This window comes from Pleurodeles waltl, chromosome 10 (genome assembly GCF_031143425.1).
Source record: "Pleurodeles waltl isolate 20211129_DDA chromosome 10, aPleWal1.hap1.20221129, whole genome shotgun sequence".
NCBI lineage: Eukaryota > Metazoa > Chordata > Amphibia > Caudata > Salamandridae > Pleurodeles > Pleurodeles waltl.
In genome coordinates this window covers 230,313,717-230,457,895 of record NC_090449.1, presented here as the reverse complement: position 1 = coordinate 230,457,895, position 144,179 = coordinate 230,313,717, and the positions used below count along the sequence as shown (strand labels likewise).

The following is a 144,179-nucleotide window of genomic DNA, read 5'->3' as shown; positions in this document are numbered from 1 at the left end:
GTACATTTATTCAGTGGGTCTAAATGGGTACCTGAAGAAGGCCGATGCTCCATCTCTGTTGGCCTGAATTTGTGACTTTGTCCCGGCCCAGCGTGACTAGATATCCTGAGTTGGCACTCTGTGCTTTTTGGGTTTGTATTTTACCAAAATCTTCAAAATTGGTGGCAACATTTTTGGGCCTCTGGATCCCAAGACAATCATGGGTAATAGGTTCATCCTGGTCTTGGTGGATCATGCCACCCAGTACCCATAGACTATGCCTCTGAGAACGGTGATTGTACCCACGGTGGCCAGAGCACTTATGGGGATATTTAGTCTTGTAGGGTTCCTCAAGAAGGTGATGTTCTACTGCGGTACTAACTTTATGTTGACGTACATGAAAGCCATATGGAAGGAGTGTGAGATAACCTACAAGTTCTCCAATCATTACCACCCTCAAACCAATGGGCTTGTTGAGAGGTGCAACAAGACTATCAAAGGCGTTGTCATGGGACTGTCAGAGCTCTTGACGCGGAAGTGGGACATCCTGTTGCCATGCCTGCTTTTTGCATATCAGGAGGTGCGCCAGAAGGTGGTTGGCTTCAGTCCCTTTGAGCTTATGTATGGGCACCCGGTGCAAAACTGACATATCCCTTTGGCTGCACAGTGCATCTTTGACGTGGATCCTCTCAGTGCTCTGCAAACCAGGATTTAAGGTACATTTATTCAGTGGGTCTAACTGGGTACCTGAAGAAGGCCGATGCTCCATCTCTGTTGGCCTGAATTTGTGACTTTGTCCCGGTCCGGCGTGACTAGATATCCTGAGTTGGCACTCTGTGCTTTTTGGGTTTGTATTTTACCAAAATCTTCAAAATTGGTGGCAACATTTTTGGGCCTCTGGATCCCAAGACAATCATGGGTAATAGGTTCATCCTGGTCTTGGTGGATCATGCCACCCAGTACCCATAGACTATGCCTCTGAGAACGGTGATTGTACCCACGGTGGCCAGAACACTTATGGGGATATTTAGTCTTGTGGGGTTCCTCAAGAAGGTGGTGTTCGACTGCGGTACCAACTTTATGTTGACGTACATGAAAGCCATATGGAAGGAGTGTGAGATAACCTACAAGTTCTCCAATCATTACCACCCTCAAACCAATGGGCTTGTTGAGAGGTTCAACAAGACTATCAAAGGCGTTGTCATGGGACTGTCAGAGCTCTTGAGGCGGAAGTGGGACATCCTGTTGCCATGCCTTCTGTTTGCATATCAGGAGGTGCGCCAGAAGGTGGTTGGCTTCAGTCCCTTTGAGCTTATGCATGGGCACCCGGTGCAAAACTGCTCAGTCAGCTGAAGGAGGGGTGGGAGCAAGCTCCCAGGAAGGTCCCCCAAGATATGGTCAACTACATGCTGCCACTCCGTACCCAGATGAAGTGCTTCTGGAAACAAGCTAAGGTGAATCTATAAGCCAGCCAGGAGGTCATGAAACAGTGTCATGACCAGAAGGCCACTCTGGTCGAGTTTGAGTCTGGCCAAAAAGTGTGGTTGACGGAGCCTGTGGAGCCCGGGGCCCTACACGACCATTGGTCCGGGCCCTATGAGGTGAAGGAGTGCAAGAGTGAGGCCAGCTATCTGGTGGACCTCAGAACTTCCAGGAATCCTTTAAGGGTTTTGTAAGTCAATCACATAAGGCCCCACTTTGATTGGTCTGATTTTTTGGGGGGGAACTTGTTCTTTATTAGTTTGAATAGAAGTAAGTTAACAAGCCACACATTTTGTAAGATAGTCTGCATTACTATACACTCATGTATATGTTTGTATTCTATAGAATATAATGGACAAGTGATAAAGTTAGCAGTGCATTAATAAGAATGATGACTTTGGTAGGACAGTAGCGTCTGTACTAATGACATTGCATATCCTGAATCCTCCAAACACTTCAATCTATAAGGAATAACATAAACAGTGGTATGTAATTGTCTGTATCTAGACGGGGAATGCGGGGGGATGGAAAGCAGTGGGTTAGGGGGGTGAGGCAAGAAGAATGAATCACCTGAATACAGCGAAAGAAGGGCAAGTGTCAGTAGAGACCTGAGTTTGATCGCAATGTCGCCGGGGAGGGCTGCACCCGGCAGCATGGAGCAAAATTATTGGAGGCAGGAAACATGCAGCTGTTATATATCCCCAAGAAGTACTGCATTACGGTAACTGTCTAGGGCAGTCTGTCATCTGATTTAGCTTCTACCTTCTCCAAATATTTTTGCCAATCAGGGAGTTTAGCCTTTGTCGAGCACCATTATGCAGTGCTTGTGGCTCCGCCAGTATGGTAGAGCGTATGTCTGAAAGCCACAAATGGGTGTGAGGAGGTTGAGCAGACTTCCAACACATGGCTATCTTGCGTTTCATTAGAACGAAGGCTAGGTCTATAAATTTAGTGACAGGCTTACGTGCGGAAGAGGTAGAAGTAACTCCCAGCAAACAATGTATACCCTCTCTCTGGAAAGGGGAACCCGAGGCCTCTGAGATAAACCCCACAATCTCATCTCAGTAAGGGATGAGCTGGGGACAGCTCCATACCATGTGCACAAAGTCTGCTGCATTTGTTTGGCAGCGGGGGCAAGTATCTGCAGTCCCTGAATACATGCTTGCCAACCACTCCAGGCAAGGTATGTGCGGTGCAGATAGTTAAAATGTGTGTACTTTAGACTGGCGTCCGTGGAAATGAGCTTCTGTACCACATACACTGTGTCCATTGTTTTTCTGTAAGCGTGACAGTAAGGGCTGCATCCCAGTAAGCTTGAAGGTAGTGGAGGGGGACCTCCCTGTCAATGCATATAGAGCTAAACATGAGTGTTACAGCCTAGCGACCACCCACAAGTGTCAGCAAAACCTGAAAAAGTAAGGCGGTCTCTGGCTCGTCATGTGTTTTATACCAAATCGTGTGTATTGTATAAGTGTAGCGCAGATAAGGAAAGAGCCCGGGGGTATACCATAATTGTCCACCAGACTCTTGAATGTGCCAAAAATCTTATCCATAAAGAGATCGCTGCAACAGTAAGTCTGAGTTATCCATGCGCCTGATTACAGATGATGGAGTGGAGGAAAGTAAACCTCTATCTAACCTCCTTTCTTCCAAGGAGCAGGATGGGTCAGTGGAGGGTGTCAGCCTCTCCCCTACAATGACCGTAGAACAAAAGACAGACTGCTGTCAATTGTCGGAGCAATATGCCTCCTTATTCTCCCTTACCCCAGGACAGCAATACCTGAAAAAGTAAGGAGGTCTCTGGCTCGTTGTGTTTTTTATGCCAAATTGAGTGTATCATGTAAGTGTAGCGCAGATAAGGAAAGAGCCCAGTGGTATACCATAATCATCCACTAAACTCTTGAATGTGCCAATAATCGTATCCATGAAGAGATCACCCCAACAGTAAGACCAGCATCAAACTAGGCTTTGAGTGGTCTGAATTAACCATGCTCCTGGTCACAGATAATGGACAAGGGGAGAGTGAACCTCTCCCCAACCTCCTTTCTTCCAGGGAGCAGGATGGGTCAGTAGAGGGTGTCAGCCTCTCCCCTACACTGACCGTAGAACAACAGAGAGACTGCTGCCAGTTGTTGGGGGAATTTTCCTCCTTATTCTCCCCTACCCCAGGACTCATTACAAGGTGTACCTATAATATTGACACTAGGGACAGCACCCCTGTGAAGAGTAACATCTACTGGTTGTCTAATAAAATGGGAGCTAGCATTAAGGAGGTAATCTTGGGACTTGGAGGGGTTAGGGTTTATTGAGCTTTCAAACAGCCCTTGGTACAGCCCAGTGGTGTTGGTCCTCAAGGCTGCTTCTCCAGTCCCTACCCCAGAACTTAGGTTCAGTGTGGATTACTGTGGGCTTAAAGCATTCACTAAAACTGACGCACACCCCGTCCCCAGAGCTGATGAGCTCAGAGATTGGTTGAGAGATTCCCAGTTCCTAAGCATGTTTGATTTAACATCTGGATACTGGCAGATTGCCTTAACTGAGGTGACTAAAGAGTGATCTGAATTCTGTACCCCAGAAGGGCACTTCCAGTTCTGGGCAATACCCTTTGGGTTGAAGACCGCCACTACCACCTTTCAGAAGTTGGTCAACAGGTTCTGGCTAGATTGGAGAACTTCAGTACCACCTCTCTGGATGACACTGTGGTCTTCGGCTCTAGCTGGGACAGCCATATGTGCCACCTCAGGAAGGTGCTTCAGGCTCTACAGAGGGCAGTCCTAATAATTAAGGCCAGTAAGTGCCAGATATGGCAGAGTTTGGTGGCCTACTTTGGACACCAAGTGGAAGGAGGCAAGATGCAGCCTCTACGGTCCAAGATTGAGACCATTCGGGCTTAGCGACCCCCTCACCCCCAAAAAAACCTAGACAGAGATGAGAGCCTTCTTAGACCTCACTGGCTATTACAGGAGATTTGTCAAGGTGTATGGCACCATTGTTGGACCCTTGACGGAGGTGACTTCCAAGAATCAGCCCAGACAGGTGATCTGGATGGAGGCATGCCAGAACGGTTTTGACACCCTGAAGAAAACCATGTGCACAGCAACTGTGCTCAAGCCTCTGACTTCTCCCAAGAACTGATTGTTCAGACAGATGCCTCAGAGCATGGCAGAGGGTCCATGCTTTCACAGCTGAACGAAAAAGGCCTGGATTAATCTGTAGCCTTCACCACTAGGAGGTTACTTTTGCTGTGGTCTGGGCACTGAAGAAGCATAGACCAAACCTGGTTGGTGTTCACTTCCAGGTAAAGACAGTCCACAGACCCCTCTGATGGCTAATACAGATGAGGAATAAGAATCCCAAACAGTTGAGGTCATCTATCTCCCTACAGGAAATGGACTTTATAGTGGAACACTGTCCTGGAACACTCAATGCCAGTGTTGATGGTCTCTCCAGGTTCTTCCAACTTAGTGAAGAGAACTCCAAAGGGTCTGGATAGTTCTTCTCACTTTCAGCTGGGACACACACCTTAGACCTGACATCCCTGGTATTGTTTCCCCCTTAACATTTTGCCTTCAGACTTCCAGTTTTTGCTTTGGTTTTGCTGGCCTTAGGACACTACACACTTTACCACTGCTAATGAGAGCTAAAGTGCTTGTGCTTTCTACTTAAACCATGGTAGAATTGTCTTATACCCAATTGACATATTTAATTTACTTCTGAGTTCCTAGTAAAGTGGTACTACCTGCGCCCAGGGTATATAAATTAAATGCTACTAGTAGGCCTGCAAAACTGATTATGCCACTCACTTAAGTAGCACTTTAAAATGCCTCATTGCGGCCTGTGAGAGTGCAGTTTTAAACTGACATTTCGACCTGGCAATGAGACCTTTTGCCAGGCCCAAACCTTCCTTTTTATTACACATAAGTCACCCATAGGATAGGCCGGGACAGCCCAGAGGGCAGAGTACAATGTATTTAAAAAAGCAGGAGATGTACTTTTGAGTTTTACATGTCCTGGTAGTGAAAAACTCATTTGTTTGTCACTACTGCAAGGCCTATGTCTACCATAGGATAACACAGGAATTACCTTATTACATTTTTATAAGTTTAATTTCCAGATGAGAACAGGTATCCAGTCCATCTTTGGTGTCACTAATATTGTAATGAAAAATCCTAAATTATGGTGAAGCCAGATTTTAAATTATAATTTTGGAAATGTCACGTTTAGAAAGTTGGCATTTTCTTGATTTAGCCACTTAGTGCCTGCATCCTGTCTCTGGTTCACATGACTGGGTGTAATTGACAGTTGGGTTTTGTGTATTCCTCCTAGACAGCTATACACAATGGAAAGCTTAGGTGTGACTGGAAGGGCCATCATTGGCAGGATGGGAGAGAAGAGCTGGGCCCAACCCCACCTACACCTGATAGGTGGTGCGTTATCTCCACACAAAGGGCTGCATATCCATTGTAGTTAGTCTGGAGCCAGGGCCAGGATGCAGAGCACCTGCAAACTTCAAGGACATGCCCCTGGAAGCTTCCTCCATTTCAAAGGCATAATTGGACTGGACATTAATAATAGAACTCAGACACCACCTCTTCTGTAAGCTTCTGGACCTGTAGATACTCTTCCAGGAAGGACTACTGTGCTTCTGAACTGAAAGGACTGCCACTCTACTGGAGTGCTGCTCTGAAGCCCTGCTGTGCTGACCAGCTGCCTGCTGCAAAAGGACTTGACCTGCATCTCTTGGATCCAGAACTCAGAGTGACTCCAAGGGCTAGGTGACTGGCCTCCTGATCTGAAGCCTCAGGGACTCAACAGGCTTCCAACAACCTTGCACCTACACCTGAACTCTGCTATCTGTGAATCTACCCTGCAGAGTGGTGCCACACAAGTCCTGGACTCTTAGAAGTGAGCTTAAAGTGCTCTGCCAGCCTATGTGGACCCAGCGAAACTAAGGCATCTCCTCTGTTGTGTATCACAAGCCCGAGCAGAACTAATGCATTGCTTCTGCTGCAAGGGCTGGACCAGTCGCAAAGACCTGCATCAAAGCCCATTGGAACTGGCGCTGCATGACGCATCCTCATTACAGGCCCTCGCATCTCTGGACGATGATACCAGACTCTGCATCGCAGCCTCGCAACTCTTGGGAACTGAAGCATCGCCCCGCTGCACGCCACATCCTCTCAATCAATCAGGATTTATAAAGTAGGAAAAATCACCCGCTGGAGTTGCTAGCTGCTTCGTGTGTTCTGTTCATTCAAACAGCCATTTCTTGAGTCCTTATCTGAATTCCAGTAGTGATGTGGCGTTCCTGAGGTGCAGGGGAAGATTGTTCCAGGCTTTAGCCACCAGGTGAGAGAAGGTGCATCCTCTGCTGTTGGATCAGTTGATCCGGGGTGAGTGCGAGGAAGAGGGAGGCTGATGGAAGGTGTCTGCTTGGTTGATGGAAGGTCATCTGTTTGTTGATGTATGCTGGTCCTTCATTGAGAAGGGCTTTTATACTTGGGTCAGCATCTTGAACTGGCATCTCTTCTGGTTAGGGAGCCAGAATAGCTTTTTGAGGTGTGGGGTGATGTGAGTCCATCTGGGGAGGTCAAGTATGAGTCTTGCCGCTGAGTTTTTTATTGTCTGTAGTCTCCGCAGGAGGTGTGCAGTGATTCCTACGTAAAGAGTGTTAATGTAGCCCATGCTGCTGGTGACGAAGGCTTAAGTGATGGTCCTTCTGGTTTTGATTGGAAGCCACCTGAAGATCTTATAGAGCATGTAGAGGGTATGGAGGCAGGCGGACGAGACTGCGTTTACCTGTTTCTGCATAGATAACTTGCTGTCCAAGGTGATGCCGAGGTTGTGGGAGTGGTCTGTCGGGGCAGGTAAAGGGCCAAGTTCAGCAGGCCACAAAGTGTTTTTGCCATGGCAAGGTGTTCCCAAAGATGAGGACTTCCATCTTGTACGTGTTGAGCTTGAGACAGTTGTCAGTCATCCAGTCGGTGACGTTGTAATACTTGCTATGTATTGGATGCTTGTACTTGTCTTCTAGAACATGGTTTAGTGAAGATTCTATTTAGGAACTATGGGCCTCATTACAACATTGCTGTAACCGCTGTGCGGCCGCCAATGCAGCCGCACTCCCGCGGTGCCCATTTGGACATCCCCGCTGGGCGGAAACCAAGTTTCCGCCCAGCGGGGATGTGGGCCGCAACATGGGAGCCGGCTCCAAATGGAGCCGGCGGTGTTGCGGCCGTGCGACGGGTGCAGTTGCACCCGTCGCGCTTTTCACTGTCTGCACAGCAGACAGTGAAAAGCTGCATGGGGCCCTGTCAGGGGGCCCCTGCACTGCCCATGCCAGTGGCATGGGCAGTGCAGGGGCCCCCAGGGGCCCCACGAATCCCCGTACCGCCAGCCTTTTCCTGGCGGTTCAGACCGCCAGAAAAAGGCTGGCGGTCGGGGACTCGTAATCCCCTGGGCAGCGCTGCCCTGGCGGATTACAACCGCCTGGGCCATTGTGGCGGAAAACCGCCGGCCCCGGCGGTGCGACAAAATACGCCGGGAGGCACCGCCAGCCTGTTGGCGGTGCTCCCGTCGTTTTGGCCCTGGCGTTGTAATACCGCCAGGGTCATAATGACCACCAGAGTGATGTAATTGGTCAAAGAATGTTTATAAATGTGTTTTGACAGTTAAACGGTGGTTGGCAGAGACGGTTCTCCTGCGCGTTAGTCCTCCACTACTGAGTAGCTCTAAATAAGAAATAAACTACATTTATTTCTACTGTGACTTGGCACAGTCACTACATTTAAATTGGTGATGACAAGAGCTACTGCAGCCGACCCCGCGCACTCTGATGCGTCCAAAAGTACCTGTTTGCATGCCCAAACTGCCTAACGGAGATACCTCCGTAGCTTGCTTCTCAGGATTATGCGGTGAATTGTCTTCTTTCTTGTCATCAATTAAGGTGACGACTGATGCACAGTTATCAGCAGGCCTAACACAATGCGAGTTTCACAGAACAGCCTTGTGCATGGAGCACAGCCTTTACAGGGTCAAATATTTCTGCCCCCGGCCTGCATTTTTTAAGTTGGGAGAACAGCCTTGTGCAGTGTGCAGCACTTACAGGGCATACCTTTCCCCTCCCGATCAGAGGGCCTACCTTACTGATCCCTGTAGATACTTTGGGGCATATTTATACTCTGTTTGCGCCGAATGTGCGTCAAAATTTTTGACGCACAATCGGCGCAAACCCTGCCCCATATTTATACTTTGACGTCAGACCCCGCGGCTGTCAAAGTTCCACCATGTGCGTCATTTTTTGGAAGGGGGAACCAGCCTTGCGTTAATTATATGCAAGGTAGGCGTTCCCTTCCAAAAAATGACTTTAAGGCCTGTGCCCCATATTTATACTCTGACATCATTTTGACGCACAGGAGGGGGCAGGCCTTAAAAAACGGCACCCAGCCTGATGGGTGCCGTTTTTTAACGCCTGGGACAGGGCAGGCGTTAAGGGACCTGTGGGCTCAGAAGGAGCCCAGAGGTGCCCTCCCATGCCCCCAGGGACACCCCCTGCCACCCTTGCCCACCCCAGGAGGACACCCAAGGATGGAGGGACCCATCCCAGGGAAGTTGAGGTAAGTTGGGTTAAGTATTTTTTTTCGTTTTTTTTGTGGCATAGGGGTGCCTGATTTGGGCCCCCCTACATGCCACTATGCCCAATGACCATGCCCAGGGGACATAAGTCCCCTGGGCATGGCCATTGGGCAAGGGGGAATGACTCCTGTCTTTGCTAAGACAGGAGTCATGTCAATGGAGGTTGGGCGTCAAAAAAAATGGCGCAAATCGGGTTGAGGCCTGAATTTTGCCTCAGACCTGACTTGCTCCATTTTTTGATGCCCAACCTCCATTTTCCCCTACCCCGGCGCTGCCTGGTGTGAGTCATTTTTTTTGACGCACACCAGTCCGCAGCGCCGGCTAACGTCATTCAATAAATAAGGCGCCCGCATGGCGCTTTGGAATGGCGTTAGCCGGCGGTAAAAAATTTTACGCACAACTGCGTTGGCGCAGTTGTGCGTCAAAAAGTATAAATATGGGCCTTTATTTACAAACTTCTCTCCTTGCTGCCTTAGTGACGCACACTGTTTTACTGGTCCCCCCTCTAACTACATTCTCCTCAGCTTAAACTGCACTGCCACTTTGTGGCCTACTGACTGGTTCACAAAGCACAATTATAAACAGTTTATCCCTGGTGGAATATTATCATCTGTAGATTAAATGAGAGGAATGTAACTAAAGGAAGCGGTTTTTAGGGTCGAGCGCGCAAGTGCTCTGACCTGTTGTAATCTCACTGTGGGCTTTTAATCACGCCCATGTCATGCCAATCACTTTTTTGTCATTCTTTTTCCGCTGTTTAGCCCTCCTCGACGGCAAACATACGAGGCTTCTTGTTTTCCACATGGTTTTTGGACTACTTCAAAAGTTAAGCTGACATTGCCTGTGTGAAGCGGACCGGAAGGTGTGTCGTAAAAAACTCGCTACTCTTTAATTTTATTTATTAACTTGTAATCTATTTGTGTAATGACCTTTATTTAATTATTTCTGAAAGCGCTGCTTTCCCTTTGTGTTGCAGTGATACTTCTAACTAAAATAAAATATATTAAAAAAATTAAGGAGCAAAATGAGGGCTCGGAACACAAATTTCCGATAAAATGCTAAGAGCAGAAACCTCTTGAACTCATGTTAACGTTCCGCTGTTTTGAAGCATCCCTTTACTTGAATACTTTAGCAAATGAACTGTTTATATAAAGGTATTTTAACAATGTTCCTTCCGTTACGTGTTTTTTTTTTTTTTATAGAGCAAATAGCATAATTTTCACATAAATTTACTGAAACACCATAGATTCAGGTTGGGAAATTGACATTTATAAAATTATTCCACTCTTTGTACTGTGTACCAAGAACTCCTCATCTCCTCGATATGTTTTCAGTCCCCTAAAAAAATTCAAAAATAATCACTGCCCCGAAAAAGTCTCTAAAATACGTAACTGGTGCAAGGAGCTAAGAAAATTTATTTTATAAACCGGTCATTCTTCATACCATGTTTCGTCACTTTAATATTGCATGTCTTTACATTTTTTATACTGCTGCTTCCAAGGAAATCTCACAATCCGTCCTCAGATGGCCAGGCTTAAATGGCTTTTACAGTTGCCATTAAAGAACTATTGCAGGAGTCACTTTGATATTGCAGTTTCGGACAGCAGACAAATTACTGGCTAAGCCTCAGACCCCTACAGTGATAACTCAAATATCCAGTTTAAATATAGTTATCGAAATGCAGCTTCAGCGTTTCAGGTCATGAAAATAAAACAATTATCAAATACAAGCTTTTTATTTTGAAAAAAACTAATTTTTCCAAATAAAAACCTGTAGTTTTATTATAAAACACTATTTTCAAGTACGAGATTCTCCCTCCCCTTTTTTTTCTTTTAGTACATGTTTAGGTTTCAAACACCAGGTTGTCATCTTACCAAGCGCTCACATGCGCTATTGTCAACCAAGGGTAGATTCCACAATGGACCACAGTATCCCATAAATTACCACAATTATGAACGTTAATATGTTACAAGCTATGGGAAATCATCATGGCACTGGTACCCACCAAGAATTTCGTCCGTTCTGCTTTTTGTATAGTGGGGGCATACACGTCCCACAGGCGCATAAGCTCATCTGCACCTTTGTGGGTTTTGGGACCAGTGGCGGGGATGCAGACTCTTTTATATAATGTTGATAATTAACATCTTTCGTGTGACATCCTAACCCTCCCTTTAATTTTTGTCTTCTTTTACTGAACCCGTTTTTGTGAGCCAAAGAACTCTGTGCTTTTTAGGTCGAGCATGCAAGTGCTTTGACCTGTTGTAAGTATGGTGGGCTTTTAAAATAAACCACGCCCACCGCACGCCCATCACTTTCACTTGTTCGTGGGCTTGCCTTTCAAAAATCCTTTATCATCATTGGTGAATGCTTTACATTTGTCCCTCCTTGGGATGGTTTTGTTACTGCCTTGCAGACTGCCCTTGTTACATGGATACTTGTAAGATTGCCCATACGTTTGACTGGGAGCAAACTTCTTTTTCCTTTTGTGTCTACCCTGTGTGCTCACGCTCATAGCAGCCATGGCACTTTGAATCAGCTCGCTTATGTGAACTGTTTTACTTTTCATTTACAATTTATGTGACAAGAAAAGTTCAGTTAGGATTTTACAACGCTAATAGCTCTTACCCGAGCAAATGCAAAACCCATTGCATTACAAATGCTTGTTTAATTGCTGCTGCTCCCACACTGACCCAGTCAGGTTGGTGCACCAGTGTTGCAGACATTGGTTATCCCAAACGATTTTGGCTGCCGTATTACCTCTTAAAATGTCCCGATTTTTTGTGCGGTGATCCGCACACCTATCACGACTTCTGAGATACAATATAGTCTGGGCGTATTACATTGTGTTGAGCAAGCATTTGAGGTTATCTATCGATTTAGGGCCAGATCAATGACATAACGAAACTTGAGGGGGCCACCATGCAAAGAAGCTGGAGGGTGCCCCACCCCCTGGACCCGGTCAGAGGCCTGTCGCCCCTGCACAACCTTCTTTGCTGAGGGGGGCCCCTGGAGCTTGGAACTCCCCCCCATCAGCACCGCTGGGACTGCAGGGGCCTTTGTTACGCCACTGGGCCAGAAGTACAAAGCTTTTTTGCTGGCCACCGTATGCAACTGAAAAATAATATTTCTGGATGCACTAAACCTAATTTTGCGATCCGGTAATCTTTAACTGAATCGCAAAATGGGTTTGCGAGTCGCTGTTAGGAAGGGGCGTGCCAAGGGCGTCCCTTCCTAATAGCGAGTTGCAGTGGTATGTGTGAATGTTTTGCGACCGGAATGCGGTTGCAAAACATTCCCAGATTAGTCGTGAATAAATTGCAGATTTCCACCAACTTCAAGTTGGTGGTAACCATTTGCAAATGGGAAGGGGTCCCAAAAGGGACCCCTTCCCATTTGTGAATGGGTGTGCCAACATTTGTTCAGAGCACTCTGAAAAAAAAGAAAAAGGAAACTTTTCATTTTTTTTTTTAAATGCATGCCGTTTTCGTTTAAGGAAAACGGGGTGCATTGAAAAAAAAACTGCTTTATTGAAAAAGCAGTCACAGACATGGTGGTCTGCTGACCTCAGCAGGCCACCATCCATGCGAGTGTGGCTATTCCCAAATAGGACGCAAACTGCAACCTGCCTTATGTACGTTAATGAGGCAGGTCCCTTGCAACTCATTTTGGAATTGCAAACAGTATCTAAAACAATGTTGTACATCGCAGTTTGTGATTTCCTAATTGCAAATCGCAAAGATTCGCAATTAAGAAATCAGAAATGGATGTCTACATACATCTGGCCCTTAGGGAGACTGCACTGTGTGAGGGCAGGCGCAGCCCATTCAGGTGTACGTGACCACTCCTCTCTCCACTCTAGCCCAGATGGCTCGTCAGGATATGAATGCTACACCCCAGCTCCCTTTGTGCCACCGTCTAGAGGAGATTCTCAAAGAGCCCAAATGTTCCAGACAGGGAATCCACAAACAGGCAGAGTCACAGAATGGTTTAAGCAAGAAAAGGCATACTTTCTAAAAGTGACATTTTCAAACCAACAGTCCAAAAACCAACTTCACTAAAAGATGCATTTTTAAATTGAGAGTTCAGAGACCCCAAACTCCATGTTTCAATCTGCTCTCAAAGGGAAACTGCACTTTAAGAATATTTAAAGGCACCCCCCCCCATGTTAACCTATAAGAGAGATAGGCCATGCAACAGTGAAAACCGAATTTGCCAGAATTTCACTGTTAAGACATGTAAAAGCACACCACTACATGTCCTACCTTTAACATACACTGCACCCAGCTCATGGGGCTGCCTAGGGCCTACCTTAGGGGTGCCTTAGATGTATAAAAAGAGAAGATTTGGGCTTGGCAAGTGGGTACACTTCTTGTGGCTGGGTTGTAATTTGCTACTATACATATGACCTCACCTCCCTGCGCTGTTTTTCATGATGGATGAAGTGCTAATTAATTTTGTTTTATTTGTGTCTTCCTGCTACTGTCGCTGTGCTGATCAGAACCTTTTTTTCCTCACCACTTGCATTGTACAATTTTCCTGTTTTGGCGCTGTGCTTCAGATAAATATATTTTGCCTACTTTGTATTTTGTGTTTAGATTTTTTTGTGCAATATGTTTTTTTCATTTCATATTGGCTTTTTTTGTCTGTAATCGACATGCTGTTTGTATCGGCAATGCACAAATGTCATAAAAAAATAAGTAAACGTGTATTCAAGATATGCAGGCGTGACAATCCAATTGCCTCATAGGAAAAAACAATAATCACACTTGCCTATCAAATTCTTTCGTTTTATCAGCATTTTTTACAGCTCAGCTCTAGACAGCATGCATGTTATGTCTTGAAATGAGACATGCTTTATTTACTACGTGGGTGTCAGCCTGCCCATTGGCTTCCCATTAGCTGGTACCATTGTTGCTCCATTTTGCATTCTTCCCAGTTGTCAAGGGCATGCATACATTATGCTCTTTTCAGTGTTTAACTCTCCTCAAGCGCACTGCCCAACTACAGTACAACATACGCAGCGTCATTGTAGGGCACTGTTTGGGGACTACTTTCTTATTTCTTTGAGAGAGCTCTGTAACAGTCAGGCGAACCAAAGATGCTGCCCCTCCGATATTGTTGCTCAAGTAATGCTCCTCGCTTGTCTAGATAACTAATATTTATTTTTACAAACACACAGGGGGTCATTCTGACCCCGGCGGGCGGCGGGAGCCGCCCGCCTGGAGGGAACCGCCAGAAGACCGTACCGCGGTCAAAAGACCGCAGCGGTCATTCTGGGTTTCCCACTGGGCTGGCGGGCGACCGCCAAAAGGCCGCCCGCCAGCCCAGTGGGAAACAGCCCTCCATGAGGATGCCGGCTCCGAATGGAGCCGGCGGAGTGGAGGATGTGCGACGGGTGCAGTGGCACCCGTCGCGTATTTCAGTGTCTGCAATGCAGACACTGAAATACAAAGTGGGGCCCTCTTACGGGGGCCCCTGCAGTGCCCATGCCATTGACATGGGCACTGCAGGGGCCCCCAGGGGCCCCACGACACCCCTCACCGCCATCCTGTTCCTGGCGGGCGGAACCGCCAGGAACAGGATGGCGGTGAGGGGGTCGGAATCCCCCATGGCGGCGCAGCAAGCTGCGCCGCCATGGGGGATTCCCAGGGCAGCGGAAAACCGGCGGGAGACCGCCGGTTTTCCTGTTCTGACCGCGGCCGAACCGCCGCAGTCAGAATGCCCAAGGGAGCACCGCCAGCCTGTTGGCGGTGCTCCCGCGGTCCCCGGCCCTGGCGGTATTTACCGCCAGGGTCGGAATGACCCCCACAATGTGTTGCATTTTAAGATCAGTCCCTCTCACTACCAGGTACCGTTAGTATACTCTCTTCCACTCCACACTGTGCTTACATTGGGAATTCCAGCCCCAAGGAGGTCAAGATTTCTCCAAGGTGACCCCCTATTCTGTATTTTTTCTGCTAACTCTGCGAAAGGTGGAAAACCTGCTAATTTCAGCAAGATTCTCAGCTGTCAGCAGTGACCCTCAGCTCTTCTCTCATCCACCTGGCAGTCTTTCATCGTTTTTTTTTGTTTCTCTGTAACAATTTACCTTGTATTCAAGGCGCACAGCTAACTGTATTCCCGCCTGACCCTCAAATATTAAGATTTACGGCAGAGGTTCCCAACCTTTTCACATATGTGGACCCCCACTTTATCATTACTGGAACCCGGGGACCCCCACTGAATCATTATTGGAACCCGGGGACCCCCTACTAAGCCATTACTGAAAGCTGGGGACCTAATCTGTTAATTTTAGTTTATTTTCTGAGCAGTCGCGGACCCCCTGAGGAGGCTTTGCGGACCCCCGGGGGTCCCCGGACCACAGGTTTTGAACCACTGACTTACGGGATACACAGTTTATTGATGTCTGAAGGATGGCTGCCTGACCCTCAAATATTAAGATTTACGGCAGAGGTTCCCAACCTTTTCACATATGTGGACCCCCACTTTATCATTACTGGAACCCGGGGACCCCCACTGAATCATTATTGGAACCCGGGGACCCCCTACTAAGCCATTACTGAAAGCTGGGGACCTAATCTGTTAATTTTAGTTTATTTTCTGAGCAGTCGCGGACCCTCTGAGGAGGCTTTGCGGACCCCCGGGGGTCCCCGGACCACAGGTTTTGAACCACTGACTTACGGGATACACAGTTTATTGATGTCTGAAGGATGGCTGCCCGACCTTGCCATGCCGGGTTCAAACATGTGACCAGCGGGTCACACAAAGACTGCCACAGCAAACTCAATTCCTAGTCTTATTCGAGCTGGCACCGCACCCTTCCCCCGTCTTTAAACGAGTAGCAACCTAACTGAGGTTTTCTATGTGTCTTGTCAATACATCATATAATAAAGAATTCCCATGGAGTTCTCCCCTTTTTCATGCACCAGTTGCTGTGCACGGAAAGCATTATGTCTTCTGTCACCCATTGTAGCATCATTGACCTGAAAGCACTTTCCTGTCCAGAACAGTTATTATTATTTTTTCTTCCCAGTGTACACACAAGCACCTCATCGTCGTGACTTTTGTTCAGGGCCACTGGAATTATGTGCAGGGTTGAGTAAATTATGTGGCAAGAATCTGCAAATTATGCGGTGTAATTATATGATTACTTAATTATTGTGTCATTTTTACATTGTTTCATGAGTACGATTTAACACCCAAATACAGCACAAAGCAAAATAAAGGCGAATATTCAACATTTGCAAAGGAGCGTCACACTGCGCAGCAACACGTCTTGCTGGTTGGCTAGGGTATGCACCTTAGCCTGGCAGAACTCACCACTCTAGTCAGGGCCAGGGAGTTACATACCCAAGAAAACCCCTGCTCACCCCCTTGGTAGCTTGGCACGAGCAGTCAGGCTTATACCAGAGGCAAGGTTTAAAGCATTTGCACAACAAGCACAACAAACGTGACACAATAATTATACCATAAAAGAAACACAACAACAAGTTTTAGCAAAATAAACTGTATTGCATAAAACATCATTAGACCAAAAATGACATGTATTGGTAACACTCTGCTACATAAGCAGTTGTCAGAACATCACTAGATTACTAGTACTTCACAACAATAAGCAGTAGTCAGGCAAACACAAAGGTTGCTGGGCTTCTTACAACATAATCAGTAGTCAGATTGACACATCAGCATTATTGCCAAAAGAAATGCACTTGTCATAATAAACACACCCTCCCATTATGTGTCAGACAGGCCCTGAAAGGCTTGTTATCACAGCAAGGCAAACGTAACAAATTACCTCAGGCCATGCAATGCAGCATACTCGCCTATGAGGGCATAACCATAATAGGGAAGTGCAGAACATCCAATATAGGTAATGAGAACAATAACTCCATAGTGGGAAGGCAGAACGTAAAGGAATCACTCCCAGAACACCCTCTGCATACATGCTGCAGAACTTCTGTGCTGTTTCTTCACAATGGGCGGTAACTGAAAACACACCGAGTCCAGTGCGGGAGCTCCTGCGCTCGCATTACTATCAATGTGGTACTTGCACTGCCAGTGGGAAAGGGGCCTCCATTGAGGTTTCCATCACGTCCTGCCTATGGCTAGTGTTACATGAATGCCCGCAGAGGTAGGGCAGGTGGAGAAGCCTTCGGTGGGCTTCCCCGATACAATACTTCCACGGTGGGCTGCTGCCTGCGAGTATGCGATACAGCCACTGGCACCAAGAGCTTCCTCTGAGTACAGGTACAACTGCAGGGTGGTGAGGCCCACGGCGGTCAGGCCCTCAGACAAAGGCAGGGCTGGGGTGCGCACGCCAGACCGAGCCCCTAGCAGCGCAGCTCACCCAGATGTAGCAGGGCACCAACAGACTTGGAAGAGAACTGTCTGCAAAATGAGAAGGAAGCATTAACAAATACATTGGGGGTGTCTATTCTTATCTCTGTCTGTAGGAACATTAATTTAAAGTAGGTACAGATCTCAAACTCCTTGTAGTGTAATTTCCAAGGTAAGCACTAATATCCCAAGGCAAGAATTTACATTTCAGAAATGTAATTTTTCACAGACATACCTGGGGTAGACAACACAGCAGACTATCTGTCACACGACTTGCCATTACAGGACTGGCGGGTATTTATATTATAAGCAGACACTGAACAATACGTAAATAGGATGATAGGAGCATGCCTAGATACAGTCAGTGACGGACATTGTCATCCGCATATGCCTGCCTACAACTAGCAGTAACCTCAGCAAGAACAAATTCATGGAAGAAATTTCTGTTGGGACACCAAAACAATGACACTAACACAGTTCAGACTCCCACAGCACTGTGGAGAGTTTGTCATGAATTCAGTGACTCGGATGATGGGTTGATCTACACTGTAAAGAGCTGGCCCGGTGTGTGGTTCTATAGAGTAAGCTGTGGATGAGCAGCCAGTGCTTATCTAGGAGACATGCAAAGCTCATGCAATACCACTGTAGTCACACAGCATTTACACACATGAAAGAAAACACTCAGTTGTTGGAACACAATACCGCTAAGTACTTGAGAGGCAATCCTTCAATAGCAGGTAAGTAATACACTAAATATATACACTAGTAAACAGTAATAGGCATAGAAAAGGTTAGAAAACGGTGTGATCGCAATAACCATGAGTGCCCCTTGGGGCAGCACAAACCATATACTAAAAAAATGGAATGCGAATACAGGACTCCCACCTAGATAAGTGGAATGTGTAGAGGGGAGCTGGGAGTGCTAGAAAACCACAGAAGTAAGTAACACAGTACCCCCCAGGGACCAGGAAAGCAGGAGAAAATCACTGGAATGTCCCCAAACCACAGAAAAAGAAGGAAAAGAAGAAAAGACACCCAGACATGACTGCAAGAAACCAGCAGTGGATTCCTGGAGAAGAAGACCTGTGGAAAGAGAGGGCCAAGTCCAAAAGTCACAGTGGAGTCCAGGAGGAGTAGAAGCTACTACCCACCCAGCTGTACTGGCAGGAGTTGGTCGACGGTGAGGAAGAAAAGGTCAGCACTGCAGTCCTGCAGCTGGAGAAGAGTTCCTGGTGGATGCAGAAGATGTCTCACGCTGGAGTGAAGATTGCAGATGGGTGTCGGTGCAGGAATTCCACCAACAAGCCTTGACAAAGGCAAACTTGCGGTTAGTGGAAAAGTGATGCTGCTGGGGACCAGCGAGGCCCAGGAGGATTCAGTCCAGGAGGGGGAGTCACAGGGGATCCTCAGCATTGCAGAGAGTCCACAGGAGCAGAGGCAGCACCCACAGGAGTCCCACAGAATGGGGGGACAAGAGTCACAGAAGGAGCCCACTCAGTACTACAGAATGGGATCCCGCGCTGCAGGAGAACCACGCAGAGGGCTGTGCATCGCAGAAAGGAGTGCTGGGGACTGAAGCTACACATCGTCTGCAGATCCCTTGGAGGAGATGCAAACCAGCCTTGCCAGCTGCAAGAGAAGCTGTGCGAGGGGGTACTGTCCTGCGTGGGAAGGCAAGGGCTTACCTCCACCAATGTTGGACAGCTGGCAGAGAGGACCAAGGGGACTTCTCCAGACAACAAACAGTGTTGCAGGATCCACGCAGCTCAGAATGAGAGGAGATCCACGCAGCCAGTCGTCATTGCATCAGGTGCCAGGATGCAGGGGAGTGACTCCTTCACTCCAATGGAGATTTCTTCTTGCTTCTTGGTGCAGACTGAAGACTTGCTGCCCTCTGAGGATGCACAGCCGGGGAAATGTTGCAGTTGGTGGAAGACACAATGTTGCAGAGCAGAGTTGTCGCTGTAGTTGCAGATTGTAGGTTCCTGTGAAGTCCGGTTGCAGTTCCAGTGGCCAGAAGATGAAGTAAACATTGCTGAGGACTCCTGCTGGAGTCTTGCACGTCAAATCGGAGGACCCACCCAAGAGAGAGACCGTAAATAGCCCAGAAAGGGGGATTGGTCACCTAGCCAATTGAGCACCTATCAGGAGGGGGCTCTGAAGTCACCTGCCTGGAAAGGCCATTCAGATGCTCCCAGAGTTCCCTGCCAACCTTGGACACAAGATGGCAGAACCCAGGGACCCTCTGGAGGCGCTCTGAGCATCACCCCTGGGGTGGTGATGGACAGGGGACTGGTCACTCCCCTTTCAATTGTCCAGTTTTGCGCAGGCGCAGGGACTGGGGGGTCCCCAAACTGGTGTGGACTGGTTTATGCACGGAGGGCACCAAATGTGCCCTTCAAAGCATACCAGTGGCTGGAGAGGCTACCCCTCCCAAGCCAGTCACACCTATTTCCAAAGCGAGAGGGTGTTACCTCCCTCTCCCAAAGGAAATCCTTTGTTCTGTCTTCCCGGGCTTGATCAGATCAAGCAGCAGGAGGGTAGAAACCTGTCTGATGGGTGGTAGCAGCTCGGACTGCCTGGGAAACCCTTTAAGACTGGTGGTAGCAGTGCTGGGGGTCCTCTAAGGAGCCCCCAGATTGCATGGAATCATACTTCCAATACTTGCAACAGTATTGGGGTATGATTTCGACATGTTTGATACCATACATGCCCAGGTTCGGAGTTACCATTATGTAGCTGGACATAGGTAGTGCCCCATGTCCATTACACGCGTAAAATGGTGTCCCCACACTCACAAAGTCCAGGAAAATGGATCTGGAGTTTGTGGGGGCACCTCTGCTAGTGCAGGAGTACCCTCACACACAGGTACCTGCACCCTGCCCTTTGGACTGAGAGGGCATACCACAGAGGTGACATATAGTTACCTGGTGCAGTAAACTGTAGTGAAAACGGGTGCATGCACCTGCTTCACGCAGACTGCAATAGTAGGTCTGCAGGACTCTTTGCATGGGCTCCCTATGGGTGGCAGAATAACTGCTGCAGCCCACAGGGATCCCCTGGAACCCCAATGCCCTGGGTACTTAGGTGCCATATACTAGTAGGGACTTACATGGGGGAACCAGTATGGCAATTGTGGGAAGAAAAAGGTACAGGTACCAAGTTAGAAGGGAGAGAGCATAACAACTGCGGACCGGGTTAGCCGGATCCCAGTAGACACAGACAAACACACTGACAACAGGCAGAAAATGGGGGTAACCATGCCAAGAAAGAGGGCACTTTCCTACATACATGGTAACAAAATTATGAATCCTCCTAACCTACAAAACAAATGTGACTGATATGGCACACAAAGGCCATTAGGGCAAGGCAAAGAGAAAGACTGGCTCCCAGGAATGGATAGGCAAGCGGAAGAAGCAGTTAATAGGTGTCAGCTATGTCAAGGGACAGACACGAGAACCAGGCCAGCCCCACTCATTAAGAAAGAGGAGTGCATGAATGATGAGCCAAAATCAGCAGGTTACCAGGTGGCAAATACCTAATGTTAGTCACAAATGTCTGATCAAAATAACCAGTGGTGATAGTCCCATCCACCACATTTTTGTAAGTGAGGCCCAAGTAGGAAAAGGTGTTGGCAGCCTAAGGACAATCTACAGTCATTAAAATAGACAATTGTGTTCCTGTCAAGGGAACCGAATTTCAAGAGAATCTAAAAGCACTAAATTTATGCCATGATTTCCCCATTTGAATAGGAAAGTCGAGTCATTTATGAGGACACTGATAGTGGTCTGACTTGGTTTTGGAGTGAGGATAAAACCTGTAATGAACAAGTCACAGCTTTTTTAAAGTGTATAGGAATAAATCTCATTGCCTCAAATGCCCCTCACCAGTACTGATATTGTTTGGAGCACCCGCAAAAACACTATCCCTGTGGCTCCTACTTTGTTGGCCCAACCTTTCAACAACAGTGCTAGTTATATGTGGAGGCAAATGAACAATGAGACAGCTGGTCAAAAATGATGAGCCAAACCAAGTGGCACTGGTGTGGGTCAGACACCCAGAAGGTGAATTCCAAATGAGTGTGTGTCATGGACACTTACTAACTTCAATGGCAGCTGGTGACTGCTACAGGTACGCATGAGCATGTGACTAAGAATATTTCTAAGTTTAAGAACATTTGAGTGGGGACAGAAACCTTTTTCAGTCATTCATCAGACACTGAATTTCAGTGGACTGTTGCTGCTTATAATCCAGAAAGGGAACGGTGGAACTGTCTGCCAGTGAGTTCCAGTCCCTAGTCAGAGATGACTACAGGGTCGGCAGTGGAGACCTCTAGCACACCAGAGACAACACTAGGTAGTAGGAAAAATCTCCAGAATTGGAGGGTCTGGGTATACCCTGATGCCTCATCCCCAACATTTTATTTTGCATTTTTATAAAGCGTGAACTCAATCTGAGGGTCCAAGAGCACTTTACACAAGCACCAATTACGTTACACAAGGACACATTCATATTAGGTAGACACAGGAGATTAAGGCCGCCGCCGGCCTGGCTGGGACCGCCAGAATACCGCTGCGCGGTCAAAAGACCGCCGCGGGTATTCTGGGTTTCCCGCTGGGCTGGTGGGCGACCGCCAGAAGGCCGCCCGCCAGCCCAGCGGGAAACACCCTTCCATGAGGATGCCGGCTCCGAATAGAGCCGGCGGAGTAACGCAAGGACAAAAGGAATGGAGTCAAATGAGTGTAATATTAGAAATACTTAGAAATATGTACATAAAAAAAATGAACAGTATGTACAATATATACAGCATATACAAAATGAGGGACAATGTCCACACAAAAATAGTCCGTGGCCCACTGGGCCATAACATATAGGCCAAGTCTACACTTTACTCCTGCCTCAAAACGGAGAGAACACTGCAGGGGCATCAGGTCGAAAACACACTGGCACCTCAGGGGGATGGGGAAGGGGGGGGGCACCCCAGCCGGAAGATGGTACTACGTCACTGCTCCTGGAGGGGGTCCATGCCCACTGCTTGGTCCTGGGGAGTGCAAAGCCATAGTCTCTCAAGTGGATGGTTTGCTCACTGCTTGGTCCCGGGGAGTGCAAAGCCACAGTCTCTCAAGTGGGTGGTTTGCCCACTGCTTGCTCCTGGGGAGTGCAAGGCCACCGTCTCTCTAGTGGGTGGCTCCTACACTGGTTGTGGAGGGGGCCTTGTGCCCAGTGTGCTTCATCCTGCCAAGGATAGGGTGAGTGGATGCCTTCTTCCACTGTTTCTGGAACGGGCTTTGTGCCCAGTGTGGTTCATCCTGGCAAGGAGGGGGTGAGTGGATGCCCTCTTCCACTGGTTCTGGAGGGGGTCTTGTGACCAGTGTGCTTCTTCCTGGCAAGGAGGGGGAGTGTAGATCCCTTCTTCCACTGGTTCTAGAGGGGGCTTTGTGCCCAGTGATGCAGCACTTGGGGGGGTGCCAGGTCACAGTCCTTCACCCGGGTGTCAGAGCCACGAGATTTGCAGTGGCCAGGATGCATGATACTCCATGGAGGCAGGGCTACAGTCCATCCGCCGGCGGCTACGGCTGCACAGTGGTGGTAGTGCCGGTGATGGTGGGGGTGCTGCCAGTGGTGGGGGGAGGCTCCAGCCCTTCCCCTGCAGCCTCGGACGGCTGTCCACTGGGGGTGCTGCTGCTGGCAGTGGTGCTACTTTCAGCAGTGCAGGTGGCGGTGCTTGCAGCGTGCAAGGGGAGGTGCTGGCTGCGGTGCAGGTGCCAGTGCTGCCAGTGGTGGGGGGAGGCTCCAGCCCTTCCCCTGCAGCCTCGGACGGCTGTCCACTGGGGGTGCTGCTGCTGGCAGTGGTGCTACTTTCAGCGGTGCAGGTGGCGGTGCTTGCGGCGGTGCAAGGGGAGGTGCTGGCTGCGGTGCAGGTGCCAGTGCTGCCAGTGGTGGGGGGAGGCTCCAGCCCTTCCCCTGCAGCCTCGGCCGGCTGCCCACTGGGGCTGCTGCTGCTGACAGTAGTGGTGCTTGCGGCGGTGCAGGTGGCGGTGCTGGCGGTTGTGATGGTTGCCACCAGGCCTTCACCTGCAGGCTTGGACGGCTGAAATGCCTTGGCTGGTGTTCTGTGCCCCTTCCTGCCCTTGGCAGTTGGTGGTGTCACCTTGGGTCTGGCAGCTGGAGTCTTTGACGTGGCCTTGCTGGGTGGTTGTGGCTCCTTCTCCTTGCTGAATGCTGTCCCCTTCTTGACCTTGCCAGGTGGCAGAATTGTCTTGGCCTTGGCAGGGGTTGGTGGCACATTGGCTGGACTGACGGATGCCCCCTTAGAGCCTCTAACAGCTGCAGAAACTACAGCGGATGTAGACTTGGTGGCTGAGGTGCTGGGCTGGGTTCTGGCCACCCTCGCCAGAAGTGAAGGACGGGGTGGGGGAGGGGTAGGGAAGAGGTCATTGCTGGCTAGGAAAAGCTTCTTAGGGACATTGGGGTGGAAAGAGGGTGAAGGTTTGGGAGTGGAGGAAGAGGGAGTGGTTGTAGAAGGTGTCAGTCTGCTGTGTTTGGGTGCAGGTGCATGAGCTGAATGCTGTTGTGAGGTGGATGGCTGTTGGGTGGGTGTGTGCTTGCGTCTGTGTACTTTGGGAGGAGGGGTCACAGACACAGTGAGAGAGGACACAGGGGACGTGTGCATGGATGTGGGGGTGGTGACTGCCAATGAGGGGTGTGTAGTGATGGGCGTGCTGGTGATGGAGGTAGTGGATGAGGATGTAGTTCATGCAGGTGTGAGTGGAGACGCTACTGGGAGGGAGGTGGATGACGAGGAGGAGGGGGACACAGTGGAGGCAGTGGATGTTGGTGTGTCTGAATGGGGATGGTGCTTGTGTGAGTGCCTGTGAGATGAAGTGTGGTGCTTGTGTTTGCCTGAGCCACTTCTGTGTGTTGAATGTTGAATGTTGTTGGGTGAATGCTGGTCTGAAGGTGTGCTTGGGATAGGCTGGGGTTAAGGGGATTGGGACTGGGTAGAGGAGGTTGGAGGGGGAGGCTGGAGACAGGGACAATGGCTGCCATCAGTGCGGAGGCCAGAGCCTGAAATGCTCTCTGTTGGGCCGCCATGCCAGAGTGAATGCCCTCCAGATATCGACACCCTGGATGGCATTCAGTATGGTTGACTGCCCAACAGTGAGGGATCTCAGGAGGTCAATAGCCTCCTCACTGAGGACAGCAGGGCTGACTGGGGCAGGGCCTGAGGTGCCTGGGCGAAGGAGATGCCCACCCTCCTGGGTGAGCAGGCACGGGAAACACGCTGAGGGGCTGCTGGGAGGGTGGTGCTGGTAGCGGGGGTGGCAGCTGTACCTGTTGTTGGGGTGGGCACAGAGGTGTTCGCCACCGCCAGGGAGTTTCCATCCGAGGAGGAGTCGCTGTCTGTAGTGTCCCCTCCTGTCTCCGTCATGGTGCTCCCCTCGCCCTCTGTCCCACTGGTGCCCTCACCCTCGGTGGATTCGGCCTCCAGGCCCATGTGGGATGCAGCTCCCTCCATCACCGGTGCCTCTGCTCCTCCGCCAGATGATGCTAATGCACACAAGGACAGGGTGACAAAACAAAAAGTGGGGGAGAGACAGAGGATACACTTGGTCAATGCCAGCAACAACACTACCGTTGCCATACACAACACACAGGGAACAGCCCTATGCACTAGGCCATGCACTATCAGTTACAAAGATAGTCACCAACCCATGGGGTACATAGCATAACGCCATCAGCTGCACACCTGAAACAAACAGGGCCCTGCCCAGAAGTAGATGCTCACTAACACCATTGGGGCTGGAGTGCTTCAGAACCTGACCAACAAGGGACCTACCCTGCCATGTTCACCCTGGCCTAGGGGCACCCACAGTCCACATCCCCACCCAGGTAAAACCTTAACGCGTGCAAAGTCATGATTCTGAATCTGTACTCACCCCCTTGTGGCTGCTGTGATGCCCTCAAGCGCCCATCCAACTCCGGAGCGGCCACCGCCAGGATGCGGAACATCAGGGGGGTCAGCATACGACTGGCACCCCTTCCTCGTTGGGAGGCCAGCCCCAGCTGGGCCTCCGCCGTCTTCCTTGCCCAGTGGCACAGGTCCTCCCACCGTTTGCGGCAGTGGGTGCTCCGCCTGTCAAAGAACCCCAGGGTCCGCACCTCCTTGGCGATGGCACGCCAAATACCCTTTATCTGATGGGCGCTGACCTGCAGAAGAAAATACAGCAGAAAAGAGATTAATCATACCGTCCGGACTGTCATAGTCATGGCCCACCATATCCCTCCCATCCCCTTACGCACATACATTGACCACCATACATGCAGCACTCTGCCCAGGACCCCTCAGCTCCCCCCTACATGTGGTTTATACACACAACACTCCATACATTCAGGGCCCACGCATCATGCTCACAGTGTACTCACCTGTTTGTCTAGAGGACCATAGAGTAAAGTGTACTGGGGTAGGACCCCATCCAACAGTCTCTCCAACTCCTCCAAAGTGAAGGCAGAGGCCCTTTCCCCAGACAAATGAGCCATTGTCGCTTCCAGACACAGGTCACAGCAGCACTTGCAGTGTAGGTCCTCTCCTGTTGAAGGTCAGGTAGCAAGTGAGTGAACAGATAGAAAATGGCGGCCACATCCGCGGCGGTGCGTACCGTCACTGCCGGCGTACATCGCCATTGGCTCCTGGAACCCATAGGGCCTAATGTTACCCAATGCAAAGTTGCGCGGCGGTCATTGACCGCCGACCGCTACAGCACACAAGGCCAGCGGAATTACCTCATTTCCACTTGTCTCTCCTCAGAGGTCAGGCAGCCGCCATTTCAGGGGGCACAGCCCATGGCACCTAACTGTGCCACAGCAGACGTTGGCACATCAACTGACTCTCGAATTCACATACTGGTTCTGTAAAGGAAGAGATGCATCATTATTTCAATAGATGTGTGAATATGACCCTCTGCTCACCTTTTTTCTCCCTAGACTTCATCGCTGAGGATGAATATGAGATGGAGACATGCTCCAGTGTACAGGCCCCTGGTGGACCTGGCGACAATGGAGACAGACACATTATCCTAACCTACAGACTTGATAGGGCCACAGTCAAAGAACTGTGTGCCCAATTGGAGCCAGACCTAATTTCAGCTATCCGCCACCCCACAGGTATCCCCCCCCCCCAGTGCAGGTCCTGTCAGTGCTCCATTTCTTGGCAAGTGGTTCCCCCCAAGCGACAGTGGCCATGGCATCAGGGATGTCACAGCCTATGTTCTCCAACGTGTTGACCAGAGTGTTGTCTGCCCTGCTGAAACACATGTGTAGCTACATCGTCTTCCCCCAGGTGGAGGATTTGGCAATAGTGAAAGCTGACTTCTATGCCCTGGGACATATCCCCAACATCATTGGTGCCATTGATGGTACACATGTAGCATTTGTCCCCTCCCGGAGGAATGAACAAGTGTTCAGGAATAGAAAAAGCTATCACTACATGAATGTGCAGATGGTGTGTTTGGCGGACCAGTACAACTCCCATGTGAATGCCAAGTATCCTGGCTCTGTGCAGGATGCCTTCATCTTGAGGAATAGCAGCATTCCATATGTGATGTCTCAACTCCAGAGGCACAGGGTGTGGCTAATAGGTGAGCCCATGGTCCCCACCCAGTTGATGTAGGTATATGGGTGTGGGGTTGTCCCTAAGGGTGAGTGTATGTCTAACAGGTATCCCTTGAATATTTGCAGGTGACTCTGGTTACCCCAACCTCTCATGGCTACTGACCCCAGTGAGGAATTCCAGGACAAGGGAAGAAACGTTACAATGAGGCACATGGGCGAACAAGGAGGATCATTGAAAGAACCTATAGCCTCCTGAAGGCCAGGTTCTGGTGCCTCCATCTGACAGATGGATCCCTGCACTACTCACCCAAGAAGGTGTGTCAGATCATCGTTGCATGTTCCACAACCTGGCCTTGAGACACCAGGTGCCTTTTCTGCAGGAAGATGAGCCTGGAGATGGTCTTGTGGCAGCGGTGGAGCCTGTGGACAGTGAGGAAGAGGAGGCAGAGGAAGAAGATGTAGACAACAGAAGATCACTCATACAACAGTACTTCCAGTGGCACACAGGTAAGACACTGTAACTTCACTTTCCATTGCAGTTTTGTGTTGGACATTGTACATGGCAGCCTGATTTTCCATATTGTATGGCCACTTACTGTACCCTTTGGCATCTCTATTTTCAGATCTCTGTGACCTACTCTGGCTCCTGGTGTGTTCCCTGCTGCCCACTACAGGTCATACCTATGTATACATGACTGTACAGTTGAATTGCAATGTTTACAGCTTGTTAAACGAATACATATTTGAATTTATTGACAGACTCCATACTTGTATTAGTTCCAAGTGTGTTTATTTATGTGCAAATAAGTGGAGGGGGTATTGCAATAGGCTGGATTGATGATGGAGGAAAGTCCAGGGTAGAGTCAAGTCTATTGGTATCACAGGTGCATTGTTCAGTGGGGCATAGGAAGGGGAGCAATAGCAGTTCAAGGTGGACAGGGTAACAGAGTGGGACAGAAGGGTGACAATCAGGAGAGTCTTATTTCCTGGCAGGGGTCTTGGCAATGTTCTCTGGCTTCTGCCTGGATCGCCGGGACTGTTTGTGGGGTGGTTCTCCTTCTGCAGGGGGTGGGGTGCTGGTGGCCTGTTGGTCCTGTGGCGGTGCCTCCTGTCCACTAGCGCCGGTGGAGGTGGAGGGCTGTTTATCGGTGTGGCTAGTGTCAGGGGCCCGTTGCTGTGCCACTGCCTCCCTCATGGTGTTGGCCATGTCAGCCAGCACCCCTGCAATGGTGACCAGGATGGTGTGGATGTGTTTGAGGTCCTCCCTGATCCCCAGGTACTGTCCCTCCTGCATCCACTGGGTCTCCTGCAACTTGTACAGTATCTGGCCCAAGGTCTCCTGGGAATGTTGGTATGCTCCTAGGATCCCTGCAAGTGCCTCGTGGAGAGTGGGTTCCCTGGGCCTGTCCTCCCCTGTCGCACAGCAGTTCTCCCAGCTTCCCTGTTGTCCTGTGCATCTGTCCCCTGAACTGCATGCCCACTGCCACTGACCCCAGATCCCTGATCGTCCTGTGTTTGTGAGGTTGCCTGGGGTCCCTGTAGTGGGGGACACACTGCTGATTGACTTGTCCTGGGGATAGAGGTATGGGCCTGCTGAGTGGGTGCTGTGCTGGTGTTTCCTGGGGTGGGAGGCTCTGTGGTGGTATGGGACTGTGGCAGGGTATCCGACTGTCCAGAGGTCCCTGATGGGCCAGGTTAGTCATCGTGATCCAGGCGTGCAGAGCTGCTGTCATCACTGTGGGCCTCTTCTGTGGGGGGATTGGATGTTGGTGGCACCTCCTCTCCGGTGACGTTGAGTTGGGGTCCTGTGGGGATGTAAATGCAGTGTTATTGTATCTGTTTGTGCCATCTTGTGCATGGGTGTGTTTCCCTGTATGGTTGTGATTGCCCTATCTGCTTTGCCTTGTGTGAGTGGTGATTTTGTGGGCTAGGTGATTCTCTCTAATGTGCATGCTTTAGTGATGGGTGTCCATACAGGTCTGTGATGGGTATCCTTGCATTGGTGTGGCATGCAGGGCTTGGTTTTTGGGATGGTTGGGTTGTGATAGTGGGGTATATGTGAGGTGGTGGAGTGATGGGGGTGAGGGTAGGGGTAGGAGTTTGTGATGATGTGCAGGTAGGGTGGGGGATATAATAGTAAAGATTTGACTTACCAGAGTCCAGTCCTACTGCTACTCCTGCGAGGCCCTCAGGATGCATTATTGGCAAGACTTCCCCCTCCCATGTTGTTAGTTGTGAGGGAGGAGGTGAGGGTCTTCCGCCAGACCTCTGTATGGCTACCCAGTGTCTTGCAACCACGGAACGCACTTTCCCCCGTAGGTCGTTACACCTCTTCCTGATGTCATCCCTTGTTCTGGGGTGCTGTCCCACAGGGTTGACCCTGTCCACGACTCTTCAACATAGCTCCCTCTTCCTTGCAATGGACGTCTGCTGCATCTGTGATCCGAATAGCTGTGGCTGTACCTGGATGATTTCCTCCACCATGACCCTTAGCTCCTCCTCAGAGAACCTGGGGTGTCTCTGGGGTGCCATCAATGTGGTGTCAGTGGTATGTGTGATGGTGTGTGGGGTGATGTGTTGTTGTGTGTGCTGTGAGGTGCGTGGATGGTGTATGGGTGATGGTGTTCTGTGGCTCAGATTGAGTGGGTGCTCCTGGCTTGTCTCTGTCTCAGTTAGCAATCTTTTTTTTTGTTGAAACGTTGTGGGTAATGTGGGTGAGTGTTTTATATTGGATTGGGTGTGTGGGTGTGGTGTGTGTATGTGTGTCAGGTGTGTGTAGTTTGAATTGTCCAATGTGGTGTAGTTTTGTTAGTGTGTGTGTATTTTGAGCGCAGCAGTGTGGACTGCCAATGGTTTACTGCGGTTGAAAGACCGCCACGGTGGTTCGTGGGTCCTTATACTGTCGGTGTATTTCTGTTGGCGTAACGGTGTGGGTTTTGGTACCGCCAGTTTATCACTGACCTTTGGTCTGGCGGACTTGTGTGGGTGTCTGTATAGTGGCGGATTTCTCTGTGTGGGTCATAATACCTGTAGTGGTATACCGCCGCGGTCACTGTATGTTGGCAGCCGTCAGCACGGCGGTAGGCGGTAGGCGGTATTTACCGCCAATGTTGTAATGAGGGCCTGAGTTTCTAACCAAGTTTCCCAGCTCCAAAGTTGGCAGCTGTGGCCCTTACGCCACATCACCTCCCTACCTTAACCCAAAATGAAAGGCTATGTGTGGTAGTCTAGTTGTTTAATTGTTATTGGAGACACTGACGGTTATGTTTTTCTACACTCAGCTCAAGAGGAATGTAGCATCCGACCCACTCCGACAAACATGCACTCACTGTGGTGAGTGACACAGGGAGTTGTCAATGTCTGTATAATATCGGGGGGAGTCTAGATTACGGGAGCCGAGTCCCGAGCAGAGAACTCAAGCATGAAGCGTCTTGATGCCGTGTCCTGCCTTTAGCACGGACCTCATTTTTCTTATCCCACTTAATTATGAAAACTACTAACATCCTGAAACAGACTCCTAATACAGTGTTGAAATACAAAAAGAAGCTTCAAGCACAGACAAAGGACAGCTGCATCTACGATCTCTGGTGCCGAACTCTGGAGCTGTATAGAACCCAAAGAGTTACAAATGGTCGAAAATAATTCCCTGAGATCTCTGGAAATCCGGAAAACCTGTGCCCCTTGTATCTGGAGCTAGCCCCTCACCATTTTCGTTCTGCCCAATGCTAAATTTCCTAGCTAACGTGAAGGAAAGTTTCAATTCTATTAAGGACACGGAGGCGAGGATTATGCAGTTCTTTCTTCACTCTTTATTATACAGCAGGTTCAAAGTTCAACAAAAAACAAAACTGAACCACAAGTCCCATGACAGCGTTGCCATGACAACCATAGAACACCAGCTCCATTAACATATGGGTATAAATGCCCACTGCACGTCATATCCCCCCTCAACTTCACTGCGAAGGGACCTCCAACTCTTTAAGTGGCAGCTGCCTCCGTTCCCATAAGAAACATACCAACGTAAGTCATGAAGCCACGAAACGATAAACAAACAAAACTGTCCTGAATCACTGTAAGCAAAAACTGCAGTTATGGGAAACAACAATGGAACATTGTCAACATCATCAGTCAGTACAAGTGCAATACAATACATGAGAGCATGAATATACTAGCACTATGAATAACAATCAGTACATGAGAGCATGCATATATAAATAATAAGAATACCACCATTGTACCGAATCCAAACCATAGATTCTGGGTGGGTAGTACACGGAATATGTGTGGGAAGGGATAATCCTCGCCTCCGTGTCCTTAATAGAATTTGAAACTTTCCTTCTCGTTAGCTAGGAAATTTTGCATTCTATGGCAGGACCGGAGGTGAGGATTATGTAAGTTCAAAGCTTACTCGCCACCAAGGAAGCCGCCTCATGGATCGGTTTGAAGTAAAATCTTTTAGAAACCAACTCCAAGGACCAATCCGCCGCATTCATGATGTCCTCCAACCTACTGCCAACGTGGACCTCTTTGGAGGCCATGGCCTCTCTTGTTGAATGGGCACCAAAAACACGTATGTCAATACCTGCTTCTGCTAGGACCCATCGGACCCAGCGCGCAATGGTAGGGGAAGAGACCGCTTTAAAGGGCTTCTTGATCACAATCAACAATTGGTCTTCGCCCACGGGATGAAATACCGCAGTCATCTCCTCATACGCCTTCAAGCAACGTACAACGCACAGATTAGGAGCAAAAGGGAAAGCTGGATAAGATACCGACCTGGTATTACATTTGGTCCTACGGGCCACTGTAAAGGTTATGCCCTCTGGAGAGAACACTCTAGCTGACACATCCAGAGTCCTGACTTCTGAAACCCTTTTGCAAGAAATTAGGCAGAGCAACATCGCTAGTTTAGCTGACAATTCCTTCATGGACTGAAGATGATTATCCTGCCACAATGAAAATAGGCATAAAACCAGATTAACATCCCATAATTCCGAATACCTTGGTTCCGGAGGACGGGAAAACCTAATGCCTTTAAGAAGTTTACACACCCAGGGATGAGCTCCGACCGGTTGATTGTCAAGAAGGGGGTGACCCGGCGAAATAGCCGAGCGGAAAAAATTCACTGTGCAATAAGAAGGCCAACTGCAGCCAGTTCCGCTAGGAAATTTAGGATGTCAGTAACATTGGCCCCCATGAGATCTGTATGCCGATCCATACACCAGCAAGCCCATCGAGCCCAAGCAGATCTGTATCGTTTGTCAGTCCCTAGAGCCCAGGCCTGGGCGATGAAACCCTGAGCTTCCTGCGAAAGTCTGCGATCAAACCAGCGAGACCTGAAATCTTCCAGGCCACCAGATGCAAATGGCCCTGGAGAACCAGAGGATGGAACTGGCCCAGCGGATCCCGAAGGATCGAAGAGGATGCTGGAAGCCGAAGTGGAAAGTCGCACGAGAGTTCCAGAAGAGTGGGGAACCAAGCCTGGCAGCGCCATAGGGGCGTCACTAGAATCACGGTCGATTCCTGGTGACGGACTTGGGCTGACACTCTGGAAATCAGCAGGAAGGGGGGAAAGGCATAACCCCAAATTTGGCTCCAGTCCTGAAGGAACGCGTCCACTGCCTCCGCCCCCGGATCTGGACGCCAGCTGAAGTACCGGGAAAGTTGAGTGTTCCACCTGGACGCAAAGAGGTCCACCGTGCAGGGACCCAACCGTGCCATGATCGCCCTGAAAACCGCCGGATCCAGCTTCCAATCGCTGGAGTCCAGAAGGAATCTGGAGTTCCAATCCGCAAGAGCGTTTTGGGAGCTGGGCAGATACTCCGCCGTGACTGAGATCTGGTGCGCCAGGCAAAAGTGCCAAAAATCCTTCGCCAGATCCGCTAGGGCCCTCGACCGAGTGCCCCCCAGGCGATTGATATATTGGACCGCCAATATGTTGTCCATCCGAAGGAGAACCACGCAGGAGACCCGGTCCCAGGTCAAGGATTTGATTGTAAACGAGCCCGCTAACAGCTCTAGGCAATTGATATGCATATCGAGTTCCTGCGGGGTTCAACGTCCCCCGAACGACACATCCCGCAGCGGGCTCCCCATCCATGTAGGCTGGCATCCGACTCTATTACTAGGTCGGGGGAGGACCTGAAGATGGCCCTGCCACCTCATGCCTCCATGTGGTCCAACCACCATTGTAACTCCGTCCTTGCTCTGAATTGAGAGAAATCAGCTCTGAATATGTCAGCCCGTGGCGCAGGTGATGAGTCTTGAGCCGTTGCAAAGCCCTGTAATGAAGGAGGCCTGGAAAAATGGCCTGGATCGACGAGGAAAGTAACCCCACCACTCGGGCTAACTGATGTAGCGAAATTCTGTTGCGCCTCAGGACTATCCGCAACTCCTTCTTGATCTTGGAGATCTTCTGTAGCGGGAGACTGAGGGATGCGGCCTGGGAGCCTATGAGGAACCCCAGAAAAACCATTGTCTGTGAAGGCAGCAGATCGGATTTCTGTTTGTTGATGAGAAACCCCAGGTTGTGCAGGAGAACATTAGTCATGTTCGCGTTGGATAATAGTTGAGCACAGGATTCATCCATCAGAAGTATATCGTCCAGGTAAATGATGAGGCTAACCCCCCGAGAGCGAAGGAACTCTACCACCTGCTTGAGTAACTTGGTAAAACACCAAGGGGCTGATGACAGACCGAACGGGAGAGAGCTGAATTCGAACACTTGACCCCTCCAAAGAAACTGCAGAAATCTGCAATGAGGGGAAAAAATGGGAGCCGTTAGATACGCATCCTTGAGGTCCAGACAGACCGTCCAATCTCCCGGCAGGAGGATATCCCGAAGCATGTGTATACCCTCCATCTTGAAGTGCCGGTAAACAACCCAATCGTTGAAGGAACAAAGGTTGATCACCGGACGAAAACCTTTGTCTTTTTCTCCACGAGAAACAGGTTGCTGACAAACGCTCTGGGGTGAAGAGAGGAAATACAAATGGGCCCTTTGCTCGGAAGATCCTGAACCTCGGCGTTTATTAGATCGGCGTCTGAAGCTGAAAAACTTAAGGGTCTGGGAAGATCCTGCTGCACGGGGGTTCCCCAAAACTCTATGTGGAAACCTGATACCGTCTGTGGCACCCACGCATTGGAGGTTATGAGTTCCCAGTTCCGTTTGAACAGGGGCAAACTATCTCCCAATTCTAGAGGGGAAAAAGGAGTACTCCTTACCTGAAGTGCCTCCTGGGGCATTGGAAGCTCCTCTGGCGATCCTGCTCGCTCTGCCTCTCCCTTTTCCCCTGTTGGGGAAGAAGGTTCCTTGGCGGCCGTCTCGCCAACCCAACTGCCTGTAGGACGCAGGGCCTTGTTGGGGCTGGCGGCCGGAAGAGCGACCCTTGCCTTGTCCGGCCCCGCCAAAAACCTTGCCCGGAAAAATCTTTTTTTATAGAGTACTGAGCCTTATCAACGCCCGAAAAAGTGGTTACAAATTTTCCGAGCTCCTTTACGAATGGATCTCCAAACAACTGGCCTTGGGCCTCCGCCCCTGCCTCCGAGGACGAGATATCCCTTAGCTTAGGGTCTATTTTAATCAACAAGGAGTGGCGCCTCTCAGCCGAGATGGCACAATTGGCGTTGCCAAAAGACAAATAGCCCTCTGTGCCCATCCTGCCACAACCACGGTTTGAAGTGGTGTAGTTGACTGTTTGGCACGTTCCGCCAACTGAATGATTTGGGTCAGAGGCCCTACCACTTCTAGGAGCTTGTCCGGGCACGCCCACCAGGACCGGTCTATCCCCTTCTTAGGATCCCTCATGTATTTAGCAAAAAAGGTGCACATCTTGGGATCGATATCCGGGGTGGCCGCAACTTGTCAGGCAGGGTAGGACGTGGACACTCGGCCTTCAACCTGGCCCAAACCTCTTTATCTGAAGGCTGGTGGATCTTGCTTGCCACGTAGTCCGCCACCTTGCCATCCGGGCGCCATTCTGAGGAGCGATGGTGATATAACCCTTCCGGCTCAAACATGTCAGAATCCAAATCGCCTGGATCCTGAGTATCTGGTAATGAGGCGCACGGACGCCAGGGACAGCCAGATTCAGCTTCCTCAATGGAGGAAGAGTCTCCCTCGGAATCCCCTGCTAAGCCCCGTTGTGACCACACAAGGAGGTCCAATTTATAGTGGAGGTTCCCACTGATTGCTCCGGGTAGAGAACTCTCCCGGCAGGGTAGAGTAGTTTGCGCTTGCGCACTCTTGAAAGGTAGCTCAAAAAGGTGGTCAAGATCCCCAAGCTGTCCCGAGGCGCGCTTGCGTGATGCCTTGGGAGAAGCACCAGGTGCAACCCCGTCGCCCCAAACATGCCCGGCGCTCTGGAAACTTGCTCCGCAAGCTGCGCCACGCTCTCTTTGATGGGAGCGAGAGCCTGCGCAATAGCCTGCGACATCAACATGTCCACCCCTGGGGGTAGGACGCGATGAGAAGGGCCCTCACCAGGGGACATGATAGGGAAAGAGTCAGGCTCTTGTGCGGGCTGCATACTGGGACCCGAGGACAAGGACGGATCACACCCAAAAATAATAGGGTAGCCCCCCCAAGCCTGTCCAATAGGCCCACTAGGTCCAAGGCCTTAAAATATATATATAGGGCCCACTTAGCACGTGAAAATAATTAAACAGGAGCGAATTCCCGCTCCGGGTTGTATACTGACCGCAATGAAGTGTTTATTGGGGGATTTGAGGGGCTAAAAGGGAGCCTGGGCCCTTAAAACCCCTATCGTGCTGAAATCCCGAAGCGCTGAGCGCAAAGCGACTCCTGCGCAACGAAAAGTGTGGAGAAAAAGGATGCGCGCCCTCTAGAGGGCCCGATGCGCCACCGCACTCAAGTGCTCGAGCTTCAAAGGGAGCCTCCCGCGCCACGGTAACGCGTCCTAGCAATTAGGTTGCTATTAGGATACTGCTGCTTGTAAGCGTGATCGGAAAAACACACTATTAAAGCCAAAAACACACTTCAAACACAGACGTGCAGAGAGCAGAAAAAGGCACTTATCTGTCCTCTGAGCAGTGAAGAAAGAGGGGATATGACGTGCGGTGGACATTTATACCCATGTTAATGGAGCCTGTGTTCTACGGTTGTCATGGCAACGCTCTCATGGGACTTGTGGTTCAGTTTTGTTTTTTGTTGAACTTTGAACCTGCTGTATAATAAAGAGTGAAGAAAGAACTGCATAATCCTCGCCTCTGTTCCTGCCATAGAATAAAACATTTTCTAGCTTACGCGTCAAGAATTTTCAATTCTATTAAGGACACGGAGACAAGGATTATGCTTTCTCTTTCTCTTTACTGTTCCAACAGCAGCCAATGAAACAACAGTAAACAAAAAACTTCAATACGCAAGAGGCATAGTAATAGTCACATGGGCCAATCACATCCCGTAACCTATCCCCATAAAAGCCATGACCTCGATAGTCACTTCCTCTTTCTTTGTAACCGTCCGATAAGAATCGAACACTGAAGGAAACAAAACTCCTTACAGAAGAGAAGATCCAGAACCACTCTGAACAGTCCAACAACGTGGTTTCACCATCAACGAACCAGAAGATTTGCAACTTCAGTCGACCCTCCAAGAACCGGAAAACAAGGACTTAACTCCTGATGAACATGAAAAGGACCATCTGTACACATCACAGAGTTTTCTGATCCGCTCCTAAAATAGATGAAAGATTGCCAGTAATATCTTTAATGGTTAACATATCCAAAGCGAATTTACACATTGTCATACTACAACCGGGTGGGGAATAAAATAATTGTCAAAATCCTGTGATAACATCAATTAAAATTAAATAACATCTACATGCATTTTTAATATAAATGGGTGGGATAATCCTCGCCTCCGTGTCCTTAATAGAATTGAAAATTCTTGATGCGTAAGCTAGAATTTTTTTTATTCTATGTCAGGACCAGAGGCTCCGATTATGCTCGTTTAAAGCTGATCAACCACCACAGTCGCCACATTAACCAATGGTTTATAATAACATTTTCTAAATGTGGATTCTGAAGACCAATCAGCTGCTCTCATAATGTCTTCCAGACGAGATCCAAGAGTAAAAGTCTTTGAGGCCATAGCTCCTCTAGCAGAATGAGCTCCATATTTTGAAGTATCAATACCTGCCTCATGCATGCTGAATTTTCAACCTTTGAAGGGCTCGGTAAAGGAGTGGTGCCGGAAAAAATGCCTGAATGGAGGAGGATAGGAGACCTACTATCCTGGCAATGGCTCTCAATGACACGGCCTGTTTGCTCAAGGCTGATCTCAGTTCTTTCTTGATATTGCGAACTTTGTGTGAAGGTAGAATGAGTAGGGCTCGTACTGAATCTACCTGAAAACCCAGGAAGTCTACGACTTGGGAAGGATTCAACAGTGACTTCTGCGCATTGATGATGAATCCCAAATCCTGTAAAAGCTGAATATTCCATGCTAAATGACTCAGGAGAGTCTGAGGGGGTCATTCTAACTCTGGCGGGCGGCGGAGGCCGCCCGCCAGAGTTCCCCCCTCCGAAATACCGCTCCGCGGTCGAAAGACTGCGGAGGGTATTCTAGGTTTTTCCCTGGGCTGGCGGGCGGTCGCCAAAAGACCGCCCGCCAGCCCAGGGAAAAACACCCTTCCCACGAGGATGCCGGCTCGTAATCGATCCGGCGGAGTGGGAAGGTGCGACGGGTGCTGTTGCACCCGTCGCGTATTTCACTGTCTGCCAAGCAGACAGTGAAATACTCGTAGGGACCCTCTTACGGGGGCCCCTGCAGTGCCCATGCCAGTGGCATGGGCACTGCAGGGGCCCCCAGGGGCCCCGCGACCCCCCCTACCGCCACCGGGAACTGGATGGCGGTAGGGGGGATCGGAATCCCCTCGGCGGCGCAGCTAGCTGCGCCGCCTTGGAGGATTCAAAAGGGCGGCGGGACACTGGCGGGAGACCGCCAGTGTTGCCGGTCTGACCGCGGCTTTACCGCCGCGGTCAGAATGCCCTGCGGGGCACCGCCGGCCTGTCGGCGGTGCTCCCGCCAACCCTGGCCCTGGCGGTCTAAGACCGCCGGGGTCAGAATGACCCCCTGAGTGTCCTGAGCCATCAGCAAAATATCGTCAAGATAAATTATCAGGCGGACACCCTTGGCACGCAGGGACTCCACTACAGGTCTCAGCAATTTTGTGAAGCACCACGGGTCCGAAGACAGGCAGAATGAGAGTGCTTTGAACTCCAGACACTGACCTCTCCACAGAAATTGGAGGAAGCGTCAGTGTGGAGCAAATATCAGAACTGACAGGTACGCATCTTTCAGGTCCAGACGGACCATCCAGTCGCCTTCCAACAGGATGTCTCTTAGCATATGAATACCCTCCATTTTGAATTGCCTGTACAAAATCCAGCCATTGAACTCTTTGAGGTTCAAAACAAGATGGTGACCATCGCCCTTCTTGTCCACAAGAAAAATAGGACTGATGAAGCCTTCTGGATGAGGAGTGGAAATGACTACAGCTCCTTTGTCTATAAGCGCTTGTACTTCTTGATCTATAATGGAGAGCTCTTGTTGGGAAAAATACATTGGATTGGTATGAACAGTCTGTCTCGGGGTACAGTAAAACTCTAGTCTGAAACCTGTCACTGTTTGAAGAACCCAAGGGTCCCTTGAAATCAATTTCCAATTGTGTAAAAATGAACCTACCCTGCCCCCCAAAGTCACTTGTGAAAAGGGGATAATTCTTACCAGAATATCCTGCGTCCTGAATTGCGGTCTGCTGTCCTCGTCTGGGACCGCTGCAGAATCTCCCCAGACCGCCTCGAGAACGGGTGGGATAGAAGGTGGCCTCTGCAGGTTCTCCATACCAGCTACCCCGACCCCTGGGGTAATAGGCTTGAGGGCTTGAGAAGGATCCTCGGTCGGGCATGCGCCCTCCGTAACAACCGGCCCTGAGAAAAAGGCCGCGTTTGAAGACCTTTTTAAGGAATAATTGGGCTTTGTCCAGAGAGGAGAAAGTGGAGCAAAATTTTGACAGTTTTTTCCCAAATGGAGCGCCAAACAACAAGCCGTCCGCGGCAGGGCCAGCTTTGGAAGAGGACAAATCATTGAGCTTAGGATCAATACACATCAAAAAGGTTCGTCTGCGCTCAGTAGACAGCGCACAGTTAGTGTTGCCCAATTGGCAAATGGCCCTCTGAGCCCAGCCAAGTAAAATGTCTGTGTCTACTGCTAAGCCAGATTCTTTAGATTGGAATGCTAACTCCAAAATTCTTGTCAGGGGGCCAGACATGTCTAGGGGTTTATCTTGACAAGGGCCCCAAGCTCTGTCAAGACCTTTCTTAGGGTCTTTTGATTTTTTTTTCATAAAGACCACCATAGTAGGATCAACCTCAGGTGTATCTGCTACTTTCCCTTCCAAATCAGGTCTAGGGCATTCAGCTTGGAGCCGCGCACATACCTCTTTGTCAAACCCTCTGCGTAAATGAGATTGAACATAATTAGCTACCTCAGGAGGAGGGATCCAATTGGACGCTCTAGGGTGAATTATATCTGTGGGATCAAAGTCTAAGACTTTCGGAGGGGGCTTTTGTCCCTTTGGTTTTTTACTAGGACCTGGAACTGCAGAGTCATTTGAATCAGATGAATCGTCGTCGTTGGAGGATGAAGTTGTATCAGCTGGTTTGTTACTGCTATAATTGTGTTCGCCTGCCCGCTTGCGTCGAAGTTTTTCAAATGCAGCAGCCTGGTCAGGCAGGGTACTGAGATTGCCCTGCTTTCCTGTCTCCATGGGATTTGGGGGTTCACCGGAAGCCGGAAGACCTGGCATCCACCCCTGATTACGAGCGTAATCAATCAATTGACCTGAGAAGGGCGTCATTAACTGATTGCTGTACCCTTGAGTCAAGGGCTTCCACCAAATTCATTTCCAGTTGGCCAAAATTCTCCTCAGGATAATATCCTGATTCATCATCATGCCACTGAGCCATGCTCCTGCTTCTTAATGAAGTAAATGTACCTCAGTATAAAAGGGGAGTAAAAGAACCTCAGGAGTGTAGAGGGGGAGTGCAAAAAACCCCTATCAGGTCAATAGGAATTAATGTATCAAAAGTGGAGGGAGCAGACCTGAAATAAAAGCACTCTAGGCAAAGCCTATTCCATTTATACAACCCCCAAGACTGAGGGCGTCAGGGAGCATAAAAAATGTGGGCACACGTGTGGATGCAAAGATCTGAGTCGTGTTGCAGCAACGCGCCGGCTTTTCTAATTAAAATGAAAAAAGAAAGCCGAAAACGCATGCACATGTGATTGGCCCATGTGACTATTACTATGCCTCTTGGGTATTGAAGTTTTTTGTTTACTGTTGTTTCATTGGCTGCTGTTGGAACAGTAAAGAGAAAGAGAAAGCATAATCGGAGCCTCCAGTCCTGACATAGAATTCACTTTTTCGCAGTTTTTTTTTCACAAACTCTACACGATGGTATTAGAGCGCTCTACAGGAGCACTAGCTACATTACACAGTCATTCATTCATTGTTTTTTTAAAGTACGGGAAGATTAGGTGAATTGCCCAGAATTGGCTACAAACTCTTTCCCTCAGTTTCCACATCTCTACACAGTTACACACGGTCCAGCTTGATTTATCTCCTGTAAGTAATAACTTCACGGTTTCTCCTGAGATTTGTGGGAGGGTGCGAATACGGAATGACGATAGGCATGGTCGGTGTCGAAGTTTCAACATGAGCCGTATCGTGCATTATTAGTTGCCGACGGCAGATGACGCTGTCTCGCGAGCGGCGCTCTAGCCCATTTGTTTCTCTTTCACAACTACTGGCGAATGCAACTGATCCTTGCGCTCTCAAAGGAGGGCGTAACCGTAGTTTTCTAATACACTTGAACTCTTGGGGGCAGCGCCGTACCAAGGATACGCGCATGCGCAACTAATGCTGTGTACGCTTGACTGTAGGTCACTGTAAGTCGTTTACAGTTACAAAAGCTAGTCGCTGTCCATGGAGAAAGTTGCTCTGTGTGCATCGAGGCTCAGTTTACAGCCACTTAGAGCGTACTCAGGTAATGTCTATTTTTCAGCTCTTCAACGCGTACACACGGTACTGGCAACTAGGGACAGTAATGCGAACATGCAGAGTGTTATGAGTGACTGTCACTTTTCCTACCTGTCATCACGCATTCGTATGAAGGGTACGCACGTCTTTTTAGTTAAATTCGTTTATAGCAGCGTGCTTCCTTACGGGTTAGGAGGGTCACCATCTCTGCCATCTCGCATAGCCCTCGAAAAATTACCATTCATTTATTTCATAGAACCACCCATTAAATATCAGCTTCAATCTCGTTCACGACCCAACAAGTTGAAGGTTGTTCCAAGGCATGACAGTGGGTCTCACCTGAGTCCACGAGTCTCCCAATGGCTCATTTAGCCCGCTAGCCATATCGCTTGTGAAGTTGATACTTACGATAGATTTAACAACGTTTTCTATTCCTGTACACTAGAGGAATATTAGGCAGTTGGCTGTTTTTATAAAGTACTATACTTGCCAGTTACATTTAGGAATATTTGGTAAACAAGTATTTGTATTCACTGTCGATAATTATTGGAAATCTAAGTAACCCACATGTCATATAAAGCATCTGCTCGACGGGCTGTTTCGCTTTGTTTGAACGTCAACCCTAAAAGGTTACAGCTGTGGAACAGGACATCTTCTCCCAACTATAACTTTCAGAAATGGGTTAGTTCCTAGATGAGTGATCCATGCCTCTCAAAAGAAGTCCGTAGATTGATAGTATTATCTTCTGACAATATCTACATGTATTGCTGTTTCATGCAATGCTTATTGCAGACCATATGATCAGTTATGTGGCCACTTGGGCATGATTCGCTTATAAAAGGTATCAACTCTGGTAACATGCGGCTATAGTGCATGGACTGAACATTGGAAGAATGTATCTTTAGTTTGAGGCATGGAGAAAAAATGTGGCCTTCTTCGTGATTGATACCCCCTAATTAATATATTGTAAATATTTTGACAAGATAGCATGAATAAAGGTATATTCCGTACACAGAAGAACAGACTTCTGTGTGTACAATAGCATGAAGATCTGAGGGAGTGGTTTAGTGTTAGATTTATCTAGCCGGTATTAGATTTTCTGTAGCAACACTGTTGGGTTGTGCTCCTGTCAACTTTATATTGTTAGAAGTAATACAGTTTAAGGGTCCCAATCTGCTCACACCCCTTTCATCATTTTCGTTTTGTAATGAAACAAGGCGAGTTGGAGACATCTTAACGGAGGTTCTAAAAAAACTCACACACAAAACGGGAAGATCCTGCAAAGCCTATTCCCTTTTTTGTGCATCTCGCCTTCATTCGCTCTCCTAGATTAGTGCTATGTAATCAATTAAAAGCATTGCACCGTAATAAGTAGCTTTAGTGGTTAAAGCCTGCCGTTGTACACCCTTTACCTCTATAGACAGTTACATTTCCCTGCTGCCAGTGGACCTCTGGAAGTTACATTTGCTCGATTCTATTCTTGTGTTGTAAGGTTCTAGTTTGTAGATGATTGTCAAGTTCCAAAATTTTTCTTTCACCCGTTATAATTGTATAGAAATACTGTTTAAATCTATTTTCCCCCACAAATGCGGTAGTGCAGAGGAAAATACATTCTGGTAGGATGCAATAGGGCAGTAGTAAGGGGTTAATGTTTGGAATATATGATTAAGGCTGATATGATAAGGGGTAGTGGAAATAGCCATTGTGTATTTATATTTGAGACAGCATTTCCTTTGAGAAGGTATTTTGTGATTTCCCTATAACTTGGACGGTTTTGTAAAGATGTTTCCAAGAGAAAAAAAATAAAAAGCATTAATTTCCCATTAAAGCTCCTAACAGAACATTTGCTGAAAGGTATCATAAAGAACGCTGGATGGATTTTACACCAAAATATATAATGAAAGTAAAACAATCAGAAAGCATGCTTTTTTTGGATTGGTGTTCATCTATTTAGTAGTTTTGGAGATATAAGCACGTAAAAATGTCCCAGAGCTGACTTTAAGGTTTGTCTTTGCTGTTTTAACTCGCAAATCATGTCAATCACATCTTGAAATTTTTACATGTGATTGGCTGGATTACACCTGAAAGTGTTTTAACCTTTTTGAAATTTGCAAGTTAACTTCAATTCGCAAGTTTAAAAAATTTTTTTTTCAGCAACCCATATAGCGGTAGCAAGAGCTCTTTAAATGCTGCAATAGAAGGGGAGAGGGGCGTGGTCTCATGCCAGGGAAGTAGGACAGGTGCTTCATCGCTTCCGGCCAAACTCCACCCTCTGGGGCTATCAGCTTCTTATATAGCCTGATTCCTGCCTGCATTTGTTGCCGTATCAGAAGGACATGACTGTCTGCTACATAACTGGACCCAAGCTGCTACTCTGACAGCTGAGTTTAGAGAGGCGTTGCAGAGTGCAGATCGGCTGCAAAATGACAACAGGTCCCAGGAGAGCCGGCAGAGCTAACGCGGCTACGGAGATGCGCTGACCTGGATATGGTGCTCCCTATTGGGTTGGAGGAGGTTGCCCCGTTGGACACTGGCTGCTGACTTGGATGAGAGCCGGAGAGGGTGCATGGCTCAGTCCTGGAGCCAATCAGAGCACAGGCCTTTAATGGTCCCGGGTGAGAGGTGTGAGCGTGTCTGGCCTTATTTGGTGTTTGGTAATTTATTTATAAGGGGACGCGTTAGAGGTTCGATAGACCTTTTGACTCAAGCTAAGAGTGATCCACGTGAACACAAATTTCTGCTCATGACCTAACCAGCAACAATGTAACATGTTTAACAAATCACTCATCAGAAACTTTGAGTCAGAAATCTCTACACACATTGACCCATTAGGCCGCAAATAACAACACCTTTTTGTAAAGTTAGAAAGTTTATTTTCCTAGATTAACAATGCTAATATCACATAAATTAATCTAAAGACCAAATGATATGTATATACAAACAACACAGGCTTACCAAAGCAGCAGAAGAATTTCAATTTAACCAAAGCATTTATCATTAAACATTCAAGAGTTGCAGTACAAAATAATAACAAAAACTGAACAATAGAGATGTCATACATCTAGATTCGACAGACTAATAAAATCAATTCTTTGTTAATAACATTGGTTAACACGTGGCACTCTAACTAACCCTCCAAATTTAATGCCATGTTTGGGCTTCATCCAAAAGTAATTTAGTCAAAAGTTAATTTGGAAAACATCTAACTAGAGCTCTAACAAAATAGCGGTTGGTACCTAAAAGGAAGAGTAAAAAAATCTATAACAGACACAGTATCATTTTGTTATATCTCTCCTGAATGGATCAGCAAGCTGTGATTTCTTCGTCAGTTGGACATCAGTCTGGTCAGTGTTGACAAGGGACAGTGAAAGGGAATTGGCTCAGCCACGGCTGGGCTCCAAGTTGACTGAACCAACTTAGAAAGGGCATCAAGCTAAGAAACAGCATCAATAACGGTAACACAATTATGCTATGAGGCTAAAGCTAAGAAGAGAAGCCATCAGGAACTGCTCTGCTCCTTGTACGGGACTGGAACAAGAATCAATGCTTCTTCCAAGTGTAGTCGGGCTAAACTAAAAAATCCATAAAGCATTTTCTCATGTCGCCATTGGTCAGAATATTGTGTGTTCACAGTAGATTCAATAAACATTAATTTCCAAATCTGTGATATAACTAGACAGTCTTTCGCACGTCGATGATTGGCTCCTCTTCTCCCGTTCCCATCACCAGTTTCGTTGAGTAACTTTTTAGTTGCAATCATGACTCCAATCATTGAAGCCATGATTGTTAAATCCTGGGAACATTTACTTCTCATGCACCAAAGATACAATTGTAACTGTAGATAGTATACTACTTTACAGCAGACAGTTCTCGCAGGAAAATTAAAGACATCGACTCGTTCAACATTGCAAATGTTACAAATATATTTGGTCAGCACTGTGTGAACAATGAATAAGTGTTAATTCTCTGCTTTAACAAAAAAAAAAACATTTACAAACATTTATATATGCCATGAAGCTCAACATGGGGCCTTGTTGACTAGGTCCATCATTTTATAATTACTTTATGCTTAGTATATTTAAGCAAACACATTTCGTTAATACATCAGTATGAGCCACTAATACATTGTATTCCACATGTGCACATTCATTTAAACTAATAATGTAATTTCTTTATTAATGTCGTACATGTATGGTGGCCACGTAGGTGGGTACATATTCCAAGATACTTTAATTCTCCGTTAGCAAAATTCATGTAAATTCTTAGCTGTTAATCAGTGCAAATGTATTAGTAATTAATGCAGCTTTCACAGAGGCGTGGGCGAACGCTGAGCCAGTGGTACGATCCAGAAGGCATCGCTGTCAAGCACTGAGGTATTTGGGCAGAGTGAGGGAGAGTGCCAGGTCTGCAACCTGTGGGTGCGGGCCCCCTCTCCTTTAAATCGAACGCCGCGATCGATGTGCGCGACCTGAAGAAAATATTACTACACTATTGAGGAGGCGTAGCAGGCACACAGTGTCCAGACTGTGGCTGGGCCTGCTTGATTTGTGTGGCACAATTGGGAACTGCAGGAAGTAGGACCGAAGGGGGACTTTTTATACCCTGCCCTGGATTCTGTACCATGAGAGGGAGTTCCTACACGAAGAGCTACAGGTGAAAGTACTGACAGAGACCATTGAGCCACTGCACCTTTTCTTCTCCCCCCGCCCCCATATTACCGGTGTGCCATGGTTTATAATGGCTGGTGCAGTTCAGGAAGCCGGAACATCACCCACTGGTGCCATTTAGACTGGAATTCCATGTGTATCTGCAAAACGTGCTAGCCACGCCAGCCAGCGGAAAGCAGAGGGAGGGGCTAGGTCACAGTGAGGGAGGCTGCCGCATACTTTTGCGCTCCATAGAGAGGCTGTCGGCCGGGTCCTCAGTCTGAGGTCCGTAGGGTGGCTGTCCGCTCTCAGCCAGACGTGCTGCCATCTGGACTCTTAGAGGCCTGAGATCCATGGCATAGCAGACCCCTGCCCGCCTGTTTGCTCACTGAGTGGGACCTAAGCAGGAGCAAGCTGAGTGAGGCACCACACCACACAGGCACAAAGAGAGCAGCGAGGCGAAGGGTCAGGAAGCAGCATATTGGAGGAGAAAAAAAAGAGTACAGTACCTGCAGAATGTAACCTACCAATCTCCTGTCTGGACTTTGGGGCATGACGGAGGCAACATAGTAACTTGATCATTAACCTGTGCTTTTGAACCCACAGATGCCTCACCCTCTGAACAGTCGCAGACCTGAAGTATTTGCACAGCACTGCTGACACATAGAGCACTCACGAAGACTGCCAGAGGGGTCCTCCTGGGTAAGATTGAGTATACTGATCAAATGCCCAGAGCGTTTGACTGGTACAGAGCTGGAGTACTTACTGTGACATAGTCGCCGACATTCATCAGTTAGATTAACTCAGGAGCCGCTGAGTTAACACGAGAAAATCACAATGGGTAAATACTCAAGAATGAAGGATGTCTTTGACCCGACATTGTCCCAAGACCTTATCCCTTCTACAATGACAGAATCTACTTCAAACGAGGTGCAGTCGTAGAGAGCCACATTGGACGCCATCCTACAGGCCATCACTGCCTCCCGAGAGGCGCTTGAGCTCAAAATTGACACTGTAGCTGCAGAAATTGGGCTCCTGCAAGACAGCCATTGACGCATGGCTGAAAGAGTTATGGCTCTGTAAAGCACTCTGGAGGAAGCTTCACCCGACATAACGTCCATGAAAGAACGCCTAAACCAAGTGGAACAGAAGGTTAAAGTACTTGAAACTAGAGCTGAAGATGCTGAAAATAGGGCCAGAATAAACAACATCCATATTCTAGGCCTGCCAGAACCCATCAAGGGATTGGCAGGGAACATGATTATCTTCCTAGAGGCATGGATTCACAACACTGTGGCTCTGACCCACTGTCCCTATTATATGCCTTTGAGCAGGCCCATTGGATTCTGGCTTGGCCGCTATCCCCTGGAAGTGCCTCCCCAACCGATTGTGGCCAAACTATTGCATTATAGGGATCGAGACCACATCCTAAGCCAAGCCAGACTAAAAGGTGCTATCCTAGTGGACAAACACAAAGTAATGCTGTTCCTAGACTTCACCACAGAGGTTAAAAAAAACAACAAGCATCATTCCAAGCTGCCAAGAAACATCTTCGTGACCTGGATATGACATATGCGATGTTATTTCCAACTCAACTGCGGGTAACACATGAACGAGTGGTGCACTTTTCACCACCCCGAACAGTCTGGGACTGGTTTGATCATCTTGATACTGAGAAGAGGGAGGTATCAACTCACAAATGAGGACCGACCCGCAGACTTGCAAAGAAGATGAAGAGATTTGGAGCGGGTTGGCCCCATCCAGATCTGAAGCCCTGCACAAGCAGTAGAAAGCAGTGGAAACGTCCGCATCCATGCATAGAGCCGGCCCGCTCCCCATCACCGCTGGAGGAGATGGACTACGTAGACTCTAATTCAGATGGAATGATGGAGTTTGCCTGCAGCTCCACTCTCTCACTGCCACTGATTACCCCTGCCACCTCAGATGAAATTATATAATATTGTCCTTGTGATTTGAATACTGGAAATTGATCACCTGTTGCATAACTCCTGCCCTTCCCACCTGCTCTATAATTGAGTATCTACTGGGTGGAAGGTGGCTGCAATTACCTTGTTTGCTGACCCAGGTAGTGTGATGTGCGGCCGGGAGGTGATATAGCTGGCACACACCCCCAAGTTTTGAAATGTGAAGGCAATGTTTGCACGTATGTTGAATTCTTGTCTTTCTGTTTGGATTAGAAGGTGTTTTCTTCTGGTCTGCGGGGTGGGGAGTGGGGTTTGTTTGTTAATGTTGCAGTTTTTTGGTTTGGTAGAACTGTGAAGCCCTATTCACCAGATATTTCTTTGCGGGGACTAGAGCAGGTGGCTCCAGACATAGACCTACGCTGACTGATGGAATGGTCTCAATACGGGGTCATTTGTGTGAGTGAGCTCTATCAAGATGAGGAGCTCATGACCTTTGCAGACTTATCCTCTAGGTTTAAGATACCAAAGGGCCAATTCCTCCTTCAGCTGCCTTTGATGTCGACCTTACGTGCCCACTGGTGCGCAGGTATGGCAGAGCTCCCGTCCCACCAAGGATGCAGAATCCTTATGTATTACTGGGGCAGAGTTAAAGCAGTAACCAGCCTCTATCAAGCATTGCAGAATATTTTACTCCCGTGGGAAGAAGACTTGGGGCTGCCGATTTCAGATGTGGACTGGGCCAAAATACTTCCTCATACCTATCTGATTTTGAGAAACACTCAATTTAGGCTAGTCAATTTTTACTTCTTACATAAGGTGTATTTTACTCCCGGTAAGATCGTATGCCTTTTTCGGTCGCAACGGCGGCCTGCCCCAGATGTGGAACGCAAAACGCCGAAATGATCCATGTGGTGTGGTCTTGTCCTGAACTAAAGGACTGTTGGGAAGAAGTGATCGTTTGCATTAATGACATAACCCAGAGGTCCATGCCATGCACTTGATGGCATGTTTATTAGGAGGGTTCCCTCGCCCACATAACTGCAAAATGACCACCAGCTTTGTAGACTTAGCACTGGTCTTGGTGAAACACGAGATCACCTTGCACTGGAAGGCCCTCTGGGGTCCTACTGGGAGTAGATGGCGAGAGGTCCTACTTATGTGAACAGGATATGAAAGCGTGATAATCTTCAGGGAAGCAAAAAAAAAAGGGAGGGGGACATTAGACGGGGCCAAAGCATGGGAAGATCTAGTAGATTGTCTCAAAAATCTAGACCTTGACACACTTATACATTCCTAGATCAGTAAGTGCAATGATAGGAGATAACATTTTAATAGTTTTAACTACAATACACTAGAGGGGTAATAAAACATACTCTGCCAAGTAACTCTGTCTACTATTCAAAGATGCAACACCACATTACATAGAATTCCCCTCGTGAGGGCTAAGTGGGTGGAGGCAATCGAAAGGCAGCACTTGAACGTCTGGATAAGTCTGATGTAGAATTGGTATTCTATGTACCCCACTGACATGGTATATTGCTGAAAACCATTGATGACTAGTTGAAAAATAACGATTATGAAATGTTACAATGTTGTTCCACTCGCTAGAGCGAAAGGTGTCCTGTTAGTTTGAATCAGGGGTGTGAAATTTAATAAAATATCTACTTGTCCATGGGACAGGTTGCTTCATAAATCTACTTGTCCTGTAACAAAATCCACTCGTCCCTTTGGTGCCATGTAATGCGATGACAAATTATAGCAGCAATCTCGTTATTTAAGGGCTCTGAGAATAGCCTCTTTGATTATGACAGGGCTCATACTATAGTTCGGTTTGAATACTAGCAAATCCCTTATTTTGCCACCTTTCCACAGATGAACATACTGTTGCTGTAGGTAACAGTAAGCAATAGTTCAAGGATTGGAATGCCCTTTTGGGTCTTTACAGACCTACAAACTTGCATGTTTTAGGGGTTTTTACCAGCTCTTTTCTAATTGTTTTCCATACTGAGAAAGCTTGGAAATGTATTCTTGACAATTGAGGAAAAAAGTAATTGGAGGAAAAACGAACTTGTAAGTGCTCAACATATTTTCATATGAGCACATCTAGAAATTCATATTTGCTTGAGCTAAAATGTAGTTCACAAATATGTTCTAAGAATAGCATTTCCTGGCCTGTTTCTATAAATTCTTGGTAATTCATGAGTCATAAATCTGCACTAATTCAAGAACATATACCATGGGTGCACTTCTGTGACTTCCTTTAAGAATTGCGCCCTTAATTAGGTCTGGCGTTAACCAAGAATGTTTGTTTTTAGAACAGTGCTGTTTCTCTCCGTCTATTGGCTGACTTCACTATGAGTGACAGCATTGTGCTCTTTCAGAAGGTAGTTTCGTTCATTGCCAGAAAACTACTGTGGCAATGTGTGCCTTTTGAGACCAAAAAATATTTTTGCCTTTGCCAATGTTTGTTGTAATAGTGAGGCACTGGCAGCTCCCACAACAATAAACTTTAAAAAAAAAAAAAAAATGTCAAAACAAGACACGCATTGACAAAACCAAAAGGCTGACAACCAACGCCGAACCTACTGACTTTGACAGTGCTTGCTTATTTTCATGTTTCCCATAATCTTGTTGAAACTGGTTACACTGCTTTTTCCATTATGGCTATACTATTTTAAGAAATACTAGTATGCATCAACACATTTTACTAAATGATTCTTCAGAGAAATGGTACCTAAAAATTTATAGCAGCTTTTAGCAAAACGTTTTCCCCCTCATTGCATTTAAAAAAAAAAAAAAAAAAACGAAATCAAAGAATACTGAACATTGCTTTCAATCTTCTGCAAATATTTGCATCTAATCAGCATTCTGGGAGCAGTATAGGTAGCCTCATCGTGTTCAACTTTGCAAACGTGTACACATTTTTATACTGGAACTATCAGTAGTGCTGTACAAGCTTACAACATTTCCTTAGCGCTCGCTCATCCTAATAATAAAGGCTTTGTATTAACCCCTTCTGTGCCCAGGACGTAATGGTTACGTCCTGAGGCACAGTGCTGCTGTGCCCAGGACGTAACCATTACGTCCTGGGCACACAGCCCAGAGGGAAGTTCCCCCCACACCCTCAAGGCAGGGATGGAAGGGGAAGCCCTTCCCCTTCCACCCCCGACCCCCCCCCGTGACGTCAGCGCGCGATCACGTGCTGATTGTCACTTGGCCTCCTCCCATCGCGCTGAGCTTCCGGGGGGGGGGCACATTTATTTTAGGCCATTTCTGCCCCTCTCTGGGGCCGGCTGAGCTACAGGCCAAAATCCACAGGTAGGCACTTTGCAAAAAACACATCTGTTTTCTGTGTAAAAATGTGATGTGTCCACGTTGTGTTTTGGGCCATTTCCTTTTGTGGGCGCTAGGCCTACTCACACAAGTGAGGTACCATTTTTATCGGGAGACTTGGGGGAACGCTGGCCGGAAGGACATTCGTGGCTCCTCTCAGATTCTAGAACTTTCTGTCACCGAAATGAGAGGGAAAAGTGTTTTTTTGGCCACATTTTGAGGTTTGCAAAGGATTCTGGGTAACAGAACCTGGTCAGAGCCCCACAAGTCACCCCATCTTGGATTCCCCTAGGTGTCTAGTTTTCAAAAATGTGCTAGATTGCTAGGTTTCCCCAGGTGCCGGCTGAGCTAGAGGCCAAAATCTACAGGTAGGCACTGTTTTCTGTGGAAAAATGTGACATGTCCACGTTGTGTTTTGGGCCATTTACTTTCGTGGGCGCTAGGCCTACCCACACAAGTGCGGTACCATTTTTATCGGGAAACTTGGGGGAACGCTGTGTGGAAGGAAATTTGTGGCTCGTCTCAGATTTCCAGAACTTTCAATCACCGAAATGTGAGGAAAATGTTTTTTTTTGTTTTGTTTTTTTAGCCAAAGTTTGAGGTTTGCAAAGGATTCTGGGTAACAGAACCTGGTCAGAGCCCCACAAGTCACCCCATCTTGTATTCCCCTAGGTCTCTAGTTTTAAAAAATGCACAGGTTTGGTAGGTTTCCCTAGGTGCCGGCTGAGCTAGAGGCCAAAATCTACAGGTAGGCACTTTGCAAAAAACACCTCTGTTTTCTGTAAAAAATGGGATGTGTTCACGTTGTGTTTTGGGGCATTCCCTGTCGTGGGCGCTAGGCCTACCCACACAAGTGAGGTACCATTTTTATCGGGAGACTTGGGGGAACATAGAATAGCAAAACAAGTGTTATTGCCCTTGTCTTTCTCTACATTTTTTCCTTCCAAATATAAGAGAGTGTGTAAAAAAGACATCTATTTGAGAAATGCCCTGTCATTCACATGCTAGAATGGGCACCCCGGAATTCAGAGATGTGCAAATGACCACTGCTCCTCAACACCTTATCTTGTGCCCATTTTGGAAATACAAAGGTTTTCTTGATAGCTATTTTTTACTCTTTATATTTCAGCAAATGAATTGCTGTATACCCGGTATAGAATGAAAACCCGGTGCAGGTCATTTATTGGTTCTGGGTACCTAGAGTTCTTGATGAAACTACAAGTCCTATATATCCCCGCAACCAGAAGAGTCCAGCAGACGTAACGGTATATTGCTTTCAAATATCTGACTTCGCAGGAAAAAGTTCGAGTAAAACGTGGAGAAAAATGGCTGTTTTTTTCACCTCAATTTCAATATTTGTTTTTTTCAGTTGTTATTTTCTGTAGGAAACCCTTGTAGGATCTACACAAATTACCCTTTGCTGAATTCAGAATTTTGTCTACTTTTCAGAATGTTTTGGTTTCTGGGATCCAGCATTGGTTTCACGGCCATTTCTGTCACTGACTGGAAGGAGGCTGAAAGCACAAAAAATCATAAAAATGGGGTATGTCCCAGTAAAATGCCAAAATTGTGTTGAAAAATTGGATTTTCTGATTCAAGTCTGTCTGTCACTGACAGCTGGGAAGCTGGTGATGTTAGCACCGCAAACCCTTTGTTGATGCCATTTTCAAGGAAAAAACCACAAGCCGCCTTCTGCAGCCCCTTTTTCCCATTTTTTTAAAACAAAAATGAAATTTTCACTGTATTTTGGCTAATTTCTTGGCCTCCTTCTGGGGAACCCACAAAGTCTGGGTACCTCTAGAATACCTAGGATGTTGGGGAAAAAAAGGACGCAAATTTGGTGTGGGTAGCTTATGTGAACAAAAAGTTATAAGGGCCTAAGCGGGAACTGCCCCAAATAGCCAAAAAAAGGCTTGGTACAGGAGGGGGAAAAGGCCTGGCAGCGAAGGGGTTAATGAATCATAAATACAAGTTCAAACAGCATTAAAATATGGACACAAATGTTACCTTTACTGTAGACAATGCACTTTCCTGATCTGTAATGTGATATGGTAAACTGGCAGCAAATGGGTTTATGTTACAGGTGATTGGGCCTACGTGTCCCAAAGACAAAATAAATAGGAGTCGGACAATGGAAATTCCACACCGTGTTGAATATAAACCAATGCTGTAATACAATACAATACAATATAATACATCTATGGAGGGGGAGGGCAAGCCCTAAGGTGACCAACCCCAAGACTGACTGGTTAGGGGTACTGATATGCCTTGGGAAAAAGACTCTTCTTAGAAAACAAAATTGCAAAAAATATGAACATATTGGTGCTGACTCACAAACTCGCCATTGCAATTTTTGGTGCTAGGGTTGACCAACATTTTGGGGGTCATTACGACCCTGGCGGCCGGCGGAATGTTGGCGGTAACACCGCCAGCAATTATGACTGTGGCGGAATTGCCACGGCCATACTGCCGGCCCCTCCACTTTCCCGCCAGGTTTCCGCCTGCCGGTCATAATCCCCAGGGTAGCGGTGCAAGCACCGCTGCCCTGGGGATTATGAGTCCCCAGGCCGGCGGTAAGGGGACTGGGGGTGCCCCTGGGGGCCCCTGCACTGCCCATGCACTTGGCATGGGCAGTGCCGGGGCCCCCAGGCATAGCCCCGTCGCGCATTTCACTGCCCGAATTTCGGGCAGTGAAGTGCGCGACGGGTGCCACTGCACATCAGCATTGCTGCCGGCTCTATTACGAGCTCTATTATGAGCCGGCTGCAATGTTGATGTGACATTTCCGCTGGCCCAGCGGAAATTTCATAATAGGGAGACAGAAATACCGCCGGCAATGGCGGTATTCTGTCTCACGCGGCGGTCTTTTTTTTTTAAAAGACCGCCGAGGTCGTAATGACCCCCTTTGTGCCTGAATCATCAGTTGGATCTGACTTGCGAGTGAAGGGCAATTAAAAAAAACAAAAAGAAACACAAGGAGAGCCAAAACTAAAATGGGTGTCTGGCCTTGCTTGGATAGCAGACGTTAGGATGGAAGGCCAGGCCTCTGACCAACGCCAGCAGTAGGTGGCTGAAGACTGCACCTAGTGAGTGTTTGACGTTCACAACAGGTTGGGCTTGGGGCCTTTTCTCAGGCACTGCTGTACAAGACAAAAGGCCATGTGTGAAAAGGTTTTGTTGCCCACAGGAGGATGGATCTATTGCACTCAACCCACACTGCGCACATTTGAAAGCCGCTGCTCAAAATGCTTTTTGCAAATAGCACAGATACACAAACAATTAACAGGAAAACAAGATGGTGAATGAGCATTAGTTATGTTGTGTGCTCTGTATATTAAACATAAACATAACTGCTCAATTCCAGGACTTTTAAGAGTTTGAGCCTGAAACATAAGTCAAGTTTTCAACTTTTTTTTATTTCAGTGATGAGCTACCCCCCTCACCTTTTGCATGTTTGAGGTAATGCCTTAAGTGGACAAAGGAATGCCTCCTAAAGGCAGAAACTGGTCTGAGGTGGTTTGTTCCTTCTGGAGGGGGCTTTGCCTGGCAGTTCTGGATGGGCTTATGAGGAGCAGTGTCAATATTGAATTGCATATGGCTGGTTTGTCGGTTTGAATGCTACCCAGAGCCATTGCCAGTGGTTAGACCATTTACAAACATTCCACCTATCTCCTTTTATGTGTTTAAGACATGTAAGATTTTCTGAACAAAATAGACTTATATGTTTGTGCCTGGGAAAAATCTGCACGTTTTGGTAATTTTGTGCTGTTAAAAGTGAAAGCTTTCAAAGGTAAATCAAAACTTTGTGACTCAGGATTTCAGCTGAATTCAGTGCAGGGAATGAATCATTTTTCAGATTTACAGCTTCATAGTCTGGTACATTATGAAAATGACAGGAAGGCTACCATAGATTGGTATCCCAGAGTACATCAACAAACCTAGCTTTATCCAGTGATACGACAAAAGAGAAAACACAGTGTCAATTTTGTATTCAAGGGGCATTGTCATCATGACCATTAAGTGGCTGATGGTAATGGAGGCACATTTCTGGGACTGTATATCTTTCGGTCAAGATGTGCGAGAAAGTGTGGCTGCATAAACATCCATAGTTTAATTGCAGTAAATTAAATCCTGCACCATTTAATTTACTTTAGGAGAGGGACCCTTCTCCACCATATATGATTTCTACTCTTCCCAGCTTTAGCCCTTCTAGTGGTGAATATACTGGAGTGCTTGGGTTAAGCTTAACAGAGCCTGCATTGGGGCTAAAAAGAGAGAAATGGAGAGGATCTCTGAGAGAGTTTTGTTTATCAGCTCCCAGTAGGTGAACACATATGGACAGGCCCAAGCTAGGTGAAAATAGTCTGGCAGGGCAGCAACATCTTGGGCACGTGGCATCCTCAGTCAGGCCCACGCCCTGTAACTGTGCAGGGGTGAACCTATACGATGTAAGAATTTTAAATTAAATAGTAGGTGTCTACTGTTCAAGTATACTCATTTGTTTTGTAGGCAAGATCAGGTCCACATCTCCTCGATCACAGGTATATTTAAATCATGTTCCTATTTACCCCTAGGTGAAGAACTATCCCCCTGTGCCAAATCCATGGTAGCGTTATGTAGTTTAAGCCAATAGACGATGGCAAGGAAAGATTAGGCTTAAAGCTGTGAAGATTCATTTACCATCTTTATTTTCTTTATATTAATTTTACTAAAATCCCCTAAAAACAAATTACCTTACTATGCAACCTTCTCTCTACTGTTCCCTATTGTATTTTCTAGTTCTAGTTGTATGAATGCACTTCTAGTAAAATTGCAGCTGCTCAATCACTGAGTAATAATCAGCAGTACATGCCCATATGTGTGCTCCATCACACAGCAGACCTCAGTGATTGCAAGCATCTCCCACTCATCATGCAGTATTACTAAAGACATGCTCAGGTGCTGCACAGATCACTTGTTAACTGTAGGAGAGCACCCATTTTGACGTGGTTAGCCCTGACATTTTGCTTGGTTTCTGATGTGGCTTTGAATGTTAGTGCACTGGGTCCCTACTAACCAGGTCCCCAATGCCAGATCTCTTTCCCCAAAACTGCACAGTTGTTTTGCACAATTGGCAACCTCTATAGTTACCACTGTAAGTCCCTAGTAAATGGTACCGTTGGTACCTAGGGACTTTGGGTAGTGAGGAAGGTTTCTGATGGTGGCAGCACCAATTGTGCACCCTCAGAGATCCCTCACCAAACCCACACAGTGCTGCCATTGCAGCCTGCACATGTTGGTGCAGGCTAAACTGAAAACATGGCCTGTCACACACCCCTGTGTGGCAGGACCCCTTTCACTGCATGAACCACATGAAAGTCACCCCTAAGGCAAGGTGCATCCAGACACATGTGAAGGCATATATGCATGAGCAGATATGCCCCTGCTATGTTTCTGTCAATTCTGAGACACAGTAAGTGCACAGGGAAGCCTTTTTCAACACGTGCTGGGCACTGGTCATTAGGAGTTCCGCAGCTACATGATGGCTTTTCTGAATCCTGGGATGTTTGGTATAAAACATCTCAGAATAATAAACTCTCACTGACCCCAGTGACGGATTTATTAAAGTATGCACTCAGAGGGCACGTTAAAGGTGCCCCCTGAAGGCATACCAGCTATTGGAATTGAGCAGTTATGTTTATGTTTAATATACAGAGCACACAACATAACTAATGCTCATTCACCATCTTGTTTTCCTGTTAATTGTTTGTGTATCTGTTTCTGATCCCCCAAGATGAGAGCCAGCGCCCTCGAGGGCCAGAGACAAAGGCCTGCTGTGGGCAGAGGTGTGATCGCCTCTTCAAGGCAGGTTGGACATTCCAGGGCGGGGAGCTTCAAATGTGACCCAGGTCTATCCAGACGGTGTAGATGACCAATCCCCTGTCCTGACCCCACTTTTAGTGGCAGAACAGGCAGGAAAATTAGTTAAATAAGGAGGAGTGCCCACTTCAGGTCATCCACCTTAGGGGTGGGACTGGCATGAAGTGTACCCTACTTTTCCAATTCCTCTATCTTACTTGTAGGAATTAGGCCACTAGGGTTAGGGTTATACCCACTTCCCAGCGAAAGTGGTCATAAGAAGGGTGTAGTCACCCTAAAGGTGGTCATCTTATCGGCTACCACCTGGCACTCCCCATAACACTCCTATATTGAGTATTTAGGTGGCACCCTAAAACTCAGATTTCGACAACCTAAGAAGACCCAGAAAAAGGAGAGTTGCACCCGAAGAAGAGGAAAAGAAGCAGCTGACCCGTACCCAACCCCTCTGGCCTGCCTGCTGACCTCGAAGGATCCTGCACAAGAAGATAACTTGTCCAGTCTTCAATAAAGACTCGTCTCCTGTGGGCAGCGGACTTGCGCTGCAACAAGAAACTCCAAAGAAAAGACTCTGCAGCTCCAGGACCAGAAGCCAACCGACAGTGCCACCGCGGGTCCCCCGCTGCCCTGAGGCAGAGAGTCCAGTGTGATTTCACTTATCTGGGACTCTCCTGAGACGCCTGCAACCTCTGCACGCAGGCCCCCTCTCCCACAAGCTTGTGGAGAGAGGAAATCCGACCGCTGCAGGGGTCACTGCACCTGTGACCCCTGACGCCAGCTGAGGTGGGTCACTGGTGCCAATGACTTCCCCCGGCACTGAAGAGCTTGACTCAACACCTGCCGGACTCCACCACAACTCCTGCAGCCTTAACACACAGAACCCCATGACCTCGAGAGCTCCCAGACCAGACACCTAAAGACACCCCTGCATCCATCATCCTTGGGCACAGGAGAAGAGTACCAAAGGTGCGCCTACGTCCCTGAGCATGCCAAGTCTACTACCTGTTTGTTGTCCTTGACTGGCTTCCCAGCCAGAGCCTGCAGCCTGTTTGTCACGGGGTCAAACTCCCATAGGAAACCATTGGGCACCCAACGCCTTACTGCACTTCTTCACCCGGCCGCCCCAGTTCTGCCTGGTGCAACGTGTTGGTGTGGTTCAGATCAGTGCCCAGTACTTACCTTAACTCCCAGATTGGCTTCGTAAGTCATTGTTAACCCTGTGTTTGTTGAACATTGTTTTTGCTCCATAGGAAAACATTATGGGAACTCTGAAAATTGCACTGTGTCCATTTTTGAAACTGCAAGACTTAAGTTTATGCTTAAAAGTCTACTTACTTGAATAGGAAGTTCTTGGGTTTTAAACCTATATAAAAAGAATGGGTATTTTTCAAAGTTGGCCTAAGATTTATTCATTGAGTGTGTCTCGTTCATTGCCTCTCTGAGTACAACAAATGCTTAGCGCTACCCTCCGATCATCCTAACTGCTTGCTCTCACTGCCACAAATAGATGATTAGTCCTATCAACATTTGCCTCTGCAATACCAATTGGGATCCACTGGACTCTCTGCACAGTGTACTTCATGTTAGTGCACTATATAGAGAGCCAGCTTCCTACAGTAACTTCTCAAAGTATGCTTAGATGTATCACCAGTTACTAAATAATCCTGAGGGCAAGTTCAGATTTGACACCCATCACTTGACCGAGAACCTTTGGCCATGGAGAATGAAGAATTCATCGCTCCTAACCCAAGAGGAGGGCAGTGACTTGATAGGCATTTATACTGCATTCCTTTTTTACTGTTTTCTTTCTTCCACTGATTAATGAGTGTGTACGATGAACCCCCATCAATCCATCTGTCTGTCCCTCTATAACCACGTCCATTTGTGAAATTGGCTGTTTGACCTCACATGTATAGCGTAGGGTGCACGTCAGTGTGAACACTGGTGAATTGATTTGTCCGTTAATATTTCCATCTGAAACCCCATCTGTCTGTGACTCCAAGTACTCTGTTGCTGCATGTATCTATTGCACCATTGTGTGTGGGTGTGCGAGTGCTTGCATGTAGTTTTATATTTTGTGAGCCCCAGTGAGTCGGCTGGTGCACATGGAATCCCGTCTACCTGTTAATCTGTGTGCATGTAAACATCTAGTATTCTGTGTGCATTGGTGTCTGTGTGTCAGGTTGTTTTGTGGAGTGAAAGAGTCACTGTGCGTCTCTGGGGTACACCTAAGTAGCATTATGCATATTACTTTGAGAGCCCGTGCTTCTGCAAGTCTCTTCTGTGTACTCATGTGTTTATATGTGTGACATAATGTGTTTTTGGATGTTGTGATTCTGTGAGCTTGTAGAATATAATAGAAGAGCCAAACCTACTGTCTTTTTAATTCTTTAAGTTCCTGTATTTCCTATCATCGTTATATTGATGGTAACTCTAGTATTAGAATCACTTTATTGCAAATTAGGATTTCTCTTGCCTGGGTTTATGTTTCTAAAGAAAGAAAATCATTGCCTGAACATAGGTCATCAATTTCCTGCTTTAAGTATAATGTATACATCTCCACTGAACGCTGACTGTTGTATTCTCGTGTGTCTAGGTACTGGAGCAAGATGGCATTCAAGAATACAAAAGACCTCTTTAAGATTTTCGAGCAACGGAGTCACCATCGACCACATGGATAGAAAAATATTAGATCGTATAATCCGTGTTGATCATGCCGGTGAATATGGGGCCAACCGCATTTATGCTGGTCAAATGGCTGTCCTTGGCAGAACAACTGTAGGGCCAGTAATTCAGGTATGTGTAATATCAGATTACATTTGTTGTGGGGCCAGGTGTTCCATATGGCATAGGTAAAAGTTAATTTGAGTACAATAGCGTTGGTTGTTTTTTTTTCTGAAAAACATTCATAATATGGAAGCAAAATAGAGAACTGAGTATAAAAAGCTAATTGCAGAATCAAGGCAAAGAAAAGGAGTAGGTAAGGGAGGTTAAGAAGGTCCCTTGCTGTCTCCTAACCTCACCACCCTTCCCGAATAAGGGAATTTTTCCAGTTAGAGTACCAACATTGATGTAGAGCATGCCAGTTCCTATCTAATGCAACATTTACACAGGGGTCCCCAGCAGCCTCCCCATCATGTAAACATTGCTCTACGTTCACATGACGGTTTCATTAAACGTACTTCCTACTTTAACACATGGGCTCTCTTGATATTTACATTGAATTAGACAGTTGTTTCAGTGACTCATTTCTAGAGTTTATTTACATTAATTGCATATGTGTGAATATATAAGACGGTTCTTAGTTTATTATATTTTTGTGAACGTTTGAATGCAAACTTGAAATCAAGACACTTTGTGTCATTCATTGAAAATTAACAGGCCTACGTGTACTGGTTATCCCATAATGCTTGGACTGGAACTTATGATAAATAAAACATTGACATCCTCAATGTTTTGACTCGATGAATGAAAGCATTTTCAGTGGAAATCACATGAATATCTGTAGTGTAAGCTTCCCTTGTATATGCCCAACAATTTATGCAAGCAACAGAAGGTGAGCATCAACCCTCCTGACTCTCCTACCACAAAAGGTTTGAGTCCTATATGCAGTCTTTCAGACAATCAGAAATCACTCCTAAGGGACTCCAGCAGCTCATGCGTCATGGAGAGTATAAGGTCGACGTTTCTGTCTCCCAAGCCTCAAACTGTCCATGAGACCATCCTCAGGATAATGTTTCAAAGTGGATTAAATCACAAAAATTGTTGCTGTACAACACAATACATAACCCACGTTAATAAAACACTAAACAACACTAAAAGGCATCAGAATACCAAACAACACTGTACATGCAAGTGAATCGCCCACTTACAAGGCACCCCAAAAAAACATCCTACATAAACTTCAGTGTAAAACCTGCATTTTTCACATCATCATAACATGCTACACCACGTGTACATATGTGTGTGTGTGTGTGTGTGTGTGTATATATATATATATATATATATATATATATATACTCATGCAAACATACATCACATAAAATAAAATAAAATCACCCATCAGTGCTCCTCAAACAACTGACAAAAGTTAAATACCGCCAAGCAAAGTGAACTATTACCCAAAACCTATTCCAAAAATAAAGCAACACAGCATATTAATACTTTCTTCAACATCAGCTTCCTAGATCTGCACTGCTTAATACTTTTTGTCTGGCACATTCAACTAAACAAAAAACATACCAAATCAAGAGTAAAGTTCTAACATCCGATCTAAAGTAGCAGGCCCATGCTTACCGCTAGGCAGTTACTCTAGTAGAAAGAAAGGACAATATCTACATGAAGACAAAATAAATTCCAATCCATTAACCAGGTTCCCACAAACACACTCAACTTCAAGTCGCTAAAGAACATAAATCCATTTGACAGAAATATTACTTACTTTACCACAGATACGTAAACTCCCCTGGGCTCAAATCAATCATAAAGCTCAGGCGCGCAAACAAACAGTTCCTTTTAACCAAAAGCCTTGAGGGCATAGCCCCTTAGAAATCACATGACCTATCAACACAACTGTGGGGGCCATCTTGGAACAGAGTATCTTTCATCAAACCTATTGGATTCCTGATCAGTCCTAACATGCCATACAAAGAATGAGCAACAATATGATGCACTCAAACATCAAAGTGAATCCAGATCTTATTAAACACAGGTATACAATCATAACTACCTTGGTGGTTGTACCAGGGTTTTTCTTTGTATTCTGGGACTTGTAGTCTTGTTTATTTCCATTGTAAAAGAAGACGACAAGTTCCATAATAAAAAGGAAAAAACCTGGGCTGGAGCAGCACATCACACATGAACCTGAGGAACTTGGCAGCTATGTACACAATGACTTTCAACCCAATTTACATATACATTCTGCTTGGAAACTTGAAGATGATATGCAGTCTTGGTGTTCTTTGTTTTGAGGGGTGATGGGCACATCTTTGAAGAAAAGCTACACATAAGAACAAACTGGTTTTGGTGCAGAGAGGTGGAACTAATTTCTTTTTGAAACCTCCGATGTAAGGAGAAGTGGAACTTTAATGAACAGCAAGGAATATATATATATATATATATATATATATAAATATATATATATATTTGATTTTATTTTTGATCTTGTTCTAATATATTTGAATTGTCTGCTAACGGAGGAGGAGTTTGGGGTTGTGGTGTGACATTGAAACCTAGAAAGATGCAGAATATTAGAGCACCTCCATTTTTGTTGCTAAAATCTGGGGAGGCACTGCTAGAATGGTCTAAATGTTAAAGCATTCCTGATTTTATTTTCGGGTATTTCCAAATTCGTTAACTATTGGCAAGAAAGTAGCTCTGTTGATGCACTGTTTGGAGATAGAAGTACAGAGGTTTTCAAAGGGTTACCTGAATTAAGTACACAAGATACGAGAGGCCTAAATGATTTAGAAATATGGGTGAGGAAGCTTGATTTACATTACTTACATAAGATAAGTGCCATATTGGAATGTTTTCATTGTGGTAAAAGAGTGAACGTGAAAGTGTAGAAGAATATGTGACTAGCTTAAGGAAACTGGATGATACTTGTAAATTTGGAGCTTTGTGTGAAGAGCATATTCAGGACCAGATACTTTTGGGTTGCAAGGACAACCGATTGAGAGAAGAGCTATGGTTAAAGAATGAGCCACATTTAGCGAAAATGTTAATCATAGCAAAGTGAGTTGAGCATATATTGGCATCAGTGAAATATACAAAGACCCAGGGACAAATACACAATTACATGTAAGTGTGGTGGGTGGAATAAGGGAGAAACAAAGTAAGGGTGAAGAGAGACCGAAGGGGAAGTTTGGAAGTTTAAAGGTATATGTTTTAGATGTGGCCAATAAGTACAAATGGCTGATTATACAGATTGTCCAGCTCAAAGCGTAACTTGAAACAAATGTGGCAAAAATGGCATTTTATGATGTGTTGTAAGTCTAGCATGCAGAATAGGAAAACTTTGGAGCCAGGTGATTGTTGTGATGAAATAGTTATGCAATTGTGTGGTTCATATTGTGGAAATCCATATGACACTGTGAAATTGAATGGGAACATTTTAAAAATGTTTTTTTGATTCCTGTCCAAGATTAACAGTCATATCTAAAGAAAGCAATGACCAAGTAAAAAGTATACTGCAGGTCTAAGCATTTTGGATGTAAAGCCAGGTTGCTATGGTGGGCAGGACATAACGATGTGTGGTTATTTTTATGCCGATTTGCACTTCAAAACAGAATAATAAAGGAAAAAATGTCTGTCTCTGAAAAAGGTGATGATAATTTGACCTGACCTGTACAAAAGGACCCCAGGTGTATCTTGATCCAAACATGCAAGCACAAATCCAAGTATGGATCGTGGAAGGTGGGTGTATGGATGCTGCTGAAAATGTTGCAGAAGTGTTCCATGAGGAAATTGGAGGTTTTAAATCATATGTGCATAACATTAAACTTAAAAGTAGTGTGGAGCCTGTTGTGTCTAAGGTAAGAAAGTTACCAATAAGCATGCATGAGAAGTTGAAAGAAGAGTTGGTTAACCTTGTATAACAAGCTGTGATTGTTCCTGTAGAAGCTAGTAAATTGTTAGCTCCCATCCTTGTAACAAAGAAACCCAGTGATGAGATCAGTTTGGCATTGACTAGAGGGCCTTGAACAAGACAGTGATTTTGGGCAGCCATCCAATACCCAAAATGTTGGAATTATTATCTTTGAATGGTGGGGCCAAGTATAATTCGGGTTGGGTCTGACATCTGCCTACCATCAGGTGAAATTGGAAGAAGATTGCTAAGATTTAACAATGTTTGTCATCCCTTTTGGAACATATAAATTTGAATACATGCCCTTTGGCTTACTTTCAGCATCATCGGTATTACAGAGAATAATGGAAAGATTACTGAATGGTATTGGTGGAGCGACATGCTATTAAGATGATGTGATGGTATGTGGTAATACGTGGGAAGAACATAAAGAGAGACTGAGGCAAGTATTGCCCTGTTTCAGGGAGAATGGTTTGAGGCTGAGAGCTAAAGAATTAAAATTTGGTGTGGCTGAAGTCTGTTTTCTGGGACAAATATTGTCAGCAGAAGGCGTCTGCCCAAGGAAAGAAATGGTGTAAACGATTAATAAGATGCCTTCGCCTGTAAATAGAGAAAAGTTGATGTCCTAATTTGGAATTCTATGGTATTAAATCTGTTTTGTCCCTGGATTATTGGCAAAGACCCATGAGATGAGTTTACTTAAGAAAGGAGTTTGGTTTGAACGGTCAGAAGAATGTGAGGTGGAAGTTTTGGAGACCATGTAATGTTTGCAATAAGCACCTGATTTGCAAGTTTTTGTCCCAAGAAAAGATTTGTATTTTGTTACTGACAGAAGTATAGAAGGACTTGGGGCAGTTTTCATGCATAAAACAAAAGTTGAAGATGTAATGCTTGCATTTGCAAGTAGGCCGTTAAAGGATGCTGAGCAAAGTTGCTCAGTCATGGAAAGAGAGGCGCTTGCCGTGCACTGGACTTCAAAGAAATTCAGGAATTTTGTATGGGTGAATTTTGTTTGTAGTAAAGACTGATCACAGATCATTACATGATATTTTCATGAAAACCGGGCTTGATGCAGTATCGTCAAGAATTCCCCGGAGGGTAATCGATTTGCATTTGAAATGCAATATATTCCTGGAGTACGCAATTGTGCAGCATATTGTTTGTTGAGACTAGTTAACAACAGGGAAGAAGATGAAGGTGGTGCAGATAGTGTCATGATGTCAGTGTGTGTGTTGTTACAGAAGGAGTGATTTCAGAGAGTGAATGGAAGGAAGAGGCAGGTAAGGATAGTGATGTGACAAGAGTTATGGAGAAACTTTAAAATGAGTGGTGTAAAGGTTATAAGGATAAATTGAGAATTTGAAACCGTACTGGAATGTCTGGTAGGTACTACGTGAAAGGAGTGGTTTATTGTTCAGAGGTTCACAACTTATTCTCCCTGAAAGTCTTGGGCGCAGAATTGTTGAGTTGGTCCAAATGGGACATCTGGGATTTGTGAAAACAAAAGAATGGATCAGGCAGGATGTTTGGTGGCCTGGTTTGGATGTTTTGGTGGAGCAAATGGTGCAAGACTGTATAGAATATTGCAATAGTGACAAGATATTGAAACATAAGACCTCTGATGCAGGACAGACAGGTCTGATACAAGGGAAACATGCTGCAACATGTTATTAAACTAATTGATTTATTTTCAAAATGTGTAATGGTTATTCCTTCAAAGAGAGTGATAACATTCCTAGAGAAATTATTTTGTAAGGATTGGTATCACAAATTATCAATATCGGACAGTGGGTTGCAATTTGTTCAAAAGAAATGGAGGAATTCTTGACTAGATCTGGAAATGTGCATTTTATCACCCAGAGGCAACTGGGGTAGTTTAGCATTTTAACAAGGCTACCAAAGAAACCATTCAAACTACAGACATGAATAATATGGCATGGAAAGAAGAGATAAAAAAAGATTTTTGGTATATTGTATGTGTCCTCAGGCTTTAACAGAGCGTTCTCCTTTTGAATTGTTTAGTGGAAGGAAACCAGTGTGGCTCACCAGGATGGATGCTGTGTGGTAAAGGATTTATGGAAAACCTGAATGATGGGTTTTGGAACGAAAAAAGAGGAAAAATGTCAAGGCAAAAAGTAAGAGAGAGATGACAGGAAAAAAGTGTCTGGTGTGATGAATGTGGAGATAGGAGATTGGGTAACGGAAAAAGACACCAATATGTCAGGCACCATGTCTCAAGTTTTCTAAACCAGTACAAGTAGTGAAGTTGTTTAGGAATGCGGTAAAGATGAATGACAGAATATGGAATTGTAAAAGGATATCTAAGTGTTGTGAACAATGCGCGAGTCATCTGAAAGGTGGTATGGGTGTCAGCACTTTGTTGGGTGATGATGAGACAAGCCATGGTCATCATTTTGATGGTTCTGACATAATGTCATGGTCAAAGTATGGTGTGGTCCATTTTGGCCTAAGTAAATATTATTTGTTTTATAATGATATTATGAGGTTATGTCCATTGCCTATGTGTAGGTGTTAGATAATTGGGTGAATCAACATATTACCAGATTTATAGGGGAAAACGGAAAACACTTTATACGTTCTGTATAAAAGAAAAGCAATATTTAAGATGTATATTTTGTTTGGGTTTATTATTTTTAAATATTAAAGAAAGGGGAAGTGTGATGTTGTGGGCAGGCTTTGCAATGTTGAGTGCAGCTGAAACCTTGAAATGGGCAGATTCCAAGGATCGACATTTGCTGAAGGGAAGCAGTGGATGAGGTCTGTTAAATAAATGACTTACTTGAAATTACCAATCTTTGTGTGGAGCTTCAGTGTCATACATGTTTTACCATTACCTGCGTTAATCGTATGTTTACCAATCGTTGAAGTATGGGAAGAGGAGCTGGCCATTCTAGTTTTCCAGTTTTGAGCCCAAAGTGTTAATACCATATTATGGAAGGCCTTTCACTCACTGAGCCATCTTGAATGACCAATTTAGCAAACAGGTTCAAAAGTTTGCTCCTTGCTTTCCTTTATATGAGTATTTTCGGAAACTTTATTTTCTATAGCCGGTGTTTCCACTTATTGATCAAACTGAATTCTGCCCCCTTGAATATTTGCAGTTTTTTTGCTCATGCTGTTTTGGCAATGGGCCCTGTCTGGATGAGAGGAGAAGAGACTTGCTTCTCAGTGGCTGGCAGCTTATTTGACTGTCCTTGACCACCTGGTGTAAAAGCAGCTGCAGTAATTACATGGTTTAAATTTGAGTTATAATTTGAAATAGGTTTTGTCAGTTGTCTCAGTCATACATAAAAAAGTTTTGAGAAGCTCGTGGGTGCTTTTAAAATGTTTATTTTTCTTGAAGGTAAAAGCCCATGCATAAAAACGCCATCATCCTACCTGTCACAACCATGTCTTCCCTTTTCCTCATTGTTTTGGTTTTGGTTTTAAAGGTCCTGATGTTAACAAGGTAACCCGTTCTGTATCCCTTTCACATGTGCTCCTCTGTACGGGTGTGGAAGGGAGCATGAAATGGGAGCAGCAGCAGATCAACAAGACAAGACTCTGTGTGCAAGTTATTGCACTTCTGTACACAAGGGGGAAGGTGACATCACACCAGCTATATCATGGCAACATCTCATTGCAACGTCTCAAGGTTCACAGCCAGGCAGGCCCCAAATCAGACAGACAGAGTCCGAGGGTTGGGCAGAAAGAAAATTTGGTGTTTGTTGTGGGACCAGTGGGTCATGAAAAGTGGGAGGAGGTCAGGGGGTTGATGGGTGCTAACAGTTACTCTGAGGTACATTAAGGGCTGATAACTGATAGAGACCATGTGGTATCGACGAGGTACTGTTTGCATGATGTAAAGTCAGGCTACACCCCTAGAAATATTGCCACCCTGGGCTGGGGCCCAGCTCGCCCATGCCCAAGTCCGGCCCTGGTCCCAGCCAAGGGTATGTCTCACGAACTGCAGCCTGAGCACTGAGTTACCACAGAAAATAAGTTACCCTGTCAAATTCCAAGTGCTGTTATGCTGAGAAAGTGGCTTTTCTCAAGATGATCTTTGGAACAAAATATGTAGTACTCTTCTTTAAAGGCAGTTCCCTGAAACAATGACTTCAGAAACAAAAACAAATGTAGAAAATCACCAATTATTTTTGTACAGTCGCCTATTAGGAGCCTCCTGTCTTCCACAGCTATCTTAAGGCAGCTCCTTTCACTTTTGCTCAAGCCTCCTATCTCATAAGAAATAAGAAGTCAGACTTCTGTAGTACAGCCACTTCTGTTAAGTCTAGCTCCCTGAAGCCCTCCTTTCCAGCAAAAGTTGGTTGTACTACTTTTTGTTTTGTGTGTGGGTGAGAGGTAAGTTTTTTGTCTAGCCTGAGGTGTTTGATTTGCCGGTCTTTGAGTAGCTTCATCATTTAGCCTAAGTGACCTTGGCTTTCCTGGTGGGCACCCACTGAGCCTGATACGACTGACTAACATACATCCCTTCTGTGCAAGACAAGAGACCTTTAGACATGGTCAACAAAATTTGTTATTTCATTCAAATAGACCTGTTTTTGCCAACAAAATGTCAATTTCAATTGGAATGAGTGTTTAGTTCTTGTGCTTTTGCAAGGGCACAGGATGGATAATGATACAGCCTCAAGAGAAGCTGCAGCTCCGCTCCCCTTTTCAGAAAGAGGTGGTGCATCAGGCCACGCTGATCCCGGTATTTCACTCAGATGCTGATGCAAATTGACATCCGCTCTCATATCTACATTGAACCCAGTTTTGCCTCATTAGGTGCTGTCTTGCAGCAGTGCCAGTAACTTCAATCCCACCCATTGCTCCAGTGTTCATTACCCTGGTGTGCTGTCTGCTGGCTGGCACACCTTATCAGAATGCGCTACCAGCCAGTATTCCATTTGCTACCCTTGTTTGTCTCTTGAAGTGGCTTGAACTTTGCACCAGTGTGGAGCAAAGCTTCTCCACTTGACACCTACATTTTTCAGATTGCAGGATAAATCTGCTCTGCCAACACTGATCTACAACTTTGTAGACACAGTCATATGTGATGGCTCAAGCTTCTTCCCAGTGATGGCTTTAATGTGACATCTTCACCAGTACATTGGCTGTGGGCACTTGCATACCACTGTCTGTGGTAAGCAAGGGTGCAGGATGGTAGGTGGGGATGTTTTGTGATAGATTTTTGGAAATGTTCCTTTTCTGATGCAAGCTAATATTGAAGATTTTTTGTGAACAATAACTTTGCTGTATAATCAGAGTGTGTGCATGTATCTTCATGCAGCTAACCAAATAGAAGACTACTCTTTTCGTTTTTGTTGTGTTTTTATATCTGATGTCATGTAATACCAGTTCTGGAACATTATAAAATGCTATAAGATACATGTAATCTAATAGAATCAGTGCTGTGGTATGGTGCCTTAAAAAAAGTATTTGTTTTTGTAGATGCAACATTGTTCATTTACGGGGGCGTGGCTTGACGGCCTACGATGGCGGCCGCCTAATCCCGGAGCTCCGTGCCGGTCCACTCTCGTATCCTGATTATCATACGGCTGGGAGACCCCAATGTGTATAGCCCTGGACGATGTGGCTATAAGAGCGGCGGAGCCCTTACAGATGACAAGGTAGACCGGAGAGGCTGTGCCGGCGGATAGCCTGCGCGGCCTGCCAGCTTGAGGATCAGGGGCGGCCCGAGGGCGTGGCGGCAACCGCGGCCCACGCTTGCGGGGCACAGCTTACGAGACGGCCGAGACGAGGTGGAGGTGCTGCGCTGCCCGCGACTCCGGCTGTCGGAATCCGGAAGGAGGAGCCGGGCTGGATCCCAGGATGCCCCGGGGGGACTGCAGTGACTGTTGGGCTTACAGCGTACCTGGGAGGGATGCGCGATTGCCGCGGAGTGTGCGTTGGGGCCTTGGTCGCAGAAGAGGTGACCCTGTGAGGGTCGCGGGGCACACCCTGGACTACGAGGCCCGGCTGAGGAGGAGGCTGGGTGAGGAGGACCCCCTTGTGAAGGCTTCTGGGCCGGGCCTCCTGGCCTACACCAAACTGGCAGACGCCGAAGAGCCTGTCCGGGGGATCGGAAGGTGCAGCACCTGAGTGGCGGCGCGCGTCATAATGATCCCGACCCGAGGGGTGGCCTAGCCCTAGGATTACGAGTCGGAGGAGTACGGATGATCGATGAGCGGTGCGGCCCATACGTGCAGGACGGGGGCCCGAGAGCTGCAGAGGTGAGGTGAAAGCACCACGAGGCCTGTGGCCCTGGCCGCCGGGACGCTGGCGAAGGGGCTGTGTTGGATCCCTGGGGACCCCTGAGAACGACCGGGGCGGCTACTGGGCCCATGATGACCTAGGGGAGTTAGTGCAACCCAGCCATAGTACACGCCGCGTCCTGGAAACAGTGGAAGTGATAGTGCGGGAACTTGCTGACTGGTCGGGTGGCCCAGTTCGGTGGCAGACCGATGGGAACCGAGGAAGGAACATAGGCCTGCAACGGCGTTGGACTGACTGGGATAATGTGGTGGAAGATCCTACACGGGCTGCGGCCGCCTGGGAGGAGGTACTCATGGTGGATTGAACTCTGGCAGCATCTGGAATGGGTTGCTGTGGCTGCTGGGTACCGGATTGCCCCCTGGGGGGTTGCTGCAGCCCCACTGACAGCAGAAGCAGACTTGCGACGAACGGCCCTCAAAATCCTGGACGGTGAAGCCCAGTTGTCCACATTGTCACTGACAGACGATAGCACCTAACTACCCTGTGTGCCCATTGAACAATGGGGAAACCCAGACATAAGATACAGGGGCTACCCCCAATGGAGCAGAGACTTGAACGCCCACTGGTCGGTGGAGAGCTGGAGGAAGGAACAGCACGATGCAAGACCCACTGAACAAAATCCTTGGAGCTATTGAGGACACTAAGCTGACGCTAAGCCAGGCAATCGGGAAAGTCTCATCCGAGTTGAGCCATTTATGATTGAACCACCATAAATTGGTGGACAGGGTAAAGACTACAGAAACTTCACTGGAGGAGCTGCAGCCTGCGCATAGAGCCCTCCGAACACAGGTCACAAGTCTGTCTGAGCGGGTTCAGGTCCTAGAACGGCGGGCAGAGGATGCGGAAGGACGCAGTAGACGCAACAATATACGGATAGTTGGAATGCCTGAGGGCGCTGATGCAGTGACCTACCTAGAGACATGGCTGCGCGAAATCGCTGTCGGTCAACCTCTTACGCCCTTCTTCACACTGGAGAGAGCACACCGTGTGCCAAACAGGAGACCAGAGCCAGGAAGGCCTCCCAGACCGATAGTGGTGAAACTTCTGCACTACCGAGATCGAGACCTACTGCTACGGCTGGCACGCGAGAATGGTCCCTTCCAGGTGGGTGGGGGCACTGCCACCTTCTTTCCAGACTTCACACTAGCAGTGCAGACACGGCGGGCCACCTTTCTGGAGGTGAAACGTGCACTACGGGAAGAAGGCCTCCGTTATTCGTTATTGTTCCCATCTAAGTTAAAGGTCATGCTGGACGGCGGCGCACACTTCTTCCAGGAACCTGATGAGGTGGGGGCCTGGTTAGAGACTTACCATAAAGGGGACACAGATGTCAACCAGATGGACCACAAGTGGCCTGGTCGTCGCGGTAAGAGGCACCGTGCCCGAGAATCACAGCAGGATCGCACAGTGACAAAACCCACGAGCCAACAGGCACATCAGGTGAAGAGAGCCGCTCTGCGGGCGGCGGCTTCACTAGCTCTGAGGAAGGACTGAGATCTGACCCTGAGCCCTTGCACGGAGAGGATTCCGCGGACACTGAATCTAGGATCAGGGGGGTGGAGTGCACACCCTATGTGACAACTCAGATGTCTGGGGACATCATCTGAACTCTGGGGGACCGGTGAGCTCCCAGCCATACAGCTCTTCAACTGCCCGAGGTTGGGCTGGCCGGTACACGGATGCCCCTGCTTTGTGCGCTAAGATTGTCCCCATTTCACCCACCGGTGGCTCCGGCGGGATGACGACAATAACTGTTCATACATTGGTTACTACAGTTTGGGAGGGAAACGGTTGTTCACCTGCTCTTGGGGAAGGGAGTTGGGGCATGTTAAGATTGTTTGTTTTTGCCTGTGGTTCCTACGATGGCTGTGATGAGCTACTGCAATTGTCAGCGAGGGGGGCCGAGGGGAGGGGGCATATACCTCCTGCAGGACCTTTGAAATGATAAAACTATGACACGTCCTTTAACCAAGCTAATGTCTTGGAAGTCAGGGGTATGGGCTCGATGGCAAAGCGATACAAAATACTAGACTATATGAAGCGTAGAGGAGTGCAGATTGCTATGTTACAAGAACCCCATCTCACGCAGCTAGTCAGAGCGACTACGTAGGCGGTGGAGGAGACAACTGTTTGCAACAACATACTCAGCCTATGCAAGAGGGGCGGCGACATGGGTGAGAGCAGGGGTCCCATTTGAACCCCCATACCTTGACCTTGACTTGGAGGGCTGCTATGTATTAGTAGAGGGACGGTTACACAGTAGACCATTGGTTATAGGCAGTATCTATGCCCCAAACCATGACCAGCTTCTATTCCTACATAAACTACCTGCTAGGCTGGCACGACTCGCAGATACCCCGCTGCTGCTTGGAGGGGACTTTAATGGGGTACTGGACCCAGAACTAGATCGCTCCACTGCTCCGTGATCTGGGGCAACCGCGATCAGGGTGGCCAAGGGCATGACAGACTGGGTTGCGCACTGGAATTTGATGCATATTTGGCACACCCAACTACTCTTATTACTCCCACCTCTACCAGGTCCATACCAGAATAGACAGAATGCTTTGCTCGACCTCCCTGGGGAGCCTGACATTGTACTCCGAATACTTGGGCCGGACTGTGTCTGACCATAGCCCCATCATGATACATCTGGCCACGGCTGAGACCCGACAACCCATCCTGACATGGTGTCTGTACCCCGCAGCACTGGAAGATTAGTTATTCCGTACGGACTTGCTCAACAAACTAGCAGACTACCTGAAACTAAACCCAGGTTCGGCGTCGAGTAGGGGCATTGAATGGGAGGCTCTAAAGGTTGTAGTGAGAGGCCATTGCTTGGGGCAGACCGTGGTTATCCGTCGAGACCTTGTCCGAGACGTTTCACAATTAGAAGAAGACATACACAAAGCTGACATCAAATTGGACGGTTCCCCAGACGCGTGGGACAGATTACTTGAAATCAGAGGGAAATATACAGCCGCACTGGAACGTCTTAGGTGCCAAGACTATAAGACCTACCTGACCAAAATACATGATGAAGAGGGAAAGGCCGGGAGACTGTTGGCGTGGCTCATTCGCTCGGACGCTAGGGGAGGACAGATCACCCGTCTATAGAGTGGGGAGTGCACTGTAATCTGTGCCCCCTTCCAGATAAATTCCGCATTTAGGGAATATTACCAGTCACTGTATAGTCATACCCCTGTGGATCCTGACGTTACAAGGGAAAGGTTCCTGTCCGCGTTACCTGGGCCGACACTAACTGACGCGACTAGGGAAGGGTTGGGGAGCCGAGTCACAGTAGCAGAAATTAAGGAGGCCATCAAGACACTAGCGACAGGCAAGACTCCGGGCGCTGATGGTTTACCCCCGGAATTTTATAGGTTGGGGTGTGAACTCCTGGCGCCTAGACTAGCGGAGGTGTATGCTGAGGCCCTTGAGATTAAGCTCTTACCAGCCACTACTAGGGAAGCAGTAGTGATCCTCTTGCTTAAGACCGCACAGACCGACTTACGTGTCACAGACTTTAGACCCTTGTCCATGCTTAACACGGATTTTAAAATCCTCAGCAAAACACTGGCTGCGAGACTATTGCCACATATGTCTACCCTCATCCACCGAGACCAGAACGGGTTTATACCTGCCTGTAGCACCTTACACAATTTGCATCGGTTATATTCCTTACTGTATGATGACATTCATCCCCCTCAACCGACTGAAATGATAGTATTGGTTGATTTTGAAAAAGCTTTCGATACTATAAGTTGGGAATTCCTGGATGCAACTATGTTGAGACTAGGACTGGGGGAACACTGGGGTGCCTGGGTCAGCTTGCTGTACACACGGCCAACAGCCCGGGTCAAAACAGGAAGAACGATCTCTAGTAGTTATGAAATATACAGAGGCACTACAGGGTACTACAGACCATGTTCTCCATGGGGGGGGGGCCAGATCTGGTCTCCTGGTTGTATAAAGCCCTGCTGAGAACGGCACAGTGCCCGCTAGATGGCCTGCGGTCCAGATGGGAGACAGACCTAGGTAGACCACTTACAGATGAGGAGTGGAGTAGAATCCTTGTATATGCACCTCTGGTCTCCTGAAACACCCGATTGAAATATGTACAATACAATTACTCCCATAGGACCTACCTCACTCCACAGCGACTATCGCTTATTTACAGAGGGGCGGGAATGAGCTGCCTGCGGTGCAGCCTACTAGATGCAGGATTTGGACATATGACATTGGAATGCCCTAAGCTGCAACAGTTTTGGAGAGAAGTTTTATGCAAAATTAACGATACACTACATAGACACCTGGAATCCACAATGGAGGTATGTCTCTTGGGACTCTTTGATCGACCTCACACCAAGAAAGTAGGCAATAGATTTGTGGATCTCACACTAATCTTAGCTAAACGCAGAATATCCATAACATGGAAGAATTCCGTAGGCCCCAGTATACAAGAATGGATACAGGACGTCACGAGATGGGGAAGAGCTGAGGCTGGTGCCCTGAGCATAGAGGAAAGGGGACTGAAGAGGTGCAGACCACTGGCCCCATTGTCGTCCGAAGTGATGGACAGTTGGGAGAGAGGTGCTACTGGAGCAGACTCGGACTGGGGAAATGACACTGACAGTGAAGTACTGAGCCTCTAGGTGGAATGCAGATAAGATTGGTTACGTATGGCCCTTGGAACCTTGGTGACATGGCACGTGTGCACAGGACCCCCTCCCCCCTTCCGACACATCTGGAGGATGTGGGGTTACGGGCATAACCTCCGAGTACCATCTTCAAATCTAATGATACCACACAGAATGGCCGCACATACGCAGGAACTATGGGCAGACTTTTGTTGTTTACTTTCTTTTTCTTTTCTCTCTTATGTGGTTTTCTTTGTTTTTTTTCCTTTATGGGTTTTGTTACCCTATTGGCTTTAATCCTGAACACCCTCATCAGCGTTACATTATACAATATGAACTGGTGAAGAGAGCCATTTAGTATAGACCGAAACAGGATGGTAGTTACAGCCCAAAAGATAGTAGAGAATTGATGGGCTTTCACGCACTACACCTCACTGCCAGGGACAAAAGATGTTAACACGAGAATGATTGCATACGGTGACCTGGCAAGCAGGGGGGTGATAATCTCAGAACCTTAAAGATACTTATATATTACAAAACAACTGTACTTACTCTCCCTACTACACTGAAGATCTATGTATATGTATACGTCTACCTATATAACATAGAATATGATGTACAGCATAATCCACTATCGATATACCTGACTGTATCTTCAACTTGCAATGAAAAGCCAATAAAATAAAAGTTAAAAACAAAAAGAAAAACATTGTTTATTTACTTTAAAAATCCACAGCCTCTGTGTTAATAAAGATCTTTGTAAGAAAGCTCTGTGTTTCATCCAAACCTAAAAGAACTCTATGTGCATCCCCAGCCTGCTTGAACCTTGGTGGTAGTTAGCCTCACTGTATATATGGTCATTCACACAGACAAAGGTAGCTAATCCGTAGTATTGGTCATGATACCTGCTGCACCTCTCCGGTTGGACTTGTAATTCATAAAGCTCTCAAACAAAATGGAAGGGAACCTTTGCATATTCTACACGAGTATACTTAGCTTCTCCCCCACGGCATATATTCTCATTTTGTTTTAAGTTTTACTGAAAGACTAGAAACTCATATGTTCATCTGAACTGAGTGTAACCCCCATATCTGCCCCTTTAACATCTCACTATATATGTGTACTTTCTGTGTGCTTGTACGTGTCACCTGCAAACCACGCACGTAAGGTAAGTTGAGTTTTCTAATGGCTATATGGTGTTCTGCGGTACACTTGGGACATGTTAGCACTATATAAATACCCCCCAAAAAGGAAACAAGCATTGGCACATCTTGAACATTTGGCTTGCGTTGTATTAAACACGGCAGGCATGCAGTATGTCCATGCATTTGAGATTGTGAAGTAGGTACATCACCATTGACATAATGCCACCGTACGTGATACGCCATTGATGTTTGGTGTATCGATGTTATTGCTGCTTGCAATGTAAGAAGCTCAAAATTTGCTTACAGCTAAGATTCCTCTCTGGTATTCACTGGTAACATGTATTTTTCAGCAAATGTGGGATCAAGAAAAGGAGCACTTGACAAAATTTAATGAATTAATGATTGCTCACCGTGTCCGACCAACCGTCTTGCTGCCTGTATGGAATGTTGCCGGCTTCGTGTTAGGTAAGTTTTTGTGTTATATAAATAAAAAGTTTTCTTTGTATAGACGTTAAATCTGGTACGTTCATCATTAAGTCACCTGTGTACCAGTGTTGGACCTGGAAGCTCTTGGCGTGGTTTCTCCTGTACTTTTTGCTTCTGACCTCCTGTTTTTGGATTCTGTGCTGTAAATTGGTTTTTGCAAGTTTTGAAACTCTGGGCACTTTACCACTGCTAACCAGTGCTAACGTGCAAGTGCTCTCTGTCTAAATGATATTGGTAATTGGTTTATCCATGATTAGTATATTTGACCTAGTAACATCCACTAGAGGTGCCCAGGACCTGTAAATCAAATACTACTAGTGGGATTGTGCCACCCACATGAGTAGCCCCTGTTAACATGTCTCAGACCTGCCACTGCAGTGTCTGTATGTGCAGTTTGTAACTGCCAGTTTGACCTGGCAAGTGCACACACTTGCCAGGTCCAAGTCTTGCCTTTTACTACATGTATGTTGCCCCCAAAGTAGGCCAAAGGTAGCCCCATGGTCAGGGTGCAGTGATTTAAAAGGAATGGCATGTACTGGAGTTTTTATTTTCATGTCCTGATAGTGAAGTACTGCTAAATTTGGTTTTCACTATTGTAAGGCCTATCCCTTTCATAGGGTAAAATGGGGATTGCCTTGAAATAACTTTTCAGTGCAGTTTCCCATTGGGAGCCGATAGAGATATGGTGTTTGGGGGGGTCTCCGAACTCACAGTTTGAAAGCACATCTTTTGTTAAAGTTGGTTTTTAGATTGTAAGTTTTAAAATGCCACTTTTAGAAAGTGGGCATTTTCCTTGCTTAACCATTCTGTGCTTCTGCCTGGCTACTGAAAACACGTCTGGGACAGACTGACAGTTGGGCTGTTTGTAAATTCCCTCTAGACAGTGACACAAAGGGGACTGAGGTTTGTTCTGCATTTCCTGATGAGCCTTTCTGGGCTAGAGTGGGAGGGAAGAGCAGACACCTGCACTTGAAAGGGCTGTGCCTGTCCTCTCGCAATACAGTCTCCAACCCCCTAGGGTGCGTCTGGAGGAGGGCACGAAAGAGGCAGGGTTTTGTGCACTACAAAGGCTTTCTTTTGAAGTTTGCCTACTTCAAAGGTAGAAAGAGGTAGAAGTATTGGACCCAAAACCCAACCCTTTAAGATTACTTCTGGATCAGGAGGAACCTCTGCCAAGGAGAAGGAACTTGAGGAAGACCTGCCTCTCTGTCTGTTGCTTCGCTAGCCTTCTGCTGCTGCTTCTGCCTGGGGAGTGAAAGGACTGGAAAGTACTGGACTTTGCTTTCTGAAATTCATCTTTAAGGCAGAATCTCCCAGTTTTCTCTGAAAACTTTAAAATAATTTATTTTCAGTCTGGCAATTTCAGTTGTGCTTTTTTCTAGCATAGTTATACCTTCTAATTTATGATAAAAAACTTCTTCAGTTCTTTCAGCTATGTGGGCACTGATGGTGCCACCCTAGAAATCCATTTAATTGCTATTAACCTCTTGTCTACCAACAAGGCAGGGTCGATAAATATGTTCATCTTAGTCGTATTCCTACATTTACACATAATACCCAGCAGAAGCACCTTGGGAATATTCAAGTTCTCCTTTTTCATCAATGTGGATACTATTCTTAGCAGTCCTACACAGATACATATCATACAATAACATTTAATACCTATACACACTGTGCACAGTCATCTTCATCTCCTGGGTAAGTTTTACCTTTGTGTTCTGGGGCTGACGTAAATAATTAAATATGATAACTTTAATTGAAACATTCATAGATACCCCAGCTAGGTGTGCCTCTGTCACCTCCCATTCCACATGCACCAGTTCCCTCTTCAGGTCTCCTGCCTACTCATCTCAGTGTGTCCAGTCAGGTCTTAATGGCATCCTTTGGTATAGAGTTTAACAGGATTATCATCTTCTTGCTTGACTTTATCTGTCGATGGTACAAGGTGGAGAATGTCTCATAGGATTTGACACCCTTACCATGGATCTGCATGTTATGGTTTGTTCTTTTTGGAACCCATTTTGGCACCTTACATTGCCTGCTGATATCTTACAAAGTGCTGCTCTCACCTGCCTGTCATGTATCCCCTTTCTGAAGCCCATTCATGTCAGATTACAGTACTTCCCCTTTTGGTCAGGTTTTAAACCTAGATAAAACAAAAGATGAGCAAATCAGGAGCATGTTTAGCTATTTGTATTACAATTTTTAGATACTTGGATGTTATGTTATGAAAATGTATAGAGCGCATAGCTACCCGAAGGCCACCCAGCGCTGTACAGAAAATCTTTGAATATACGGCCTTGGGACACAAACTGTAAAAATAACCAGGTTTTTAATAGCCTCTGGAACGAGAGTTTGTGGCTGGTTTGACGTAGATTCAGTGGTATTGAATTCCACAGTCTAGCTCCAAGATAAGGTATTGATCTTCCTCCCCAATTGGCCTTTTTTATCGGGGGACTAACAGCTAGGGCTGTGGAGGATGATCTAAGATGTCTGGTAGGTTTGTAAAAAGAAGCTAGGGTTCGCAATATTGGTGGGCCTATGTCATGTAGCGCTCAGTGAATATAACATAAAGATTTACATTTTATCCGTTGCTCTAAAGGAAGCCAGTGCAGAGTTGATAGAGTGGACCTGGCCGATTCATGCCTGGATAATTTGAAGAGAAGGCGGGCAGCGGTGTTCTGCACCACCTGCAATTTCTTTATAACATATCTTGGTGTGCCAAGATACAGGGCGTTACCCATAGTCCAGACGAGAAATTATTAAGGCCTGTATGATGAACCTCTTTGCAATGAACTGAAGTATTTTGAAAATCTTTCTAAGAAGTCTGAGCATGCCAAAACAAGAGGAAGATATTTTCTTTGCTTGATGTTCCATGGTCAGCCATGGATCAAACCATACTCCCAGACTCTTAATGCTTTCTTTGGGCAATGGAAGATCTCCTAATGGTTTTAAGGCCGGGGAGATTCAGTTTGGTTTTGCCTGGTACCCCAAAAACATAACCTCTGTCTTGTCTCCGTTCAACTTGCGTCTACAGCTGGACATCCATTTGGAGATTGCCTGTAGACAAGGAATGAGCACTGACCCCCCCCCCCCTCTTACTCTTAAAACGGCTCTAATAAAAGGAACGGTCCAGTCCTTGAAATGATCTTGCTTCCAAGAATGAGGTAAACCAACTCAGGGCATTGCCGGAGACTCCACTTTTCCTCATTCTCTTAAGCAAAATATTGTGCTCCACAGTGTCAAAGGCGGCACTAAGATCGAGAAGCACGATTGCCGAGACCAAGCCCTGATTCAAGCGTTTCCTAACTTCTTCGGTGACTGCGATTAACGCAGATTCTGTACTATGTAATGGTCCAAGGATGGAGAATGTGATTTTCCTCCAAAAAACTTGAAAGATGAGTATTAACATGTTTTTCAAGTACTTCAACGAGGGCTGGCAGCATAGAGATTGGTCTATAGTTGCCAGGGATGAGTGGATCCAGGCTGGGCTTCTTAAGCAACGGCTTCACAATTGCATGTTTCCATTGTGGAGGGACGGTGCCGATTAATAGTGACATGTTCAGCAGATCAGTTACCACAGGGACTATTATTGAAGCGCCTTGTCCTAAGATTGAAGGGGGGGCGGATCCTGGGGACCTTGCTGCACCATTAGAACACTGCTCGTCCACTGCTTGGGGACTATGGGTATCTATTGGAAAGGTTGACTAGATCTCTGCAATTTTTTCCTGAAAAAAATCCAGCTAAGTCATGACTATGTTTATGAGAGGCTTCTACAGTGTCTGTGTGTGCCTGGGGAGAGGTAAATTCTTTTAAGAGGAGAAAGATTTATTTCGGGGAATTGGAGCTCTGTTCGATTTTAACTGCATAATATGTGCTTTGGGCTGCTTTAATTTCAGCATGAAATCTGATAGCCTTCCTGTACACATCTTTAGAAGAAGTATCATAGGATTTTCTCCATTTTTGCTCCAGCTGCCTACAATCCCTCTTTATTAGGCTAAGATGTATGGAAAACGAGGGGCACTTTTTTTCTTATGTCCGCTCGGCCTTAACGTACATGGAAGGATTGTGTCTAGGCTTTTGCTAATCCAATTTTTAAATGAGTCTAAAGATGTAGCCATATTCCCATTCAGTGTGCGTTTTGAACTCTCTAGGATGTCAATCCATTCTTTAGTCTTAAGCACATTCCAGCGCCTTTAAGGTTGCATAATGCTTTGGGAAGGTGTTTCCAATACTGGAAGGGGAAGGGAGAGCGAAATTAAATAATGATCAGACCAGTCCAAGGGGGTGGAAGGCAAGGCTGTTAAATTGGCTGTGTTGCTGAAAATTAAGTCAATGGTATGACCCTTGATGTGTGTAGGGCCCCTGATCAGTTGTGTGAGGTCTAAGGCCTCCATATCTAACAGAAGTCTCTTAGCAGCTGCATTCTCTAAATTCACTGCATGAATATTAAAATCTCCAAGAATTGTGAAATTTGGCTTATTACAAATAAAATCTGCCACTTGCTCCAGAAAGGCTTGAAGGAAATGTAGTGATGTGCCAGGCGTTCGATACACTAAGGCCCTGGAGAAGCTATATTGCTAATCGGATTTTGTTCGACTTTTCATCCTTGGTGTGGTCTACCTTAACTTTTTGCCTCTGTTTCACAGGTTGTTGATGTGTGCTGGACTCTGTTTTTGTTACTCTGGGCACTTTACCACTGCTAACCAGTGCTAAAGTGCAAGTGCTCCTTTACAAAATGTGTATGTATTTGGTTCATCCATGATTGGCATATTTGATCTACTAGTAAGTCCCTAATACAGTGCATTAGAGTGCCCAGGGCCTGTAAATCAAATTCTACTAGTGGGCCTGCAGCACTGGTTGTGCCACCCACATAAGTAGCTCTGTAAACATGTCTCAGACCTGCCATTGCAGTGTCTGTGTGTGCAGTTTTTACCTGTAAATTCGACTTGGCAAGTGTACCCACTTGCCAGGCCTAAACCTTCCCTTTTCTTACATGTAAGGCACCCCTAAGGTAGGCCCTAGGTAGCCCCAAGGGCAGGGTGCAGTGTATGGTTAAGGTAGAACATATAATAATGTGTTTTATATGTCCTGACAGTGAAATATTGCTAAATTCGTTTTTCACTGTTTCAAGGCCAGTCCCTCTTTTAGGTTAACATGGGGGCTACCTTTATATATGATTAAAGTGTAGGCTCCCTTTGGAAGCGGATAGACGTGGAGTTTGGGGTCTCTGAGCTCACAATTTAAAAATACATCTTTTAGTAAAGTTGATTTTAAGATTGTGTGTTTGAAAATGCCGCTTTTAGAAAGTGAGCATTTTGTTGCTTAAACCATTTCTGTGACTCTGCCTGTTTGTGGATTCCCTGTCTGGGTCAGTTTGACAGTTGGGCTGGTTGCACCTCTCACTAGACAGTGACACAAAGGGAGCTGGGGTGTAGTCTACATTTCCTGATGAGCCGTCTGTGCTAGGAGGGAGGGGAGGAGTGGTCGCTCACACCTGAAAGGCCTGTGCCTGACCTCACACAATGCAGTCTCCAACCCCCTGGTGTGTGTCTGGGGCCTGGCCTGGGCAAGGCAGGATTTCAAAATCAAGAGAGACTTTCCTTTGAAGTAGGCCTACTTCAAAGGGCAAAATGGGTTAAAGAAGGGCACCCAAATCACAGACTTTAGAGCACCTCTGGAAACCAAGAGGAACCTCTGCCTGGAGAAGAGCTGAGGAAGAAGAGCTGCCCTGCCTGTGTCTGTGCTTTGTGGAGCCCTCCTGCAGTTGCAGCTTCTGCCTGTGCTAGAGGACAAAGACTGGACTTTGTGTTGCCTTCCTTCTTGTAACAAACTCTCCAAGGGCTTGATTTAGAGCTTGCCTCCTGTTGTTTGAAGTCTCAGGGACTACAAAGACTTCTCTCTGCCAGCACCTGGAGTCTCTGGAAAGACTCCTACTCTGCCAAGTGGTGCCCATCCAGTTCCTGGGACCCTGAAAGAAGAAGCTGGCAGCCCAAGAGTGAGAAATCCACACACCGACTGCCGTGCGGGGAGAAGATCGACGCGACTCCGATCTGCAGCTGAAAAATCGACGTGCCGCCGGCTCGCGGCAGAAAATTGATGCTCGCCTGCAACGCAACCAGAAGATCGACGCCCAGAGCTGGGGAAACGACACGCAGCATCCCTGACAGGGGCTGGTGAGGTCACAACCCGCGCTGCGTGGTTTCAGACCATCGTGCGGCTGAATTTCTGACGCAAACACCGCTGGGCGTGTAAAAACAACACAAGGCCTGCCCGGACCCAAGAGTGCTGACCGGATCGACGCATCGCTGTCCTGCGGAGAGCCGAAACGACGCATGCCGACCCGACTAAAGGAGAAATTACGCAAGGTCTCGCTCGTGAGTGAAATCGGCGCATCACAAGCCCTTTTTGACGCATACTCACCTGTGCAGGGTTATTTTTCACGCGCCAATAAGATAAACCTAAAAGACGGTGCACCGCCAAGCAAGCGAGCAAGCATGTGGAATATGATAAACAGAGAGTCCAGTACTCCAGTAGTAGAGATGAGAAAAACCTCCTTTTAATTTTGTTTAAGTCCAATACTTGATATTCACACAATCCCGTACATACATCGATGGGTGCAGTAAATAGAACAGCCAACGCGTTTCACCCACCAAAAGGGCTTCTTCAGGGCTGTAATGCAACATGGGGCAGAAATGCACAATTTCCATATATATAATACATAGAGAAAGTCAATTTACATAGAGGCAAAAATAGTGAAACTAAAGAAAATCAAGATAAGCAGTGATTAACGATGAGCCAAATAGATAAAGATACTTTTTTTTATATATGTACCAATACAGAGTGAAACACCCTATACAGCGAAGTACAAATATCTGAAAATGCACAAAAATGCCAGAAAAGTATACTACAATATCTAAATAGCATGTAACATAAAAGCCAAAAGGCAAGTACATAGAGGCCATACCACGAGGAAAACGGAAAGGTAACGGGAGAAGTAACTGAATAAAAAAGAAGAGACTCACCGCGAAGCAAAACAGAAGTATCGTCCAAGCAGAATTAAAGTAGAATTACCCGGTCAGAGCGACCGTGTGCGTAGATTCGGTGCCAGCAAAAGTGTAAGGCCGGTCCCGAAGGCTGAAAGCCGAACGGAGCCCCTGTTCGGGACGTCCTAAATAAAAATGCCGGACCCGGAAGTCCGGAAGGTGTAGAGGAGGGCAATTAAAAAAAAAAGGACAAAAAAATGGCGGCCATCTTCAAGTAGTGGAAAAATTCCACGTGCGTGCTTGCTTGGCAGTGCACCGCCTTTTGGGTTTATGTTATTGGGGCTAATTTGGCCTCTTTGGGCCTCTATGCAGCAGGGGCCCTGGTGGAATTGCACGCCTGTTGACACCGTATAAAGTTTTTTTCTCTTTCTGTACTGAATATTGCCATTAATGAGGTATCCTTAGGGATCAGTGCGTTTTCTATGAGCGTGCTGCAAGTGTCTTTGCTTTTTATTTTTCAAGCGCCCCAGGTACATTTTCACGCTAACAGCGTTAGTGTGTGTTTAAAATTACATGAAGACTCTTTTTGCATTTTTAGTGATAACTTGACTTGTGTATCTATGTGCCGTTTTGGTGGTGTTTTGTTTCGATAAATATTTTCTATTTTTCTAAACCTATGTTGTCATTTTATAGTGTTTTCATTAAGTTACTGTGTGTGTTGGTACAAATACCTTACGCCAAGCACCCTGAAGTTAGGCCTACTGCTCGTGCCAAGCTACCAAGGAGGTAAGCAGGGGTTAGCTGAGGGTGAGTCTCTTTTACCCTGACTAGAGTGAGGGTCCTTGCTTGGACAGGGGGTAACCATGACTGCCAACCAAAGACCCCATTTCTAACAGATATATTGGGCCAAATGTAACTGTTTGAAGTGTTTGGATTCCTGTGGCGCTTCCCAAATGATCCTTCTTCAAATGACCCTGGACCCACAGCCATTGAAATCACTCTGTCTTCTGATGACTTCTCCTGCGCCAGCTACTGTGACAACCATTGTATTTGTGCAGCCAAGTAATACAATTTGAAATCAGGGTCTCCCTGTCCTTGTGCAATGCCAGCTTTCTACGGCCGTTGCTCCACATTAATTTTGTTTGCTGGAAATTAATCTCTAAACTATTTGGGAGAACAATCACTGGTATGTTCACAAAAAAGTCTTAGTAGCATAATTATTTTGAAACAGAGACCCTCCCAATGACCGAAAGTGGCAACGTTCTCTAGAATCCCACTGAGCTGCTTAGCTACACTGGAGCCCTGGATATATTACCTTCTTCTTTGCAACAATTTCTTATTCAGTGTTTCGTTTACACAGTAATTATTACAGAAATTTTACACATCAGCACATGATGACATCTTTCAACCTTCAAGCTTATAACACCGATAAACAGGAAAACAAAGTTAGTACTGAAAATCAGGATACACAATCTAGTTCAATTTCAATCACAACCAGGTGCAAGTCTTTTCAAAGCGGTCAAGGATGGGAAAATATGAACGAAAGATAGATATACAGGGAGAAGTTAGTAAGGCTGGGTCCTTCAGCTTGCACCTCTAGGTTTGTGGTGATGAGGGCACAGGCACCTACAGTTTGTGAGTGTTACTGGCATTATTGGATTGCACTGGTATCTTGGTGGTATGTTGTTGCAGTCATTCGCCTGATGTCATGTTCGTTAGGTACCAGTTTAACTCTACACTAACTGGAGATGTCTGTAGCCAGGTCTTATTTGCATTCAGGTAATGGAGTCCATATTTTGTTGAAGAGCTCTATTGAGTCTTGCATAATAATCTGTTGTAAGAAGCCAGATGGAAAAGCTCAATTAGAATATATTACCTTCTAAAGCATCCTCCGATTTATGGTAAATATGCCAGCCTAGGCATTTCAATCTGTTCCTCTCCCACTTTAATGGTGTTTATCTCATTTGCTTGTATATGTGCACATTAGTTGAGAAACATCACAAAGAAACACAGTTTACCCGAGTTGACCTTTGCCTTTTGACTATGGGGAATTGTTAAAAAGTTGTAATTATGGCTTCCAGGTCTATCACCACACCTTCAAAGTATTAGCGTATATCATCAGCACATAGAAATACACTTTGCTGTGAATGATTACTTGGATTCCTTTAATGCATTCTTCTGCTAGTACCTTGCTATGCAGTGGATCCTTGGCCAGTTGAAATGATATGAGAGACTGGGACATTCCTGCCTCATTCCTGGTTGTTATAAATGGGGTCTCTAGTTGGCAGCCAGTTTAAACTCTGTCTAAGTAGGGACCCTCACTCTAGTCAAGGTAAGGGAGATACACAACTCGGATAACCCCTGCTCACCCCCTAGGGAGACATCACAAGAGCTTGGAACAGGCATTAGAGTTGTGATGTAGAGTATGTCAGAGGAAAATCCTAAAAGGAATTGCAGGATAGCTCACTTGTGGCAGGGTACAAACTAAGTAGGAAATGTTCCTAGACCAGTACAAAGCAAGTGTTAATGTTATAAATTGGGTTTCTGGTTGACAGAGGTATGCACCCTGATAAAGCAGGAACTGCAATCCTAATCAGGGTAAGTCACAAACGCACCCTTAATTAGCCTGTGCTCACCCTCTGTATCTTTACTCAGAGCAGTCAGGCTTAACATAAGAGGCAATGTGTAAAGTATTTGTGCAACATTTCAAATAGTAAAAGCAGTGGAAAAAACACATGTAGTAAGACACTTTAATTTAATAATTAAAACAAGACCAAAACCGACAATAATCCAATAAGTAGAACTTGAGTTATCAGTTTTTGAAGAGTAAACTGTAAAATAGCACTTAGAAGCAAAAAGCTCCAACCGGAGATTGTGAAATAAATTTACGAGGCTGAATGTCCCCAAGATAGAATACAAGGATTTGGAGTCGGCTTCAAATGGCATTTTATTTCGCTGCAGTGGGTCACCCCCAAAGAATGTCCATGACTCTCTCTGGCCAAGTGCAACTGACCTCTTCCCCCCCCCCCCCCCATGTCTTTATTGCAGTACCCACTTTACCACACTATACATGCATCATAAATTCCAAACACGTTCAAGAAACCATTTCCTGTACCACCGCTGAACCGCAAGAACAGGATGTTCAAGCACAGAAATAACATTTCTGAGAACAAGAGGGGTGGTTAGGCCCTCTGCAAAGTTTCGAAAACATTTAAGAGAAACCAGCACATTTTTAAGAAACGAAACAAGTACAGATGCTGAAGGCATACAATTTTACTTGTAACATATAGAGAATGGAGTTAAAGGTTAGACAAAATGGAGCCCTCACGCCAAGTTAAGAAATCCATTTTCTACAAACTGCCCTTTTTTGCTGTGAGACGAACATTTTGTACCATTCAAGCAATAGAAACGTCACCAGTATGAGTAAACAAGTAAAAAGCAGTGCAGCAAATATTACGATACCCCGTCTTTTCTTGTTCATTACCTTTTTCTCCTCTGAGATATTGTCATACCTAGCCATTTGCCCTATCTACTGTAACAGACAAAAGATATAATAATCCCCAGTGTCCTTTACTTCCAAGCCTCACTGGGAAGCTTATGTACTGGTCCAGACATTGGTGGGCTTGACCACCGGCATGGGGTGCAGTCCCTCCTAGGACTGTTTCTTCCTTTAAGTCTCTTTATAGTTCAACCGTACTCTGTTTCTCAAATCATATCTAGGTCCATATATCTCAGAAACAAAGAGTTCAGGGGGAGAAGTGGATTTGTCAGCGTGTCCTTATTTCACCATTTAAAGTCACTTCTTCATATCCAAAAGGAACTTGGTGAGGAATGTTCTCAGTCTCGGTATCCGGGCAATTGTCTAATACCCACTGGTCATAAGGTAAGGGCAAAGGACACATTTTTAACATGTGATGCATGAATCCAGGTCTTCTTCCCATCACATTTTACAGCAGTCTTGGGGGCCAGGAGAACTTGCAGGGCCCCTTCCACCTGTGTTCAAGGCTCCTTTTCTTTTTGAAATTCTTTACAAAGATCCAATCTCCTGGCATGATGGAGTGTCGAGAGCCCTCAAGTCTCCTGGGCAGTGCCTCTTTGACCTGTTCATGGATAGAACCCAATTGTTCAGTTAACTGCACAAGATACATATTAGCACCAGCATATAGCTTTTCTTGTTCACTGGTTCCATTTCTACAAAATCCATTTGCATGATTTCAAATTTCCTTTAGGGACAAGAATGCCTTTTCCTACATTGTATCTCTGACATATGATGCACCTTTGTACATGAAAACATGCATATTTTGGTATGTTCTTTTTATGCCATACATGATCCAATGTATCCATTATTCCTTGAGCGCTAATGTATGCAGGTACATGTGCTGAGGAAACTATGGCATTCACATAAGCATTAGGTAACATCCATCTCCTTTTCTTTGTCTTGTCTACCCAACATCCTTCACTACCTAAGGTGGCACAAATGTACCACTCAGCAGGTTCCTCCGGAATAGCTGCATCCTGAATATCCTTTACACAGTCTATTGTCTGGTTCATCATGCCAACTTATTGTAACCATCTAGCTGTCCCTGTCACAAACATGGTACTGTACTCATCTTGTACAGTATTTTTCGCTGTCCTGTCTGCAAATGCATTTCCTTTTCCTACATCATTCTCAATGTTCTTGAGGAGATGCATTGAAGTTTCCCATGCAGTGGCAGAGATGCGTCTTTTCCGAGTTGCGATAGTGTTCAGGTGCAGGTGCCAATTGCATCGACATGGATGCGATGCACTGATTCCAGTGGGCGCACCGGCTGTGATGAGGAGTTTGGCGCCGTCATTGACAGGGATGTAGGGACCTTGTACCAAAGAAAACACCACAGTGCTGGTTCCAAAAGTGATGTCCTGGTTCCCATGCAACGGCAGTAATGTGACGGTTCTGTTCACGCAGTGGCCAAGATGCAGTGGTTCTACTAGAGCAGCATATGATGATCTACTTCCAAGGGTAAGGACTAGGGTGGCACCACTTGGCAGGTCAGGCTCACAGCTGGCACAGTCCGGTTGCAATGTTGGCTTGGCAGGAAGTATTTTATGTCCCTGAGACTTCAGATCAGGAGACCAGTCAGCTGGCCCTTGGAGTCATTCTCAGTTCTGGGTTGGAGAGATGCAGGAACTGTCCTTACCAGTAAGGTTAGGAGGGCAACATGCAGCAGGTCAGCACAGCCAGGCAGCCGGGTTTTCCAGAGCAGCAGTCCAGCAAAGTGGCAGTCTTTGTAGCAGCACAGCAGTCCTTCCTCCTGGCAAGGTGTCCACAGGTCCAAAGGTGTACTGAAATGGCAGGGTCTGAGGTCCTTCCATACTACCCTGGCTCCAGACTCACTATAGGGAGGTATGCAGCCCTTTGTGTGGGGACAGGACACGGTCTATTCAGGTGTAAGTGTGAGGCTGTGGCCAGCTCCTCCCTCTTATCCTGCCAGGATGACCCATCAAGTTGCACTTAAGCTCGCATTCTGTCAATTGATCAATCAATCTAATTTATAGAGTGTGACTAATCACCTGTGAGGGTATCCAGTCTTGCAGCTTCAGGCACATTCAATTGAACAGCAAGGTTTTGAGTGCCTTCTAGGATTAGGTGCAGGGGGAGGTTGTTTTGTGATTTAGCTGCGAGGTAGGAGACAGAGTGTCCTCCACTGTTGCTTCAGCGGATGTGGGGTGGTGTGTGGTTGAGAGAAAGGGAGGAGGAGTGCAGGTGTCTGGAGGGTTGGTGGAAAGTTAGGGAAGTGGTTGATGTAGGCTGGTCCTTGATTGTGCAGGGCTTTGTAGGTATGGATCAGAATCTTGAATTGACATCGCTTCTGCATGGGGAGACAGAGGAGTTTCTTGAGGTGCGGAGTGATGGGAGTCGATTTGGGGAGGTCGAGTAGGAGTCTGGCCACGGAGTTCTCAATGGTTTGCAGTCTCTTCAGGAGGTGAGCAGTGATCCAAGCCAGTGTTCCATGTGGTGCATCTGGTGTTGATGGGGAGACATTTGAAGGTTTTTGGGGAGCATATGAAAAATGAGGAAGCAGGCGTGTGGGACTGCTTTGATCTGAGTTTTCATGATGAGTTTGCAGTCCAGGATATGCCAAGGTTCCGAGGGTGGTCTGTCAGTGTGGGAGAGGTTTCTAGTTCCGAGGCCCACCAGGAGTTGTTCCACAGGGAGGTATTGTTGCTGAAGATCAGCACTTCTGTTTCTCTGTGTTGAATTTCAAACAGTTGTTTTTCATCCAGTCGGCAATACGCTTCATACACCTGAGAAACTTGTCTCTTGTGGTAGTAGGGTCTTCTGCGAGTGAGAGGATGAGATGAGCATTGTCTGCATAGTATATGATGTTTAATCCATGGGCTCTGACAGTGTTGGCCAAGGGGGTCATATGGGGTGTTGAACAGAGTGGGGTTAAGGGGCAAGCCTTGAGAAACATGGCAGATGATGTTCTTGGGTTCCAATGTGAACTGTGGTAGGTGGACTCTCTAGGTTCTTCCAATGAGGAAGGAGGTGATCCACTTGAGGGTGTCTCCTTGGATTCTGATGTGGTGTAGACTTTCGATCAGGGTGTGGTGAGATATGGCATTGAATCCTGCTGAGAGGTCGTTTGGCTGTCGAGGGAAAACACAAAGCCCAGCTGTCACCCACCCCAGACAAGTGATCAAAGACAGGCAGCAGGCACCAGGCACCAAATGGCTAAAGTAAGAAACAGCCAAACTTCTCAAAGTGGCATTTTCAGAATTGCAATTTAAAATCTAACTTCACCATACATTATGATTCTAAATTGTCATTCCAGAGACAGCAAACATTACAAATGTAAACTCCTCCAGATTGTGAATTTATAAGATGAAATAAGGTAATGCTAATGTTAGACTATGGGTGAGATGCCATGATATGTAAAACTTAAAACTGCATATCCAACATTTTAAGTACGCTGCACCTTGCCCTGGGAGCTGTATAGGGCCTATCTTAAGGGTAATTTATGTATAATAAAAAGGAAGGTTTGGATCTGGCAAAAGGTTTATTTTGCCTGGTCGACGTGGCAGTTTAAAACTGCACACACAGGTAGTGCAGTGGCAGGCCTGAGGCATGTTTAAAGGGCTACTTAAATTGGTGGCACAATCAGTGCTGCAGGCCCACTAGTAGCATTTAATTTACAGGCCCTAGGCACATTTAGTGCACCTTACTAGGGACTTTAAGTAAATTAAATACGCCAATGGGGTATATGCCAACTAAACCATGTTGTAGGGAGAGAGCGCAAACACTTTATCACTGGTTAGCAATGGTAAAGTTCAGAGTTCTAAGGCGGTGGTTTCCAACCTGTGGTCTGTGAACCTCTGGTGGCCTCAAAGCCTCCTCAGGGGGACCGCAATGGCTTAGAAAATTAAAATATGTTAACAGATTAATAAAGTGTCGATAAATAAAATGGATAAATTTACAATTGAACATTTTTAAACGTACTGTAAATGTCAAGGAATTTGAAATTGGAGGGTAAAAATTAGTGTCTTCAGATTGATTTGGGGGAACAGTGCAGGTGCATCAAGCAGAATATAGTATGGAAGATGTGTGGCTTCAGTTGAATTTAGAAAAAGTTCAAAATTTCCTATTAAAATTACATTTACATTTTTTAAAATTCATATTGGTTTGCAAATTAGTGTGTTATCATTTGTGAACGTGTTTGATGAATGCCCGTTTCTACATTTTGTGTGTATTGTTTTGCATTTCAAATCATACCAGTGTTTAGGCCAGGGGCATCGGCTTCTGGTAAAGACTCAGTGGGGGGTACCCAGGTTCCAGTAATGATTCACTGGATGTCCCCGGGTTCCAGTAATGATAAACTGGGGGTCCACCAGATGTCAAAATGTTGGGAATTACTGTTGTAAAGCCAACAAAAGATATATAAAAGTCACCTTTTAACTGTTTCTAGGCGCTGGCACAGCTTTACTTGGCAAAGCAGGTGCAATGGCTTGCACTGTAGCAGTGGAAGCAAGTATATCAGAGCACTACAACAATCAAATCAGAACTCTTGTGGAGGAGGACCCTGACAAATACAGAGAATTGTTACAGGTATTGAATCTGTCGACTGTTGTATATATTGTTTTACAGCACCAAAATTACCAAATAGTTGCTATTTTTGGGCTGGCATCCTGGCCACTTTAGAAAGCGGGGTTATGATTTTGTAATGTCATTATCTCATACAATAATGTTGAAAAATGTCTTGATGAAGGCTGTGTCTCAGTCAACGCTCTTGAGTCGTGATTTTTATTTTTTGTATAAATCTGGGGCCAGATGTAGGTAGGCTTTTGCGCCTCACAAACGGCGAAAAACGCCGTTTGCGAGGCGCAAAAGCCCTCACGTGATGCAGAAACACATTTTGCGAGTCGGAACCAACTCGCAAAATGTGTTTCCGACTCGCAAATAGGAAGGGGTGTTCCCTTCCTATTTGCGACTCGCCCCGCGATGTACGTTGATTTGCAACCGCAAAAGCGGTCGCAAATCAACTCGCAGTTACCATCCACTTGAAGAGGATGGTAACTCATTCGCAAACGGGAAGGGGTTCCAATGGGACCCCTTCCCCTCTGTGAATGATCACATAAGTATTTTTTCAGAGCAGTCAGTGGCCCTATGGACCACTGCCTAATCTGAAAAAACCGAAACAAAAGGTTTCGGTATTTTTTTCTAAGTGCAGCTCGTTTTCCTTTAAGGAAAACGGGCTGCAGATAGAAAAAAAAAAACTTCTTTATTTAAAAGCAGTCACGGACATGGTGGTCTGCTGTCTCCAGCAGGCCACCATCCCCGTGAGTGCCCAGACTCGCAATGGGGTCGCAAACTGCGACCCACCTCATTAATATTAATGAGGTGGGTCTTTGCGACCCCATAGCGAGTTGCAGAAGATGTCTGAGAAATTGCGGGTTGCAATTTGCGAGTCGGAAGGACTCGCAAATTGCAACTCGCAATTTGCCACCTACCTACATCTGGCCCCTGGTTTCATTATTTGCACTAATGTTGCTAGAGACAGACTATAGAACTTTTCTTACACTTTTGGATTTACAAGTACTCTCTTTAGATGTGTGTTAATCGTTGACTAAGGCGTTGTTAACTTGTGTATATATCCCTTTGGTTGCAATAAGCTCTGTATTGCTATTGGAAATAATCAAACGCCAATGCAAAATTCAAGGTATTGCTATTTCTGCCCGCTGGCCAATCCCACCATGCCCCTAGTGCCACCTGGTCACTGCCTGCATCCAGAGTTAGGTGCCGGAGGCACATTACTCATGCCCCATTAGGCCCACCTGTATGAGGTTGCACGTTGGATTTTTCCTATTTGCAAAGACTTGAGTTTCTACATACAGGGTCGGACAGGCCTTGGGGGCAGTCAGGCAGTTACCGACAGGCTGATCTGACAGGTTAGCTTGTGGGCCGTTTTGTTTTTCTGCTGTTTATGGGCCTGTTTTATGGTCTGCTGGCTGATTTTTACTGTTGATTTCCCTGATATTAAAACAAACATTACATACAGTAGCTCAAATCCATGTAGTCTAACATACCTTGCAACACACTTATACAGTATGCCTTTACAAGTTCAAAATTGGCCCAATTTATAAACATGGGCCACCTTTTTTTTTCTTTTTTTCTTTTTTTTTTTTTTATTTTTTTTTTAGCTATCTTGATTTTCTATTATAGACCACTTTTATGTTTTTTCCCAGCCCCATATTCTCTCCCTGCCCGACCGTGTCTACGTACCTAGTTCCACCGCATGCAATTCCTTTACAGACTCCTCTCATGATATGTCGACCGAGCTCAAAGTACAATTAACCCTTGAATCCAAAGAATACCCACTAGGATACTTTAACACCCCACCTTTGTTGTCCATCATGAGAATTGTAAACTTTCAAGGGAATGCATGCACATTTTTAATACCTCAAAGGTGCTCGTCTGCTTGTCCCTTGGATTTCCTTGAGGCAAACCGACTGAGAGGGGTGACTAGTTATGGAATTTGAGTTTGCTTACATTGGTATAGTTTTAGAAGGAATGAAAAAAAAAAACTCCCACCTAACTAGAGTGGTTTTGGTGCTCCAGTACCCTTAAACGGATGTAAATTTCCAGTGTTGACCCCAGTGATGGTATGTGTTATTACCAGCCTAGGGGATCATGATCCAAGGCATTCAGTCATGGAATCGTTGTTGCTCAAGGGCTCACTTCTAGTCTCCCTGCTAGAGGCTTCTGCAGGTTATGTGAAGAATAAGGTTTCCTCAGCAGAGGTCCGTGTGCTTAATAGAAGACGTGATAATCATTTTATGCACCAAGGATGTAGAGTCCTCTCTTTTGAAGGAAGGAGATTCTGGGTCCCGTATTTTCAAACTTTCAGACAAAATATGTCTGCTGGTGATGTGTTGGAGTTGTCTTTTCAGCTTTGAAAACAGCCTAAATTCTCACATGTGTTTGAAAACAAAGAGATTAATTTCTTGTCGCCCACATCCCAAATGGTCTCTGTGGAGTGCAGGCTACTTAACATGAATTATCATCTGATGTCCCATCCGCATTGGTTTGAATTTATTTAGAACAAATGTTATGCAACATATGTTTATCAGGCTGAGCCAGTGGTTGTTTCTGCGGTATGGATGCGTGCAGTAGCGCATGTAATGGTTTCTTTGGTTCTTTGTATGTTGAATGAAATGCCAGCTTTGTTCGTTGTGAATGCAAGGACTGTGAGCCAAGCATGTGTTTCATCATTGTCACTACGATGTTCTTTGTTTACGTTGCCAAGCACTTGACATCACATACTTTTTTCGCATTGTTGCTAATCCACTTACATTAAGATGTAAGTGGGTGCAAGTCAAGCCGTAATGGGGTGAATATTCAGTTTTAACCAACAATCAACATGTTCTCCATAACCGGTTCAGAGGGGATTTGCTTATATCTTGAGAGATTTATTGATTCCATTCAGTCTTATGTGAAACTAGAATTTAAGTTCTGCCTCAAATGTAATGGAATAGAATATAATGCTACATTTTTTTTTACATATAGAAAGAAATTTGTTCTTTTGAGGAGCGATGAGTGAAAGTACTTTGGGAGTTAGTGAACTTTTATAGTTGAACAGTTCGAGCACCTTCTTGATGTCTTTGTGCTTTCAGACACCTGTTTCGGTACAGGTAGTATAGACTAATCTAGGTGTATATGTAGTTTTGTTCAACAGTCTGGGTATCAAATTTTGCTTTAGTTTTGTTATTTACTGTATTCTGGAACATGGTGTGAATGCCAGTTATTTGTCAATGTGTGTGTCAATACTCAGTATCCACATGGATTGTTTGGCCTTTTAAGTGTGCGTGTGAGAGCGGCAGTACAATTTAAGTGTATCTGTATTTCTGCTGTCTTGACACCTGTGTGGTAGAGTTAAAATTGATGTAATTTCTTATTTAGTTGTGGTCTTTTTCTGTCTGAATGTTGATGCTGAATCCCTGCAGAATATAGTGGTAGGCATTGTTGTGATCGCTCAGAAGGTGCGGGCTTTAAAAGTGGTAGGTCAGAGTGAGTGGATGCCAACTTCTATGCGGAAAATGTGTCTTATGTATTCATATTTCTGTGATTGAGTAAGAATAAAGTTTTTCCGATTCTGGTGGCTGGAGAAAGGTGTACTTTAGGAGGGGATCTGAAGAAGTGTCTCTTTACCCTCTTATTGGGTCACGACTTGCCATCGTAATAGGCAGCAATGGTGTCTTCTCTACAGGTGAAGGGAAAGGTATAGCAGTGATACCAAGGAAGCTGGATGGTAAGCAGTAAGCTGGTTAAGGAGTGAACAGAGTGAAAATAGGGCGTGTGGGGAGAGGCATACAGAGCAGACAGGAACAAAAACAAGGGAACTCTCTTAATTGAAAAGGAATGTAAACTGGAATTGGAACAATGGCAGAAGGAAGACTAGCCTAGGTCATAACCAGAAAGCAGGAGCAGATCTGGGCAACAGGAGGATTCTGCCAGGTCAGATCTCATAATGAGAACTTTGCTTACATTCTGTGGCTTTGCCCTTCTATAAACTGCAAGTCGCAAACACTGAGGTACAACAGTGTTTAAGACACAGTTTGCAAATCCCAAATGAGTCGCAAGAGGCAGGTCGCAATTCGCACCCCATTGGGAGTGTCTGGCACTCATAAGGATGATGGGCTGCTGCGGTCAGCAGACCACCATGTCTGTGACAGCTTTTTAAATAAAACATTTTTTTTTTTTTTAATGCAGCCCTTTTTCCTTAAAGTAAAATGGGATGAATTTCAGAAATAAAAATGAAAAGTTTTCTTTTCTTTTTTTAGTTTTTTTGTTTTGTTTTAGTAGGCAGTGCCTGCTCTGGAAAAAAGTTGGCATCCCTTCCCATTTGCCTATGGCTTACCACTATCTGCGATCGTTTTGCCACTGCATTCCCAGTCTCAAAACATCCATACACGCCAGTGCGACTCGCTATTAGGAAGGTACGCCATTTACACGCCCCTTCCTAATAGTAACTCGCAAAATATGGTTGGTACATAGGAAAATGCATTTTACCTGTTGCAAAAGGCTCAATGGGCAATTTGCGACAGGTTAAAATGCATCGTACATCTGGTCCTTAGTTTCGTTACAATGTGGTGTTGATGTATCAGGGATCCACACAATCTCCATTTTGCTCTTTCCTGCTCCTGCAGTCTCCCAGTGCTACCCACTTCACTGTGACCACGCTGTATAAGTGTGTGTTTGTGCACGCACTGCTTGCCGTGTTGATAGGGAATGGTGTATTCACTTAGTATTTCAATACTTCTACGCTCTGCAAAAAGCTCCCTGTTCCCTCACAGCACTCATTTGAAACATCTAATCAAAAAACAGCATTTTGGTAAATATAACTGGTGCCTTGGATGGTAGCATGTATTTTCCATATAGCTTGGATGGTTCCTGATGTGCCGTTCTAGATGGGACTAGGTCATGTTGTGTCTCATGTGTTCATGCAACAGTCCTTCATATATTGTTGCAAATAAGTGCATATAGCTCCATATTTACAGCTTTGAGCAAGTTCTTTGACGAGAGAAATAGCAACAGTGTGTTCTGCATCGAAGATGTAAATATCGCTGGTGCAATACACAGCAATTAAGCACATCAATAAACCCTGTGAACAGGATTGATATCAATGTTATGTCATGGAGTTAAGTGCATCATTGCACATCCCATATTGATTCTCAGCTGTAGACCACAAAGGTCCCTACACAATAGAACGTATGCCCTACTGGAGAGTAATGTAGTTCGAAAGAAGGGTGTCCCACTTGTGTTTACTGGTGAAACCAACCTGACCTCCTTTCACACCCTGCAATTCTCAAAAGTTGAGAGGAGGAGATGGATGTTTGGGTAAAAAGGAGAAACTGCAACTTCCATAATTGGCACCGAAGGGGAGGGTAAGAGGTGTGAAGTAGGTAGACACATCAAGCTGGAAGGTGTGTTAGTGGGAATGAACCTTGAGGAAGAATGACACAATAGAGAAAGACGTGTGAACATAATAGCGGAGGAATCCCCTTTGCCAGCAGAAGCATGTCAAATTTCAGTTTTATAGTGATTTTTTTGCACATGATGTAAAGAACGCTATTATAAAGGGGTTACAAGATCTTCTTGCTTAATATGCTAAAATGTTGCCTATGGCAATACACCATTTACATTTTTTATATTTTTTTAAAAAAAGTCTAATTTTAGATGAACTGTTGTAAACTTAGAGGTCACAGATTCACTGAATTTCACTGTAACCTCCCAAACCTCTTTCCCTGCCTAACATGCACGTTTATTTTGAAAACTCAGACCTTGCTGCTAAGAACTAACCAGTCGTGGGGAGATGATACACAATGGGGGCCTAGCAATACAAACCATTCAATGCTCCTCCATGCTGTGGCCTTGGACTGGAAGTAGCCTTGCCCTGAATTCAGTGGAGAGGTGCGACCGGAGCAGAGAGAGGTGGTGAATAACCCTCGCTGAAGACAAAAGAGCATCGGCCCGGAGATGAGTGGCGCCGTAGGACTGAGATCCAGGGTTGTGCGCTGCGCTTTAGCATCATCCTGAGTGCAGAGCTGGTGCTACGAGCTGGGTGGGCCAAAACCAGTAGGTACCAGATGTGATTGGGAACATTTGTGTTCTGAGAGGCGAGACCTGGAGCTGTGCTGTGAGGGCGGTGGGATGGCGCTTCAAACTATGACTCATCAAGGTGTACTAGATTGACTGGAAGGCCTGCAGTATAGCTTGCTGTGCCTGAAGAAGAGAATACAACTAGAGATGCAGGTACCAGTAACAGAGAGGCAATTCATTTTCTCCCTAAAGTGACAAGCTAGGATACATGAAAGAAGGTTTATATTTTTCCCTATAAGTAAAGAACTAGGAGATTTGATTGACTATCATATGCTGTAATATGCCTTCCATTGCATGGAGTAACTCGTCCCTGAAGATACTAGGTTAGGTACACTTCTGGGTGGAGATATGCAGATTTCGCTGGATACGTTGACAAGGTACCTAGTTGGAGTGTTTGCAGAGAGTGATTGCAAACAGTAAACCCAGATATTCATTTTACCCAACTCGATAGTCTTCTTTTTATCAACCTTAAGAGGATGAAAGGCAGAGTAGGGAGCTGAAGTTCAAACCATGGGGTCAAATATAACTCCTCAGTCTTTTTGGAAGGCTTAGTAGATGCATTAGTGCAGTTATCCTTCAGGCCGATCTAAGAGACAAGAGGCATGTGACTAACTAGATTGCCTTCAGACCTTTATCCGTATTACCAATTTATGCTTCACTCATTTCTCATCAGCTCACATTCATCCCTCAACCCTTACACTCTTTCGCCCACTGAACCGTAAACTCCCATCCACACTGACTCATTCTGCCATTAACCCTCTTACTCATACTCATTCACACATTGAGTCATGCAATCTCATCTACCCTACTACTCATTCACCTAATTCACACTGCCTCAGCCACTCACTGTTGTACTTTCATTTATTAAAATATATTATTGTAGGCAGCAGGTTGTTTTTCAGTCAATTTATGGTGTTTAATGAACTTTCATCTACCCACTCTATCATGCCTGTAGTCATCCACTCAGTTACTTACTCGACTACTCACGATCATTCATTAACCTACACAGACTAATCTATTCACATTCAACAATTCATTGACTTTCACCTACCTCACATCAATAACCTACCTACTCATTTTCACCCATGCATATCAAGCTTCCCACTATCATTCACCCAGTTCATTCAACCAGTCATCACATTTACCTACCCACTCAGTCAACCCCCACATTCAATAACTTACCCATTTAGGGAAACACACCAAACACATCACTCATTGAGTAACCGGCTACACACAAGTAGTGGCTTTGCTAATGCTTGTTTTATTCTCCATGCAGACTCTATCTAGATGGCTCACTGTCCCAATAATAAGCATATATAATGTTTAAGGGAGATACAACAACCATATGTAGTTGTGACAATAAAGAGCGCTGCTCTTTGCTGTCAAAACTACATATGGTATATGCTAGCTATGCTGCACTGACCCCATTGCTGATGCAGAGGAGAGAGAGCAGCAGTTAGAAAAGGAAGGCAAAGAAGGAGGGTGATCAGATTTTTAATTTCTTCTCCCAACTTACTTGTGCTGTGTATTTGAGGCAGTTGCTGATGTGGTCATGTTGTTTGAAAAGGTCACATCACTACAGTACAATCAAATCTAGGATTCATTTGTGTGTTCGTACTAATTATAAATGGTCTCCTTTTTAGGTCGAGCATGCAAGCATTGTGGGCTTTTAACCATGACCATTTCACGGCCATCAGTTTCACTTGTTTATAGGTTTGCCTTTCAAAAATCACTTGATGTCATTGGTAAATGCTTTGCATTTGTCCCGCCTTGAGACTGTTTTTGGCACGCTTTGCATACAGGCCCAGTTATATGGATTATTGTCCATATACTTCAGCGTGGGCAAACTATTTCTTTTATCTTAGTGCTACATGGCGCGAACAGGTACAACAGCATGAACTTGATCAGCGGTATTGGAGCGCTGGTCATATTGTTTACAGTTACCTAATCAGAGTTATTTCTTGTGGCTCTCCCCTTAAAACACTTGAAATTGGTAAATGCTTAACAGAAATCCTCAAAACAAAAGCAGCTGTCCTGGCACAGTGAGAGAGACGATTCTACAATATTCACTGCACATGGGGAACCTCAACCCATAATGCTTGGCAGGACATTACTTTTACAAAAAATTGTTGCTCAAAGCTCAGCCTGTGGTGGTCCTAGGACATTAAGTTAGTGGGATCCCCAAAATAACCCCTCCCACCATTCAGTGTCTGTTTAGCTCTCTCATGGCTGGACTTTTGTTTTACAGCTGGGAATAGCTTGTGTTTTAAGGGGCGTTTTTGTAATATCATTGCTATAGGCCTGCTACCCCTGAAAATATGTTATACACTATGCTCTCTAGAAGCTAAATATATAGTTACACTGCATTATTTATTGCCATTTTCTTTTTGTGTAGCTATTCCCTCTAAGGGCTAACTTTATAGTTACATAACCATGTTTTTTTTACAAATGCTACTTTCCTTGTGATGTCCTCGAGGGGCTGTTCTAAGCATTACAGTGATATCAAGATATTAAAATATTTGTGGCACAGAAACTTGTCCCATAATGCTTTGCATGGTATTACTTTTACAAAACATGTTTGCTAATAACTTAGCCTGTGGTGGTCCTATGACAAATAGACCACCTTCAGAACACCGACTGCGATGTGCTCTTTCTCTCTACATCATCTCTGGGTCCCCACACTATTTTAGTGGGGCTCCAAAATAACCCCTACCACCATTCATTATCTTTTTGAGCTCTCTTATGGCTGGAACTTTTGTTTTACAGCTGGGAGAAGTTATGTTTTATAGGCCTTGTTTGTAAGATCATTGTAATAGTCCTGTTAGTCGTGAAAACGGGTAATGCACTCCGCCCTCTTAGGACTAAATATATGGTTACACTGCATTCTTTCTCTCATTCTTTTTTCATGTTGTAATGCTCTTTAAGGACTGACTGTATGGTTACATGACCATGTTTCTTCCAAATGCTGTTTTTATTGTGGCCCCTCTAGGGTTTTTTTTGAGCATTGCAGTGGACATACCATAATCTTCGCGGAAACTCGCCCCATAATGCTTTTCCGGGCATTACTTTTACAAAACATGTTTGTCATAACTCAGCCTTTGGTGCTTCTAGGACAATGAGACCATCTTCAAAATGCTCTTTCTGTCTATATGGATGTGGAATTCCTATCACCCGACACCTGGGACATATTGTTTGGGCTGAAGGGCAACAAGTTTTCATGTTTTTGTCCTTGGGACAAGTAGGCCTAACCTCCTGCAGCACAAATCTTTTGGCTGACAATTTACAGAGAAGTGAACTGTCTGCAGTTGAGGAAATATGTGTGTCCTTATGTTAATGCTGTTCAAACTTGTGTTCATGGTTCATTAATGAAAAGCCTTCATTATTAGGGTGAGCGCTGTAAACAAGCGTATCTGATAGAGACTTCTAGTTGCAGCTTCCTTACCTTAGAATTCCCTGGCGTCCGCTTTGAATCCGGAGTTTTTTCTGAGCAGTACCCTGCGCGTGTGCCGTCGGGCGGCGTCGTTCGGATCCGCGTGCGTTGACCAGCTCCGCGTGCGTCGTCAGCGTTGTTGGAGCCGTCTATGACATCACGTTGTCTATATAGACGCAAACTCGGCGCGCGTACGTCAGTTCTTTTACTTCCACGCCGGTTAAGCGCAGTTTTGGAAAGAGCTACCCTGCTTCGATGGTTTGTCGACGCTTTTTTGACTGTTTGAAGTCATGTCTTCGAGAAAGACAGGATTCAAGCCGTGTGGTGTGTGTCATCGCACCATGTCGGTGACGGATCCGCACTGTGTTTGTCTTTGGTGCCTGGAGAAGGACCACAATTCCACCTCGTGCTTCGGTCGGCGCGACTCCGCGGTGGTCACGGTCCCGCAGTAGGAGGTGGTCGCGGCACCGCTCCCGGAGCCCCAATTCCTCTCCTCGCATTCGAGGTCATCCGAAGGTAAGAGGCTCAAGAAGAAGAAGTCCAAGCGGACTTTGTCTTCACCACGCCCGTCGGCCGACAAGGCGTCTAGGGAACATCGACATTCTGAGCGCAGTTCTGCGGAGCCGTTGCCAGGGTCGACATCGCATCTTCCCCCCCTTTCCGGGGACCGGATCGACCCCCGCTCAAATAAGAGTTTTACGAGGCTGTGCGTCTCGTTTTTGAGCGGGCTGCACCCTCGGGTGGGTCTTCGGGCCCTGTGGGGTCAGCAGGGGCCCCTTTGGATTCGACGCCGGCAGCTTCGGCCTCGGTGCCGTTGGGGACCCCAGGATCCGATACCGGATCCGGACCGGCGTCGGTCTCACAGTCGACCTCCTTCGGCGCCGGGTCCGACGTCGACGATTCCGCTACCAGCGCCCACCAGTGGCAGCCTCGTCCTTATTCCAGATGAGCCGGAGTGACGTCGTACGACGTCGACTTCGACGGAGCCAATTCGGCCCAGATCATTGTCTGAGCATTATTTAGATCAGTCAGACGCAGGAGAGGAATGGGAGGGGTCTGAGGACCCTTTAGAATCTGGATTGCAACAGGACTGGTATGAGGATCTAGGGGGAGGCCAGTGGACTGGACACGTCTCCAGATACTGGTATGCTCTCTCCTCCTAATGTGGCTACGGAGGAGGGTACTTCTTTCGCTATCGTGGTGCGTAGGGCAGCTGAGGTCTTGGACCTAGATTTGCCTACGGTGCCAGTCAGGACGAATATCCTGACAGAAGTGCTTTAGCCGGGGGTGTCAACATCGGAGCCGTTGTTGCCCTTCGATGAGGCTCTTACAGACGTCCTTCTGGGTACGTGGTCCAAACCCAGCACAGGGGCTCCTGTGAATAGGACGGTCGGCCGCCGCCATAGACCCGCTCCCAGCGACCCTAGTTTCCTGACACAACACCCCACTCCTGAGAGCTTGGTTGTCCAAGCCTCTACTTCCTGTGGTGCCTTCCCTTCCGCTCCCCCAGATAGAAGCTTGGGAAGAAGATGCTTTCTTCCACCAGCCTGGCATTGAGGTCCGTAAACACCTCTTGCCTATTGGGCCGTTATTCCCATACTTTATGGGATATGGTGGCACAGGTGCTGCCCCAGGTCCCGGAGGGCGTGCGGGACACTCTCACCCAGGCTGTCAAGGATGGGAGAGATGCAGCCAAGTTTACGATCCGGTGTGGTTTGGACACGACCGACTCGCTGGGCAGATCGATTTCATCGTCAGTGGCCCTATGTCGCCACGCCTGGCTACGTTCTACTGGTTTTTCAGGGGATGTCCAGTCCAGCTTGATGGACATGCCCTTTGATGGCTCTCGCCTTTTTGGCAAAAAGGCAGACTCCGAGCTTGGGAGGTTAAAGGATTCTCGAGCCACGGCCAGATCCTTGGGCCTTTCAGCGCCAGCACGACAGCAGTCTGTCTATCGCCCCTTTCGAGGCTTCGGAAGGGGTGTGGTACCACGCCAGCCACAGTTCAGCCACCATCCTCAGGCTTCGCAGCATCCCGGAGGAAGACGTGGTCGTGGTACCATCAGACCCAGAGGGTCTGGCCAGAGGTCGGCCGCCACACAGCCCCCCTCCACTGCGCCCAAGCCCTCTAGTATGGTTCTGCAGGATCATGTCCGTCCAGTTGGAGGGAGGATTCATTTTCATCTCCCTCACTGGCTTTCCATCGCCACGGACAAGTGGGTCCTGCAGATTATACGGAAGGGCTACTCCCTTCCCTTCCAGTCTTTCCCTCCTTCTATCCCTCCGACAAAGGAATGGCTGATGGAGGACCATCTAGCTTTGCTCCGCGAGGAAGTTACAGCTCTCTTGGCCAAGGGAGCCATAGAAAGAGTTCCGATATCAGAAGTAGGCAGTGGTTGTTATTCCCGCTACTTTCTGATTCCCAAAAAGAACAAAGGCCTACGCCCTATCTTGGATTTAAGGGACGTCAATCTCTTCCTCAAGAAGGAGAAATTCAAGATGCTCACTCTTGCTCAGATTTTGTCTGCCCTAGACCAAGGAGACTGGATGGTAGCCTTGGATTTGCAGGATGCGTATTTCCATATTCCTGTCCTGCCAGCCCACAGGCGTTACCTGCAGTTTAAGGTGGGCCACGAGCACTTTCAGTTTACCGTGCTTCCTTTCGGTCTTACCAGTGCTCCTCGGGTGTTCACAAAGGTGATGGCGGTGGTGGCAGCTCATTTGCGCAGGTCAGGGATTTAAGTCTTCCCCCTACCTAGACGATTGGCTGTTGAAGGCTCCTACGCCCCAGGCTCTCGTCACCCACCTCCAGACGACGGCGGACCTCTTGCATTCGCTGGGGTTCACTATAAATGTGCCGAAGTCACACCTGACTCCCTCTCAGAAGCTCACTTTCATCGGAGCTGTTCTGGACACAGTGCAGTATCGGGCTTATCCTCCCGAACAGCCGGTCCAGGATATTCAGGTTATGATACCGATGTTTCGGCCTCTATCCTGGATCTCGGTGAGACAGACTCTGAGGCTGCTGGGACTCATGGCTTCCTGCATCCTGTTGGTCAAGCATGCCAGATGGCGCATGAGGGCTCTGCAGTGGGACCTGAAGTTCCAATGGGCACAGCATCAGGGAAATCTTACCGACGTGGTTCAGATCTCGGAGGGGACTGCGAAAGATCTGCAGTGGTGGTTAGTGAACTGCAAGTGGGTCAAAGGCAGACCCCTCTTCCTTCCCCAACCAGATCTAACGGTAGTGACAGATGCATCACTTCTGGGATGGGGCGGCCATCTGGGGGAGGTGGAGATCAGAGGTCTCTGGTCTCCGGCGGAATCCGGGCTCCCCATCAACTTGCTGGAGCTTCGGGCGATCCGGCTAGCATTAAAAGCATTTCTTCCTGTTGTGAAAGGGAAGGTGGTGCAGGTGTTCACGGACAACACTACCGCAATGTGGTACTGCAACAAGCAGGGCGGTGTGGGGTCGTGGACCCTTTGTCAAGAGGCTTTGCGTCTCTGGACATGGCTGGAACAGCAGGGCATGACCCTGGTGGTTCAATACCTGGCAGGTTCTCTGAACGCCAGAGCAGACGAGCTCAGCCTAAAATGCCTAGAGGATCACAAATGGTGTCTCCATCCGGAGGTGGCGCAAGGACTCTTTCAGCAGTGGGGAGAGCCTTGGTTAGATCTGTTCGTCTCCGCAGAGAACGCGCAATGTCAGCAGTTTTGCGTGTTGGAGTTTCCAAGGGGGCTATCGCTAGGCGACGCTTTTCGTCGCGAGTGGAGTTCAGGCTTCCTGTACGCCTCTCCGCCTATACCACTTCTGCCCAGAGTTCTCAAGAAAATCAAGAACGACCGTGACCAAGTAATCCTGGTGGCTCCGGATTGGGCATGGAGAGTTTGGTATCCAGAGCTTCTCAAAATGAGCATCGGTCCTCCAATCAGGCTGCCTCTTCGGGAGGATCTTCTGTCGCAGCAGGAGGGGAAGATTCTCTACCCGAACCTGTCAACTCTGCGTGGAGATTGAGCGGGACAGTTGATGGTTTATGACCTCCCTCCCGAGGTCTGTGACATCATTCTGGCAGCCAGGTGTCCCTCTACTAAGTCGATCTACGCCTGCCGTTGGAAACGCTTTGTTTCATATTGTGCAGAGAGGTCTATTGATCCTCTTTCTTCTTCTCTGTCTAACATCATTTGGTTTATATTGTCTCTCGCCCAGCAGGGTTCCTCCTTGGGGACTCTCAAGGGCTATCTTGCAGCCTTATCGGCTTTTCTTCAGTTGCCCGATCAACCATCACTGTTTAAATCACCTATAGTACAGAGGTTTTTTAAAGGGCTTGTGCATGTATTCCCGCCTGTGCCTTTCAATATGCCCCAGTGGGATCTTAATTTGGTTCTTGTATTCCTTATGCGTGCTCCCTTCGAGCCCTTGCATAACTGTCCTCTCCGGCTGCTTACTATTAAGACTGCCTTTTTGGTAGCAATTACATCTGCCAGGAGAGTGAGTGAGCTGCAGGCTTTATCTTCAAAGCCACCGTACCTCACGATATATCCTGACAAGGTAGTATTAAGAACTCGTGCCTATTCCCTCCCCAAGGTGGTGATCCCTTTCCATCTGGGTCAAAATATCACCCTGCCCACCTTCTTTGTACCACCGCATCCCTCTAAGGAATAGGAGCGTCTCCATCGTCTGGACCCAAAAAGAGCGTTATGGTTCTACCTTGACCGCACTAAAGAGTTCCGGGTGGACGACCAACTCTTTGTGGGGTACGTTGGTGCAAAGAAGGGTTGGGCAGTGCAGAAACGATCCATTTCGCGCTGGGTCGTTCTCTGTATAAAGATCTGCTACGCTTTGGCAAAGAAGCAGCCTCCCAAGGGCTTGAGAGCTCATTCTACTAGGGGTAAAGCTGCTACCACTGTGTTAGCACGTGGTGTACCGGTGGTGGACATCTGTCAGGCTGCAACGTGGGCTTCTTTGCACACGTTTGCAAAACACTACTGCCTGGATAGTCGGGTGAGAAGAGAGGGGCATTTTGCCCGGTCTGTTTTGCAGGACTTTCTGGTGTAAAAATCTCCTTCAGACCCACCGCCATGGGTTATAGCTTGGGAATCTATTCTAAGGTAAGGAAGCTGCAGCTAGAAGTCTCTATCAGATGAACAAGTTACTTACTTTCGGTAACAAGGTATCTGGTAGAGACTCTATCTAGCTGCAGATTCCTTACACCCGCCCAAGCCTCCCCGCTCTGCGGGATATTTTTCTTATGTAGATATATATATATGTTCGATGGCATGTGTAGCTGCAGGTACACATGCTATGCATTATCCTGCCATCTAGTGTTGGGCTTGGAGTGTTACAAGTTGTTTTTCTTCGAAGAAGTCTTTTCGAGTCACGAGACCGAGGGACTCCGCCCTTTCAGCTCCATTGCGCATGGGCGTCGACTCCATCTTAGATTGTTTTCTTTCCACCATCGGGTTCGGACGTGTTCCTCTACGCTCCGTGTTTCGGTTTGGAAAAGATAGTTATACATCGGAAAATTCAACGGTATTGTTTGCGCTCGGTACCGGGTTAGTGCTAGCACCTCAACACCGAAGAAAGAAAAGTTCGGCAGCCCTTCGGGGTTTCCACGTCTCGGGGGGCCTGGTCGGCCCAACCGCGTCCATCTTCAACGCTCATTGACCGGACCCCCTTCGCTTCTGCCCCAACTTCCACGCAAAGTATCCTTATACAGAACAACACTTGGTCTGTAATCTGTGTTTGTCCCCCGAACACAAAGAGGATACTTGCGAGGCCTGTCGGGCATTTCGATCCAAGAAGACACTGCGGTATCGTAGAGCTCGAAGACTCCAGATGGTGTAGACACCGGCCGGACACACCGACGCCGAAGAAGAGGAGACATTCTCCATTCGAGATTTGGATTCAGACGAGTCCGAGAGTGAGCAGCCAAAGACGCAGCAAACCGTGAGTAAACCAGCCCCGGCAAAAACTCACTCGAAGATCATGAAGGTCCAGGGGACGCCACCGCCAACAGGCCATTGCTTTACCCGAAAACGCGGTGACCAAACATCGACACCGAAAAAGGCCTCCCAGCAGCCGAAGACATCCGACTCTGGTCGAGATACCGGCTCCGAACAGACTCGGCACCGAGATTCTGGCTCCGAACAGACTCGGCACCGAGAGTTCGGCACACCGAAAATCAAAAAGGTTTCCTCTGAGCCGAAAAAGACTGTCGAAAAAGTTTTGGTACCGAAACATTCTTCCTCGGAGCAGATACAAAGCTCCTATACAGAGGAACAAGGCCTTTCCACACACTTACAAGGCCAACGATTTGAACAAGAGCAGGGCATGGGAGAACCTGACCATACCCAAAGAAGGCTCCATATCCAAAAGGACACGGGGAAAACCAGAACTCTTCCTCCAATGAAATTGAAGCGGAAGCTCGCATTCCAAGAGGTGGAAATGCAGCCTAAGGCAAAAGTGGCAAAAGAGAAAACTCCACCACAATTTTCGCCACAACAATCACCAATACATTCGCCACATCTTTCCCCGGTAGCAACACCCTCAATGATGCAGTCACCAACGCACACAGGGATGAGTCAAGATGACCCAGATGCATGGGATTTGTATGATGCACCGGTCTCTGACATTAGTCCTGAATGCTACCCGGCAAGACCTTCACCACCTGAAGACAGTACTGCTTACATGCAAGTGGTTTCCAGGGCAGCTACATTTCATAATGTAGCATTGCATGCAGAGCCCATAGAAGATGACTTCTTGTTCAACACCCTGTCATCTACGCACAGCCAATACAAAAGCTTGTCAATGCTGCCAGGCATGTTAAAACACGCAAAACAGGTGTTTCAAGATCCAGTCCAAGGCAGAGCCATCACGCCTAGGGTGACGAAGAAATATAAACCTCCCCCTACTGACCCTGTGTACATCACACAACAGTTAACTCCAGATTCAGTGGTAGTAGGAGCAGCCCGAAAAAGGACGAACTCATAAACTTCTGGAGACACACCACCGCCCGACAAAGAAAGTCGGAAATTCGATGCAGCAGGCAAAAGGGTGGCAGCACAGGCGAATTGCCAATTCTCAGGCTCTTCTAGCAAGATACGACAAGGCACATTGGGATGAAATGCAACATCTCATTTAACACCTTCCCAAAGAGTTCCAGAAACGTGCCCAACAGGTTGTCGAGGAGGGCCAAAGTATTTCCAACAACCAAATAAGGTCGGCCATGGACTCAGCAGACACAGCGGCCAGAACAGTAAACACGGCGGTAACCATTCGGAGACACGCATGGCTATGAACCTCCGGATTTAAGCTCGAAATTCAGCAATCAGTGCTAAATATGCCATTCAATGAACAACAACTATTTGGGCCGGAGGTGGATACAGCGATAGACAAACTGAAGAAAGACACTGACACGGCCAAAGCCATGGGCGCGCTCTACTCCCCACAGAGCAGAAGCACTTTTAGGAAGCCGCACTTTAGGGGGGCGTTTCGGGCCCAGACCACAGAGCCTTCCACCTCACAAGTCAGACCCACATATCAGGGCCAATATCAGAGAGGAGGTTTTCGAGGACAATATAGGGGTGGACAGTTCCATAAAACAAGAGGGAAATTCCAGAGCCCAAAAACCCCACAAACTAAACAGTGACTTCAACGTCACAAACCCCCACCACACAACACCAGTGGGGGGGGAGACTCACAGATTATTACCACAACTGGGAACACATAACTATGGATGCGTGGGTCCTAGCCATTATCCAACATGGTTATTGCAAAGAATTCCTACATTTGCCACCAGATGTGCCTCCAAGAGCACACAACATGTCCAAACAACACTTAGATCTGTTACAACTAGAAGTCAAAGCATTGTTACAAAAAGAAGCAATAGAACTAGTACCCAACCATCAAAAAGGAACAGGTGTTTACTCCCTGTATTTCCTAATTCCAAAAAAGAACAAAACACTGAGACCCATATTAGACCTCAGAACACTAAGGGGGTCCCCCGCCGTCCGCCAAGGTACCGCCGTCAGAACACCGCACCGCGGTCAAAAGACCGCAGCAGTGATTCTGAGATTTGCTCTGGGCTGGCGGGAGGCCGCCAAAAGACCGCCCGCCAGCCCAGGGCAAATCAACCTTCCCACTAGGTGGCCGGCTCAGAATTGAGCCGGCGGAGTGGGAAGGTGAGACGGGTGCAGTTGCACCCGTCGCGTATTTCAGTGTCTGCTAGGCAGACACTGAAATACTTTGTGGGGCCCTCTTACGGGGGCCCCTGCCGTGCCCATGCCACTGGCATGGGCACGGCAGGGGCCCCCAGGGGCCCCGCGGCACCCCCTACCGCCATCCTGTTCCTGGCAGGAGAACCGCCATGAACAGGATGGCGGTAGGGGGTGTCAGAATCCCCATGGCGGCGGAGCGCGCTCCGCCGCCATGGAGGATTCTGACGGGCAGCGGAAAGTCGGCGGTACACCGCCGGCTTTCCGCTTCTGGCCGCGGCTGTACCGCCGCGGTCAGAATGCCCGGCGGAGCACCGCCGGCCTGTTGGCGGTGCTACCGCCAACCTCCGCCATGGCGGTAATTACCGCCGGGGTCAGAATGACCCCCTAAATCTTTACATCCAATCAGATCACTTTCACATGGTGACACTTCAAGACGTGATTCCCTTACTCAAACATCAGGACTACATGTCAACATTAGATCTCAAGGATGCTTATTTCCACATACCCATACATCCTTCCCACAGGAAATACTTGAGGTTTGTAATCCAAGGCGTGCATTACAAATTCAAAGTGTTACCGTTCGGCATAACAACAGCTCCAAAAGTATTCACAAAATGTCTTGCAGTAGTAGCTGCCCACATCAGGAGGCAGCACATGCACGTATTCCCTTACTTAGACGATTGGTTAATAAAAACCAGCACTCAGCAACAGTGTATTCTACACACAAAATACGTCATAGAAACCCTTCACAAACTAGGGTTCTCTATAAACTACCAAAAATCACATCTACAACCGTGTCAAATACAACACTACTTAGGAGCAACAATCAACACACAAAAAGGGATTGCCACTCCAAGTCCACAAAGGGTACAAGCCTTCCAAAATGTAATACTAAACATGCACCCAAACCAACAATATCAAGTGAGGTTTGTAATGAAACTCCTAGGCATGATGTCTTCATGCATAGCCATTGTCCCAAATACAAGACTACACATGCGTCCCTTACAACAATGCCTAGCAACACAATGGACACAAGCACAGGGTAAACTTCAAGATCTAGTGTTGATAGACCGCCAAACACACTCCTCACTTCAATGGTGGAATCCTATAAATTTAAACCAAGGGCGGCCATCCCAAGACCCAGTGCCTCAATACGTGATCTCAACAGATGCTTCCATGGTAGGGTGGGGAGCACACCTCAACCAGCACAGTATACAAGGACAATGGGACGTTCAACAAAGGCAACTGCATATAAATCATCTAGAGCTGTTAGCAGTGTTTCTAGCATTGAAAGCATTTCAACCGCTAATAGCCCACAAACACATTCTTGTCAAAACAGAAAACATGACAACAATGTATTACCTAAACAAACAGGGAGGGACACACTCATCACAACTGTGCCTCTTAGCACAAAAGATTTGGCATTGGGCGATTCACAATCACATTCGCCTAATAGCACAGTACATCCCAGGGATTCAAAACCACTTAGCGGACAATCTCAGTCCAGATCACCAACAAACACACGAATGGGAAATTCGTCCCCAGATACGACAAACTTACTTTCTACACTGGGGACTACCAGAAATAGACCTATTCGCAACAAAAGAAAACACAAAATGCCAAAACTTTGCGTCCAGGTATCTACACCCTCAGTCCAAGGGCAATGCGTTATGGATGAGTTGGTCAGGGATATTTGCCTACGCTTTTCCCCCTCTCCCACTCCTTCCTTATCTTGTAAACAAATTGAGTCAAAACAGACTCAAACTAATACTGATAGCACCAACCTGGGCTCGCCAACCATGGTACACAACACTACTAGACCTGTTAGTAGTACCTCATATCAAACTACCAAACAGACCAGATCTGTTAACTCAACACAAGCAACAGATCAGACACCCGAATCCAGCATCGCTCAATCTAGCAATCTGGCTCCTGAAGTCTTAGAGTTTGGACATTTAGACCTAACACAAGAATGTATGGAGGTCATTAAGCACGCTAGAAAACCTACTACAAGACATTGTTATGTAAACAAATGGAAAATATTTGTTTATTATTGCCATCATAATCAAATCCAACCACTACACGCTTCTGCGAAAAGCATCGCAAGCTATTTATTACACTTACAAAAGTCAAGCCTAGCCTTTTCTTCTATCAAAATACATCTCACAGCAATATCTGCCTACCTGCAGATTACACATTCAACATCACTCTTTAGAATCCCAGTCATCAAAGCATTTATGGAGGGTCTAAAGAGAATCATAGCCCCAAGAACACCACCAGTTCCCTCGTGGAACCTCAATATTGTATTAACACGACTCATGGGTCCACCATTTGAACCCATGCACTCTTGTGAAATGCAATACTTAACCTGGAAAGTAGCCTTCCTAATAGCTATCACATCTCTTAGAAGGGTAAGTGAAATTCAAGCATTCACTATACAAGAACCTTTTATACAAATACATACACATAAAGTGGTTCTCCGGACAAATCCAAAATTCTTACCAAAAGTTATATCACCGTTCCACCTAAACCAAACAGTGGAACTCCCAGTCTTTTTTCCACAACCAGACTCAGTAGCCGAAAGAGCCTTACATACGCTAGACATCAAAAGCGCATTAATGTATTACATTGATAGAACAAAACAATTTCGCAAGACAAAACAATTGTTTGTAACCTTTCAAAAACCTCATGCAGGAAATCCAATATCCAAACGAGGCATTGCCAGATGGATAGTGAAATGTATTCAGACCTTTTATATTAAAGCAAAAAGAGATCTGCCTATTACGCCAAAGGCGCACTCCACCAGGAAGAAAGGTGCCACAATGGCCTTTCTAGGAAATATACCTATGACAGAAATCTGTAAGGCAGCCACATGGTCTACGCCTCAGACATTCACAAAACATTACTGTGTAGATGTGTTAACACAACAAGCCACAGTAGGACAGGCTGTATTAAGAACATTATTTCAAACAACTTCGACTCCTACAGGCTAAACCACCGCTTTTGGGGAGATAACTGCTTACTAGTCTATGCACAGCATGTGTATCTGCAGCTACACATGCCATTGAACAGAAAATGTCACTTACCCAGGGTACATCTGTTCCTGGCATGAGTCGCTGCAGATTCACATGCGCCCTCCCGCCTCCCCGGGAGCCTGTAGCCGGTATAAGTTGATGAAACTTGTACATTTATAAATTTGTAAATATATAACATTTTTTTATACACATTATGTACATACAGATTCACTCCACTGCATGGGCACTTTTACTAATATACACAACTCCTACCTCACCCTCTGCAGGGAAAACAATCTAAGATGGAGTCGACGCCCCTGCGCAATGGAGCCGAAAGGGAGGAGTCCTTCGGTCTCGTGACTCGAAAAGACTTCTTTAAAGAAAAACAACTTGTAACACTCCGAGCCCAACGCTAGATGGCAGAATAATGCACAGCATGTGAATCTGCAGCGACTCATGCCATGAACAGATGTACACTGGGTAAGTGACATTTTCCATATATATATATATATATATATGGATATATATATTGATGTGTACATATGTATATTTTTGATCTTGCCATTTTTGCCTTCCTTAAAGGCATGAAAGAATTTTTGCTTCAAACAGTCAAAGAGGTAAAATCCATAACGGTTTGTTCTTCCATGGCTCTGTGCTTCTGGCGTGGGAAGTTGTGGAAAAGAACTGATGTACGCGCCGAGACGGCGTCTATATAGACAACCGTGACGTCATAGATGGCTCCAACGACGCTGAGGACGCACGCGGAGCTGGTCGACGCACGCGGATCCGAACAACGCCACCCGACGGCACGCACGCAGGGTACTGCTCAGATAAAAATTCCGGATTTGAAGCTGACGCCAGGGAATTCTAAGGTAAGGAATCTGCAGCTAGAGTCTCTACCAGATACCTCGTTACCGAAGGTAAGTAACTTGTTCTTTAAGGTCACACTTCACTACTGATAGTGGTTCCAGTAAAAAAAGAAAGTGTACACACATTTCAAAAGTTTAACAATATGAGGCTAAGTATCATGCTTCCAGAATGTTCTCTGATTCGATGCAAATGTTTGCAGAAGCTTGTAAGCAAGAGTGATGATTCTTTGCTTTCAAAATAAAATGTTCAGAAAAAAATGCAAGTAGGAAAAAAATGTTTCACTACTATGACATTTTAGGTGCTATTTCTTTGAAGCGTCATTTAGTAAAATGTGTTGATGCATGCTAGTATTTCCAAAAAATATTCCTTATGGAAAATCAGTGTAACCATTTTCAACAACATTATGGGAAGCATGAAAATGAACAAGCACTGGCAAAGCCAACCGATGCGAAATTTTTTTTTTATTTTTTTTTTTAGAGAATTTTGGTTTTGTCAGTGCATTTCTTGTTTTGGCATGGCTTTTGTAACACTTTATTGTTGTGGGAGTTGCCAGGCCCTCACCATTGTAACAAACACTAGCAAAAGAAAAAACGTTTTTTTTGCCTCAAAAAGCACACATTGCCACCAGTGGTGTAACAAAGGCCTGCAGCCCCTCTCCTGGGGGCTCCATCAGCACAGTACCTGCCTTGAGTGAGTCTGGGGGTGGGAGGGCTTCCTGTTCTTTGCACGGGGGCCCCTCCAGTTTCGGTATGCCACAGATTGCCAGAGTAGTTCCTGGTACTGAACAGAACTACTTTGTGTGCCAATCTGCTCCTTGTGGAAGAGCAGATTGTGATCACTGACAGTAAAGCCAACCGATAGAGAGAGAAATAGATGTTTAATAAAAACAAAATTACTTTAACGCCACACCTAATTAGAGACCCAGTTCTTAAAGAAATTCACAAAGGTTCACCCATGGTATGTCTTTGAATTAGTGGCGTTCATGAATTCACAAGAACTTACAGAAATAGACCAGGAAATCGTGCCCCTAGAAAATACTTGTGAACTATATTTTAGCACGAGCAAATATGCATGTGTAGATTTTCTTATGTGAAAATCTATTGAGCGTTTACAAGTTTACTTTTCCTCCAACCACTTTTTTCCCCAACCCTGGAAGAACTTCTACTTCTGATTAGGGAAGAGCTGGTGAAAATCCTTAAAACATGCAAGTTAGTAGGTTTGCAGACACAAAGCATTCCAGCCCTGGAACTATTCCTTACTGCTTCCTCCAGAGCCAGTATGTAGATCTGCGAAATGGTGGCAAAATAAGGAAATTGCTATTGTAGGGATTGAAATTGCAAGTATTCAAGCTGTACAATAGGAGTAGCCCTGGCATTATTAGAGAGGCTATTATTAGAGCGCTTACATAATGAGATTGCTGCCATAATTTGTCGCAGCACTACATGGCACCAAAGAGACTATTAGATTTTTTTTACAGGACAGGGATATTTAAGAAGCAACCTATCCCATGGACAAGTAGATATTTTTTTGAATTCCACACCCCTGTGTCTATATCATCTGAGTCCCCACACTAGGTAAGTGGGGGACCCCAAAATAGTAACCTCTCCCACCATTCAGTGTCTTTTAAGCCTTCTCGTTTTACAGATGGGAGTAATTTTGTTTTAAAGGCCTTGTTTGTAATATCATTGCAATAGGCCTGCTAGCCCTAAAAACGCCCTCTAAGGGCTAAGTATATGGTTACACTGCATTACTTTCTCCTGTCTTTTTCATGGGGTTATGCCCTCAAGGGGTTAACAATATGGTTACATGACCATGTTTCTAACAAATTATATTTTGTTATGGTGCCCTCTAGGTTCTGTTTTGAGCATTAGTCTAATACCAAAAGTGTATTTCTGATAAAGGTTTATATGATAATTGTATATGTTTTAATAATCTCTCCTTGTTACAATCATGACCGTAATTCAAGGCAACTTAACAACACTATGGTTGTTTGAACACTCTTGATATGTTTGGGTGACCCTTCTAGTTTATTTCTCCTATATAGCTCTCTTTTGTCTTTTTTGGAGAATTGTGTTAGCCAGACAAAAACTCTAATGGTGGGATGGTGAAAGTGGCATTCTATTGGAATTAGCATGGCAGTTTAAATTAGGATGATATATGGCAACATTTTCTTTCTTTGATGCAGATAGAGGACGAAAGTAAATGGAAATGCTTTAGTTATATGCAGGGCCACTGGAATTATATGGGAAGAAAGGATGCAATTATGAAACAGGGTTGACCAATTGATGTGGAATAAAAGTCCAGTTATGAATTTTCAATGAAAATAGCTCTAACTCAAGCAAATGCAAGACATATTGCATTGCTAATGCTTGTCTGACTTTGAATACACTAAATAAAAGGTGACCTAACACCTAAGTCTGATAAAATACATTTGTTGGTGATGTGTTTTTTTTTTTTTTTTTAATCCCCATTTATAGTATGGCTAGGGGTATCAAGCTAATATCCGAGCTTCGGCTTATGCCCCACCATGGGCATAGCCCCAAATAGTGAACCTTCACTAAAAAGGTAAGCAAAGAGAAGGGCAAAACCAATCCGTTTACCCCACCTCCTCCTTGTTGGGCCTTATTTCTTAATTATTGGACAGGCATATACTCAGTTATCAGATCAGATCAAATTAGTTATCTTCCTGGCTAAGAACAGGGAACCTAGTTGAATAAAAAGACAGACAAAGATCCCATATTCTAAGGTATTTCTCTGCACCGTTGATACAATCTAAGTTAGCAGTTCTTTTAACTGCATGTAACCAGTCCTTGTAGGTAGGGGGAGATTTAGAAAACCACCTATTACAGCTTTCCCTGTGCACTAATAGAACCAAGTAAAAAATAGGATGTGCCTGGAGCTTCTCAGCCCCATCCCCTGGCCGCTTCTCAGCCCCCTTGTGCAAACCAAAAATAACCATTGGTAGGTTTACCTCTATTCTTCTTTTCGTTATGCTTGAAACGGCCTTACCCACTTCTTGCCAAAAATTCTGGATTTTTGGACACAGCCACTAGAAATGGATATCATCCGCACCTTCCAAAGCACACTTCACGCAAAAACTCTTCCTCAAACCTCCCAGTTTTGCCAGTTTTCTCGGTGTCCAGTAGGCCCTGTACATGGTAAACAAGTGATTTATTCAGTATTGTATCTTTCATAAATTCACATGCTTGAATCATCCCCGTCGTCGAAGTGGGAGTCCCACGGTACATAAAATAGCAATAATTAACAAATAAAAGTTTTTTGCCATAGGCTATAATTGAAACAGTAATTGCTCATATAGCCTATCCATGTCCTTTTGTGAAAAGGACCCAAACCTGCCTGCTGACCAATCAGGCACCAGCACCCTCTAGAACACTCTCCGGAGAAGCTCCTTCCCTCAGATTTTCTACCGCACGTCGTGTGAAGGGAGTCTCCCGGAGCTCTGCTCAGTTTTCTACTACTTCAGAACCTTTTTTTCTCTCAAAAAGAATTGAAAATATGTCGGATTCTTCTAGAAAAGTCCTTTTCCGCCCTTGCAAGACCTGTGGAAAGGAAAGGCTCCATGTGGATGATCCACATAAAGACTGCTTGTATTGTCTCTACCCACAACATCTGGTGAAAGACTGCAAGATATGTCGCACTTTCTCCACAAAAACCCTCAGGGACCGTGAGGGTAGACTCCTGACATGGTTACAGGCAAATTCTGTACTTCAGGTGAGGAGAGTGGGTCAGAGAGGCCACACAAAAGGTCCAAATCTGAGGACCTGGGCCAGGCAGAAAAATCTAGAAAGTGGCAGAACTTACATAATGGAAAGGACTTACAGACTTCAATCTCCTCTGAGCCTTCCTCTCCTCTTCAAAAGAAGGAGTCCTACCGTCTTTCTCCTTCTTCAGAGCCTTCTACCTCTACAGTAGAAAGGTGACTCTTAAAATCAAATCGTCGACGACATCACCGTCGACTACCGTGACGACGACGACAGTACTAACAACTACCGTCTCCACTACATCGTCGACGAGACTGTCGTCAGCATCGACTACTCTGACATCAACAGTAAGGGCTCCTATCCCCTCAATCAAACCTCCGTCGACGAGGACAACAGAACGGAGAGCGTCGTTGACATAGACGACGACAACATCGTCGCTTATGAGACCATCGACGGCAGCCCCGTCAACTATAATATCAACGACGACAGTGTCATCGGCTGTTTCACCGTCGACGAGGACACCGTCAAAGAAGCCGTCGTTGACGAGACCATCGTCGAAGGAAAAATCAGTACCGTCCACGGCATCTTCAACTCTGACACCACCTACGACTACACTGTTGCCTGTCAGGCAGATAGAAGCTACTCCTACTTCTTCCAGGTCTCTGGATCTGGGATGACTACTTGTCCCCCACTCCTTCTCCACCACCTCCTCGCCCCTCTGCCTCTCCACCCGAGAACATAGGTGGTTTCCACAACCTTATGGACAGAGCTGCTGCACGCTTCCACTTTCCAACATCTGTCTCCCAGTCGGAATATTTCCTAAATGATTTTAGGGAGCAGTCAAGGAAGTCTGTACGGTCCATTCTTATTATCGATTTTATATGGCGCGAAGGTACAAAGATTATGCGCAACCCTGCAACAGTCCCACCAGTCCCGCAAAAACTGGACAAGAAATACAAGGCAACCCAAGACTCTCCGCCATGTCTTACCGGCCACCCAAAGCCCAAAGCCTGACTCCGTTATTTCACAAGCTGCTCAAAGGCGTTCTAAGAACCCATCGACGCCTATCTCTACTCCTCCAGACAAAGAAGGACGGAGATTGGATAATATAGGCAAACGATTCTCATCTATGTCGGCAATCACTGTCAGAGCAGCAAATTCATTGGCAATCGTGGGTCGTTATGACCGGCAAATGTGGTCGGACAGGCAACCTTTCTTGGACCTAATCCCTGAAAGTAAGCAATCAGAGGCACGAAAGATCCTCCAAGAGGGTGAGCGTACGTCGGAAGAAATAATCGACTGCGCTCTTGATATAGCCTCTACTGGTTTTCGTCAGCTAGCAGGTGCCGCTGTCTTACGCCGCCAAGGTTGGCTCAAAGCCACATCTTTCAGGCCGGAAGTGCAGTCCCGTATCCTCGACATGCCCTACGATGGCAAATCTCTCTTTGGCAAGCACGTAGATGACACGCTCCAAGCCATCAAGACCGACACAGACACTGCCAAGTCCCTAGGTACCCTGCAGTACAGGAAACAGCCCTTTCGAGGTGCTAGAGGAAGAGGTTTTACCTCATTTCGAGGTTCCTTCCACAGGCAGCACCAGCAATCCCAATATAGGCCTTCCTACCACCAACAGTACAGGCAACCATCTACACCTCCCTACGCCAGACAGGGGGGAACTAGAAGACACGGTTCCCAAACCAGAGATCAACCCAGAAAGCAATGATCTTCTCCAGGCACCGGCTATGCTTCCCCAATATTCACACCATCAGCAAATAGGAGCAAACATTTCCAACTACATCCAAGAGTGGAAGAAAATAACATCAGACAAATGGGTGCTGGATATAGTGACGAGCTCATACACTGGAATTCATACAAAAACCACAGCATCATTCACCAAGATCAGGCAGACCTCTCCATCTTCGTCTGCTTCAACGGGAGGTATTCATTATGCTTGCCAAGGGAGTTATAGAGGCAGTTCCAGTTCAACAACGAGGTCTCGGATTCTACTCCCGTTTCTTCCTAATAAGGAAGAAGTCAGGGGAATGGCGTCCTATACTAGATCTCCGGAAACTCAACAAGTTCCTTCGGAAGCAATCTTTCCGGATGATTACACTGTCAGATATCCTGCACCTCCTCAATCCTGGAGATTTTATGACAACTCTGGATCTCCAGAATGCCTATTTCCACATACCAGTACACCAGAAACATCGCAAATATCTCTGCTTTACGGTAGCCGGTGCCCATTATCAGTTCAAAGTCCTACCATTCGGGCTGAGATCAGCTCCAAGAATCTTCACGACATGCCTTGCCCCAGTCGCAGGTTTCCTCCGAAGCAAGGATTTCCAGGTGTTTCCATACCTGGACGACTGGCTCATAAAAGCTCCGTCAACACTACTAGCCTCCAAAGCGACAAACATTTGGGGCTAACAGTGAATCTACAGAAGTCAGTCACACTCCCCTCATGCAGAAGAGTTTTCCTGGGGGCAGAATTAGACACTATCCAGAACAAGGCATATCTCACTCCACCAAGGCAGCAGAAGCTAACCCACTTGGCTGTCAGAATCTCCACAAAAGAGTTTGTTTCAGTACGACTGTTCAAGTCGCTTCTGGGCATGATTTCCTCGGCCATCGTCCTAGTTCGATTAGCAAGACTCAGAATGAGACCGCTGCAAGAAGTACTGGAACTCCAATGTACCCAGTCGCAAGGGTCCTTCGACGACTTAACAACTATCACACCAAAAATTCAGCAGGCGTTGAAGTGGTGGTCTCACACCAGCCACCTCTCCCAAGGTCTTAGTTTTCTAGCACCAATAACAGACTTTGTCATCACCACAGACGCCTCCTTGGAAGGCTGGGGAGGCCATTTGCAAGACATGCGCATTCAGGGCAGATGGTCCGATCTCCTGAAAGGTATGCACATAAACCTGCTAGAACTGAAGGAGATCCATCTCACGCTCAAAGCTTTTCTTCCACGCATCGCAGGGTCCTCAGTGTTAGTCAGAACGGACAACACAACAAGTATGTTTTACATCAACAAGCAGGGAGGAACAAGATCCCTCTCCCTCTCAAGGGAAGCTCAGTCTCTTTGGGACTGGCTCACACTGAACAAGGTCTGCCTCAGGGTGGAGCACCTGCCTGGGGTCAACAACGCCCTAGCGGACTCTCTCAGCAGGACGGACGACAACTGCCATGAGTGGGAACTCAACCAGAACATACTCGACGGCCTCTTACAACGATGGGGTCGGCCGATCCTAGACTTGTTTGCCACCAACCTGAACGCCAAATGCCAGTTCTACGCCAGTCGATATCCACTCCCGGGGTCGTGGGGAAATGCTCTTTTGATGAGATGGTCCGGGATCTTTGCCTACGCTTTTCCCCCCATCCCTCTGATTCCCAGGATCATCAAGAAAATGAAGTCTGAATGCTGCAGGATCATTCTTATAGCCCCTAGATGGCCCAGACAGTACTGGTACGTGGAGCTCCTACTCCGGTCCGTGGCCAATCCAGTCCACCTTCCTTGCAACCACAATCTTCTAACGAAGAATCAGGGTCTCATCCTTCATCCCGATCCAGCTTCGCTGCAATTGCATGCTTGGCTCCTGAGTATAGAGAGTTTCACGATATGAACATCGATCAGGAATGTAGACTAATATTATCTAGGGCACGAGCAGAGAGCACAAATAAGACTTACAAACTCAAGTGGAAGAGATTTTGTGTTTGGTGCTCTCAGAACAACTTTCACCCGTTTCAAATTAACCCTGAGCAAATTCTTTCTTACCTGCTTTCACTCTCCAAGGCTGGTCTTTGCCATGCATCAGTCAAGATTCACCTAGCAGCTATAGCCTCATATAGGCGATCGGCTGAGATGCCCTCTATCGGCTCATCCAGAATCATTAAGCAGTTTATGAAAGGGCTTTTCCGCACTTTCCCCCCGGTGCTGTTACCTCCGCCAGAGTGGCACCTTAATATAGTCCTGTCTCAGCTCATGAAAGCTCCTTTCGAGCCCATTCACAGGGCGGAACTCAAGTACATCACATGGAAAGTGGCAACCCTGCTCGCTCTCACTTCTACCAGGAGAGTCAGTGATATACAGGCGTTCACTACTAAGGAACCCTTTTTAGTTTTTTCTGATGACTTCGTTCTGCTCAGAACCAACCCCAAATACATTCCCAAGGTGCCATCTTCATTCCATCTCAATGAGCCCGTGATACTACGAACCTTTTTTCCAAACCCCACTACAATCGCAGAGAAAACTCTACACTCTTTGAACATCAAACAGTGCCTCAAATGTTATCTTCAAAGTACCAAACAAATCAGAAAATCAGATCAACTCCTGGTATCTTATTCTCTTGGACGGCAGGGAGCAGGAGTCACCAAGGCCACTATAGCCTGTTTGATTTCCTCGACAATCCAATTCTGCCACAGCAAGGCAGGAAGACCGTTGACTAGGCGCCCGAGTGCCCACTCCACGAGAGCAGTCTCCACATCGGCTGCTTTGTTTCAGGGTATTGCCCTGGATAATATATGTCAAGCTGCGACAAGGAAAACTACGCACTCCTTTATGCAGCACTATAGTTTGGAGTCATCACAGAGACCCGACTCTCTAGTAGGACAAGCTGTTCTACGCCATCTCTTTCATTAAGGTGAGACCTTTCCTTAGTTATTTAGAAATGGTTTGATATGCAAATAACCGTGATTTCCATCATATATACTTTAATATGCTTCTATATAAGTATATGTATGTATGTATATCTTTATATGAATATATATGTGCATTTATAACACGAATGTTCAGTATATGTGTAGATGTACTTAAAAGTTTCTATATTTCTCTGAAGCTCATAATGCAAGATTTATGAGTTAACTATTTTATATTGGGAATAAAGGATTTTTTCATGCTCGCACCCTCCATCCACTGCGGGTATAATGTTTATCAACAGTACTGCTGGCCATTTAGATTCAAGCATGTGAATTTATGAAAGATCCAATACTGGATAAGAAAATAAGTTACTTAACTGTAACTACAGTTATCCAGTATTGGTATCTTTCATAAATTCACATGCGACCCACCCTCCTCCCCTTTGACGCTCGCATTTCCTCTCAGGTTATAATCTTCACTCTCGTGCTGGAAAATCTGAGGGAAGGAGCTTCTCTGGAGAGTGTTCTAGAGGGTGCTGGTGCCTTATTGGTCAGCAGGCAGGTTTGGGTCCTTTTCACAAAAGGACATGGATAGGCTATATGAGCAATTACTGTTTCCATTATAACCTATGGCAAAAAACTTTTATTTGTTAATTATTGCTATTTTATGTACCGTGGGACTCCCACTTCGACGACGGGGATGATTCAAGCCTGTGAATTTATGAAAGATACCAATACTGGATAACTGTAGTTACAGGTAAGTAACTTATTTTCTTCTTCTCCAGGGTGCAGATTTCACAAACAACCAGGCTGTCTGTGACGTCTTTTGCATGCTTCCTAAATCCACCCTTTCCCATCCCATCACAGGGTGTGTGTGGTCAGTGAAGCTTGCAGGCCACACCTCACCCTGTGGAAAGATGGGAAAGGATGGGGTAACTAATGATGAGTGGCATGCAGACTTGTACAGACCGGGCTTTGACGTTCTATGGGATGATGGAGAAAAGAAACTGACGTCACAGCACTGTGATAAAAGACAAGGGCTGTGTGTGGGTAAGTTCTAGCAGTCATCAATCAGGCACATGCTCACACAGGTGCAGAAGGCCTTCTTAAAATTCCAAACAATTCCTACTTTTCTGATCTTCGTTTTAATGTTGTTCATTTAAATAAACTTATAATATGAAGCCATAAAAGGAATATGGGCACAGCATTTGGGCCTTTATACAGGAGCTGCTGCTGAGTGTTTGTGAATAGTTATCAAATATGATCAGAGCCTGTGGTGAATTCCTTAGTATGAGCAAACATACCATTTGTACCTAAAGGCATTACTCCTGCTTCGTCACCACTTCACCAGGGTGGATTGGCGTGAATTACTTTTTTCCTCACTTGCCTAAAGATTCAGAACTACTTGGGACTTCCAAACGTGGTTTGAAATAATTTAAACTGGAAGTATAGAATCACATCACTGAAACGGTTGCCTCGTTGTCCATCTTGGTCAGAATATTAATAAACTGTGAGACAGGACCTCGGAGGCCAGAAAGATAGGTCTCTGACCTGGTGAACAGAACAAGTACATATTTATCATTGGCAGCCAGAATGAGTAACATGGTGAAGAGCCATTAACAGAACCTTCCAGACCTGAAAGATCATTCAGCGTAATAATGCACAACTTCTGTTAATCTAAGTGCTCTGATCGTTACCCATAGAAACTTTTCTGAAAGAAGTGATTCTGAAATTTTTCACAGACCATGAGAAAGCTCCAAGTAGACCGAGCTTATTGAACCCAACGCAGTGACATCTATCGGGTGCCCTTGCAAAGATGGTTACAGTACATAAAAAAAGTACAGAGATAAGGTGTGTCTTCTGGTTGGGAGAGGCCAGAATCAATATTGTTAAATGGCCACAGTATGTCCTCCCCAAACTTTGGTTTAGTAACACAACGTTGGTTTAGTAACACGATAGTGAAGAGGCTTGTTCGAGGAAGTTGAACATCAACTTAGAGACAGTAACATGCTATACACGTTGCTGCCACCAGCAAGGCTTTCTATTGATGTGCTTGACAGAAATAGTTCTTCAGCCTGCCTTAGAAAGTGCTACGGAGTTTGGAAATCTTGTACATTTAATGCATAGCAAATAAATATGTGCTACCTTACAAGGCAGTTAACTAAGACACAGGGACGGAACACATGGGCAGTGCAGCATGGTGCACACCAACAATGCAGATAGCCTTTGCACTGACTTTGAACATGTGCTTCACTGATACAAGAGATGGAGGTTGGTCTAGCAAGAAGCTGAGGTGCTGTCTAGATGGACTTTTTAGTCCTGATGTGTACCATTTGTGAGTACTGCAGAGTGGCCCATCCATCTGATTCACCCCACTCACACACTTCTTCCTTGTTAATGCTGGGAAGGCTGTTACAATTACTTACGTGGATGATATTTATATATATATATATATATATATATATATATATATATATATATACACATTCACTTAAAAAACTAAGGTTAGAGGGAAATTATAGTTGGGCTCACATTTTAAATATATGACACCATATAAATTCACCAGTTATAGTTATCTCAAGTAACAACTCATGCCCTAAGGCACTATAACTCGCGCCCCCGACATGCACAGTTTTTCATCAAAATTTTTGTGCAAATATTACATATATTATCAATGATGTAATCAAAGATGTCCTAAGTGCCGTAATTTGTAGTTTAATTAGCAGTGCATGTCGAGGGAGTGAGTTATAGTTATCTTAGGGCACGAGTTATAGTTACTTGCGATAGCTCTACCTATATCTGTTGAATTTCTATGGTATCGTACGTTTAATATGTGAGCCTAACTGAATGTCCTTCTAACCTTTGTTTTTTTAAGTGAATTTCTTTTTTTTTTTTTATTCTATTTCCTAACTATAACATCCCTGTAAGCTTGTTTTTTTTCTGTTAATTTCTTTGTCTTTTTTTTAACATATAGTAATTTTCATTACTATACATTAATCCAACCACCACGGCAGGGGTTGGCCACAGAGCCTGGCCTATGGCCAGGCCCTGATACCAACCCTTACAGACACCAACATTTGCACCATACATGGCCTTTGCCAATGTGCAGCAGGGCTTGCCTGCAAGGCCTTGCCTGTAGCCAGGCCCTGCATCCAGACCCCCTAACCACCCAACCCCACACTGTGCGCGGCACTTTGGCTATGCGCAGCGTGAGTTTGCTGCAGCCTGTCTCTTTGGGTGTGAGAATAGGTGTGAGAGGGTGTATCTGGGGATGAGAGTGGCTGTGAGAGTCTCTCTGGATGTGACAGTGCGTGCATCAGTATCTTTGTAGGTGTGTCACTGTATACGCAGGCCTGCGAGAGGGTGCATGAGAGTGTTAGTGGGTCTGTGAGTGAGTGTGTGAGCGTCAGTGGGTTTGTGAGTGAGTGTGTGAGGGTCTGATTGGGGCTGTGAGTGGGTACACAAGGGTCTGAGTGGGTCTGTGAGTGGGTGCCTGAGTGAGTGGTTCTGTGAGTGGGTTCATAAGCGTCTGAGTTGGTGTGTCAGTGGGAGGAGGATTGAAAGAGAGAGAAGGAGAATGAGGGGGAGAGAAATAGAGAGTTTTTTAGGCTTTGATGGACAATGAAATTAGAATAAGATGTTTCTTGACAAATAGAAAAGAAAAAATGTATTTGTCAATTAAAAAGAGTAAGATCAGCTTTCAATTTGAGCCTTAAAATGTGAAGTTTAAAAACAATTAAATGCGGGAATTGATCACGGACAACCTGGAGTAGAACCCTCATCCTCCAGTGTGAGGGTCTGAGACCTTGACCATTAGGTCATAGCTTTTTGTTTTGTTCTACTTTTTCATTTCGTGCCCTTTATGGGCTATCTGAGACCGCAAGGTAGCCTCAAGGACTCTCCCCGAGGTACCAGCCGGTTCCCGTCTCCTGCGTGAGCCAGCATTGCACCAGCAAGGAGCTGTTTTTAATAGCGGCTCCCTACTTGCTGGAGCAATGTTTTCATCTGTCTTCCTTTCATGCATATCTGCATGCAGGGAAGACAGATGAAAACTCCGCTTTCTGATAGCGGGACCTGTTTGATGCATCCCATTGTCAGAAAGCAGAGTTATGTTTGCTATTGCAGCTCCCACCAAGCAAAAGCAAACAGCTATGTCCCGTGGGTGGCCACGGGGAGGTGGTCCCTAGGGCAATCAGAGGCCACTCGAGGGTGGCCGCGCGGCTCCTCTCCAAAGGGGAAGTAGTGGTCACTGGGGATATATGGGTCCGAAATGGACCTCCTTTACTAATTGCCCTAAGGAAGCGGTAGAATTTTCGCTGGATCCACTGCGAATTGCAACAACATTTAAAAAAATAATAATAGCCAGCAGGTATTCCCTTTGGGACACCAGAGCTAAGGGGTCAGGGTGTCCGTACCCTCGCCCCTTTTCTTTATTTTTCACCTTTTTCTGGGAATTGGCTTTAGTCAAGTCCCAACATGGCTGCCAACACTTCGTTGTTGGAGTTTGGCAGCCAATCAGGTCTCAGCACGAGATCTGGAGGGGTTGCGGATCCTTTGCGTCCCTAGATGTACAAATTTGGATTTCCTTTAATTTCTCTGAATGGATTTATACCAAATAACAAAAAGGGCTCTTTCTGGACCAAGAACTACCTTTCTGCTAAATATGGTGCAACAACACAGGTATCCTTACCCCAAAGAACACATGGAGGAGTCCCTTAGGGACCGCGCATGAGCACAAAAATAGCCCTTTTTTCTTCTTCTTCTGATTCAAGGATCCTCCACGGGGCTCAGTGCAGCCCCCTGTGCAATTCTGTGGTGGATCCACGGATCCAGAAAAATATAGAAATATTAAAAACCCCCACTGCATCCACCCCATGCTACGCATAACCAAAGGCAGTGTGCAGCTTGGGTTTGGATGCATGTGGGAGAGTTGGCGGCAGAGCCAGCTGTAGGCCAGGCCTTGTGGCCAACCGCTGACGCACATGGCCGCACTGGATACATTAATGTGTGTGCTAAAAAAAAAAACTAGAAATTCACTGAAAAATAAAAGGTTACAGGGACGTTATAGTTAAGTTGACGTTTTACCCGTGCAAAATCATAGAAATTCAGCAGTTATAGTTATAGTTATACTTACATGAAGAAACTATAACTCGGGCCGAGAAGTAACTTTAGACAATGAGTGATAGTTTCTTAACAAAAGTATAACTATAACTGTTGAATTTCTGTGGTTTTGTATGGGTGAAACGACAACTTAACCTTAACGTCCCTGTAACCTTTTGTTTTTTTCAGTGAATATACATACATACTTACATACATACATACTCACACAGAGATGCATAGTCGGCAGCAGTGGAAACAGTTGTATAAAATTACATAGCTTATCTCATTGATAGCTGAATGCTCCTTATTATTTTGGAATTTCGAAGATATCGGCCTGCATTGGAGGGAACAGCCTCTAGGCTATAGTTGGCATACTCTTGCCTGAAAAAGTTATCTAGAGCCCATGCCTCTTATCGGGAAACTATATCAAAAGCATTGATAAAAGATCCCCAGTCCGGATCTACAAGTTTTGTTCTTATGTCAGGTGCGTTCCAAGAGAGTATCTTAAAATGGGCAGGTCTAGTATTCCCTGCACTCGTCTGAACAGTACTGACTTCCCTACTGCATACAGGTTCAGGAACTCCAGAAAATGATTCAATGATTGGATGAGCAGCAACAGGATCTGATCAAAAATAGGACAACTGGGGCTGATCAGTTTCAGGCATTTGACTCAATACAGTGGATGTAATGGTAGAAACATTAGAAGCCTGGTGACTCACACCTGATGGTAAAGTCTGAATATTAGAAGGCACACAAATAGGGGTGAGAGCTCTGGTAAGGCCACAACCAGTAAAACCTCCTCCCTTCAGTCAATAAACCCCATCCAGATGTGGCTTCTGCAACATCTTGGGGTTGTTTGCGATCTCTTTCATATTTGATTTTCCATGTAGATCAGCAGCTTCCCCCGTGTACAAAAGCCTTGCATCAGAATTAAACATGGGGAGGAGAGGGCAAGGTATAACAGCAAGATCAATATCATGGTATAACAGCAAGATCAAAGCCTAGGGTGCTCCTAAGTTGGATTTTTGATCCATTCAGTGGATAGGAACATGCACCAAAAGCCAGTAGACTACTTACCACAGTAGGGGACTGCAGAGTGAGTTTAATTGAATCCCAGTTCTCATGGGGGGTGGTAAGTGCTGAGCGTCAATAATATCTGAGTGAACAATTGAAAAGCACTGTCTTTGAAATGTAATCCAGAGAAACACTTTGTTCACCAGGGACTCTCTGGTCTCCCGCTGCCCTGGAATAAGTTCTGGAACATTAGTTATGTAAACTGAGGAATAGTTAGTCTACTGATATGTTGAACTGTGCCTGTGAGTTGAAACTTGTCAGCAAATGTTCCATTGTCTCTCCAGTGTGCAATTATTACAACTATTAGGACTGTTATAGATATAATCAGTGGCACAACGGTTTGGAGGCTCACAAATTCCTGGACCAGCACCGTGATTCCTCAGTATCGGCTCTCGCCCTCTTAGAAAGCCTTGCAATGAAAAGGTTTTTTTCCCAATCTCCCCTCCTCTAGTGGCTAATGCTGCCCCAGGACCACCTGATGATCTGGCATGTAAGGTTATGTGTGGTTCTGCAGGCAAGGGATGATAAGTCCCTCAGTTGGACATGTACCCTCTGGATGGGTTCTTTAAGGAAAGGGTATTTGTTTCCATCCTTCCACCACAGGGGACCATTGGTACACCATGATCCCAGACCAAGCCAACCCGGACTGCTTTATTTGGATCTCTGTGAAGGTGAACGCTGTGAAAAGTGGCCCCCACAGCAGTAGGTTTTTGCCCACAGCCCCTGCCTCGCTGTAAGTCACACAGGCCAGCTACATGGGACTTGATCTAATTTGTAAAATGTACGTTGATCTCAACAAGGTCAGACATCATTTCATTATTTAATTTCATTGAGTCTTTGAATTCTGCAGTGTCCAAACTGTGGTGGAGTTTGGCTGGTGTGGATGAAGGGATACTGGACACATTCGAATGTATCATGCATTATTAAGCTAGCCTCCCCTACTTTTGAGAAAGTGAGTAATTTCAGATTTTGCTCCTTTCCCCTCCCTACGAGCTTTCCCCTGCGTTAATAAGTCCTGTACTTCTTCGATTAAGTTTTCGATACCTTTCAGGGTACAATTTTCAGCTGCATGTCTTAGAGCCGCCTTGGATGTTTTGCCTGCACCCTTAATGGACTCCATTGCCTTCCTTTTCCCCATTGAAAACGTCGAGGTACATGAACTAAGAGGAATCCAGATGAAGGAAGATTTGCACAAGTGGAGATATATTTCTCTAAGTTTATTCCAGGTAATCTTCATCAGTAAATAGGAACTCCAACTCTCTACTAAGGCATCCGCAACCTCCAGCTCAGAATCCAACATTCCAGCTGTGGAAGAATCCAAATGCCATAGGTAGAGATGGAAGATCCCATATTCAACAAACCATAACAAAGAAGAGAAACCTACAATACTTAGTACAAACACAACATACAAAATACAATACTACACCATACAAAATACAATACTACACCATCCCCCTCCCCAAAAACTAGAGTACAACAATTCTGTTTAAATTCCAGATACATCCATCATCAAGTTTGACGGCCCCCCTTAAACACTTTGAAAACTTTATAAATTCTGCTAAATTGTGACATGCCAGATTTACGTTTTTCAGGTAATTTAACTTTAACTCTATCACCTGCATGCACAGTACAATCTTTCACTGACTTGCGAATATCATAAACTTATTTTCTTTTATGTTGAAGATATCTATCTTTCTCTTTTGCGTTCCTTTTGATAACTTTCTCATCCAAACTAAAACAAGATGTTTTTTTAAGCCACGGGGGATGGATCTTGGTATGTGGTACACACTTTCTGAATAATACGAATGGAGTCTGGCCTGTGCTAGAATGTGGAGTACACCTATATTCTTCTACCTTGGACTCAACTAAATTCTCCCAATGAACCCCACTCACTTTGGCAAACTGTATAGTTTCTTTCAACGTTCTGTTGAAACGTTCTACCATACCATTTGTCTCAGGATGATACAGTGCACATTTTTTGTGCACTATTCCCCTGGAGGAAAGAAAATCACACATATATTTCGAAGTGATTGGGCCCCGTTGTCAGACAAAATAGTTCCAGGATTGCCCTCCCTGCTGAAGACTTTAGAAAGAAAATCTACTACTACCTTTGAAGTAACTTCTGAAGTGATTAACACTTCTGGCCAGTGAGATAACATATCCATAAGCAGAATGACATACTTAGAATATGACCCTGAAGAAATTGGTCCCATAATGTCAATGGAAACTTCTTCCCAAACTTCTTTGGGAATTTCTTTAAGAATCATGGGCTGGGTCCTAACTTTCAATGTCTTGTCCGCTAAGCGGCACTCAATACACTCTCTGACTTTTATTTCCAAAGCAATATCCATGCCAGGCCACCAATACGTGGCCCTCATCCGTTCCTTCGTTTTACTAATACCTTGATGGCTAGAATGAGAAAGATCAAGAAAACATTCACACAGGGAAGAAGGAGTTATGAGCTTATTACCTCTCAACAACAATCCATCATGTATCCATAGCTCATCCCACACTTTTTTTAAAGGAAAAGTAGAAACATCTCTGCTGTTCCTCAACTGCCCTGACTCTAGCAAGTTTATCACTTTTGTCAAGTCTTGGTCCTTAGCCATCTCTTCTCGCCACTCGTGTTCCAAAACACAGCCATCTGATATGGCACAAACTTTCACTTCATCATCAGTCCACCACAATGTACAATTAAAATTATCAGTTACCTCATTCGAACTCAATCTAGACAAACAGTCTGCAGTCTTGTTGTCACACCCAGGAACATATTTCACAGTAAACTGAAAATTTTGAAGCCCTACTACCCACTTGCAGATACGAGAGGATACGTTATCCAGACCCTTCTTTCCAAAGATCTCTTGCAGAGGTTTGTGATCAAAACGTACCTCAAAGCATATGCCCCAAAGAAATTGTCTGAATTTTTTTAGTGCCCAATAAATGGCTAATGCCTCTTTCTCATTTGTGGAGTAATTAAATTCTGCACCACGTAAAGTGCGTGATGCAAAGGCAATAGTAATTTCAGTACCATCCCTCAGTTGTTTCAACACACCCTAATCCTTTGTCCGATGCTTCTGTTATAAGATAGCAAAGCAGACCAGGCTGGAAACTACTAAGGGATTGCGCAGAAGACAGAGCCTTCTTCAGATCTTGAAATTCCAGCTTGCAGTCCTCAGACCAGTTGAATTCTATACCTTTCCTGAGCAGAGACCTAAGGGAGCTTGATCTTTTTGCAAAATTTGGAATGTACCTGGCATAGAATTCCGCCATACCCAAAAATACCTGAATATCTTTTTTGCTTCCTGGTGTGGATAAATTAACAATAGTGTGTATCAAATCACTTTTCGGCTTAACACCAGTACTCAAAACAACATGTCCTAAGTACGTTATCTTAGACTGTAGAAACTTACACTTTTCTTTCTTCAAAGTTATGCCTTTAGACCTGAAGATTAGAAGTACATCTCTTAATTTCCCTATATGTTCCCCTTGGGTATTTGTGAAGACAAGCACATCATCTTGGAAAAAACAAAAACCATCCAACCCTACCAATATGTCATGCATTAATCTTTGAAACACCGCCACTGCTGAACATAATCCAAACGGCATCTGGTTGAACTTGAAGACACCAAAGGGAGTAATAAATGAAGTGAGTAGTTTAGAGTCTTCAGTCAATCGCACTTGATGATACGCTGAAGTAAGATCGAGCGTAGATAAGAACCTCGCATTCCCCAAGGAACTGATCATTTTGTTGATGTTCGGCAGCGGAAATCTATCTTCAACAACTTGTTTGTTCAGGTTGCGAGGGTCAGCGCAAAGTCTAACGTCTCCAGAGCCTTTAGTTGCCACTACAATGGGTACAATCCATTGTGCTGCCTCCACTTCTTCAATAACCTCATTATCTTTGAGTCTTTGAAGTTCCTGCTTTACTTTCTCTTTTAAGCTCCTAGGAATGTTCTTCAACTTGCAGGCAATGGGTTGAGCATCTTTTTTCAACACAATCTGATGTTTGTAGTCTTTAATGCCCCCTACGTTGGAATTGAAGACATCAGGAAATTCACTCCACAAATCACCTTCTAGATCAGAAACCTTTTACACTAGAACTTGCGGTACAGCATTTGGGTTCAGAATGATTCCCTGCTCTTTCTGATGGGGCCAACTTAAAATGGTATCTCCAACAACTAGAACATAGATTTTCCCCAAAGATTTCATTTCCTTTGAAATTGATGCTTGCATTAAAGTAACCCTTCAATTCTATCGGTTTTCCACTGTAGGATTAAGGCATTACATCTGGGGACTGTAGATCCACTTCCCCTTCAAAATATGTCTCATAATCTTTAACTGAGACAAGAGACAATTTTGCACCAGAGTCCATCATCATGGTGATAGATGTTCAATTGAGTGTAACTAGATCTATTGGATACTCACAACGGACCGTAGAAATACAGTTGACATCATTTACTACCTGTAGAATGAACGATTGGTCTTCGTGGTCACAGGTCACTTCATTGAGTCTTGCATTACTCTTGTTGGTGGATCTACAGCATTTAGAAAAGTGACCCTTCTTATTACACTTGTTGCATACAACATGAAAAGCTGGACATTCTTTGTAGTTCGCTAAATGAGTAGGAGAACCACATCTGAAACACACTGCTTTACTCTTGTTCTTAATGTTAACATTGTCTCTAGGTTTAGAATCCGCTTTACATACAGTCCCAGAACCTTTAGATTTATTTAAAGTCTCTATGCAGGATTCAGAGTGTTCAATTTGTTTTGCAACTTTCAACACTTCATCTAACGACGGATCGCTCTTGAACCAAAGAGCTTCTCTAATTTTATCGCGCCTGCACTCTAGCATAAATTGGTCACGAATACGTTCCTCCATATTTACTCAAAATTGCAGAGTGCAGCTAGTTTTCGAAAGTTTGTGATATAGTCTTCTATTGACTCTTTATCAGACTGTTTACATTTTCCAAAATAAAATCTTTGCAGAACAGTTGATATTTTGTGTAAGAAATGTCTGTCAAGTCTAAGTAGGGTTTCCTCAAAGTCATTCAAGGGAGCGTCTCCTACTGCTCCTTCTCAATTTGACACAGCAGGCAAAGTCTCTAGAATTTCTTGTCCTTCAGCTCCCAAACAATGTTGAAGTACTGATGTTTTCCTTTCTATGGATAAATTGCTTCCACAAACTTATAAATAAATTTAAAAAACTTTTTTCCACTTTGGCCATGGAATTGGAGGTTCGCCAGGAGCAGACAAAAAGAAAGACGGAGGAGAAATATTCTGCATTCTAAAGTTTCTTAGAATATAAAAATTTTTTTGAAGAGAAACAGAAAGGAAACATAATAGGGAAAAGGAAGGTGCAGTATCAGTATCAAGAATTCTCCAAAATAGAAGAAAGACGAATTAGTTAGAACCACTAATGTGTTGTAAATCATAAGTGCTGTGTACCAAAAACATTGCTAACGTAGTATTGCAGTGCTAATAAATGTGGTAGAGGTAGGAAAGATATTAAAAGAAAAATATTAAAAATTGTCACTGCACACAAGTCGATAGTAAAAGTGCGTTTGAAGTTTGTAGGAAAAAAAAATGAAACAATGTTAAATAACAATGGAACGCACGTGAACCGCCGTAATGAAAACAACACAGCAGCACGAGCGTCAGCACTAATACAAAGAAACAAGGGAGATTGAAAGTAAAAAAAAAAAAAATTTGCCGGTCTACATTGAAGTGCTCGAGGGCAGCCGCTAAAGTAAACAAGGCAGCGGCACAAGAGCGAGCGCAAGAAAGATCAAAGATAAGCGTTGCTAAGCAACCTGGCCAAGCTTTGAAATAGCCTTCAACAGAGCCGCTAAAGTAAACAACACCGCGGCAGGAGGAAGAACGCGTGAAATTAGAAGGAAGTTTGTTGTCGGGTTGCTGCAAGTAGCCGCATGTACAGTAAACCACACGGCGGCAGGGGCTACAAGATAACGCATGCGAGAACGCTCCGAAAATAAAAGTGGAAAAATAAAAACCCCCCAAAAAATGGCCCGCAAAGATAAGCTCAATACTCACTGTGATGAGAAAAGGAAACAAAGAGACACAGTACCTTGAAAGGAGATGTAAGGTGAAGAAAAAAAATAGTCCAATAGGCCAAATGAGGTTGGAGTTCCTTGGTCAGCCAGCACGTCATAAATTTCTCATCCCAGTTTCGTCGCCAAGTGAAGTAAGTGGTATCCAGACGAAGGAAGATTCGCACAAGTGGAGATATATTTCTACGTTTTTTCCAGGTAATCTTCATCAGTAAATAGGAACTCCAACTCTCTCCTAAGGCATCCGCAAACTCCAACTGTCCGGCTCAGATTCCAACATTCCAGCTGTGGAAGAATCCAAATGCCATAGGTAGAGATGGAAGATACCATATTCAACAAACCATAACAAAGAAGAAAAACCTACAATACATAGCACACACACAACATACAAAATACAATACTACACCATACAAAATACAATACTACAGTACTCACAGTTTTAAAAGCCTGTTTCACGTAGACTGTACACACTTGGGCACAAATGGAGGAGCCAAGGGGGGTGGTCCTGCCCTGCTTCTTCCTCTTGCTGAAGGGCATGGATGGGCCTGGCCCGGACATGTCCCGTGTGTGTTCTGTGCTGCGGGAGAGCCTAGTTGTGCTTTTGCGCTTTGGTTCTGGGTGGCCCTGCCCCCTTCCAGTAGCCTACCGCACCTCTGGTCATTGGTGATGATAGTTGCTGTAGCCCCCTGCCAAAGGGATCAGAGAGAGCTTAGTGGAGGTTTGGCCTCTGTTACTGATTACAATACATCCTGCCACTTTGCTGAATTCGATTTTGCTGGTCTTAAGATTCTGCACACTTTACCACTGCTCACTCCTTAAAACATAGTAACATTGCCTTATTCCCATTTGACATATTTAATTTACTTGTAAGCCCCTAGTAAAGTGGCATTACCTGTGCACAGGACTTAAACATTAAATGCTACCAGTGGGACTGCAGCACTGATTGTGCCACCCACTAACGTAGCACTTTAAAACATATCTCATGTCTGCCATTCCAGCCTATGTGTGAAGTCTTAAACTGCCATCTCAACCTGGCAAAATAAACCTTTTGTCACGCCCAAACCTTCCTTTTTAAAACGTGTCACACCCAGGGTAGGGCCCGGACAGCCCAGAGGGCAGGGTGCAATGTATTAATTCAAAGTGTGCTTTTAAGCTTTACTTGTCTTGGTAGTGAAAAACTCCTTAAGTTGTTTTTCACTTCATCAAGGCCTACCATCTCTTAGGCTAATATGGGAGTTACCTTATTACGTTTAATAAGCTGTAACTTGGAAATGGGAACAGAGAGACAGTTCATATTTGGTGTCTTTGGAATTGTAATGAAAAATCATAATTTATGGTTAAGTCGGATTACAATTTTAAAAATTCCACTTTTAGAAAGTAGCTATTTTCCTGCCTTAGCCGTTCAGTGTCTGTAGCCTGCCTCTGGGTCACATCACTGAGCATAGCTGTAAGTTTGGTTTTATGTATTCCTCCTAGACAGTCACACCCAATAGAGAGCTTAGGGGTGCCATGATGAGCCATCACTCCAGGATGTGAGGGCAGGGCTGGGCACAGCCCTACATACAGTTAAACAAGCCTTGTCATGACTCCACACAGAGGGCTGCATACCCCCTCTAATTAGTCTGGAACCATTGCAGGGAAGGCAGGAAATCTGTGCACTTCAAAGGGAATGGGAATTTCTAGAAGCTCTCCTGACCTTCCAGAAGAAGGGTACTTAGTATAAATATTGGCCTCAGACACCACCTTTTAGGTACACTTTGGGACCTTTGATTACTATACAAGGAAGAAGGACAACTGTGCTTCTGAAAGAACTGCTACTCTGCTGGACTGCTGCTCTGAAAGACTGCTGCCCTGCTGTGCTGACCTGTTTCTCTCTTGCATGGGTAAGAATGACTGGGTCTGCATCTTTTGAACCTAGGACCCCAGAGTGACACCAAGGGCTAGTTGGCTGGCCTCCTGACTAGAGCATCCGGGACAGAAGGCTTGAACCCAGCAATTGGACTCTGCCATCTGTGAATCTACCCTGCCAAATGGTGCCACTCCAGTCCTGGACTCTTAGAAGTGAAGCTAAGGTGCTCTGCCAGCCTCTGTGGAAACAACAGAACTGATGCATCTCCTCTGCTGCGTGGTGCAGCCCCCAGCTGAACTGATACATTGCTGCATGAATCGGATCCTTTGCAAAGACCAACATTGGCCATAGTAACTATCCATGCTGCCAAGGTGTTTGAAAGGGTTAGATGTGCATACCTATGGGAGATCTTGGAGATTTTTTGTCTTCTCCCTGGTTTCATCCCACCGTTAAGGCTTTATGTACAGTACCATCAGGTTAATGAAAATCTGATAAGGATAATTAATATCTCAAAGGGGACACGCTATGGTTGGTCACTCTCCCTGCTACTCCTTTATCAGTGTATGGAGCCCCTGGCTCAGGCCTCCAGGAAGGATGGTGAGTTAGTACTCTTTGGGTCTCAGAAGTACACAGTAAAGGTAAGCCTCTATAAAGATGATATCATCTTATATACAAAGGACCCCTGGCACCACAGAAGTTATTGCCTACTGTGAATTATGTAGTGGTTCTACTCACGTTCTCAAGATGTACAATGTGTATATGATTATCAAAATTCCATATGTTATGAACATGTATATCAATGAAGTTTTTTAAGATTTTATCGGTAATAAGGTCTCCATTTTGCCTAGATCGGACAGAAGGAGCTGGTGGACCACCATCTGTAATGTATGAAGACTGCAGATTTCTTGGTTTTCAAGAATTTTGTGTAAATTAGCATTTTAAAAACATCCAGTTTTTAGTTCAGGTTTGGATGGCTGCCGAGTTCAGGAAAGCATGGCAAGCATTCCTGAAGGAACCTGAGACGCATACAGTGAATGCCTTGGCTTAATTGGGAGATGGGGAGGGTCGATTTATGTAGTGCATATATAACAATCAATCATAGCATTTGTAAAGCTCAGCACAATCACTCCTAACCAGCCACCACAGCGTTGAAGGCCCTATCATAAATAAACGAGAATCAAATTGGGGAACAGATTCGACTAACACAATAGCAGAGGATAACTGACACCTGTGAGATGGTGTCTAGGAGTGTTATATTTAAACTCATACCCTATAAATGTGTGCAGAGGGCGCACATGCGACAACAAGGATCGCACAAGATAAATCTGCATTTAGATTGGAAATTACCCCTATTATGGAGTATATTTGGATTTCTTCCAAGTGTTTCAGACAGAGGTAGCACTGGTCCTCTCTGTCATATATGGATAGGTACTGGCCTCTTCACCAGAACTGTCTCTTGGAGTTGGTGCTGATCAAGAAGAAAAGCAAACTGACAACTAGATTCTACTAGTGGGCCTTGGGCAGGCAAAAAGGTGCATGGCAGTGGCATGTAATTTACACCCTGGCCCATAACAGCACCAGTGGCCCATTCTAAAAGGGTGACTGTTGAAGGGGATCTGAGTTCCCATTGAATAGACTGGAATGAATTAACATAACATGTCAATACACAGTATTTTGATGTGTGTGATACTAAGGAGTGGGAATCAACATCAGGCTTTGACGTCAACTGAATTTATATTTGTTAGAGACATTTAAAAAAACGTTGATGAACATGTATTTAATCAATGATGGATTTTCTAACGTTGCGTTTTGATATTGTGGCATCTGTGGAATTGACTGCTGTGGGGTATTCTCACTGCATGTTCCTGTGTGAGGTATCTTTGTAATTGTCGATAGACATAGACAAACACTTTTAAGTGGGAATAAGGAAGCACGGTTTTGTAACCTACTAAATGCATTTTATGCATTTTATGCTGTGCCTGTTTCCGGATGCTGGTGGAACAGTGAATAGTGATGCTGGAAGAGTTTATATATCAAGAAGTAGCATTTCTGTATTTAAAAAGAATATTGACTGCTAACTCATTAAAGTGGTTTGAGACCTTGAATGATTGTTAACAATCGAAAACATGCTGTAACAAGTGCCAATGAATGTGAGGTGGAGGTATCCATGTCTTGGAGTCTTCCTACCCTAGATCTTCCCCATAGTATTGTTGTATGTGAACTGGATTACGCGTTGTGTGAAGTTCAGGGTTGAGGTATCTCCCAGGTGTGATAAATGGCTCCTATTAAAAGCATCTTCTCTAGGAATAAGACGAAACATGCAGCTGTGATATTTGTTGCAAAGCTTCTCAATGTTTTCCCTTTTTTCATGAGAATTTTCCCATATCCTATTTCCCTTAAATTTAGACTCATCATCCACACTTTCAAGACGGTGCATAACACCGGCTCAGCATACCTCAACAATCACATCTGCTGTCACAAACCATCCAGACACTAACGCTGGTCTGGACTCCTACTTGCCCAAATCCCACACATAAGGAAAACCAGATCCGGCGGTGGGGCATTCTCCTACATCACTCCTAGCATGGAATGACCTCCCTCTAAACATAAGAGCCTCCTGCTCACTTCTGGAGTTCCACAACAAGCTAAAGACCTGGCTTTTTGAGTAGACCAACTAGGCCCTAGGTATTCCTAGACTCACATCTGCTAAGCTCCAGGATACCCTCCCCGTCAAGAGTACGCTTTACAAATCTGCATAACATATGTCAGAGGGAAAGAGTTCTGCGGCGGTGCGATGTTTGTTTATTGCAGAAAACATAATTACAGTCCCTGTACAATATCTTGTTAGGCAGGGATCATATTTCACCCCTTCAAACATATTCAGACTCATCATTTTCAGTGTCTGAGTTGACAAACCAAAACGAGTGGCAGTACTAAGCTATAAAAACAATGACAAAAGAGCCAGCCCAGTTGTAGAGACCTCCCTTCACCACTGTTGCCTACTTATCTATGTGACCAATTAAAACACTGATTAAATAAAATCTTTCTTCTTTTTAGATAATTAAGAATTTTCGTGATGATGAGCTGGAACACCATGATATAGGGCTAGAACATGATGCAGAAATGGTAAGAATATTACATATTCGTTGGTGTATGATGCATTAAAATCAAAGCCTTTTGGATGAACTCCTTTTTCTGTTCTCTTGTAAGCACTATAAGTAATGAATTATTGACGAGAGCCAATAAAGTTCAGTGGTTAAGTTGTAGACCATGGAAATAGAAGAACCAATTTTTAATCCAAACTTCCTCATGTGACCAAGTAATGCGATCCAGTTTAAAGTTCTACCTCCAGTCTCAGTTTCATTATCTACTACAATCAGGAGCCCTTTCTTAGCAGGCAAAAGACAAGTACTAAACAACCTATGACATTGATATGCATGGGAAATACAACACGTAACTTTAGGGAAGGTTGTATACTCCTATATCTCCTTGGCTTTTGCTCACTTACCTCGGCCTCAAAATCTTGAAAATCTGATTGTGCCTCAAAAGTGATAAAAATTGACAGAACGTATCTCAGTCTGCATGGAAGGAGCATGGACAAATACTAAGGCCCTTATTATGAGTTTGGTGGGTGGAAAAGGCCACCTCAAAACTCCAGCAATCAGGTCACCGCCAGTGCTGTGACCTTCACGCAGCCCCCTATAACTAGTTTTTGCCTGCTGGGCCAGCGGGAAACAGCCCACAACATTGACGCCGGCTTGTAATTGAGCCAGCTGCAATGTTGCGCTGCATAGGGTGCAACAGCACCCGTCGCGCTTTTCACTGTCTGCTAAGAAGAAAGTGAAAAGCGTGACAGGGTTGTCCATGGGGGCTCCTGCACTGCTCATGCCAAGTGCATGGCCCCCCCATGGGCCCCCTGCACCCCGTCTCCGCCAGCTTTTACATGGAGTGGCAACCATCATGTAAAAGCTGGTGGCGAGGGGAGTCATAATGCACAGGTCGGCGCTGCATGCAGCACTGCCCTTGTAGATTAGGACCGCTATGACCGCCAGCATCACCAGTCCCTCCAGTGGAATAATGTCATAATGTGGCGGTCTGACCACTGCCAAAAGCGGTCGGACCACTGCTTTGGCAGCAGTCAGACCGCCACCGCGAGTCTGGTGGTCGTAGGACAGCCAGACTCTTAATAAGGTCCAAAGTATGGACTTAGTCAAACTCAACTGACCCTATATTTAATAATATAAAACCTTTTGCAACAAGAAACACAATTATATTAATTAACCATGAACTAGGACAAGTGCAAATTCAGGTACGCCAATCCCTTTTGGTTAGGTATTGTAACGATCTAGTCGTCTGCAATTCAGTCTGATAATTAAGTCAACATAACTCTCTGAGAAAATGTGCAGTACTTGGGTCTGTATTTGGATTTTGCTTTCATTTCTTGTATTCATTGAACAGTTTTGTGAGTTAGAATAGAACAGAGATGTGTATTGTCTTCTGTCAACACAAAGAGATAGTTTAACAAATGTCCTTTCAAACCGGAAAGCATAAATGCACATTGGCCACTAGAGGGCTAATCTTCCGTACAGTGAAAGTCATTTTGCAGCAAGATTTCTTCTTCTTCAAATCTTCATTAAAAGAGTTGCATTTCGTCGTAATCTGAACATCTATCCTATCATGTTGGAGGTTCACAAGATCTTGAAACTCCCAAACCACCTGTCAGCACTCGGGCCCTTGACTTGACATGGCTCACTGAACACCTGTGTGGCTTGTTTGTGTAGCATCAAACGTTTAATTCTTTGACAATTCGTATTGTATAATTTTTGCATAGGTTTTTAGCAGCCTTCGTGGCAGCCATTAAACTTTTATAAATGTTTGAAATATCAGATTTAGCAGCATGAAAGAGACTGAAAAAAGCTTTTGGTAAAGCATCTCATGCATCGTTTGTGTCAGAAGACCTGCCTTCTTAAAGTGAGGTGCAGGCACCGGTAGCGGAAAGTAACCTGCTAAACAGATACCATTCACAGGGGAAGAGTAACAATACATACCAGCAAGAAGCCCTGAAACCCAAAATCCAATGGAACTGTAAATCTGAGGTCCTGTAACCTACAGGAAAAGTACCGTCTTTGACTTAAAAGCAGACACTTGCTCCTAAAGGTGGAATGATTGACATTATTGTGTGCCCTGGAAGGTGATTGTACACTATAGGTACTTGCGAGAGTTTTTTCTTGGTTAGCAGTGACCGAGGTTAAACTGTAATCTTGGATCAGTTTGTGAACATTTCATTTCAATGAAAAATAACGACCCCTTTGCAAACTAATAATGCTGTTTCATACTACAGATTTATGGCTTGTATTTCTCCAAGACACCCGTAGTCACATATTCGGGAAATATTAAACGCTCTTAAAAGTATGAAAGAAACGGTCTGCAGTTTATTTCTTTGATAGCGCCCGAGGTTCTTTCCACCAACAGAGCACTACAGTTTTTCAAAATAACTATCTTAGCATCCTGTTTTCTTAAACTGTTGAGACCTTGATGCCCGATGAATTAGTTAGTAAGAGGATGAGCTGCAAGAAAAACAAGCATTTGGAATGCAATAGTCTTGTGTTTGCTCGAGTTAGAGCTCATAGCTTTGTAAATTACTGACTGGACTTTTATTTCCACACAGACTGAAAACAAAACAAACATGTGAACTGCAATAGCTCGCGTGTTCGCTTGAGTTTCAGCTATTAGCGTTTTCTTGCCACAAACTGAAAATAAAAAGTAAAACAGTTGACATAAGCAGCCGGTTCAAAGCGCTGCTGAGCTCGCAGAGACAGACAAAAGGAACAAGAATTTGTAATGCAAGAACAGAAAATGTGCGAGGGAGAGTAATGAATGTAATAAACAAAGTCACACATCACTGCAGATGAAAAGTAAATAATAGACTAGAGCCCTGGTCACAGAAACAGACTGGGGCCACTAAAGCATCCAGTGCTTTGGTCAAATGCTATTAGCCTTTGAACAAAGTAATTCCTAAGCACATGCTTCATAGGTACAAGTGGAAGGGTACAAGTACTAGGGCCATGCTCCAGTGGAGTGTACAACTGTGGAAAAGGTGGGACAAAGAGCAAGGATTGACCACTAGCAAGCAAGGACTTTTTAAGGACACTGAAACAAACCAGTGAAAAAGCAGAGACACCACAAAGAAGTATATACTAAAGTATATACAAGAGGCCTCAAATGCTCGACCTAAAAAGGCTGGTCTTGGGATATGGTACAACAGCTTAGCCTGGCCTTGGTGAACCATTAAGATACTGACACTAGGGCTTCAAAATTGCAACGTGATTCTCCACCAGAATCATGGTAAACTTTCTTTGAGATAGTTACATGAGCTCTTATCGTTAAGCTTTGCTTTAGTGACTTAGCTTTGATAGATCTCTCTAGACATTGTCTCTACTAGAAAAATATTTGGATGAAAAAACATTTTTTAACGTGGAACTAATTAGCTATCTTATCTTTGATAACAGAATGTGGTGTTTGGGGACAACATGAATGTATTGTCAAATGCCTATTTAAAGTCTTCTTTGATCGAGGAGTTCCAAAGTTGTCCTAAACCTCCACCTATAAGAATTATGTAGCCTGCCTGCTGTCCTGGCATGTACGGTCTCTCGAAACTGAGTCTGTAAAAAGGTTTTACTGTTGTTGACTGGCTTAGATTGCGTCAATTTTTTTCATCCTCTCAATCCATGGACATTCTCGGTCATAACACGCAATTGTGACTCTTCTTGGAAAGAGCTGGATGTAAAAATAAAAACGGTGAAATTTAAAAAGTGTAGATGGATGTTTTGGTGAATGATAAGGCCACATGAAATTACATTTTATAAATTGCATGTATCATTCCTGGGTTTTGGGATATTTTCTAAGGAAATGTTGCTGAAAAAAGGAGCTATTTTGCAAGTATTTTCCCAGAATGATCTCAAGGTGGGTGAACCTGCAACAACTTGCTTGGCACACCTTGAAATTAATTATCTTTCAAAAACATGGCTTTTCAGAAAATATTACTTAATATTGTATTGAAAAATGCACCATTAAAACAAATTCTCAAGTGTGTTGGGGGTGTAGATTTTCTCGAACGCCCCTTTAAAGAAGGCCGGCAGGGAAGATTTTCTACTCTGCCGCCGATTATCAGCCACCAGTGATCTACACCCTAGATGTTGGTAAGCTTTTACTTCACCAGAGCGTGTTGGCATCCTTGTGGATCGTGTTTGTATGACGTGCAAATATCAAATTCTTAGGAAATGTTTATACAGTGTCTTACTGACGCAGATCATTATTATCTAGTACGCAAAAACATGTATGCTGTTTCTTATTTTTATTTATTTTTTTAATTGCAGGCACCGGCCTACTCTCTGTTGAAGACAGCAATCCAGCTTGGGTGTAGAGCAGCAGTGTTTTTATCAGAGCGCATTTAAAACGATGTTTCTGTTTTGTAACAGTCCAGCAAATGTATATGAGTATTATAAATATACTGGTCTTGTACCTAGTAAATTATGTGAAATAAATTAATTATTTACATAAGAACTTTTTCATTTGAAAATCAGCCGGTATTGCTGTAGCTTTTGAAATTGCTTAATGAACCGTATCGGTCAGTGCTTAATTTATAATAAAAACAAAAAAAACCGTGCCGGTGCCCAAAGCTCTCCTCTGAAACTCGCGGCTGCTGCAATTTGATGTGCGAGTACAGAATACTGAGGCAGCGCAATCCTGAAAACATTTTCGGCCTCTTTAATCCATTTACAGCGACTCTGCCTCTTCAGCTTCCTCAGGCAGCTTTCTGCTTTCTATAATGTGACGCTTTTTCACTTTTCTCTTCCTCCCTCTTTCCCATATGTGTCTTTTGCTCGCAGTAAATGCTTGATGCACAAAAATAAATGCCGGCCCTAAAAAATAAGTGCCGGTGTCCCGCACCGGAAACCAACCGTTCAAATTAAACACTGGTATCGCTGGTTTAAAGCATAGTCTTAATGGCTCTTAATATGGTCAGCCAGGCTAGCCCTCACCCTGTTTATCAGTTCTACCAACTGGTGAAGGTGGTAAAAAAATGGGTAAGGTACATTAATGGGCATTATTGACCGGCATCAAGGTCAGTATTATGGTACGCATATTAGTAGCCCGGCATTGGACCCATTTCTTCTTTCGTTCTTTCCTCAGTCATTAATACTATAGCATAAACTGAGGACCTGTATCAAGTTATGGGTAGAATGACAGGTATGCTTATTGTTCCTATTGTAGCATCCCTTTAAATATACTAATTTGAATTCCAGTAGCATTAAAGACTTAAGATGGGGATCTCGAATAAAAAAAAAAAAAAAAAGCTCATATCCATACGTTAAGTAAAAGGCACACTAGAGACACACACAGCATGCAGTCATGTGTCCACTTCTTAATATAATGCTGTTCTTTTAAGTTGAATGATTACATACACTTGGCAATTACGATAAGCACTCCCATATTTCTTTATATATCGGCAGTTATAATGGCCGGTTTATAAAGTGGCGTGCTAAGCAGCTTAGGTACGTTAACTTTTCGGCTTGATTTACTCATTCAGTCGTTAGATTTCAATTGCGGATTGGATCCTTTTCTTCTCTTTTGCACCTGCTATTTCGCAAAAGACCACAGGGTGGCAGAGTAGCGCCTGTTTTTGTCCTTTTACGTTGTGCAGGTTGTACTTAATTATTTATATAGCTCCATTCCTATTCGAGGGCAAAACCTTCCTTGTAAAACAGCGAAAGTCCAGCGGTGTTTGAAAGTACTTATTGTTCGTGAAATTACATTAAAGTTGTACAGAATTTTTCTTTTAGATTAGTGTGTGTTTGGCAGTATCTTGTCACTTGTTTAGTTAGACAAAGGCATACCTCACGTAAAATGTGGCAGAAAGTGTTGACAGAAGACTGGTTCCAGAAAAAACACTGTCTCTCGGAAAGACTTTTGTGCACCAACAGTCTTTGTTGGGTGAAAATTACATATAATTTCATAAGGCGAATTTTTGTGAACTTTCACTTAATTTGTATTTGTGGATTTTTTAG

At 45.6% G+C, this 144,179-nt stretch overlaps 1 protein-coding gene across 1 annotated transcript; it reads left to right on the top strand.

Moving 5' to 3' along the window:
- The first annotated feature begins 40,958 nt into the window (after positions 1-40,958).
- COQ7 (coenzyme Q7, hydroxylase) lies at positions 40,959-142,777 on the top strand. Its single transcript, XM_069210231.1, has 6 exons — positions 40,959-41,115; positions 59,465-59,664; positions 75,869-75,983; positions 90,937-91,076; positions 138,169-138,237; positions 142,488-142,777. Exons 1-6 carry the CDS (start codon positions 41,055-41,057, stop codon positions 142,563-142,565), a joined length of 663 nt encoding a protein of 220 aa, XP_069066332.1. The 5' UTR covers positions 40,959-41,054; the 3' UTR covers positions 142,566-142,777.
- Positions 142,778-144,179: the final 1,402 nt, after the last annotated feature.

Coding starts and splice junctions, on each gene's coding strand:
- COQ7 (XM_069210231.1), top strand. CDS start 41,055: ATGGAGAAAGTTGCTCTGTGTGCATCGAGGCTCAGTTTACAGCCACTT. Junction 75,984..90,936: donor TGTTGCCGGCTTCGTGTTAG/GTAAGTTTTTGT, acceptor AACTGTTTCTAG/GCGCTGGCACAGCTTTACTT. Junction 91,077..138,168: donor AATACAGAGAATTGTTACAG/GTATTGAATCTG, acceptor TCTTCTTTTTAG/ATAATTAAGAATTTTCGTGA.